This window comes from Crinia signifera, unplaced genomic scaffold, assembly GCF_055691185.1.
Source record: "Crinia signifera unplaced genomic scaffold, ASM5569118v1 HAP2_SCAFFOLD_218, whole genome shotgun sequence".
Taxonomy (NCBI): Eukaryota; Metazoa; Chordata; class Amphibia; order Anura; family Myobatrachidae; genus Crinia; species Crinia signifera.
This window is the reverse complement of record NW_028142111.1, coordinates 1633-145429: the sequence shown is the minus strand read 5'-3', so window position 1 is coordinate 145429 and position 143797 is coordinate 1633. Positions and strand designations below refer to the sequence as shown.

Below are 143797 nucleotides of genomic sequence, written 5' to 3'. Positions count from 1 at the left end.
CCCTGAATGGTCGCTGGTCGCTCCTCCGACCAGCGACATCCCCTGCCTCTTCACCCAGCAGTGTTTAAATTTTCATCTGCGACCATCTCTGGTCGCAGATGAAAACGGGACACGGGGCGATATGATTGCTGAGCAATATATTGCCAGCGATCATATTGCCCCGTGTGTACGCACCTTAACTCACCTTAACATTCAATTAATCAATTAAATAAATAATGGGGTTTTAGTTCATGAATTGATCAATGCATTTAAGCTTGCAGCCCATCGCCAAGGGACCCCATTTCACTGCAAGTCCTACACTAAAGCTGGGTATACACGGATAGATTTGAAGCCCGATGTGGGCGTTCCCGATCGATGGGAACGACCAATCGTTCCGTGCATCGTTAACGATGCGCGTACCCGTGAATCGTTAACGATGGTCTATGATCTTTCCTGCATGCAGGAAGATCATAGACAAATCTTTTGTCAAGTGTATCCAATCGTTCCGTGTGTACGCACGATGAACGATTTGATACACTCGTTAACGATGTCGGAACGCTTCCGACATCTTTCCGTGTGTACCCACCTTAACAACTGGTTTTCATGGGAACCTGGCACCTGCTTACACATCATAGCTAAAATGAACATGTGTTATTTTCTTGGGTTAAAGATCAACTGCCATGTCCTTATGGCTTTTAAAGGCTTAAATGCATTGATCAATTCATGAACTAAAACCCCATTATTTATTTAATTGATTATTTGAATGTTAAGGTGAGTTATACCCCTTTCACATCGCACTTTTAAAACGGTATATTGCCGTTTTTTTCACATTTTAAAACGTTTAAGGCTGCAGTGTGAAAGTGCCAGAGTTGATTTACCGGTTAAAGTTAACCGATATTTCAACACGGTTAAAAAGCAGAGTCCTACACGGTTCAAAGCCGTTTTTTTGGCAGTTTGAACAGCTCTATTTCAATGGCTGGAAACGTGTCCCTTGGGGGTTAAACGGATTGAATGTTTGAATGGTATTAAATGATTTTTGAAACGGTTTTCACCTGCAATGTGAAAGGTCTCAAGGCTCAGACCCGTTTTAAAGTCCCATTTAAGAATACCGTGTCATTACCCATTTCTGCAATGTGAAAGCAGTATTAGTTTGTTGTAGTGAATGCTAGGCCCCCTATGTTTATGTATGTATATATATCTCCTATATATTTGGCTACATCTGTCACTCAAAGTGGGTGTCTGTGTCTATAACGCTCTGTTCCTGGACTTTCCTCTTAATGTGTGATTGCCTTCATCTGTGCTGAACACCTTTCTGAGAAATTAACCTGTTTAAAACAGGTGATGGCAATCATACATTAAGGGGAAGTCTAGAAACAGAGCATTGTGTCCCTCCTGGAGAGGGTCATGTTGGGAGGTATGTGACAGAGAACCAGCCCAGTGAGCCCACAGACAGTGCCAGATACCCACTGCCTTCCCATGTTGCCCAGCACTGCTACTCCACAGCCACCAGGTGAGCACCCCCTTCCCGCGATTTGCGGCAAAACCTCCCCCCCCGCGCGCCCCCCCCCTCCCGCGATTCGCGGCAAAAACACCCGCTCCCCCGCGACCCCCCCTACCGCGATTAGCAGCAAAAACACCCCCGCGACCCCCCCTCCCGCGATTCGCTGCAAAAAGAACCCCCCCACGACCCCTCCCGCAATTCGCGGCATAACCACCACCCCGCGACCCCCTCTCCCACGAATCGCGGCGAACCCTCCCCCGTGACCCCCCCCCCCGATTCGCGGAAAAAACACCCCCCCCCCCGCGACCTCCCTCCCGCGATTTGCGGCAAAAAGAACCCCCCCGCGACCCCCCCTTGCACGATTGGCGGCACCCCCCCTGCGACCCCCCTCCCGCGATTCACGGCACCCCCCCCCCCCCAATTCGCAGCAGCCCCAGGATTAAATGGCACATGCAAAACACTGACATGGCTAGGGTCGACAATGAAAAAGGTTGACATGAGTTTTTGAAGATTTATTTTTAATTTTTTTAATTTTTTCATATTCATTGTCATGTGTCGACATGGACACCAATGAAGTGGCACACTTATGTCAACATTTACATGTGTTGACCTTTCTGTGTTGATTTTTTCTTGTGGCGATTCGCGTCACACCCCCCGCAACCCCTCCTCCCGCGATTCGCGGCACCCCCCGTGACCTCCCGCAATTCGCGGCAACCCCCCACCGGAACCCCTGTGAACCCCGCCCTCCCGCGATTCGCGGAACCCACCCGCGCAACCCCCCCTCCCGCAATTCGCGGCACCCCCCCGTGATTTGCGGCAGCTCCAGAATTAAATTGCACATGGAGAACACTGACATGGCTATGGTCGACAATGAAAAAGGTTGACATGAGTTTTTGAAGTTTTTTTGTCATTTTTTTAATATTTTCACATTCATTCTCATGTGTCGACATGGACACCAATGAAGTGCCACACTTATGTCAACATTTACATGTGTTGACCTTTCTGTGTTGATTTTTTTCTTGTGGCGATTTGCGTCACACCCCCCCCCCCAACCCCCACTCCCGCGATTCATGGCACACACACACACACACCTCCCCCGCGATTCTCGGCACCCCACCCCGTGACCCCCCCTCCCGTGATTCACGGCACACCCCCGCGACCCCCCCTCCCATGATTCGCCGCAACCCCCCCCCCCCTCCCGCGATTCGCGGCACCCACCCCCGCGACCCCCCCTCCCGCAATTCGCGGCACCCCCCCGCGATTCGCGGCAGCTCCAGAATTAAATTGCACATGGAAAACACTGACATGGCTATGGTCGACAATGAAAAAGGTTGACATGAGTTTTTGAAGTTTTTTTTTCATTTTTTGAATGTTTTCATATTCATTCTCATGTGTCGACATGGAAACCAATGAAGTGCCACACTTATGTCAACATTTACATGTTTTGACCTTTCTGTGTTGATTTTTTCTTGTGGCGATTCGCGTCACACCCCCCCCACCCCCCCCCCCCCCCCGCAACCCCCACTCCCGCGATTCTCGGCACCCCACCCCGTGACCCCCCCTCCCGTGATTCACGGCACACCCCCCGCGACCCCCCCTACCATGATTCGCCGCAACCCCCGCCCCCGTAACCCCCCTCCCGCGATTTGCGGCAACCCACCCCGCGACCCCCCTCCCGCGATTCTCTGCAATCCCTCCCCTCCCGCGATTCGCAGCATCCACCCCCCCACAACCCCCCCTCCTGCAATTCGCCGCACCCCCCCGCGACCCCCCCTCCTGCAATTCGCTGCACCCTCCGCGACCCCCCCTCCTGCGATTCGCAGACACCTAAGTTGCAATACAGGGCATCTTTCATACAATTCTAACCATATTTCTCATATACAAACGTTCACAAATTAAGGGGGCGCAGCCCCTTACGACGGTGTGAAGAGCGCCCGTAGGGCGCGATGAATCACCTAGTATATATATATATATATACACACACACACACACACACACACAATGGTTGTTTGTATAAAGGAGAGAAAGAGCACGGCCTCTCCCATCTTCCCTCAGGCACAATGTCGGAGTATTGGAGAACAGGCTTCCTACTGTGGTAAAGGCCTTAGGATAAATAATAATTAAATGTTATTGTTCTGCTCCCTCAATAGCGGCCACATGTCAGTCATTATAACTATAAAAAGAGAAACCGGTTGGACAACGTGTCTCTAATGCGCCACAGAATGGCAAACTGAAACGCTCCCTGTTTTATCAATCACCCTCATGCCAACCCCAGGCCTACGCCCATCATACAGCCAGGGCAGCTGAGAGGCATGCCGGGCCCGGGTAAAAATTTTGGGGCGTGGTCTTATTGTGGGAGGCGTGGTCACCTCCTGCGATAAGGCCACACCCCCAAAATGATGAGGGTGAAAAAAACACTATAAAGTCAAGGGGGGAGTGGTATTCCCCCCTACCCGCCACCTTCCCCCAGTAGCAACAGCAGCAGCAGCACACACCTACAGCATGTTCTGTGCTGACAGCAGGCTCAGCATGACCTCTCACGCTGTCAGTGGGAGGAGCCATCATTTGTTGGTTGCTCACATCGGATGATTTCTGTCGCTTTTGGACTGAAAAGTAAGTCAATACTTACTATTCACATTGCCGCTGCAGTCTGAAAATGGTCGACATGGTCTAAAGGTTGACATAAGTTTTTAAGGTGTCTATGTCGACATGGACACTGTCTAAGTGTACCGCCTCGCATCGCTCGCTGTGCTCGCCATGCTTCGGTTTTTATTCTCCCGCCACGCCCTAGTAGATGGTAGGGCATGAAATTCCGCCTGTCGGCACATGTCGGTTGAAAATTTTGTAAAAAAAAGCATGTCAACCTTTTTCATGTCAACCTTTAAACTCCACACAGACATAGGCATTCATCCACACTCACGCTACTTATCTAAGAAATAAAGACGCGTACAACTGAATGGGCTTAAAGGGGACGGCTTATTTATTTTGAGCAGGGGCGGCCTATTTGAATCTAACTAAAATTTATGTCCCTGCTCTAACTAAGGTGGCGGGCAAAGAACGGCATGCAAGATAAATAACATTGCTGGAAAATAACAAAGTAATAAAAATAACAAACTCCGGATCTAAGGGTCTCCTGCCCTTAATTGCCAAGGACCGGCCACCTGCCAGCGTCCAAGACAACGGCACAATTTGTAAGCGGACTTTTCAAAAAGGGGCCAATTGCCCTTAAGGTCAGGGGGTTGACCTTCTGCTTCTGCCCCTGACCTCGCAATATCACTAAGGCAGAGCTCACCACTCTGCCCGAGTCATCAAAAAATTGGGCCACCTGCCCTAAACTACAAATGTCCGCAACAATTTACCCTATCCGAAGTAGATGATCGTTAAGGTCCAGATGTGGGCCCACCTGGATCGGTGATGCCCACATCTCGACATCAACCACCAGCTAAGTGTAGATACAGCTCTAATTTAAACTACCGTTCTTTCCGCCATATCAGTTCAAACTTGAACTGACCCGCCACCAACCTAATGACAAAACTCCCTCAACTAAACCTCTAAACTTCTCAATGCGTCTATCAAATTCTGAAAAAACAAATCCATGCCGACTATAGAGAGATGCACCCCATCCGGCCTGTACAGAGTCTCGTTTCTAAAGGATATGGCCTCGTGCCTGACGACCACTCCGCCCTCCGATACTATAGCCCTGCCGACTACAGAATTGATCCGCCTCCGTACCAAATCGATGGCACCCGGATTGAGTGCATCTCTCCAAACCCTTCTAGGTATAATCTCTGACCAAAAGAAACGGCAAAATCGCCATTCTCTGATCAGATCCAGCAATAAATTCCTAATCTCAAATCGTATATTGAGACCGGAATTATGCGTTAGGTCGTTGCCCCCCAAGTGAATGATGACAAAAAGTGGGTAACCAAATGACTCAACCGACTCATCCAAAAGACCCCTCAACGCGGACCACCTCATACCTCTACGCCCCAGCCAACGGATAAATCGCGTTTCAGGGAAACGTTCCGTATCCGTGGTCACCTGGGACAAGGACAACCAATAAATAAATGAATGCCCCACCATCCAAATCATATTGGTGTCCAAGCGTTGACCTGTAAGTCGAAATGATAGATAATGTTAGCAAGATTGAAATAAAGGCAAACATATGGCAAAATTTTAACGGGCCCGGGAGATTCCCTTAAAGGTGATTTTGGAGTTCTATATTAAATTGTTGATAACTACTAGGACTGTGATTTGGGTGATCTATTTAAGACTAATTGATTATTTGACCCACTTAAATTATTTATAATCCCTACTTGTTGTTTCTTATATTGTGGGGTGGGGTGGGGGGTGGGTCGCCCGATTTGACTTGAGGCAAAAAACACAAATCTTCCACCAGTTGGCTAGAGCCTAATTTAAGACTGGTGATAACACAAAAAATTCCTCAAGGCCCCCCAAACACTAAAGCGCGTTTGGGCGAGCGGCTACTCCTCAAATGGGCTCACTGGACTATGTCGGCCTGATGTATCGCTTAAATGCACCAGACCGCCATCTTCCGAGTGCTCGTATGTCGACCTGAGACCAACCCGCCGCAGCGGCTGCCGAAGCGGCGCCGATACGGAAAGAGTGTGTACCAAAGTCGGCTGGAGAAAGACCCTGATGCAATATACAGCGCCTGAAAAACGACCTAAACTGGAAGTTAGTAAGGGGGGACCCGTCGATGTGCATCAGCCAGGCCCCAGGCAATTGGGGCCGCAACTCCACGTAAGCCAGAGCCGCCGCCACCGGACAGATCCGGCGGTCGCCACTCCGACCCAAATAGACCCACTGACCCCTGCCCGCTACATCGGTCTTTGAGCGCTGTATCTTGCACCATAAACCGTCGTGGTGCACGTCGACATGGCCGAACAGCATAGGCGAGGGAGATGCCCTGGTTGCGGACACCAGTTCGCCTACTCTGAACGCCCCATGGAAAGCCATGGCAAAGGCCAGCCTGAAAAGTCGAACCTCGTAATCGTTTGAGCAAATCACTCTTAGGGACTTCGAGATTCGACGCAACAGGCCGGCATCAATCGGCCGGCGCCTGTCGGGCAAAACCGGCCTGGTTCTGGCCCATCCCTTTAGCATCCTGGAAAGGATGAAAGACTTGGTGATGTCTCTCTTCCCACCAAGACGCAAAAAGAATGATATGCCTGCCAGAGAGCGTCCAACAAAACTTCTGGACTTACCCTCCATGTAAAGGTTCCATACGTAGGCAATAATAAGACGCTTAGAGCTCTTACCTGTGCCACCCTGTTCAAGCATGAACTCGCTCCAGCGCTCCCATGAGGCCAGATAAGCTCTGAAAGTCGCCGGCGCTAGCGACCGCAGGGCCAGCTCCTCTACCCCTCCAGAGGCACCTGCCATAAAAAAGATGGACATTGTTCACCATACTTCTGGGCTAAAGGCACAAGTTGCCTGAATCTCACCCATTCGAAACGGGACAATGCATCCGCTACTTCATTAAGTACGCCTGGGACGTGCTTGGCTCGCAACGTAATGTTGTTCGCCAAGCACATCATCACTATCCGTGCTAAAATACGCAAAACAGGGAGAGAGGTTGACCTTAGTTGCGCAATGGATTGGACCACCCCTATGTTATCACACCAAAAGACAACCTCCCTGTTTCCCAATTCTGCGCCCCAGAGCTCTAAGGCGACCATTATTGGAAATATTTCCAATAATAGCATATTCTTGGTCATGCCGTCTCGTGCCCAAGATTCGGGCCAGGCATCTGCGCACCATCGTCCCGCATAGAATGCGCCGAATCCGGAAGATCCTGCAGCATCTGTATATAATTCCAACTCCGCATTTGCAACGGCTGGAGCTTGCCATATGCATATGCCGTTGAAATTATCCAGAAACATTTCCCACACTTTCAGATCCCTCTTCATTTCTGAAGATAGACGTAGAAAATGGTGGGGTTTGCGAATTCCGACGGTCGCTCGCTGAAGTTTTCTACAAAATATTTTGCCCATGGGTATAACTCTACACGGGAAATAAAACAGGCCCAATAGAGATTGAGCCTGTCTAAGTGTTAACTTAGCAGCCCCGATGGCATAAAGTATTTCGTCATGTAGCCGGCGTACTTTATCTAGAGGAAGTTTACACAGACCTAGCTCGGAATCAATTTCAATTCCAAGGTACACCAAATTAGTAGTAGGTCCCTCGTTTTTTTCCCCTGCCACGGGAACCCCGAAATCTCTAAATAAATCAAGCGCTGTTTCTAGTAACCTAAGGCACAGGTCAGAACTTGGAGGACCCACTAAAAGAAAGTCATCCAAATAATGAGTAATGCTGTCAGCTCCCATCACTTCCTGTAGGCACCACTGCAAAAATGTGCTAAAGCGCTCAAAATAAGCACATGAAATGGAGCAACCCATGGGCAAACATTTATCTATGTAAAAACCCCCATTCAATTTAAATCCCATGTACTGAAATGCGTTCTTATCTAAAGGTAATAGTCTAAAAGCTGACTCAACATCCAATTTGCACATGAGGGCACCAGGACCAATTTTTCGAATGATGTCTATAGCATCCTCAAATAAAAAATAATTAACTGTGCACAAATCGTCATTGATGGCGTCATTGACCGACGACCCTCTAGGACAAGAAAGATGCTGAATCAGCCTGAACTTCCCTTTAACTTTTTTGGGAACCACCCCAATAGGGGACAAAATTAGTCCCTCAACTGGTGGTGTTGAAAACGGGCCTGCCATGCGAGCTAGTTTTACCTCGGCTTCAACTTTTTGGGATATTATGTCAGGATATTCCATGGCGGAGCGTAAGTTTCCCCTAGTTCCCGTACTGATTGGAGCGGAAACAGGTAATTGAAAACCTTCTGAAAATCCGGACTGCAAAAATCTTGCTCCATCTCTGTCCGGATACCGTTCCAGCCATGGTAACATCCTGACTAATACTATTGGAGTTGGGGCTCTATCCAACGACAGGTGCCGCTGGACCGCGGCTTTGTTTTGTCGTGGACTGAGCCCCACCTCCCCCTCCAGTTGGTGGTTTTGTGCAATCCTTGATTGCGTGTGGACCTCCGCATCTGAGACAAAGGTGCCGAAAACGACACCGGTTTCCCAGGCTGCACTGCCCATTATTAAATGAGTAGCACTTACCATGGCCAGGCTTAGTATTACCTCCCTTATTAATGTTATTGTAAGGCCTACTCCCATACTGTCTTACCCACCCCTTATTCTCAGCAGCCCTAATAGGTGTAGCTGATTCGGCAACTTCGCCGTATAACTCTACGTATTTTTTACCAAAATCGTACACCTCCCGGCCGTGCTGCTTCCTCCTAAACTCTTCGTCATAGACCCGCCAACCGGGACCGACGTAAGAGGTGTAGAGTTTATGAATAAGGAACTGGTATCTCACCAGGTTCACATATTCATCTGGTTGTGTCTCTAAATAACAGGCCGCAAAAATAAGTATGCCTCGAACCCAATTATTATAAGTGCGAAAGGCATCCTCGCTAGCGGGTCCTTTCTTCCTTGCGGCTAGGAGGGCCCGTCTATCCTTGCTTGTTAAAGCAAAGATATCTACATAGCGCCCTTTTCTAATCCTATCCCTGGCCCTAGGGCGCAAGCCCCGCTTAACAGCGGTGTTCGCGCACTGTACTGCATCGGACTCGACCGATACATTAGAGGATCCGGAGCTATGGGACCTATATTCTCTACGCCTCTTCCGCCTTCGCCTCCTCGCGACGCCGTCCGAAGATGACTTATCTTCGGAAGACGTCGATGCCAACGAGGAATCCGAGGTTTCATTTCCGCGCCGTCTCTTCCGAGACTTTGCAGATCTTTTTCGCCTAGATTTCTTCTCTACGGATGAATCATCAGACCCACCACTGCTAGCCCTGGTATTATCATCATTTGTCCAGTCAGGATCATTCGTGGACTCACCAGTATCAGATGATGCTGCCCTCCTTCTTCCACGTACACCCCTTCCTTGACTTGACGATGGTCCTTCCATGGCTTGCTCCGCGGAATCTTGACCTGTCAATAGAGGTTCATTAACAACCTCCATCACAGTTGGGACATTCGGCGATACCCTTTCAGCAGAGGAAATGGCATTTCCCCCTCGCGCCGCAGTAATAGTTGGAGCTATCGCTTTGGCTATGAGGTCAGATACTGACTCCAGAGTTGTCGAAGGGGCAGTGTCCCCCTGCCCACCTGGCCCGGTGGTTAACAGAGGAGCCACTGCCGACACCACTGCTGCGCATATAGATGTAAGCGCCGATGTGTCTAATGACACAGTGTTGCCCTCTGTGTTCCTCCCTGCAACCGCGTCCGCATATGAGCGACCCGGTTGCCTCCTGGCCCCTTGTGGCACCCTATTGATCTCCTTAGCCTTCTCCGTGACCAACCTTCTCCTCGCTGTCCGTCTAGATCTGGCGTTAGACTTTCTAACCCCCTCTGCCGGATTCATTTCTGAATCACTTTGTTGGTCCCCGTCACTAACCCCACCTTCTTCGTTTGAAACAGCAAAGAGGCCTTGCTCTTGCGGACCGGATTCGCTGCTCTGCGAACCCACTTCATCAGATTCGCCGCTTGAGGATCCGGATTCAGCCGAATCCTCGCTATTATCCTGCCACGTAGCTACAGCCGATTTAAACATTGCAAATTCGGCTTCAGTTAGCTTATGCCTCATGTCCTCAATAAATTGTCCCCTGGGGTTGCTAACATAACTAATACCACCAGATGGCGCTGCTCCCTCATTCTTATTCTTCCCTTTTCCTTGGGACCTCCTGCCATTACCCCTTCTTACAGCAGAGGGCGCTCCAGGCATAGAAGTGCCTGCAACACCCTCTGCACTGCGGTTTGTATCTCTCCTGCGGCCATTTCTACCCCTGGCCTCCATCACATTCCCCTCAGTGCTCATAGGCACTGCGCCACCCTTATTTTTCTGTGGGCGCGCTCCGGTCCTCCGTCCGCTGCGCTGTGCCCGTCTTCTTACACCATCCTCCCTGCTGATGCGGCGGCAGCGTCAGGCCTAGCGCCTGAGCCCCGCTTAGTGACCCGGCTGGCTGCTGCTTCAGGAGGGACGGCCGCCGGCTCTGACGCCTGCGTCCCCGCCACTCTCCCCCTTTGGCGCGACTTCGCAGGCCTGCTCCCAGCACGGAGCCCTGCCCCTACAGCATCCCCTGATGCGGCGGATGCTTCAAGCCTAGCGCCTGAGCTCCGCCGTGTGACGCTGCTTGGCACGGCGGGGACAGGTGCCGTCTCATACCCGCCAGCCGCTCTCCCCCTTGCGCGTGACTGGCGTGAGCGGGTTGCCGGAGGGGTTCCTGAGCCTCCGGCAGCACCGCCACGCCGCCCTGACCTGCATACCGTTGGCAACCGCCGGAGCGGGCGGTCCCGCCTGCACTCCGGCAGCCCTCCGTCGAGGAGAGGGGGATAGCCCCCTCTCATCGGCTCTGCATGGAGGCCTGGCTCTGGCCCTGGCAGACTCCCCAGATTCGCCTAGCGCAGCGTATCTAGCGGGAGCCCCCGCAGTGCGTTTAGGCCTGGCTGCCATGGGAAAACAATAAATCAGTTTTAGGCTAGATATAGAAAGAGGGACAGATTTTAAAGTGGTGAAGATAGTTTAGCAGTAAGAGTAAGATAAATGGGGTGAGAGAGAAAAAAGATAGGTAGAGAGAATATAAGGAATATTAGAACTCTAACACAGGCTAATAATTGTCTGTACTCAACAGTCCAACGTTTCCTGAAGCAAAAGGCAGAATCTTCTGGAAGCAAGAACATCACCCCATCAATCTCCACCTCTGACCTCAAGCAGCCTATCCTGGACCGTCATTCAAATCAACCGGCCCGTCAATCAAGACAAGCCGAACCCCCGGGCCCAGATCCAGTGTGTGAGCTAAGGATTCCTGCCAATAGCCAGGTGAGTTTATGCTGTTTTCAGCCAGACAAGCTGGCTTCTACAGTCTTTCCATGTTTAAACCCTGTCAACCTTTTGCCTGTCGACCTTTTGACCCTGTCAACCTTTAACAGTCGACCATATGACTGTCTATCTTGAGTCATTCTATGATCAGTCCGGATACCGGTTTATGCAACTTATCAGAGTAATTTCTTCAAACTTCAATCATTATTTAAAAATAAAAATGAAAAGAAACCAAATCCTTAAAACACAGATAAATAAAAGCTGCTGCCTAATAGGTGAGTGTAATACAGTGTACTAGTGTAATGGTGTAATACTGCCATCCAGGACATGTATATAATATCAGGCAGCCGTTCCTTATACAGTGACTGTGTATATGATGTGTGTGTAGGTCAGCCAGGAGCCCGAGAGTGCAGCAGGTTACGTGAGACAGACAGAGAGTGCTGTCAGCAGTCTCCTCCCCACTGTTGTGTTTTCCTGTAACTCTGTATATTCCCCACATCTGAAAATGAGGAAGTGACAGCAGTGTGACGAGCACACACTACACACCGCAGCACACTACACATCGCAGCACACTACACAGCCTCACCATGCATCACTATGGACTTCTCATCTTTGTCTGTGTCTGGTTGTCAGGTGAGTTGTGTTATTTATCGTTGTGTCACTGCTACCTCATACTTACCTACCTGACCCTCTTCACGAGGGAGAAAATGCTCTGTTCCTGGGCTTCCCTGGTAATGTATGATTGCCAGCACCTGTGGTGAAACTTCTTTCTTATCAATTACATACCCTCCAACAGTACCGATTTAGCCGGTACAGTACCGTTTTTTAACGGCCTGTACCGGCTAAAACCCTCTGTACCGATTGTACTGATTTTTAGCTGCACTCCAGTGCAGCGCTTGACAGTGATACAGGAACCGCCTCCCGCGGCCGCCTTCAACTCTCTCTCAGCCGAGGACTCTGGGAGGTGTAGTATACACACCACCATCTGTTCAGCTGAGAGAGCTTGAGTCCACCAAAAAGGACTGCAAATCCTGAGGTAACCCAGGGGGGAACGCGGCGGTCCCGCCTCCCCCTGCTCAGGGTGCTGCAGCGGGATCAATGTCAGCCTGTGTGGAGTGTGCACAGGGACAATGAATCACCGGTGCAGCAGCAGAGGAACGGTGCCGGGTGGGGACGTAGGGCTACCCTGGTAAGGTGATTTGCACGAGCTGTGTGACACGTGCTGCTGCCACTTACAAACAGAGTAAGGAGGGGGCACGCTGGGCATCAACGGGATGCTGTCTCCACAGGACGGTGCTGGGGGAAATGTGCAGGATCGCCCATTACATACCCTCCAACTGACCGTACCATTAAAAGTATAGGAGAGGGGGCTTGGCCACGCCCCTTTTACCAGCGGCCACGCCCCCTTTGCGATTGTGTACCGAGTTCTCCCACTCAAATGTTGGAGGGTATGCAATTACCTGGCTCCCTACAGGTGATGGCAATCATACATTACCAGGGAAGCACAGGAACAGAGCATTTTCTCCCTCATGGAGAGGGTCAGGTAGGCAAGTATGTGCTACCTGCAGTAGGTAAGATTAATAATAAGAACGCATTAGCCTAATGAGCAGCATTGTCTTTGGGCCTGATTCTCCGGGCTATTATTTACTAAAATGTGGGTTTTATAGAAGGGCAAATGCTGTCCATAACAACCAATCAGATTGTAGAGATTATCTTCAAGAACATCTCCGCTTCTATAAACCTGAGGGCCAGATGTATCGAGTTTCAAAAAGCGATAAAATGGAGAGTGATAGACAGCCAGCCAATCAGCTCCTACCTATCATTTTTCAAACCCGGCCTGTAGCAAGGCAGGTAGGAGCTGATTGGCTGGTTGTTTATCACTCTCCATTTTATCGCTTTGTGAAGCTTGATACATCTGGCCCTATATCCCTAAATAGGGAGCAAGAATGGGCTTTGAATATAAATGGTTTAACACCATCAATGTTTTTGTTCTGATGGTAGTGTTTTTACCGTCCGATAGTGGCTTTCCAATGGTAATGATTCGATGGTGTCACGATGGTTACCATTTTAAAATGTATGTGTCACATCCCTGGAAATGCCTGGGCACCCTTTGTTTCACAGACACTCCCAGTGAAGGCTGGTTACTCGTGCATTCGCGATATGAACCTTACTTATGCACAGTTGAACGATAATTGGTATGCGCAAAAAATCGCCTAACATCAATTTTTCGAGAATCAACAATCCATGCTGAAATAGGCTCAGCGTGTGAGCCTGGCAGAATCTTACCCCAACAGACTTACAGTTCCATTTACCATAGATTGCATATACAATGTGATATGGGCGGTATCTACCATCCAGGATGGCATTGTCATAAGCTGTCGTATCGGTGGGATGCATCTTCCTGGACTGGGCTCCCTGCGATCTGCTGTGCCAGGTACCGGGGGTCTGGGCATGTGCGGTTAGGGCTAACTCCACTGATGAACTGCCCTGCTGAGTTTGTGGTATGTAGCCCACCATAGACTACAATGGATGTCGGTAGAAAGCTATGGGGGATGCGGCTGCGGGCTAGACAGGAGGCATTGCAGCAGGTATCAGAGATTCCTACTTAGGTCACTCCTAGATACATTCGGGAAGTATTTAATATTTGCGGATTAGCCACAAATTTTCAATGTTAAATGGGCCCCTTAGGGATCTATGGGGGAATTCAATTGTTTTTCCCTGTGGACGCCACTAGATGGCACCTGGTGGAGCATCTGGTTAATGCGTTTTATAGTTCTGTTCAGTATTAGGTCATGTAATCTTAATTTTCTGCAATGCTATCCAGTATTGGCTGTGGCCCGGTGTGTTAAGTGCGGAGGTGAAGGCAGGGGCGGATTTAGGGATGAGGGCGCCCCTAGGCAAAGCAATAATGTTTACTAAGTATGACAGTTTATAGGGGCAGTATCTGCATGTCCTATCCATTTACACTCTATTTAAGATGGAATATAGTACAGTACAGTGGATATTTTGCAGTTATTGGTACATTTTGGGCTGACAGTACTATCACAGACATCCAAGTGCCGCCCCCAAACATGTGCCGCCCCTAGGCCGGTGCCTCACATGCCTAATGGGAAATTCGGCTCTGGGTGAAGGCCGGTCTTTCCTGGCAATAGTGTAACTGACCATCGATAGTGTCATACTATGCAATGGATGACCATTGATAGTCGCCCATTTTTTGGACTGATTGGCCTGTGGGCCAAGCAAAACACGGGGTGGGGCTTCACGGGTTTCGGGGAGGACAATATAAAAACGAAACTGTTAGTTTATACTTGACATCGAAGGAAGGAAACCATATGTTTCTCCCCAATCAATGGCAAAACTATTTGACATCGGCCATAAACCCTCAATGATAAACCCTCAATGATTTCTAATTACCGATGGCCATTCCTAAGGCAAGCCTGCCTATATGTTATATGTCACATCCAGAGCAAGAACCATGAGGCCTTTAATTGGATAATAAGGACACAGCCCATTCTGCGCACACGGCAAATTAGGACATAGCACAAGCATCCAAGTCTCGCTGCTGGCAACTATCTCCCTGGTGTCGTACAAGGTATTTCAGAGATTGGGTAAAAACTGTCCCAGGTACCCCCCGGTCTGGACACCCCCTAGAGGGAAACGTGCACTACAAGCTCCAGAATGGCAGAGTTTGATGAATATAGCCTGTCTCTGGTCCGGCGTTCCAGTGTCCGGTCCGGCGTTCCGGGGCTGTTCCGGTTTTTACCTAGTCCCGGTATTTCAGCCCTCACATTTGCGAATTTGCGGCATGGCTCCCTACAAAATATATATATATATGTGACTTCACTGTACTACTTGGTATGTACTACAGTACTGGCTATACCGCCTACAGCTTCTCTACCTATTACTGACAATTTTTTTATATCGGTTACATTTTAAAACCATAGACAGCCTCCTGTAACACCGGTTACTCACAGTCCAATAAGGGTCCAATTTTTTTTGCCTGAAGAGATAAAGGAATTTCTGCAGTGAAAGGTGTGTTTGACCCTGGAGGCAAGACCCTGTTATCGTTTTCAGAACGCCAACTTAATTTCCAAATCATAACTTTTTCATGTTTCTACAAGCACCTCATTATATTCAGTCAAAACCTAGTCCCATGTTCTCTGAGAATGAGCCTCCACAATTTACTTGTCCTGACAAAGGATTGTACCTATAACATTGTATATTTTCACACAACTCTGCGAGTGTCTTTGAGAGACAAATTATGGTGTACAACATTAGAAAGATGGAAAAATGACATCCCCAATATAGAAGGAACTGATTTTATCATAGATAATATGTTAAACTCTTTCTCCATTCAGAAAGTGCATTTTAACCACTTCAGGGGTATGCCTGGAAATTTTCCGGGATTAGCTGCGCTGCCGCCGCGTGCTGTCACGGAATATTTCCAGGCATACCACCAATATGAAGGTGTGCACCAGTGGTGCCAGCAGCTGTGCACCACTTGGGCATCATCTCTCCAGGCCCCCCCATAGTGTTAGCAGCACCTCCCTCCCCTCCTGTCGCTCCCCCTCGCCCCTCCGATCTGTACACCGGAGGTCCCTGCTGCTGCCCCCGCTGCCATTTGCTGCAGTGAGCAGGCGGCAGGCTCAAGGATGTTCGGCGTGGCTAGGGTGAACTCGGGAGTTCGGGTGCCCGAGTCCTCTCGAGCTGCCCTGAACATCCCCGAGCCTGCCACCTCACTGTCTGCTGTGAATGGCGGCTGGGGCAGCGACAGGGGAGCTCCGGCGTACAATCGCCGGAGCGGAGATGAGGAGGAGGAGGGGGGAGCAACGGGGGGAGGGGGCTGTACGTTTTGTGGTGGGTTTTGCTAGGGCAAGACTCTTCAGAGGGCTTAGATTGCCCCCAACCAAAGATCCCATATACAGGGGGAGTCGGGTGTAGTCTAAACTGTAATATGGGGTCGGCTACCTTCTTCCACAATATGTGGACATGTGGAAAGGTTTCCAGATTTTGACACAAACTTTTGATACCAGGGTTACGTTACGTTAAAAATCCTATGGCCTGTTTATTTTGGGAATTTTCTAACTGGCCGTCTATTACAAACAGGTCTGAAATTATACCGGTCGTATAAGTCATATTGACCATTGCCAAAAAGCAGATATTAATTAATTGGATTAAATGTTCTACCCCCTCCTTTTAGTACAGTGCGCTGTGTTGAAAGTCGGCTCCTGACTCCTTCCCCAGGACACCTGCCCATGCTGACCAGCCACGGGGATAATGCTTTGGCCGCGGGACCTTATATAATAAGTGTCCCCCGGCTGTGGCATTACCCTGCTGGCTGGTTGGGTCTGGTGCTGGTTCTTAAAATACGGGGGACCCCTAGTCATTTTGTCCCCCGTATTTTGGGAACCAGCGCTGGACCTTGAGCCTGGTGCTGGTTTCATTAAATCAAGGGAACCCCTATTTGTTTGTCCCTCTGATTTTATGATACCAGCACCGGCTTTTTGAGCCCGGGGCTGGTTATGCTTAGGAGGGGGGCCGCACGCCCTTTTTTTTTTTTTTTACTATTTTTTTACAACAGAACCATGCACAGATCTCAATGATGTTTCTGATAAAATCGCCAGTCAGAACCTGGTCTATTTTTTTTTGCAATTTTTAGTAACCTTTACTAAAAATCGCAACCCATTAAATATGCGAGTTTTATCCTTTTTAATGGGAAAACATCTGGATGCGATTTTTAGTCTAACTAAAAATCGCACCTTTAAAAAATGCGATTTTTGCCGCAAATCGCACCCTATAAAGTATGCGATTTTCGGGAAATGCCCGAAAACGGCATATTTTGCGGAAAAAATCGCAAAAAAAAAAACACGCCTCCCATTACATTTCGCCCCTGGTGTGCGAAGGGGGGGGCTGTATCACCATTCGCTCCTGAGCGAGTCAACTAGAATAAGGGCCTATGTACTCTTCCTGCATGATGGATTAACTGATGTCTCAGTACTGAAATACTGAAATACCCTCCCAAGTAATGAGGCCTCCTTATGTGATATGTTCTGATCTAGATCTTGATAGTCGTTGTTTTTTGGGTCTGGTGTTTCTTCCTCCCCTCCCTCTCCCCTTCCCCAAATTCTCATATTGGTTTACTATATGTGTTATGCTTTAGTGATATTCTCTTTTTTTCTGTATATGTAGCAGATGCAAATACTGTATTTTATGTATACAGATGTTGATATACAACCTTTGTATTTTTATATGATTACTTTTTATCTGATTTAGGGATTTTGTTAGTACATTTGAAATGCCAATGTATTCTATATATTCTATATTTTATTGAAGTGTTTTCTCTATATGTTAAGCAATAAAAATAGTTTATTTATAAAAAAAAAAAAAAAAAAGTATATAAAATAATGTAAAAGATATAGCCAGCTTCTCTTACCTCTGTGGAGGAGGGGGGCTGCCGCAATGCGAGCCCCCTTCTGTTGCCATCCTCCGCTGTGCTCGTGGTCCCAGCCGCCACGGCAATCCTGGTCCCAGCAGCCGGTCCCCGCCAGCGCATGCACAGTGGCTTCTTGGATACTGCGCATGCACTGGCCCTAGACTCTATGGGCTGCATTTAGGGATGCCAATCCCAGGGCATTTTTTCAATCCCGGGATTGAAAAATGCTCAATCCTGGGATTCCCAGGATCCCGGGATTGGCATCCCTAATACAGTTCTGCTCCACACATACCCACCCCCACACCGGCCGACCCGCACATTTACTTACATTAGCGGGCGTGCGGCCGGCCGGGGTGGGTTCGGAGGTGCACGGTGCCTCCAGGCTCGTGCACCTCCTTCTTAGCAGGCAGGCCGGAGAATGAAGAGGCAGGGCAGGCCGGAAAGGAGGCGAGCGGGCAGAGGCAGGCGGCCGTGCGGAGGAGACTGGAAGGGGGCGGGCACAGCAGAAGGCTGCGCAGCGTGACCTCTACCATACCTCCCAACTCTGTGAAGATAAGAATAGGGACACTCGCGCGGCGCATCTTATACAAATTAGGGCGCCCCCCCCTTTTTTGGCCGTGAATAGACGCTGTGCGAATAGTCCTCGCACTGCTCATGCGCATAACCTGTTTTTTAATGGCTGCCGCTCAGCAGCCCATGTAGAGGCGTCTTGGAGGGAGGAAACACCTCCCAGTGGGACTGCCTTCAGTGACTGGCAGGTTGGACTTCCAATAGAAAGACACTGCCAGTCACAGTGCCAGAGCAGTCTCACAGTGGCTTCACTTAGGCAGAGAACAGTGGTGGATTTTACCTGGGTAAAAACCGCCACTGGTTATAGCTTTACCACAACCAAAACCTAACACATTAATGAAATGTCATCACATAGGTCATTAGAACATACGCGTATAGTATTGGGGAACATAGTATGGGTAATGGGTGTTAACGGCGACAAAAGGGCTCATTAACACCCTGTCCGCTGTTAACCCTTTGAGTGCTAAGTGAATTTGTCAAAATTGGTGTCAAAATTGCCAAGCAAACATTTTTGTTCATCATAACGACCTGTAATGTTACATTATATGGGAAATATAATCTTTTTTTACACAACATTTTTTTATTTGAATTTATATAACAAATGTGAGCGACGCTGGCATTTTTAGCTGATATTTTGCACATCCCTCACTGAGATGTTGGCACCCAAAGGGTTAAGAATCAGTCGGTCAATCAATCAATTATTAGTGATGTCTCCTACTTAAATTAAACCTTTACAGCATTTTGCTATAAAGCCATAATTATAATTTGGTATTAAGGGGGTGATTCAGGTTTGATCGGTCCTCTGCCAATTTGCTGCGGACCGATGTTCCGGGTCTGTGCATGCATATATAGGCCGCTGTATGAACGATCACACTGGCCAAGGCGTTCGCACAGAGGGTGGTGGACGCATAGGGACGTTTCCTGGGCATTCCCACAAAAATGGCGGGTGCACCCGGGAAAACGCTGGGCGTCCCCATGCAAACGCAGGCGGGTTGAAGCCTCCAAGAGGCCAGCGGATAGTGTCACATGACGTTATCACCCGCCCCAAATACTGGCATGTCCTTGGCAAATAAAAGTCAGGCTACTTTAAATTTTATTTGCGAATGGTTCAAAAAAATAATAATTTGCCAGTCGGCAACCATCGAATGATTATTCGCACATACGCCCGCTTGCGAATAGATTTGTTAATGTAAAAATCCATTTGCAGGCATTTGGATCGGTGAAGGGGGGCGGGCGTCCGTTCCCCCAGTGGGCGGCGTTTACTCGCTCTTTCGGCAGTAAAAAATGCTGCTTATCGAGCGGGTCTGAATCAGGCCGTAATTACTTATTTGAAGAACGGAATGGCTGAGACAGGCATGTAGTGGGTTTAACATCCCAGGCTGTGATGACCTTAGTGAAGCATGTGACTCGGCATCCAATAAGGGTGCAGGGATGGCAAAGTTAGCTGTGGATATGAGCTGCAGGAAGAGGAGGAGCCTCCCCCTTTTTCCTGAGTTTCCCGCCTTTCCTCCCCTTTATTTGGATGTGGGTGGGTGTGTCTTTGCGTTGGCTGTTTGGCTGGAAAGAACGTCAGGTTAATTGATTTAAGGTCTTCATTAAACGATGATTTGTTCTATATAGTTGGTTTTCGGTGCGCTCACCTTCGTTGATTATAGGCCTTCACTGGATGACCCAGTCGGGGACAGCGACACCAACCGGACGGGTGAGCAGTCAATGTAGAAAGCTGAGCAGATATGGCTTGTTGTTAGGATATTTGTTGATTGGGTAGGATAGTTGTGGGTGGAGCTTAAATAATTAGCCGTTCTTTCTTGGCCACCATTAATTATTTACAATCAATTAAATTAGTTTAATAATAAATACAGCTAACACTTTCTGCCAAACCTAGAGTCGTTATTTCAGGTTTAAGTTAAGTGTTAATGATCATGCAAACACAAGGTCACACATCAGCTGCTAGGATGTTTAATAAACTCCACACAGACATAGGCATTCATCCACACTCACTCCACTTATCTAAGAAATAAAGACGCGTACAACTGAATGGGCTTAAAGGGGACGGCTTATTTATTTTGAGCAGGGGCGGCCTATTTGAATCTAACTAAAATTTATGTCCCTGCTCTAACTAAGGTGGCGGGCAAAGAACGGCATGCAAAATAAATAACATTGCTGTAAAATAACAAAGTAATAAAAATAACAAACTCCGGATCTAAGGGCCTCCTGCCCTTAATTGCCAAGGACCGGCCACCTGCCAGCGTCCAAGACAACGGCTCAATTATGAAGCGGACTTTTCAAAAGGGGCCAATTGCCCTTAAGGTCAGGGGGTTGACCTTCTGCTTCTGCCCCTGACCTCGCAAATATCACTAAGGCAGAGCTCACCACTCTGCCCGAGTCATCAAAAAATTGGGCCACCTGCCCTAAACTACAAATGTCCGCATAAATTTACGCTATCCGAAGTAGATGATCGTTAAGGTCCAGATGCGGGCCCACCTGGATCGGTGATGCCCACATCTCGACATCAACCACCAGCTAAGTGTAAATACAGCTCTAATTTAACTACCGTTCTTTCCGCCAAGACAAATAAGCCGACAACAACTAACGAATAAATGCAAACGACTTCTCAAAAACTAATTCTAACTAATAATTGGGGCGGGCGGGAGGGCAACGTTCCCTGAAGCAAGAGACAGAATCTTCTGGAAGCAAGAACATCACCCCATCAATCTCCACCTCTGACCTCAACCAGCCTATCCTGAACCGTCATTCAAATCAGCCAACCCGTCAATCAAGATAAGCCGAACCCCCGGGCCCAGATCAAGTGTGTGAGCTAAGGATTCCTGCCAATAGCCAGGTGAGTTTATGCTGTTTTCAGCCAGACAAGCTGGCTTCTACAGTCTTAACAAGAGTAGCTGATAGCATGATACTGATACTGCAGATACTGCATGATACTGATACTGCAGATACTGCATGATACTGATACTGCATGATACTGTGCAGATACTATGACACCTGCAGACTGATCTGTTAATGGTTTTGTGCACAATACAGGTTTTGGAGAAGTACCTCCGCCCGTCAATGTCACCATGGACTCTGTGAACTTCAAGAACATTTTACGATGGAACCCAACACCTGGCCTGGGTGACAATGTGACATACAGGGTGCAGTATAAACCGTGCGTGCTAAATGTCTTTTTACTTTAATTCATACTAAAGGAAGGAACATATGCAAAATAAAATATTATTTTCTATGATGTCATGGGGCTAGATTCTCTAAGCTTCAAAAGTGATAAAATGGAGAGTGATAAACAGCCAGCCAATCAGCTCCTACCTGCCATGTCACAGACTGTGTTTGAAAAATGTCAGTCAGGAGCTGATTGGCTGGTTGTTTATCACTCTCCATTTTATCACTTTTGAAGCTTAGAGAATCTGGTTCATGATCTGCTCATGAGGGAAATGTACAGTATCAGTTATGGACCTATTCATTATATCAAACCCCCAACATGACCCTCTCCAGGAGGGACACAATGCTCTGCTCCTGGACTTTTCTCTTCATTCATGATCGCCATCACCTGTGGTGAAACACCTTTCTTATTAGTTAACCTGTTCAATACAGGTGATGGCAATCATGCATTGATGCCCCTTTCAGACCGCACATATTACTCGATATTTTGCGGTTTTTTTTACCGTTTCAAAACGTTAATATGTGCAGTCTGAAAAGTCCACAGTGAATTTACTGATTTAAAAAAAATGGTACTTGGAAACGGTGAAAAAAGCAGGGTCTACCTGTTTCAGACCTGTTTTTTTTTTTTTTGCAGTCTGAACTGGTCTGAAATGGTATTTAGGACCCAGCCAATAGTAAGCACAAGCTGGTCCTGCTCTGTGCATATCTAATGAGCGGGACCCGCTAGTGCAGTGAATATTTAATGAGCGGGACCCGCTAGTGCAGTGAATATTTAATGAGCGGGTCCCCGCCCTCTTCATATCTAATGAGCGGGACCCGCTAGTGCAGTGAATATTTAATGAGCGGGTCCTCGCCCCCTTCATATCTAATGAGCGGGACCCGCTAGTGCAGTGAATATTTAATGAGCGGGTCTCCGCCCCCTTCATGGGACGTGCACGTTGGCCTGTATTGATTTTATTTATTTGTGGAGTATATTTCCATAGATTTATGTGTGGTTAGCAGCGCAGAGCACACCACTTCCCCTTTTTTCCTTTTCTAGTACTAAATTCTGTGGGTACAGGCAATCCCCACAGGTGTGAACTGCAGCAGCTGCCACCTACATGTTGATTCCACTAAAATTTGATTGAGAGCGCTGGGGTTCCTACCGACTGTGCTTTTGGTTTATCCCCAAACTCACAGCCTGTAAGGATTTTTTTCTACACTCCGCCCCCTTCATATCTAACAAGCGGGACCCGCTAGTGCAGTGAATATTTAATGAGCGTGTCCCCGCCCTCTTCATATCTAACGAGCGGGACCCGCTAGTGCAGTGAATATTTAATGAGCGGGTCCTCGCCCCCTTCATATCTAATGAGCGGGACCCGCTAGTGCAGTGAATATCTAATGAGCGGGTCCCCGCCCCCTGCATATGGAATAACAGGCTCACCATCTAATGATTTTTACCCTGGGCACGCACCAGTCATCGCATCAGAGTTGCCAGAGACTTACACTTCCCCTAAAACGCTCAGGCTCTCCTAGTGTTTTTCCGGACACTCCCACTATTTTCTTAGGCACGCCTAGCATTTGTCTCTCCCACTAAACGACCAGTTACCACCACCAAGCTCCTACTTCCTGTCAATCACCGTGCAAACGGCTAGCAAATAGAAAAAAAATAGCAGTATTTCAGCGCAAGCAGGCCTTGCGCAATCATACTACGGTCCGTACACATGCCGTGCGATCAGGTGTGAATTGCCCCCATTGTACTGGTGTTTACAATCCGATACAGTGAAATGTTAAAGAAAGCTATTTTTTATGACTTTATTTTGAGCAGAAAGTCCATATAAACTGCTGCATGTACATGACATATTTACAGTACAGCGGGTGATATCCTGCCAGCAATATAAATGGAAACATTCTTCTCTTTTCAGGAACTGGATAAGCACAAAGTCCACGTACAATGAAGTGTGTCTCAGCAGTCAGATATACTGTGACCTGACAAGGATTACATACAACTCTACTGTGCGAGTCAGAGTGGAGTTAGATGACAGCATGGTATCGGATTGGGCGGAAATCACCTTTGACCCCTTCACACAAAGTAAGTGGTCTTTATAGAGTCTATGGGCCTGATTCAGACATGATATCAAGGGCAGGGCTGCAGGTCGGGCAGATGTAACTAGCATGGCAATTGATGGCAATTGTGAAACCGTCCATCGATGGTGGCATAACATGCAATGGATGATATTGATGGTTGACCTATGGTTTTGGTTGGTTTTACCAGCCGGTGCTGACACAGAGGGTAAAGGAGTGTGTGCCTGTGTTGCGGGCATGTCAGGAGCAAATTGTGTTCTGGGGGCACAAGGAGGCAATGGGGCTGAATGTTGGGGTGTATGATGGTTAGTAGGGGGCATAGAGAGGGGTGGCTGAGGTGGGGGGGGGGGTGTGTTGGGTAGCAGGGGGCATAGAGTGGGGTGCCTGAGGCAGGGGGTGTGTGATGGTTAGCAGGGGGCATAGAGAGGGGTGGCTGAGGCAGGGTGTGTGTGATGGGTAGCAGGGAGCATAGAGTGGGGTGGCTGAGGCAGGGTGTGTGTGATGGGTAGCAGGGAGCATAGAGTGTGGTGGCTGAGGTGGAGGGTGTGTGTTGGGTAGCAGGGGGCATAGAGTGGGGTGCCTGAGACAGGGGGTGTGTGATGGGTAGCATGGGGCATAGAGAGGGGTGGCTGAGGCAGGGTGTGTGATGGGTAGAAGGAGGCATAGAGTGGGGTGGCTGAGGCAGGGGGTGTGTGATGGGTAGCAGGGGGCATGGATTGGGGTGGCTGAGGCAGGGGGTGTGTGATGGGGAGCAGGGGGCATAGAGTGGGGTGCCTGAGACAGGGGGTGTGTGATGGGTAGCAGGGGGCATAGAGTGGGGTGGCTGATGCAGGGGGGGTGTGATGGGGAGCAGGGGGCATAGAGTGGGGTGGCTGAGGCAGGGGGGGTGTGATGGGGAGCAGGGGGCATAGAGTGGGGTGGCTGAGGCAGGGGGTGTGTGATGGTTAGCATGGGGCATAGAGTGGGGTACCTGAGGCAGGGGTGTGTGATGGGTAGCAGGAGGCATAGAGTGAGGTGGCTGAGGCAGGGGGGGTGTGATGGGTAGCAGGGGGCATAGAGTGAGGTGGCTGAGGCAGGGGGGGTGTGATGGGTAGCAGGGGGCATAGAGTGGGGTGGCTGAGGCAGAGGGTGCATGATGGGTAGCAGGGGGCATAGAGTGAGGTGGCTGAGGCAGGGGGGGTGTGATGGGGAGCAGGGGGCATAGAGTGGGGTGGCTGAGGCAGAGGGTGCATGATGGGTAGCAGGGGGCATAGAGTGAGGTGGCTGAGGCAGGGGGTGTGTGATGGGTAGCAGGGGGCATAGAGTGGGGTGGCTGAGGCAGGAGGTGTGTGATGGGTAGCAGGGTGCATAGAATGGGGTGGCTGAGGCAGGAGGTGTGTGATGGGGAGCAGGGGGCATAGAATGGGGTAGCTGAGGCAGGGGGTGTGTGATGGGTAGCAGTAGGCATAGAGTGGGGTGATTGAGGCAGGGGGTGCGTGATGGGTAGCAGGGGGCATAGAGTGGGGTGGCTGAGGCAGGGGGTGTGTGATGGGGAGCAGGGGGCATAGAGTGGGGTGGCTGAGGCAGGGGCTGTGTGATGGGTAGCAGGGGGCATAGACTAAGGCAGGGTGTGTGATGGGGAGCAGGGGGCATAGAGTGTGGTGGCTGAGGCAGGGTGTGTGTGATGGGGAGCAGGGGGCATAGAGTGTGGTGGCTGAGGCAGGGGTGTGTGATGGGGAGCAGGGGGCATAGAGTGGGGTGGCTGAGGCAGGGGGTGTGTGTGATTGGGAGCAGGGGGCATAGAGTGGGGTGGCTGTGGCAGGGGGTGTGTGATGGGGAGCAGGGGGCATAGAGTGGGGTGGCTGAGGCAGGGGGTGTGTGTGATTGGGAGCAGGGGGCATAGAGTGGGGTGGCTGTGGCAGGGGGTGTGTGATGGGGAGCAGGGGGCATAGAGTGGGGTGGCTGAGGCAGGGGGTGTGTGTGATTGGGAGCAGGGGGCATAGAGTGGGGTGGCTGTGGCAGGGGGTGTGTGATGGGGAGCAGGGGGCATAGAGTGGGGTGGCTGAGGCAGGGGGTGTGTGATGGGGAGCAGGGGGCATAGACTGAGGCAGGGTGTGTGATTGGGAGCAGGGGGCATAGAGTAGGGTGGCTGTGGCAGGGGGTGTGTGATGGGGAGCAGGGGGCATAGAGTGGGGTGGCTGTGGCAGGGGGTGTGTGATGGGGAGCAGGGGGCATAGAGTGGGGTGGCTGAGGCAGGGGGTGTGTGTGATTGGGAGCAGGGGGCATAGAGTGGGGTGGCTGTGGCAGGGGGTGTGTGATGGGGAGCAGGGGGCATAGAGTGGGGTGGCTGAGGCAGGGGGTGTGTGTGATGGGGAGCAGGGGGCATAGACTGAGGCAGGGTGTGTGATTGGGAGCAGGGGGCATAGAGTGGGGTGGCTGTGGCAGGGGGTGTGTGATGGGGAGCAGGGGGCATAGAGTGGGGTGGCTGAGGCAGGGGGTGTGTGTGATGGGGAGCAGGGGGCATAGAGTGAGGTGGCTGAGACAGGGGTGTGTGATGGGGAGCAGGGGGCATAGACTAAGGCAGGGTGTGTGATGGTGAGCAGGGGGCATAGAGTGTGGTGGCTGAGGCAGGGTGTGTGTGATGGGGAGCAGGGGGCATAGAGTGTGGTGGCTGAGGCAGGGGTGTGTGATGGGGAGCAGGGGGCATAGTGTGGGGTGGCTGAGGCAGGGGGTGTGTGTGATGGGGAGCAGGGGGCATAGACTGAGGCAGGGTGTGTGATTGGGAGCAGGGGGCATAGAGTGGGGTGGCTGTGGCAGGGGGTGTGTGATGGGGAGCAGGGGGCATAGAGTGGGGTGGCTGAGGCAGGGGGTGTGTGTGATGGGGAGCAGGGGGCATAGAGTGAGGTGGCTGAGACAGGGGTGTGTGATGGGGAGCAGGGGGCATAGACTAAGGCAGGGTGTGTGATGGGGAGCAGGGGGCATAGAGTGTGGTGGCTGAGGCAGGGTGTGTGTGATGGGGAGCAGGGGGCATAGAGTGTGGTGGCTGAGGCAGGGGTGTGTGATGGGGAGCAGGGGGCATAGAGTGGGGTGGCTGAGGCAGGGGGTGTGTGTGATTGGGAGCAGGGGGCATAGAGTGGGGTGGCTGTGGCAGGGGGTGTGTGATGGGGAGCAGGGGGCATAGAGTGGGGTGGCTGAGGCAGGGGGTGTGTGTGATTGGGAGCAGGGGGCATAGAGTGGGGTGGCTGTGGCAGGGGGTGTGTGATGGGGAGCAGGGGGCATAGAGTGGAGTGGCTGAGGCAGGGGGTGTGTGTGATGGGGAGCAGGGGGCATAGACTGAGGCAGGGTGTGTGATTGGGAGCAGGGGGCATAGAGTGGGGTGGCTGAGGCAGGGTGTGTGTGATGGGGAGCAGGGGGCATAGAGTGTGGTGGCTGAGGCAGGGGTGTGTGATGGGGAGCAGGGGGCATAGAGTGGGGTGGCTGAGGCAGGGGGTGTGTGTGATTGGGAGCAGGGGGCATAGAGTGGGGTGGCTGTGGCAGGGGGTGTGTGATGGGGAGCAGGGGGCATAGAGTGGGGTGGCTGAGGCAGGGGGTGTGTGTGATTGGGAGCAGGGGGCATAGAGTGGGGTGGCTGTGGCAGGGGGTGTGTGATGGGGAGCAGGGGGCATAGAGTGGGGTGGCTGAGGCAGGGGGTGTGTGTGATGGGGAGCAGGGGGCATAGACTGAGGCAGGGTGTGTGATTGGGAGCAGGGGGCATAGAGTGGGGTGGCTGTGGCAGGGGGTGTGTGATGGGGAGCAGGGGGCATAGAGTGGGGTGGCTGTGGCAGGGGGTGTGTGATGGGGAGCAGGGGGCATAGAGTGGGGTGGCTGAGGCAGGGGGTGTGTGTGATGGGGAGCAGGGGGCATAGAGTGAGGTGGCTGAGACAGGGGTGTGTGATGGGGAGCAGGGGGCATAGACTGAGGCAGGGTGTGTGATTGGGAGCAGGGGGCATAGAGTGGGGTGGCTGAGGCAGGGTGCATGTGTGATGGGTAGCAGGGGGCATAGAGTGGGTGGCTGAGGCAGGGTGTGTGTGATGGGTAGCAGGGGGCATAGAGTGGGGTGGCTGAGGCAGGGGGTGTGTGATGGGTAGCAGGGGGCATAGAGTGTGGTGGCTGAGGCAGGGTGTGTGATGGGGAGCAGGTGGCATAGAGTGGGGTGGCTGAGGCAGGGGGTGTGAGATGGGCAGCAGGGGGCATAGAGTGGGGTGGCTGAGGCAGGGAGTGTGTGATGGGCAGCAGGGGGCATGGAGTGGGGTGGCTGAGGCAGGGGGTGTGTGATGGTAAGCAGGGGACATAGAGTGAGGTGGCTGAGACAGGGGTGTGTGATGGGGAGCAGGGGGCATAGACTGAGGCAGGGTGTGTGATTGGGAGCAGGGGGCATAGAGTGGGGTGGCTGAGGCAGGGTGCATGTGTGATGGGTAGCAGGGGGCATAGAGTGGGTGGCTGAGGCAGGGTGTGTGTGATGGGTAGCAGGGGGCATAGAGTGGGGTGGCTGAGGCAGGGGGTGTGTGATGGGTAGCAGGGGGCATAGAGTGTGGTGGCTGAGGCAGGGTGTGTGATGGGGAGCAGGTGGCATAGAGTGGGGTGGCTGAGGCAGGGGGTGTGTGATGGGCAGCAGGGGGCATAGAGTGGGGTGGCTGAGGCAGGGAGTGTGTGATGGGCAGCAGGGGGCATGGAGTGGGGTGGCTGAGGCAGGGGGTGTGTGATGGTAAGCAGGGGACATAGAGTGGGATGGCTGATGCAGGGGGTGTGTGTTGGGTAGCAGAGGACATGCAATGGGACACGTTGCAAATTAAAACTGGACAACTTTCTTATTGAGGGTAATATTCTTACTGGCTGTGGAACTGGAGAAACTGGATTAATACCCAGAATCCCGATATTTCCCTCATTTTTACCATTTCATTTTAAACTAGCCCAGTTCCCGATAACAGTTTCTTTGCCAGGACCATAAATAAAGCACAAGGTCAAACACCTAATGCAGCTAGACTTGATCTTCATATGGCCCTTTTGCGTACTAATTCATGGGTCAGGAGGGGGCGCAAGTCCGATGGAATCTTGTCACATTGGCAGAGCTTTTGATGTAGTGCCCAGTCTCTCTCTTCTGTCAGGAGGGGTTTCTTGGTACTCAGACCCCCCCCCCCCCCCCCCCCTGCGTGCACTCCAGCCCTGTGTAAGCTGAAAGCTGTTTCTGTTTCCAGCGACAATCGGCCCGCCGGTAGTAAAAGTCTCCTCGAGGTCAGGATACCTGGATGTCAGTTTCCATGGTCCCAGGGCGGAATCCGATGGTACCTTACTGAAGGATAAATACTGGAAGTTTATGTATAGGATAGAATACTGGAAGGAATTAGACCCTACCCATGTAAGTAACCATGTAATCCGAGGGAACATGCTCCTTTTATAAATCAGGACCTTTGATAACACAATTAATACGTTTTTGATGCATGTATCTGCTGTCGAGATGCGCTATTGGTCGACAGACAAAAGGTTGTCATGAAAAAGGTAGACGTGAGTTTTTAATTGTTTTTTCCCCTAAAAAAAAAGGCCCCAAGATTTCTAGTGGCGACCCTGGGTGTCTAGACATGCGATTCGGCCCAATTTCACTGACCGATCCATCCCAATTGGGTGAAATCAGGCCCAAATCGCATAGTGTATGGAACAGAGAGCAGCTGTCAAAAGGAAGAGACAGGAGCCTTACCATAAAGTGGGAGATTGTGAGCTTAGAAAGTGCATTACTGTTTCTATTATGTCTGTGTATTTATTTATTATATGTTTAACCTTTTCCTGACCACTTATCTTATGTAAACTTTTGAAAGAGCCTGTACTATAGTCCATCTGTACTATTAAATATCAATACTGTATTCCACACAGTATCCAGTGTATAAAAAGACCAATTTTCGGCTGGTGGTTCATTAGCAAAGGCACAATCACTCTCTAATGGACAAAAGAGGTGCACTGCAGGTGGGGCTGATGTAACATGTGCAGAAAGTAAGATTCAGGTGTTTTATTGTTTCTGTGCAGGGTAAATACTGGCTGCTTTATTTTTACACTGCAATATAGATATCAGTTTGAAGTACACCCCACCCAACTCTCTCTGCACATGCTACATGTTACATCAACCCCACCTGCAGTGCATATGGTTTTGTCAATTAGAGAGTGATTGTGCCTTTGCGAGTGAATCAGAATCCCAACTGCATCTGTATACAAACATGAATTAGGCCCACAGCTGGTCCGCGCATAAGTGAGCAATTCAGCCATATTGTGGGGGCCAAACTGTTCCAGTGGTGCATTGAACATCCAATGAAAATCAAGCCCATATTAAGTGCCATTGGTGCAGCAGGTTCAGTGCACCGAGGGGCCCTAAGGACTGAGATGCCCAATGCTGCTCTTGTCACCCTCTTCCTGTCACCAACTGTTTTCCCCTGTCACACTCTGCCGCCTCTCCCTGTCACCCACTGCTATCTTGCATATAGTAAACTTGAGTTGAGGTGGTGGAGGTGGGGGTCCAAATTATATTTTTGCACCTGGGCTCACCACCCACATTTTGCCACTGTTAAGTGCAGACCATTGTAATTATTCCAATATCCATATCAATTCCAGTATAATTTTCCGTGAAAATAGCAATTTGAGAAAATAAAATCCTGTGTTTATTTTTTGGGAGGTTTTTCTTTGTGTATATATATATTTTTCCCTCATGGGGCCCATTGGATAATTATAAATGAGTTCCTGTCTTGTAATTTGTACTTCATGTGTAAAAATCATTTTCCAGGTTAAAGTCATGACCACTTCCCAAAACTATGAAATTTTGACCAAATTAGATAAATGGACCACGTACTGTCTTAAAGTCCAAGGGTACGCTCCGAGTGATCACCATGTCGGCCGGTTCAGCCCGGTGGTCTGTGCGAGAACCACAGATGATGGTAAGCAATCTGACGTATAGCTATAAGCGTAACACAGAAAAAAACGCTGTGCACATACATGTTTGGGCTTGGGGACAGATTTATTAACAATTTTAATACTAAAATAATGTAAAAAAGGGTGCGTTCACATCCATGTCACATTATTTGTGTGTCACCGGAATTTATTAAAGGGCTTTTACACAGTTTTCATGAAAAACTGCCCCAAACCTCTTAACTGGATTTTTTAGATAACCAGATCACATTTCCCATACTTACTATAGGAAATGCGATCTGGTGGAATGTAGTAAAAAAAAAAAAATGTTTTTTTAAATGCAGAAGTGAGCCATGTCATAATGGGATGTGGTTTGCAGATGGTCAATAACGTGGGAAAGGTGGACATTAAAAAGGGTCGACATGAGTTTTTCACATTTGTTTGCCAAAACAGGTGTTTTTTTTTATACTTTACTATCCAAGTAGACATAGCGTTAGATTATACAATCAATGAAGCATGGCAAGCAAAGCAGTACACTTATAACGTGTCCATGCCAACGTAAATTGACATGGATACCCAAAAAAACTGTGAAAACCTCTTGTTGACCTGTTCCTTGTCGACCTATTGTTTGTTTTGACCTTTTGACCTTTTTATGTGTCGACTTATGGCCTGCTGACCAATAGTGGTCAACTTATTGCATACCCTCCAACATGACCCATTCCATTAGGTACAAAAGGCTCTGTTCCTGGACTTCCCTGCCAGTGGCAGTTACAGAGGTTGGACTTCAGCACAGTCCAATATTCAAAGTGTGGGGGGGGGGGGGCAGAGCCGAATTTCCCATTAGGCACGTGAGGCACCGGCCTAGGGGCGGCACATGTTTGGGGGCGGCACTTGGATGCCTGTGATAGTACTGTCAGCCCAAAATGTACCAATAACTGCAAAATATCCACTGTACTGTACTATATTCCATCTTAAATAGAGTGTAAATGGATAGGACATGCAGATACTGCCCCTATAAACTGTCCTACTTAGTAAACATTATTGTTGTGCCTAGGGGTGCCCTCATCCCTAAATCCGCCCCAGGGGGGGGGGGGGGTCACATCAACTGCCAGTGACAGGACAGAGATGTGTGGAGTGGCAGTTGGTGTGGCTCCCCTTTTTGAATATTGGACTATGCTGCAGCCCCAACTCTGCAACAGAAAGGTTCCATAATTTGTGAATACAGTCTAATTATCGCACGTAACAGCTGCTGACACTCTGTATGATCTACAGGTAGAATATCGCCATGGAAATTAGCGGTGGTGTTCTTTGGATCTTTGCTCATTACAACGGTTGCATCCTTAATCATCGCTTTTGTCATATTTAAGGCATATAGGATAACACTCTACCTATTGTATCCATCTTATTCCTTCCCGGAGCATCTAAAAGAGGTTTGTACATTACCCTGCATTGAATGACTTTAAGGCAGGCCTGTCCAAACTATGGCCCTGTTGTTAAACTACACATCCCAGCGTGCCTTGCCACAGTTTTAGCATTTCCTAATAGGAACATTGTGGCAAGGCATGATGGGAATTGTAGTTTCACAACAGCTGGAGGGTTTGGAAATGCCTGCTTTAAGGGCTGCTGAAATATGTTCCATATACTTAACTTATTACTCTTCCTTCCAGTATTTAAGCAGGCCGTTCTATAGCACCCTGTTCCTGCCAACGGTACCCAGTGAGGAGTGCGGGGAATCCTGTGAGCAGCTGACGTTTGTATCGGAAGAGAAGGACAATAAGGAGGAGTGAAGTTAGCAGTCCATTGCCAAATGAAAGTGAACAATGGCCACTGAAGCTTTTAACAAGATGTAATAATTTAACACAACTGTTAAATTATAATACATCATTTAACAGTTGTGTTCATTATGTATTATTAACTGTAAGAAAACAATGTTTGTATATATTTGTTGAATAACACTAATTCCAATGACCTCAGGTGACAGTCATAGTGCTGGCAGCCATTTTGTTGGCAGAAGCAGCATGAGTACCGTATACAGACTGACCGTTCGCTAAGAAGAGCTGGTATCACCAATGTCTGAGGTACTTTTGGTCACTGGTTCCTTTCCTAGACAAGTCACTCTTATTTATATTAGTTATGGACATAAAATGTCTGTATACTTTACAATATTATGGGGTATGGGTTACTATTGTCAGCAGATTACTGCGGCTGCTATGGGGACAATGACAAGAATGTTCTGAATACTCACTAGGGATGGCCATCGTTGCTATTGCCATCGATGGTTGCCATCGATGGCAATATCGCAACAGGCCATCGATGGTGCTTAACTATGCAATGGATGGCCATCGATATTTTTACCTATCGATGGGCATCCATTTTGTTTGACTGATTGGCCTGTAGGCCAATGAAAACATGGGGGCAGGGTTTTGTGGGTGTGGGGGGCGGAGCTATGCTCCCTGTACCGGCACGTAAAAAAAAAAAGAAGCAAAACATCGGTTTTGCTGTGCCATCGATGGAGGGAAACCATCTGGTTCTCCCCCATTGATAGCAAAAGTATTCGACATCGGCCATAAACCATCAATTATTTTGAATCATCGATGGTCGATGGCCATCCCTCATACTCACTATATGGGTTTCCTGTCACAATAATCTTAATGGAAAATGATACTACAAGCTGAATACTGCGATAGCCAACAAAATGGCCGCCTCCGCTACAGGCAGCAGTTACACATTTATCAAACAATATTTGCGGCTAATTCCCGAAAACACCAGATTCGGAGGTTAGCCGCAAATAATAAGCATCACCAGAATGTACTAAAGGGGGACCACAGCAGGACTCTCCAATCCCTGCTGCAACCCCCCTGCACCGCCACCACCTGCATCCTCCATAAAAACCTATGGGGGGATGCGAAGCTGCCCGATGTATCAACATCACACAACCCAGCTTCGCATCCCTGGGATGGCGATAGCCCATCGTAGCCTATAGACTACTGATCGCACTACTGCCGGGTCAGTGGCGGTCAGCGGGGTCGTCGGGGGGGGGGGGGGGCTCCGGCTGTTGTGAAGCTACAATTCCCATCATGCCTTGCCACGGTTTTGCTATTAGGGAATGCTAAAACGATGGCAAGGCATGCTGGGATGTGTAGTTTCACAACAGCTGGAGGGCCACATTTTGGACATGCCTGACCTATGATATTGCCAATGTCAGTTATACGCGTTACCAGCCAGCACTGGTGGTACTATACCAGGGGAACCCGCAGACAGGGGTTTGTGGTGACAGCGCTAGGAGTCTATGTACTAAGCTAAAGTACCAACCCGCTCCTGGCTTTTTTATAAACACAGCCTGTAACATGGCAGCTTGCAGCTTATTTTGGGATACTTTATCCCTCTCCAAGGCTTTAGTACATCTGCCCCTAGGTCTATTCTTAGCACCCCTGGATGTGGGAAATAAGATTCAACTATAATGATCCTGGTTCACTACAGGCTGCAACAAGCTCCGGACACCTTTATACAGTTGGACTTGCTGTAACTTGTAGAACAACAAGCCCCAGCATTCCCATAGCTTCCATGAACGGGTTCTCACAAGGACGTTTTAAGAGAGGTGGAGCCCCGCGTGCAGCCTCCTGTGCCCGGTCGACCTTCAGTGGTCATCCTAGTGCATGTCGACATAAATAGGACCTGGTGACGGATGGGTATTGTGCCCACCACGCTGCATGCCCAGACCACTGTGCGCTTGGGACATTCACTTTGCTGGGATGGCGATAACGCTATGGAAATCGTGTCAGCAGGATATGAGGATTGAATGATAATTAACCCCTTGCGATCATCTTATTTGCAATATTATTAATTGATATATCCATGCAATTTCAGTAAAACTTTATACAACTTTTTTTTTTTAAAGATATTAAATGTATTTTCCAAAACATTTTGTGATCGTTGCTTGATTGAGTCAAATTTATTATTACTTATTAAGCTTAGAATGAAGCTGGACTGGAAATCACGGAATATGTATTTCCAGTCAGCGAGCTGATAAGTGTTTATATATAAGCACTGGATACAAAGGTTCCAGGAAGAGGCTTGTTGTACACTGGCAGGTTTGTACTTGTATATTGTCTGGTGATTACACCAAGGGAAAATTTACAGTACAAACATCCATGGGGGAAATTTGTATTCAACTATAGCCAGTAATCAGCGGTCTTGTACAGTAAACAGTGAGCAACAAGTGGCTGATAAAAATAGCGTTATGGGGGCTCCGCCCCTGCTATACAATGCAGAAAAGGCAGACACTGTATAATGGGGAGGGGGCAGGGCTATAATGAAGCAATTCAGCGTGAATCATAGTTGCCTATGCTACGCATTCTGCAGGAGGCTCCCTGTCATAGCAGCAATCTCCCTCTCTCCCTCATTAGTCTAGCAATCTCCCTCATGTCACCTAGCCCACATTACACTGTTACATCATAGTTACCTCCCCTCCTGCATTCTGCAGGAGGCTCCCTGTCATAGCAGCAATCTCCCTCTCTCTCTCTCATTAGTCTAGCAATCTCCCTCATGTCACCTAGCCTACATTTCACTGTTACATCATAGTTACCTCTCCTGCTGCATTCTGCAGGAGACTCCATGACATAGCAGCAATCTCCCTCTCTCCCTCTCTCCCTCATTAGTCTAGCAATCTCCCTCATGTCACCTAGCCCACATTACACTGTTACATCATAGTTACCTCCCCTCCTGCATTCTGCAGGAGGTTCCCTGAAATAGCAGCAATATCCCCCTCTCCCTCATTAGTCTAGCAATCTCCCTCATTTCCCCTAGCCCACATTACATCATAGTTACCTCCCCTCCTGCATTCTGCAGGAGACTCCCTGACAAAGCAGCAATCTCCCTCTCTCCCTGATTAGTCTAGCAATCTCCCTCATGTCACCTAGCCCACATTACATGGTTTAGTCATAGTTACCTACCCCTCCTGCATTCTGCAGGAGACTCCCTGACATAGCAGCAATCTCCCTCTCTCCCTCATTAGTCTAGCAATCTCCCTCATGTCACCTAGCCCACATTACACTGTCACATTTTTAGGGGAAAAAGGAATGAGAGACAGATACATTTACACTGAATCATCAGCACCATTTCCCAGAACTTTATCAAGTATAGTAGCTCTTACAAAGGGGCCCATTTATCATGTGATCTGAGGGGAATATTACTGCCCAGAATCACATTGTAAAATGCTATCATATCACCCCTATGTATCACCTGCTAGGCGCAGGGACAGGGTGCCAAATAGAACACGTCCCTGTGATGCACGGAGCCGGAAGCCTGGGGATCTGTGCATGCGCAGTTATACGCTGACCGCACTGCCGCCGGGGCAGGCTACAATGGGTTATCGCCATATCATATCTATGGAGGATGCGGCCGGCCGCGGTGAAGGAGGAATCGCAGCAGGGATCGGAGATTCCTGCTGTGGTCCCCTGTGATACATTAGGGTGATACTTAATATTTGATTTAGCCGCAAATATTACTTGGCAAATGCGTCCCTAACTGCTTTGGGGATCATCTACATTTGGATATGTCATTTTACAAGCTTCCTCTCAGATGTAGCAGTACACACCCACGCTTCTAGGTGCCACGTTCACAATCTCTTTTCACAATCTTTCCATATATGGAACTAGACACACCCTTTGGGTGGAGCATGACATGCCCCCTCAATGGGGCGTGGTGCAAAATTCTACCACCAACTATAATCTCCCTGAAACTAGTTTTCAAAAATAGGCAAGTATGGCGTGAATAACGTAATTAAGTCCCCCATTTGTACTCTGTTGTACACTGCCAAGGGGGGTTGTGGAGGGCTGGCGAGTAAAGCCAGAGGGACGATTTTCAGGAGCCTTCTCGTCATCCTTGGTAAGGGTAGGAAAACAGGCTTTGGTCCTAAGGTACTCCTGACAGGTCATGTTTTCTAGAATTCTTTAATCATGCACTGGTGGTTTAATTGTGCGGGTTCAGATTTAATCGTTATTATTGTTAATTAAGGCAAATTCGAATCTTTCTTATTGGCCACCCAAAACATAACAGCTGGCTATCCAATAAGAAGAAAGGGATTGGCTGTGCACTACAAATCAGAAAGCTACCAGAGCATACAATGGGTCAGATTCTCTAAGCTTCAAAAGTGATAAAATGGAGAGTGATAAACAGCCAGCCAATCAGCTCCTGCCCGCCATGTCACAGACTGTGTTTGAAAAATATCAGACAGGAGCTGATTGGCTGGTTGTTTACCTCTCTCCATATTATCACTTTGGAAGCTTAGTGGATCTGGTCCAATATGTTTTGACCTAATATTTGAGCAGCAGTCAAATGTGGGTACTCAAAAACCACATGAAAACAGAAAGATATAAAGAGGGGAGACTGCGCTAGAAAGAATAGCAAATTTTATAAAAATGAACACTTAAAACAAATATACATACAGATAGTTACACTTCATTCACCCTGTGATTTGCATGACATTTAAATTCATTGCAGACTTATTGTGTATTTTAGAAAAATTGCCTTATTTTTTATTTTATTTTGTCTGTACCTGTATGTATATATGTGGTTTTTTTTTTTGAATAACTTTTTATTGGTATTTGTAAATGACAAACAAATATTAAACAATAAAGGTTGTTGTAAAACAGTCCTTGAGTCTAACATAGTTGGATAAAATAGGCTTTCCAGCCAGGCATTACAAAATATATATTAGATCATATCTAAATATATCACAACACAACACTGATCTAATCTGAAGTGACCGGTTGAACGGAGCTTTGCTAGCTCAAGGTTATACTTAACTATATATTTTTTTTTTTCTTTTTAATTATCTAAACAACAACCCTGTGGGGAAAACTGATTATATTTGTGATGATGAAAGGAGGGAGGGGGGGGGACTAGAGGTAAGAGAGGGGAAGAGAGAAAGATTAGCGGGGGGGGGAGGGGGGGGGGTGTATTGTGTCGTCAGGTTTTTCAGCCCACTTTACCTCCGCGTCTCCATCAAGAGATTCAGCCCCGTTTGCTGTTAGGAAAAATAAGGTTTCTACAATCTGGTTTAGTATAAACATTGATAAGTCTTCATAACTCTCGGGATGAAAATAGGTTTGCTGTGAGAAAGGAATAAAGTCCAATTTGGCTCAAGTGGTTGTTGTAGTCGAGGAGGGATGTAATATCGATTTCCAAGTAATTAGATCGCTTGATTGGAGAATCTTAAGTCTATCAGCTGGTGAGAGCGTAGAGATATATGGGTCCCATTTTTTATGGAAACTGTTAGTAGAGGCGTTTGGTACAGTCAACAATGTCTTTTTATCAAAGTATAAATGTTGGAGCATCATGGTATGGAGTTGACCCATGGAGGGGGCCGTCTTGACAATCCAATGTTTTAATATTAGTTTTTTCGCGACCGTAAATATCATGGATAACATATGAATTAAAGGAATAACCTTAGGATCGTGATCCCAGTCATTAAATATCAAACATAGGCTAGCTTTAGGAGACAATTGTAAGTTTAAGGAAAAATGTGAATTTATGAAGACATAAATTTTAAACCAGAACCTCCTAATCTTAGGACATTCCCATAAACAATGTAGGAAATCGGCTCGAGATCTCCCGCATCTGGAACAGTGGGCATCTACAGTGGGGTCAAAATATGATCTGGTAGACGGTGGCATATAGGCCCTATGTATGGATTTTATATGGACATCTTGAAGATATGAGGATCCTAGTATTTTGAGTGAGGAGGCAAAATTTGTGAGTAATAGCTCGGCGGAGTCTATAGAAGGCACATCTCTTTTCCAGGCATTGACAAGGGATTGAAAGGATGTGGACGCATGTAGGCCCACCATTGGGGCATAAACATGTTTTAACTTGTATGGGGAGTTCGCCCAACGTAGTAGGAGTTTCTTAATTGTGTTTGGTGATGCGGAGTCAGGTTGACCCTGACACAGTGACAGCACAAAATGTCTGGCCTGCAAGAACATAAAAAAATGGGAGTTTGGGAGAGCAAATCTCTCCTTTAGTGTGTCGAAGGAGCATATCGAGCCCCCTGGATCGAAAATTTGGTTCGCCGCGCACAGTCCCCTCTCCTTCCACTGGCGAAAGAGATTATTAGTTAATGAGGGAGGGAAAGATGGGTTCCCCCAAAAGGTGGTATGTGTTGAAGATGTGTGGTTCAGACCTAGTTTTTTATGAAGTTTTGTCCAAGCTAGATATGTGTCTCGGAATAGGAGGTGGTTGAACACTGCAGGTGGTATAAAAGATTTTTTGGAATGTAATAGGGCATTAAGTGAATATGGAAAAAATACCTCTGAGTCTAAGGTATAATCCGTATAGGTGTTGCGTTCAAGGATCCAGTCTGCTGCACATCGGGACAGGATAGCTAAGGAGTAGGTGGGAAAATCAGGAGTGCCTGTTCCACCTTCCCCCCTGTCTAGGATTAGTTTGGAGTATGCTATCTTGGGTTTTTTTCCCTGCCATATAAACCTAATTATAGAGCGTTTTAGACGTTTTTCATCAATTAAAGTAAAAGAGAACGGAAGAAGTTGCATTACATATAACAGTTTAGGAAATAAGATTGTTTTCACTATCGCAATTCTGCCTAATAAGGAAAGGGGTAAATCCATCCATCCCTCCATTTTTGTGATTAATTTGGTAATAGTGGTTTTAAAGTTAAGGTCATATAATAAAAGAGGGTCTCCTGAAATTTGAACTCCTAAGTATTTAAAGTGAGTGTTTGTTATTTTAAGTGGGGAGGTGGAGGTGATCTGGTTTAGAAGGTGGGTGGAGAGGTTTAAGGGGAGCAATTCGGATTTGGCTACATTGATTTTGTATCCTGCCTTTGATCCAAACTCTTCTATTAGTCGAAATATTTCCTGCAAAGATGTGATTGGGTCAGAGATGAATAGCAGCATGTCATCAGCAAACAAAGAAACTTTCAGTTCCCTTTGTCTGATGTGAATGCCTTTATAAACATGGGAGGATCGAAGGGCCATCGCCAGCGGTTCCAGGGCTATCGCGAAAAGTAAGGGTGAGAGGGGACAACCCTGCCTAGTTCCTTTTTCAATTATAAAAGGAGAAGATAAAATACCGTTACAGGCTACTTGTGTGTGGGGTTGATGATAGAGGATTTTTAAAATATGCGTGAAGGCGGGGGGGAAACCAAATTTATATAAGGTGTAAAATAGATGGGACCATTCGATGAGGTCGAAGGCTTTTTCGGCATCTACCGAAAGAATAGCCTGATTGGTGTGGGTAGGACCATGTAAGTTTGGGGAGATTGCAGCTATAACCTTCCGGACATTGAGATTGGAGTGTCTTCCTGCAATAAATCCAGTCTGGTCTGGATGTATAATAGAGGGTAGAATCAATTTAAGCCTATCAGCTATAATTTTCGCTAGTAATTTATAGTCTAAATTTAATAATGAAATGGGACGATAAGAGCCTGGCAGGGAAAGGTCCCTGCCAGGTTTAGGGAGAATCTTTAGGATTGCTGCATTAAACTGTACCGGGGGAGTATTGGTAGAAAGGAGAGTGTTAAATACTTTAAGAAGAACAGGTTGAATGAGAGGGGCCAATAATTTGTAAAATTCTCCACTGTAGCCGTCTGGGCCTGGGGCTTTATTTGGTTTTAGTAATTTAATGGCTCTCTCCAGCTCTTCGCTTGTGATTGGTGCTACCAGGGATTCAGATTGTTCAAGGGTCAGATTCGGAAAAGACAGGGAATTCCACATAGGGGAGGGAGATTCAGTGGCTACGGATTCGGACAAGTTCACGGCTGGGGTGTTGGAGTTAGGACTGGGTAAAGTAATAGTGGTCGTGTAGAGATCTTTGTAAAAGGCTTGCATTGTTTGGGCTATTTCTTTATTGTTTTTAGTTAGGAGGCCTGATGGAGTTTTTAGTGGGTGGACAACTGCAGGTTTTGTGGATCCTTTTAGTAAATTTGACAGGAGTTTGCCTGACTTATTTCCAAAACGATGGAATTTATGAGATATTGAAAAGAACTGTCTATCTCCCATCTCCGATATATAGCCCTCAAATTGGGTTTTAGCCAATAAATAATTCTGTTTAGACAGAGGGGAAGGGGATTGTTTGTAAATGTGGAAGGAGTCTGAGACTGAGGATTGTAGGGATAGGTATTTTCTTGTATATTCTTTGTTGGAGGCGGCTGTGAAGGATAGGAGTGAACCTCTTAAAACTGCCTTCATAGACATCCAAAACAGGACTGGGTCCATGGAGAGGTGTTCATCATTATTAACACTATATTCTTTCCAGGCCGTCTCCAAGAATTGTTTAAATTTAATTGACTTGGTGAAGCGGGAGGGGAATCTCCATAGCCTGGCTGATCCCGGTTCTTTGGGGAATTGGATAGTTATTGAAGCTAGGGCGTGGTCTGATATGGCTATTGGGGCTATGTGGGAGTTGTTTATCAGTGGGAAAAGGGAGTGAGAAACTAACAGGAAATCTATTCGGGAGAGGGAACCATGCGCGGCTGATAGACAGGTAAAATCGCGTTCGTCTGGGTGATGGGCCCTCCACACATCCACTAGTCTCAGGGATTTAATTAACATATCAACCCCCACCTTGGGTAATGGTGATGGATTGCTTTTTATAAGTGACTTGTCCAATACCTGGGAAAGAACCATATTAAAATCTCCGCCTACTATAAGGTTATCCTCCATATAAAGAGAGAGCAGAGCAATTATGGACCTAAAAAAGGGTTTAGAGTAGGGTGGTGGGGCATATATATTAGCCAATGTGTATGGATGTCCATTACATTTTACCTTGACCACCACATATCTGCCTTCATCGTCTATTTCTGATGATATAACGTCCAGTGCGAGAGATCTTCGAGCCAAGATCGCAACCCCTCTAGCTCTGGAAGAAAAAGAGGCGTGAGCAAGTACTTCCCAACCCAACATTTGTAATTTTGGGATTTCTTTTGAGACCAGATGGGTTTCTTGAAGAAAAGCCAAATTTACATTGTTTTTATTTAGGTAAGTCAGGAGTTTTCTCCGTTTTATTGGGGAATTAATCCCACCCACATTCCATGTGGCTATTTTTAAATCATCTATCATTTCACATATTTATAAAAATATTTCCAGAAAGATTTTAAACCTTGACAATCACCTTTTTTTCCATTTTGTAAAAATTTTTGAATTAAAGAAACCTGTGGGCTGAGCTCCACCACAGAGGGCGGCGGGGCAGAGGCAGGCAAGACAGGGTCGTCATGACACAGAAGATAGGGGTATCCAGAGGGGAGGAGGTGGGGGGGGGAGGAGGGAAGGAAAGAGGATAGAACAACAAGAACAACTCCAAAGGCTATACGGCCTTGGAGCAAACTTCCTATAGTCAACAATCTGTTTATGGAAGGTAGCATGATTTATGGTTTTACCGGTTGAGGCAGACAACTCCGCCAAACCATCCTAGCCTCCACCACATTCTATTGAAGTAGAAAAATTAAGAATCGGTCTTGCCGTCTCTTTTTAACTTAAATATAGAATTGCTTTCTTAGCTTAAAAAGGAGAGAACATGGGGTGCGCACATATTCATATAACAATATAACATAAACTGAGACATCTTTGGGTGAGTCCCGGACCCCCAGCATGCTTAATAGCATTAAGTTGCATTAAGTAGCTTAGGCAGGTTATTATTTAAAATTAGATAAGAATGAAAACTCTCAGGTACATCTGGCATTATAAACATATACAAGTGGATCAATTGGTATCAGACCGTAATTGGGGTGTATAATTTGAAGTAGTCCAGGAGATTTTTAGAACTGTCGTCTGATGAATTTCTTTCATGCTGGTTGCTTTAACTTGCAGGAGAGCGGTAGCAACATGAGTCCTGAAATAGCATTGTAGTTGGGAATTCTCTAGGGGTAAACTTATCAGTTGACGGTGTCTGAAATGTCTTCTGGGGGGGTCTTGGAGGATTCTTTCAGATAAGCAGCTGCGTCGTGAGGGTTTGTGAAATCTTTGAAGGATGTTCCTTCATAAATGCGAAGTTTGGCTGGATACAATAAACCAAACTTCCGGCCCTCCGAAGCAAGTGTGGAACAAATAGTGGAAAAGGCTTTCCTTGCTCGGGATAACTCCGCCGAAAAGTCTTGGAACACAAATAGCTTGTTGCCCTCCCAAGAGAGATTTTTAACTTTTCTGGAAGCGGACCATATTTCTGCTTTATGAAGATAATTTAAGCATTTAAAGAGTGTAACTCGGGGACGTGGTCTGTTGGGTGTGGGTGCCGGTCCCACCCTGTGTACCCTCTCTATCACAAGATCTTGGCAAATCGCTTCTATGCCTAGTAGCGAGGGTAGGGTGATTTTGACAAAGCGGGCCAATTCAGGGCCTTTTAGAGATTCGGGTAAGCCGACCAATCTTATATTATTTCTGCGGGACCTGTTCTCGAGTTCCTCGACTCTGTTCCACAGCTGATAATTTTCTTTGGACATTTTTATAATGTCCTGTTGTGCATTAGCCATATTGTGGGCAATGGATCCTATTTGATTCTCAGTGATTGAGACTCTTTGGGAGAGCTGCTGTATCTGCGTGGTTATGTCGTCTACTGCTCTGGCTAGGAGGGGGGCCATCGTTGCTGTGATGGCCTCTACTACCTCCCTGTATGTGACAGGTGTATCTAGCCCCTGTCTGTCGAGTCCCCCCGGAGAAGTACCTTTAGCCGAAGGTTTTTTAGAGGCAGGGAGTTGTGATTCCCCGGCGTCATCCGGCGCCATATTGCCCGCCGTCCTCCGTCTATCAGCGCACGGCTGAAGCGGTGTCTGGGAGGTCCGGGGAGCCGGGTCTCGCTCCATCTGGGGTCACCTCCTGTTCCGAGAGGTATGCGAGTCGAGTCGGGGACCGTGGAAGCTCCAGGAGCCTTTTAATGGTGGTGGATGCGGGCGGATGGCACGGAGCTCAAGGACGGAGCTGTGTCTCCATCCAACCCGGAAACGGAAGTCCCATGTATATATGTGGTTTTAAGTGTTCGATTTTATTACATTGGCTATTATATCTAGCGCAGTCTCTATGTTTTTCTGGTTAGCCGGTAAGATGCCATTTTGAGTTCCCGGTAAATCTGAATCCACGCATTTCTGGATTTAACACTAGGCATTATTTGAACAGATCTAAATGTGTATATCCTGTAGTGGTCTTCTGCTGCTGAACACCGTGTACTTCAAGACTCCAAGAGCTGAGCGTTTAGAGACAAGTCTTCACCATATCACATACTTGCCTACTTTTGAAAACTAGTTTCAGGGAGATTATAGAATTTTGCACAGCACCCTATAGAGGGGGCGTGTCAAGCTCCACTTAAACAATGTGTCTATTTCCATAAATGAAGAGATTGTGTAAAGAGATTGTGAACTTGGCACCTAGAAGCGTGGGTGTGTACTGCTACATCTGAGAGGAATCTTTTTAAATGACCTATATCCAAATGTAGATGAGCCCAAAAGCGGTTAGTAAGAGCTACTATACTTGGTAAAGTGTTAGGAAATTGTGCAGATGATTCAATGTAAATGTATCTATATTTTATTCCTTTTTAACCCAAAAATGTAACAGTGTAATGTGGGCTAGGTGAAATGAGGGAGATTCCTAGACTAATGAGGGAGAGAGGGAGATTGCTGCTATTTCAGGGAGTCTCCTGCAGAATGCAGGAGGGTAGGCAACTATGCCATATCACTCTTGGGATCCAAGGTTAAATTATCGTCAACTTAAAGAACCTTTCGTACCCTACCATTCACTAAGGTGTAAAGGGAGAATATAATAGTGTCCATGTCAACTTACATTGACATTCGGGTCATTAACAACTCATGTCAACACTTGTGTCAACTGTCCGACTCTGTCTACCTAGGCCTTGTCTACCTTTAGTTGACCTAGGCCTATGTCGACCCTATAACCCATCCATGCTCCAAGGCGTAAGATTACCGAAAAATCCCAGAATAACAGAGGTACTTTACATATGGACACAGAACTCCCATGTTTAATACATTGAAGGAACAATATATTTGAAATGTTTCAACTGGAGGCGCCTGTGAACAAGGAGACAAAGAGGAGCCCTGAGGTGTGAAAAACTTTATTGATAATCAGACCTTACATAACAACAGATAGGAAAACGACAAACTACAAGATATGAGACTTGTATGCGTCTGTGAGGAGCACCTATTTCAGTTAGGGTACCTACAGCTTGCTGTATACCTGAGTCTTTCATATCACCTCTGTCCCAGCTTCCTCTGGGCTGTAAAGGTCCAGCCCCTCCCCTGAGGTCTCACAAAAATAAAAAAATATCAAGTAACTTCACACCTGGAGTCAACCAAACTGCAATGCAAACATATGCATTCTTATGGCATGCAGGGTAAATACTGGCTGTTTTTGCATGTAGCCCTGAAATGCTGGACAGCTTTATATTTACCAGTAACCTACAAAGCAGCTAGAAACCCGTCTGTTCTGAGTTTGTGGGACCAAGGGCCTGATTCAGACGTAATCACTGCCTACGAACAGGTAAAATGTATTCATGGCTAGCCATTAATTCCACAGGCATTATACAGGAATTCTATATGGCATTGCACCGATGGTACGAATGGTTGGGGAGATACAATCTTTGGCCACAAATAAAACACTTATAGGGACCGTAGTGCTACTTGGTCACCTTTATCGTCAGTTGAACTAACTGCCAACTTAATACAGGAAAAAAAACAAAAACATTTCTATAAACTTTGACCCATTCATGCAAACCTTACTGAAATGATCGTTCAAATTAATAAATACAACACATAAAAAATTATCAACAGTTTGAGCTTTTAACAGAAGTATTAAATAAAATAATGCCATTCGGTTTTCTGGAACAACACAGCGTTATTGTACAAGCTCGCCCTCACACCCGGACGTGCGTCGTTTTGCCTTTGCAGTTTCATATTATGTTGCGAGACAATGTCATAATGAATCATGACACAATGGGGCGGGGCTTGTCCATGGGACGTGTATACATGTATACAATGCCAAAGGTAAAACACCTTCAATTCCTTCATAAGAAGAAGATGTCTGTATTAGTCACTTACGCCAACTCCATAGTCAGCTAAGAAATACACATTTGAGCTGCAATCTTGCCCCCCACCACCACCACCACCACCACCACCACGACCACGACCACGACCACAACGTACACAATATAGACGTGGTCCGCGCAACATGGGATGCTCTTACAGTTGGCGGTGGTTCTTGGCATCTTTTACTTAACGGGTAAGTGGTTCCTGAGCATAACTTGTACCTCGCTGTCTGATCCCAACCTGCGAGTACCGTGCTGACATGTACAATCATTGCGTGGATATCCTGGATGGCCGAATTTCATCTGTTCCTCCAGGGGTAATCCCATGGACTGAGAGCACACACGCGATGATCACTGGGGCACTCCGTATGTAATGCGGTGATCACGTGGACTGCAAGTACGGACTGTATGTGACACGGCGATCATATAGACAGAAGTACACGCCACATGTGCCGCGATGATCACATGTGTCCCATATAACACGTCCGATGCTGAGCTGTAGAATATACGGTCCCTTCGGACTCTTCCAGCCCTCTCAGGTTTTCTCAGAACTCGTTTTATTAACTTCCACAATGGAAAGTTTGTCGTACAGATCTTCGTTATCGCCAGGGTCCCAGCTTTCCACATACACGTGCTGAGGAGGATCCTGTAAATACTGGAAGACATAACATAGCAAGTATTAATGTTTATACGGTACAGGATATTGTGCCGGGACGGTGAACGATATGAAACCATTAGAACACGCCTGTAGTGGACACGGTGTGGATCCATGGCCACCTTTAAACTGAAACTAGCAAAGTTTGTGGGAAATTCAATGCTCAACAAAACCATGCTGCGCTGCAGGTAGGGCAGACGTAATGTGCAGAGAGGGTTAGATTTGTGTGCGTTATTTTGTTTCTGTGCAGGGTACTTATGTAATATCTGGGCTCCCATTTTTCTTATGAGACCGCATCCCCTCGCCACGCTTCGGGCACGGTGGCTCGCTGCGCTCGCCACACTATATAAAATCAACTCCATGCGTATTTGGATAGTAGGGGTATGAAAAAATGGGGTGCATTTAACATGGGAGCCCAGATAATACATAAGTACCCTGTGCAGAGTAAATACTGGCTGCTTTATTCTTACACTGCAATTTAGATTTTAGTTTGAACACACGCCACCCAAATCTAACTCTCTCTGCACATGTTACATCTGCCCCACCTGCAGTGCACATGGTTTTGTCCACCTACCAAAATCGGCTTGCAAACGGGTCTGAATTAGGCCCCATAGGGTGGGACAATTTATAGGTAGTGGCATGGTCACTGGAGAAGCCATGGCCACACCCCATAGAGGGTGTAGATTCCTACAGAGGCCTTGGCTAGCTGGCTTGGGTAATTGGTACTTAACCCTTAGTCACCCACCAGCACCCCTATCCCTTTCCTCCCAACACCCCTGGGTATTCCTCCCTCTATAGTGCCATACGGATAGGTACTCACCTCCTGCAGGTGGGAAGGCATGGAAAAGGGGGGGTACAGCATACGCTTGAATAGAACACATCCTTTTGTATGTACAAGATATGCGGCTCCAGCAAACACCCCAAAGCCTAAGAAACTGAAGACTATAATCATCACCAGCTGCAACGTCGTGAATTCTGAAAAACAAAACAAAAAAACAATGTGGTTTATCAGTGACAATGGTTACTAAAAGAGACAGAGAGACAGAGACAGAGACAGAGAGAGAGAGAGAGAGACACAGAGGGTGGGATGTATTAACATACATCGCCGCCCTTCGCCTGACAGCCGCCGCGATGCTGCCGCATATGTACTAACATATGCGGCTAGCATCGGGTTGCGGTGACGGAGACCCCTGCGATACCTTTGATGTGGTCTGCGGGGGTCTCCGTCACATCCCGGCGGCTGCCAGTGTCCCCCTGCGTCTCCTCCTCCCACCTGCAGCCGGATGTCCTCCCGGCTGTGACACCTGCTGGGGGAGGAGGAGATCAGGAGGGGGGAGGGGGGGCGCGGACGGCGATAGAAGCCCATAGGCTTCTATAGGGTGGGTGGCGATACCCTGCCAGGCGAAAACGGGGCGGACGGTTAATGGTAAATAGGAAAATGCGGTAAAACCACCACCGTTTTACCGCATTTTCGAGAGAGAGAGAGAGAGAGCCCTTTTACCGCATTTTCGAGAGAGAGAGAGAGAGAGCCCTTTTACCGCATTTTCGTTCGTTAGAGAGAGAGAGAGAGAGAGAGAGAGAGAGAGAGAGAGAGAGAGAGAGAGAGAGAGAGAGAGAGAGAGAGAGAGAGAGAGAGAGAGAGAGAGAGAGAGAGAGAGAGAGAGAGAGAGAGAGAGAGAGAGAGAGAGTATATCACTACTTTTTGCCCCTGTGTAATGTAACAAACATTAGTTCTTTGTGTGTTCCTGGCATCACAAAACAGGAACTACACAAATGTTACTTACATTACACACCGGAGGTGAGAGAAGTGCACTCGTTTGTATTTATGCTGCATGCGTTGTTTGCATGTTCAGAAGCTGCATGTACGCACACACATACGCAATGATGCAGACATATGTAATTCCCCCACTTACGTCCATCAGTACCTACAGAGGCATGACCTAAAGTAAAGGGGCGTTCTAACACACGCCAAATACATTAACCCTCCGAGTCCCAACGATGCTGTGAGACATCCTCAAAATATCCACTACAAATGCCAGAAAAGTCACTGTTCCTTTTTTGGGTGTAATATTTAACTGAACTTCAAATGAATTGACCTGGCTGTATTTGTATTTGCGGATATTTTCAGGATCTCTCACCGCAACGCTGGCAAGCAGAGGGTTAATCTGCTCACCAGCTGGGATCAGAGTACATTGTAACATAGAAGAAAGATAAATTAAGCCTACCAGATAGTGAATGGGGAAGTTCTGTGTGAAATTACCTGTATCCGTTGTGGTTTCACATAAGGTATCACTCATTTGCCCGTCCATATAATCGGTAGAAGACGTCACCCGCACGCAGTACTTGGTCCATGGTTCCAGCTTGTCCAGGATGTAGCTGGTCCCTACACCAAGATCTACTTTTCTCTAAAAACAAAAACAGGAATTGAAAAACAGTCACACAACTCCTGAGCTTGCTCCTATTGGTCAGAACCCTACCACATAACTGCTTTTAATTCTCTGAATGGTGGTGAAGTTTGCTTACTAGGAAAGAGCCATAAATAAATCACTCTACAGAGCAGGTTTAACCAGTTTCCCTGGAACTCTGCATAACATCATAACTGATCAAGGGCCAGATGTACTAAGCTTCAAAAGTGATAAAAAGGAGAGTGATAAACAGCCAGCCAATCAGCTCCTGCCTGACATTTTTCAAACCCAGTCTGTGAAATGGCAGACAGGAGCTGATTGGCTGGCTGATTATCACTCTCCATTTTATCACTTTTGAAGCTTAGTGCATCTGGCCCTAAATACCCTGATAAATGAAGTTTAGTTACAGACACACAATCATCCTATAATGCACAGATTCGACTGACGAAAACACACTGGGAAGTGCACAAATGTACAGACAGCCATGCGGCCCAGAACACGTGCAGTCAGCGACGCCGGCACGAGTTACGTACCACCTCCCCGGAAGGGTCCTTCCAGTAATACAGCCGGTAAGTCGTTTTCCACTCTTTGGGCATCGGTGAGAAAGGGGGAGAGAAATCTACTTTGAGCTTTCCCAGATGGGAAACCAGGACAAGCGACGTCACGGGACCGATTGTTGCTGCAGAGAAGAACAACATTGTGAATGTTATATTGTACGTGCACTCATCGCTCTGTACAGGTTATACGCACAAGCATGTCACATCAAAATTATGTTATTTTTAGAGTTAACCCAGGCACATGCCGTGTCCGGAAGCAGGAGGAACACAGACCTTTGTTCGTTTCCTTAACATCCATTTCCTTAAAATACCTTCACAGTCATCGCAGACTCAGAGTAACCAGAGACTTTCTCAGCGTTACTGGCCGGCTGTTGACTGGCTGAGTCTCAGCCAATCAAAAGCTGGCCAGTAATTTAAAAATATTAAGCTGCTCGCCCCACCACCAGCTGGCCGGACCCCGCTTCACAGGAAGGAGGTCCCAGGTCGTGTGGTCGGATGGCCAGCAGGTCTGAACAACTGCTCAGGTCATCAGGGGACATCAAACTGAGCTGATTTGGTACGATTTCACGGCCCAATTCGCAATCGGCTCGGTGTTTTGGCACCTTTAGATTTATAGTATTTATATTTATCAAGTTGACAGAGCAGAGGTTATAACTTCCTTTCTTTTCGTTATAGGAAAATAATCCCTGTGGAACCTTAAAAATAAAATATAAGGGGGAACGGGGGGACAACGACATGTACTAGGCCTCAGAGAGTGATAAACTGGAGAGAGATATAATAATAACGAATCAGCTCCTGGTTAAACTTTTCAAACACGACCCGTAGCATGTCATTTAGGAGCTGATTGGCTGGTACTTTATCTCTCACCAAGGCATGGTAAGTAACAACGGGATGGGCACACCCAAGTGATATACACATTTAGTTGCAAGCACATAATGGGCAATTTGTGTTTGCTCAAAAAGGACATGCATGGAAAAAGTGGACGTGAGTTTTTTTTTTTTGGCGTCTAGGTCGTCGAAGCTGAATATGAACAGGCGAGGATTTTATTCCCCCCCTCTATGCCCACTGGAATACTAAAGTTTGAACAAGTCGGTTTAACAAAATAAATAAAAAATATCTAAAATAAAAATCATGAGAAACTCATGTCGACCGTTTTTCCGTGTCGATAATTTGATGACCTAATGACGACATCCCCTTTCTGCTGCAAGCTAATAAAAGGAAAAAGGAGTTACAATTATTCACAAAGCATGGCCCATATCTGCTTACTGTGTTTACTTGCTTGGAACAGGGGCGTTATGCTCCAGGCGGACCTCAGCGCCCCCAGCTGCGCCTGGACCTTTAGTTTACCTCTCCAAAATGGGCTTATGTGAGTAAAGTCGCACTGTGTTTCTGTGATGTTTACACACAGTATACGATTATCATTGTACCTGAAACACACACAGAAACAGACATTATACAACACACAGGGACAAAACACAAAAGCGCCGCACATTATTCCACGCAAAGTATACCCCATTTTAGACTGAAATTTGTTTTTATTCGTTCTCTAAAAACAACAAAGTAAAAATTAAATGTAGTTCTACAATAAATAGGCACCTTGGACGAACTACAGACATCAGACTTTTAGTCAGTATCTTCCAGCGTAAAGTTTCCCCCCAAAAAGCGTTTTTTTTTGTTTGTTTTTTAATTCTCTTTATTTGTGGTAACAGCAGACAAATCAAAATAAGAACACGCAAAATAGTAAAAAAAAAGTCAAAACATAAAAAGCTGATTAATGGCTCCGCCCTAATCAGTTACTGGATTCTTCAGCCATCGGGAGATTTCTTCTTCTTCTTCTTCCGCCATTACCAATATTATTTTCAAGTAACCCCAACCGGTCTTCAGAGTTTTCCACGTTGGGAACCGCTGGCTTAGAGGGAACTATAATCTTACAAAGGGCTGTCTGGGATAGGAATTTTCTCCATGTATTATCCAATTAAAAAGCTGTATTAGGTTTGAGCTCAGGAACCGAATAAAGATTTTGCAGTGAGTATTGGGAAATCTTTCAAGTGCCTTTGACGATTTTCTGATTTCCGGTTTAAGTTCTTCAGCGCCTATGACACTACTTAGCTTATTCAAGCTCAATAAAGATGGGACAGTTTGTACAAAAAAAAAAAAAAAACATTTGAGAGAATAATAAACTGCATAAAGGGATATACACAATTCCATAAAGTTTTTTCTAAGCGCGGGTGTATATAGTTTTCCCAGACCTCTCTTCGATCTATAGGAGACTTTTGTTGTAGCTCATTAACCCAAAAATTTAAAACAGGCTGTTTTATAAATCTTACCATGCAATTTATTATTATTATTTCGCCAACATCAATTTTTGTTTTATTATATTGGATTGGAGGGCGTTTAATTCTCCTCTGAGCTGGATCAGGTGTCTGTAAATTTTTGTGAACTGTAGAATTTAAGGCCATTTTGTAGTATTTTTATTTTTCCATCGGTTTGCAAAAATGTTGGTTGTTCCTCTGATGATGACTTTATGGGCCTCCTAAATATGAGTAGTTCTCAAACATGGTTGCCCAAAAAAAAAAAACTCTTGAATTCGTAATGTGTATAGTTGGGCAGAGCTTCACCTTTTATAACCTGTTGACCTTTAGACACGGTCAACTTTTTGACCATGAAACCAAATGGAGTCAATCTATTAACTATCTAGATAGAGACGGTCCATCCATTGACTGGATCCCTTTACCCACCAGAAACATATGTACCTGGCCTCTGAGTCCTTTTTGGAGTCCGTTAAAGTTAATGATACCGGGTTTCGGATGGTGGTGGCTTCATCATTGGGTTTCTGCGCCTGGAACCTTTTGAAAGACAACGAGGTGCGGTTAGAATATTTTAAATTTGTTTCTTCAGGTTTGAATGACTGAAACAGCATGGAACTTCTGGCAGGTCTGTTGAAACCTTTAGTGTTGACGGTAAGGATTTCAAATACATATCTTGATGTAATGTCAGTTGCAAGTAATGAAGATGTTGGAGACGTCATTTTTATTTTTTCCCTGCTTCTGTGATTGGCCTGATTTGGGGGATGGAAAAGCTACTCCTAAAGATGCTGGTTAGTGCAGGGCAGATCCACAAATGCAGCCGCTTCCCACAGGTTACCGCTGCATGTACATAACGAGAGTAAAAGGAGGACCCATGGGATTGTCTCAGAGTCTCCTCTCTTCAGAAGGTAAGAGGCGTCAATGTATTCCCATTAAATACAGAGCCATTTTAGTTCATTCTTGAGTTGAACATGTCCCATCATGGGAGGTGGAGCGGAGATTGGGGAGGAGTCCTCAGGTATAACTAGAATCAGAAGATAGGCATTAGGCCCAGGACAACTGGGTAGCAGTGGTGGTTAGAGTGTGCCGGCCTAGCTGCTCTGTCACTAGCAGCAGAGCGGAGTTCACGAGAGGCCCGAGGCAAGGACATAGGCTGCAAATGGAAACATGATTTGACAGGTGTCTAAGAAAGACACAATTGGTGTCTATGATCTCTCTTGAGCCCCCTTAGCGAATTCCACTGGCATTAATGTAGGCACAAAAACTGGGTGGTGGGAATTAATGGAATGGGTTTCCATGGCCAAACAGCTGCATGCAAGCCTCAAGCACACAGACACTGGATTGTGGAGCAGTGGGAATGTGTTCTGTGGCGTGACGGATCACTCTTTTCTGTGTGGCAGCCAGATGGGCGTCTGGTTTGGCGTATGCCGGGATAACGTAATCTGCCTGACTGCATTATACCAACTGTGCAGTAAATGCGATTTTTAGACATGTGCAACTTTTTGGTCAAAAACAACTGAATTTGCATGATTTGCGGTAAAAATCTGACATTTTGCCGTAAAATAAATAAATAAAACCAAAAAAAAAAAAAAACATAAAAAAATAAAATAGCACTTCAGAAACGGCATCCATTTTTTTTTTTTTTCAATCGATAACATCAAGTTTGCAAATGTAATAGGGTGCAATTTCTCAAAACGCCAAAAAAAAAAAAAAAAAGGTCCAGGCGAGTTTGACAGAACCATGCACAGATCAGTGAGATCTGCGCATGGTTCTGTCAATCATGTGTCCCTCCCCCTCCAAACATAACCAGCCCCAGGCTCATTGAGCCGGTCCTGGTTTCCCAAATACGGAAGAAAAAAGTGATGTGTCGTCCCCCTCCCCCATATTTAAGAAAACAGCACCGGACTGGTCCTGGTTACAAATATACTGGGGGTCCCCTGTATTTTGGAACCAGCGCCAGACACGACAGCCAGCGGTGTCATGCCAGAGCAGGTGAACACTTTCTGAGAAAGGCCCCCTGGCCGAAAGATGAACAGCCCTGGACGAGGTACCTGGGGGAGTAGGGACCCTGACAATAAAGGGGTCCCAACCGCATGCTTAACCCTTCCAGGGCTGAAGCTTGGGGCTGTCCCTGAGTGGTGGACGCTGGGCTGATAAATGTTTAATGTATTTTTTTACAACAAAATTAACATTGGCTTGTGTTGTGGAACAAGTCCCAGCAAGCCTCCCTCCCATGCAGGAACTTGGAAAACCACAAGTACCACCATGTGGGGCATTAAAGGCTCCTCTGGGATTTGTAGTCCCACAGCATGACCAATGTTGCACAAAACTGTGTATTTTCACCCCTATGTTGTATACATCCTATGGTATGTGGACTTTTAAACGTATGCTTGAATGAATGTCCAGTTCATGTCCATTTTTCCCATTGTTGTGGAAGGACAGGGCCACTTGCTTGAATTTGCCCCCCAGGTTAAAAGTTGCCAGCCAGTCCCTGGCCAGGTCCCACAACTAGAGAAACGTCTCAGCCTTTGCGATCCAAGGAGAAATCAAAACCGTTCCCAGCTGAACGATTTAGACCTGAACGGGTGCTAGCCGTTAGAGGATCACAAGCAACCTGGTCACGGTAATAGTATTGTGATATTCCCTACTCGATAAAAAAAATATATATATATTTACATTTCCAAGGAATTATGGCTGATCAAAAACAAAAACAGTAGATTTAATAATATATTGGCAGTGACAGTGATAGAGACTTGGTGGACAGGTGGCGGCGATGGGCGGAGGGGAGTGGGAGCGGAGGATGTGCCAGAGGTAGACACTAAAGCAGTGGTTGGATAGGTAATTAGTGAACCAGGTCACAAAGGTCAGACTGAAGAAAGAGAAGATAGTGATCAATGGTGCTGGAACCGGAGCAGATGTTAAGGAAACGGCGTGAAGATATTACTTGAATAGTCACATAGCACCTATGAGTCATACAGCAATATACTTACAGTTCATAATCCACAGTGTAAGTCACAGGAATCCCCTCATCCGTCCCTTCCACAGGATCCCACCTCAGAGTCTGCTTCAAGTTGTAGGAATCAACGCGGACGTTACCGGGGGCAGAGAGCTCTACAACAAGGAAACCACGTATATGAACTACAGGACAATATTGGGACTATACAATGAAATCCACATGCTAGGACTGAAGGAACGGTTGAATAATGCAAAGTCCAGACCTCCAATACTTGACTTTTTTCTGCACTAAGCCATTAGGGCAGTGATTTTCAGTTTGTGGCACACAAAACAAGATTTTAAAATTGCCAAGGCACACTATCAGTCCACAACAGGACAAAAACACACAAAACCACAGTCTCCCACATGGAAAAAAAACAAAGCCATTGGCCCCCACATGAAAAAAATAAATACACTGGTTCTCACAATAGGACACAAAAATAAAACACAGATGAACACAATAAAACACAGTACAGTACAAAGTCTGTGCCAGGCTCATCTGCTTGCAGAACAAAGGAGAGACCTTGCCAACTGGCACCATTGGGAAAGAGGAAGTAACAGCAGCCATCAAACAATGACAATTAGCGGATGACAGTAATAGGAGGGGCCGGCAGCCAGATCTGTGACTTTTTTTTTTTAAAGATGTGGCCCTGTACAGAGAGTAGTGGCCCTACATAAACTGCCTTTGTGGGCGCCCATCTATAGCCACTGTGCCATCTGCTAAAGCAGGGATGGGGAACCTTTGGCCCTCCAGCTGTTGTGGAACTACACATCCCAGCATGCCTTGTTACAGTTTTGCTCTGTGGCCATGCTACAGCTGTTGCAGGGCATGCTGGGATGTGTAGTTCCACAACAAATGGAGGGCTGAAGGTTCCCCATCCCTGTGCTAAATGGACAGGAGTGGGTGCTATCTGGGGGTGTAGCAATATCTGGGGTGTTTCTGGGCTCCACTGGGAAGGGGTTGGGATATTTGTAATATTCAGCGGATTATGGAAATGAGTTGTTTGTCTGCTTGATGGAGGATTATTTGAAATGTGGGGGTCTGCGAGGCCATCTGACTGCAAACAACAGCTTCCACACAGGTGTAGCGATGTTTTAGTCCCGCCTTGATGGTGTTTGGGCCGCTCACGTGAAGCCACTTCTAGGATTTTTTCCAGGGTCACTTTTGGTTACCAATCCACCCACTTCAACTGATGTGCACGCTCAATTACACCCTCCCTCAGGTGGCACACATCAATGTTCATTCATTCGCCTGATGTGTACAGCCAAGACCCCCCCCCCCCCCTTCAGTCAGGAAGCAGAGCACATGGCATGTGTTGGCACTGCAGAGATGGGACTATTGGCAGTGAGAAAAGTACAATGTTTTTGCCAGAAAATACAAGTTTGCCTACATTTTGGAATGGGACATGTACGCTATTGCCATAGAGCCGCAGGGGGTCTGCGTCTGATACACACAGTATACCATTGTTTTTATTTCCATGAAGCATTCTGGGACTGTGGAAACGTCTCACAAGTTTGTTTTTCTCATTGCAGAGATGACGGATGTTTTAGAGAGGCAATGTAACAAAACGACATGGAGGCGTCACATAAACTCTCCGGCTATTTCTGTCCAGCTGTATCGCACCGGCTCAGTGCGGATACAAAACGGATTTGCAATCATCTTATAAAACTAAACATATAGTTAAAAAAAAAGTATAGCTTTAAAGATTAAATCTGGCCCTTGGAAGCTGGAGTTGTGATCCCGGCGTAGCGCGCAGGAAGGACCTCTGGCTGGCCGACTATGCGGTATCCCTGTACTGGAATGAAGAATAGACAGTAAATACGCACCGCAACCCGACCTTAGGGGGAGCGAACAGCACCCACAAAAAAAGAGTACAGACATTCCTCACTTAACGACCTACCTGTTTACCGACCACCCGGACTTACGACCTGTGCCTTCGTTTAGCGTCCGTGCTGTAACTCCTCAGACTTACGACCCCGTCTGCTCTGATTTACGACCGGACCGCCTACCCTCTCGCAGTTACGACCTGCCCTGCCTGTTTAACGACCAGCGTCTTAGGGTGTTCTATATAGGCTCGTTTAACAACCAATTCGCTTAACGACCAGGTCGTAGGAACGGAACCTGGTCGTTAAGTGAGGAATGTCTGTAATTGCATATTGCCCCGTGAAATGTAAGGCTGGTATCAAGAGGAAAAGGGGTGTTCTTCATGATTTGCAACCAGAATATCTTGCAGAAATCATGTGCAGAGATGTAATTAACAGACCATTTAAGTAACTAGGGGGGTACACCATTGGAGGGGCGTGTCTATCACTGCCTACTGGGCATCAATGCACACTAAATAGAAGGTGACTTATTTATGTATATGACTTCAAAATAAATCATCCCCCCCCCCCCCCCCCCCCCACACACACACACACACACACACACACACACACACACACACACACACACACTACAAATGGGGACAGTGCGCTCCAAAGTTGCATAGTATATTGCAGAGCAGTTTCCTGCCCAGGTTTATGCCGCAGGATATTGCAGAGCGGTTTCCTTCTCAGGTTTCTGCCGTATGATGTTGTAGAGCAGTTTCCTGTTGAGGTTTATGCCGGCATTGTTTGTTTATAAATAAAAAAATCTTTATTTTCGGTACTTATGTAGTAACTGGGCTGCCGATTTTGAAATCGGGTCCATCGCATCGCATCGCACCCGACCAAATCGCATGCGATGCGATGCGATGGACCCGATTTTTCCATAGGAATCAATGTTAAAATGGACTGAGTCCATTTTAACATGGAATTCAATGGGAAAAAGGGGTCCTTTTCATACCCCTACTATCCAAGTGGGCATGGAGTTGGATATAAACCTGTGGCGAGCGTAGCGAGCCACCGAGCCCGAAGCGTGGCGAGCCCCGCGAGGGGACACAGAATACCGTCCCCTCGCGGGGCTCGCTTCGCTCGCCTCGCTACGCTCGCCACAGGTTTATATCCAACTCCATGCCCACTTGGATAGTAGGGGTATGAAAAGGACCCCTTTTTCCCATTGAATTCCATGTTAAAATGGACTCAGTCCATTTTAACATTGAATCCTATGGAAAAATCGGGTCATCGCATCGCATCGCATCTGATTGTATGCCTTAACTTAAGGCATACAATCAAAAAATCGGCAGCCCAGATACTACATAAGTACCTTATTTTCATATACGTCAGTGGCTCTCAACCTCGGTCCTCAAGTAACCCCAACAGGGCACGTTTTCCAGGTCTCCACACAGAATCACAGGTGACATAATTAGCTCCACCTGCGATCTTTTAAAATGTGTCATTGAATAATGAGTGCACCTGTGCGCCTGCCGGGTGACCTGGAAAAAGTGCATTTTGTATTAACAACATTTGTCCTTAGGGGGGACATTATCTTCACTTATTCCTATATCTTTTAACGGTACTTCATCATCTTTGCAGCCACCGCTTACGCTACAGAACTTATGTAGCGTACGGTGAGCCGCGAGGGTTATTTTCGGGGTCCACGCAACCTTCATATGTCCACACCACCATCTATTGGCGAGCGACGCGAACCCGCGAGGGGACAATTGCGATCCACGTAGCGGCTAACGTAACTGGCGTAAGCGGTGGCCGCAAAGATGAGGAAGTACCCTTTTAACAGGCCCTTAGTCTCTAACCTTAAAAATAACATGTTGACATTTAACTGATAAACTTTGACCGTGTTGACCAATTGATCCGATACCCCATAAAACACAGTATCACTGTAATAAGCGGTAACAGAAAATAAGTATTATTTGTAGCCAATAGGAAACCCCCCTGGATTTGTAACTGTTAAAAGGAAAATACTGATTGAGCCACTGTCGTTATTATAGGTTTACCTCCTCATACACTCCTACCTGAGACAGACACCACCGCACGCTGCCAGATAACACCTCCAACCACAACACAGAAGTCACTGCAAACATACAGGGCAGGGTGATGACCCAGAGAGTCACCAGCTGTGCATCTGTGGGACTACAACCCCACCCCAGAGACTGGGGATTGTAGTACCATCATAACAACAACAACTGGAGAACAACACACTGATTTGGGAAATATAGTGAACTGCTCTACAGAAATGCTAATGAAACACTGCCATTGTATATATATCTATATAACACTCACCTTGGGGAGAGCTGGAAGCAGGGGGCAGCAGGGTGAGCAGTCCTGGGAGCAGGAGCAGGGTGACAGGCCACATCTCTGCAGTTGCAGCTGCTGCGTGTCTTCTACTAGAGGAGGGAGGCTGCCAGGCCTAGTCAAGGCCCCACTCATTGCATTTCCTCCTGCTTCCCTCTTCTGGCTCCTCCTTTGCTGTAACCCAGCCAAGGCTTTCCCAGGCTACATACAGAGCCTGGAGATGACTCATAATCATCATTTTCCCTGCAGTGTGTGTGCTCAGCTCTGGCACTGGGCTCCTATCAGCCAACGCAGCTGCTGCTAATGGTGACACTCCTGCTTTGGTTTACAAATAAAATTGTAGTTTTTTTTTAGATGACACTGCCTCCAGGAGTGGCAGATACATTATTACACAGCTGCCTAACCCCCTGCATTCTGCAGGAGACTCCCTGAAATAACAGCAATCTCCCTCATTAGTCTAGGAATCTTCCACATGTCACCATACCTTAGCAGCATGGCATCAGGGGCTGCTCTAGAATGTATGTTGGGGCACCTGGCACAGGCCATGTATCACTGGGGTGAACATGTTGTGCTATACTATTGAACCCCTGTTTTACATGATGGCGGCAGAGGAGGATATGGCAATGCCGGAGTGGTGGGACTCGCTGATTTCCGTTGTGCAGCCGCACAGGGCAACGGACATATATCCACAAGTACGGGGGCGAGATTAAGGGCCTTATTTTAGTTCACTCTTTCTGACAAAATCCTTCTTAGATGGGCAAAACCATGTGCACTGCAGGTGGGGCAGGTGTAACTTGTGCAGATATAATTAGATTTAGGTGGGGTTTTTCTTCAAAGTGAGATCTATATTGCAGTGTAAAAATAAAGCAGCCAGTATTTTCCCTTCACAGAAACAAAATAACTCACCCAAATCTAATTCTCTCTGCACATTTTACATCTGCCCCCCCTGCAGTGCACATGGTTTTGTCCATCTAAGAAGGATTTTGTCAGAAAGAGTGAACCAAAATAAGGCCCTAAATGACGTTACCACCGTTGCAACAGTCGCTTACACCCCTTTGCCCTTAACTGGATTAACCTCTAAAAGCTCAATTTACTAAAGCTTCTACAAATGAAAAGAGGTGATGTCTTATTTTCTAAGATGCAATAGAGAAATTATAGATTCTAATTGGTTGCTATGGCAACATCACCTCTTTTCTTGTTTTAGAAGCTTTAGTTATTTACCACTCACAGGTTTATTACTAAGATGGGAGATCTGTTTCGGATCGGGTGTTGCTATGGGCAACCAATCAGATTCAATTATCTTCTAAAAGGTGCTAAATAAGTAGATTCTGATTGGTTGCCTATAGCAACATCCCATCTCTGGGGTTTATTCCCTTGGTTACGGTATAGATGGTAGACAAAAAAAATGGGAAAAACTCATGTCGACCACGTCCATGTCGACCTTAATATTGTGTCTACATTCTATCAATGTCAACCTAGGGTATGTCGGCCATTTTCAGGTGCCGTCCTAGTCACTGTTGACCATTGAGGGTCGACCCAGTGATGTTGACCTAAACATTGTCGACCCAGGGACTGCATACCTATTTACTAAGATGGGAGTTCTAGTAAAGAGTGGATGTTGCCCATAGCAACCAACCATATTCTGCTTAATTATTTAGTACCTTCTAGAAGACAATAGAGAGAATCTGAATAGTTGCCCATAGCAACATCCCATCTGGGCCCTTATTCTGGCTCACTCGCAAAGGCAAATTCATTCTCAAATGGACAAAACCACGTGCACTGCAGGGGGGCAGATGTTAGATTTGCCCCACCTGCAGTGCACATGGTTTTGTCCATTTGAGAAGGAATTTGCCTTTGCGAGTGAGCCAGAATAAGGGCCCAGATATAGAACTCTCATCTTAGTAAATAAACCCCTCAGGTCCTTATTCTAGTTCACTCTTTCTAACAAAATCCTTCTTAGATTGGACAAAACCATGTGCACTGCAGGGGGGCAGATGTAAAATGTGCAGAGAGAGTTAGATTTGGGTGAGTTATATTGTTTCTGTGCAGGGTAAACACTGACTGCTTTATTTTTACACTGCAATATAGATCTCACTTTGAAGTAAAACCCCACCCAAATCGAATTCTCTCTGCACAAGTAACATCTGCCCAGGGCCGTCTTAACATTAGGAAGGGCCCCTGGGCAACCTAGTTCACTGCCCCCCCCCCAATTAGTTTGCCCAGGAGCCACAGTCACCTCCCCAACCCTCACCTCTCTGGCTCCGTGCGGCAGCCAGTCAGCTTCCGGCGGCCGGGGATCCGATCATCTTCGCTGGGGGATCCGGGCAGCGGGATCAGGGCAGCGGCGGTAGCTAGGAGCCTGCCCTGAAGTGGCAAAGCGCTATTAACTGGCGGGGCGGGAAGCGCTGTTGCACTTGAAAAGACTGGCCAGACGCTGATTGGCTGAATTCAGCCAATCAGCGTTCGGCCAGTCTTTTCAAATGCAGCAGCGCTTCCCGCCCCACCGGCAAATAGCGCTAATGGGAAAGATGGTGGCCGGGTGGCGGGGATCCGACCATCCTCGCTGGGGAAGGGGATCAGGGCGGCGGTGGCGGTAGCTAGGAGCCCGAAGCGGCGAAGCACTATTTGTTGGCGGGGGAGGGAAGCGCTGTTGAATTTGAAAAGACTGGCCGGATGCTGATTGGCTGAATTCAGCCAATCAGCATTCAGCCAGTCATTTTAAATGCAGCAGCGCTTCTCGCCCCCCCCCCAGTCATTTTAAATGCAGCAGCGCTTCTCGCCCCCCCTGCCGGCAAATAGCACTTCGCCGCTTTGGGCTCCTAGCTACCGCCACCGATGCCCTGATCCCCCTGCCGGATCACCCAGTGAGGGTGATCAGAACCCCGGCACACGGACCCCCGAAATTAAATTCACTGCTAGCTAGGAGGTGAAGCGCTATTTGCCGGCGGGGTGGGAAGCGCTGTTGCCTTTTCAAAGACTGGCCGGATGCTGATTTTCTGAATTCAGCCAATCAGCGTCCGGCCAGTCTATTCAAATGCAACAGCGCTTCCCGCCCCGCCGGCAAATAGAGCTTCGCCGAATCAGGCTTCTAGCTACCGCCACCGCCCTGATCCCCCTGCCCGGATCCCCCAGCGAGGGTGAGCGGATTCCCGGACCCCGGCCACCATCTTTCCCATTGGGCTGGGCCCCTAGGTCCTAGGGCCCCCGGGCAACTGCCCATCGTGCCCAATGGGAAAGACGGCACTGCATCTGCCCCACCTGCAGTGCACATGGTTTTGTCCATCTAAGAAGGATTTTGTCAGGAAGAGTGAACTAGAATAAGGCCCTCAGTGTCTATGACCCAACACTCTTCCCGTGCAAGAGCAAGAGTGCTGAGTGTTACTTGTTTCCCATGCAGCTGAGAATTGTGTAAGAACACAAGCAGGGTTTGTGGTTGGAATAGGGAACTACAGCTACTGTATGAATCCGCGCAGAGGCTGCACAGTGCCAGTAATACAGCCATGAATTGGATTCTTGTTTTGTCAAGAACATACCAATGTTATGAGTCATTGATCCTGTCTGGGACACTGCAGATTCCCCTGACTGACTGACAATCCGACTCAAAGTCCAAAACTTGATCATTGCAATACAAGCTGGTGATACCATCTACTTCACCAGTGAAGTGGGCATTCGGGTAGCAGGAGTGGGCTTGATGATTGCCAAGAAATCCCGTCACCATGGCACTGCACCATTGCACAGATGGGGATGGGACAGGGGCGTAACTATAGCACCGCAGTCCCCGCCACCGCGGGGGGGCGCGCTGTGCATGTGGGGGCGCCGGGGGCTGCGGTGCTATAGTTACCCCCCCCCCCCCAATCCCCCTGCAGACTTACGTTTCTCGCTGGTCCCGGCGGCTCCGTTCTTCTGATGAGAACCACCACAAAATGGCCGCCCCCATATAGCACACTGTTCTCTGAAACTGTCTGCTGTATGGGGGCGACCATTTTGTGGTGGTCCTCAGCAGAAGAACGGAGCCGCCGGGACCAGCGCGATAGGTAAGACTGTGGGGGAGGGGGTTAGCATGGGCGGCGAGGCGGCGGGGGGGGGTGCGGTTTCTTGCTTGACGGGGCGGCGGCGGGGGTGGGTATGGGCGCCCCCCCCTAACGGCGGGGGGGGCGCCCAAAACGTAGCTACGCCACTGGGATGGGACCTCATAAAGTGACTGGTGGCAACATGACCACATAGATGGGAGTTCTATTGAAGATGGGGTGTTGCTAGGGGCAAGCAATCAGCAATCTTCTAGAAGGTGCTAAATCCTTCCCTCCTGGCCTGCGATGTGGATGTTACTGTGTAACATTTATTTGCATGCCCTGCGTGCGAATTGCTCTTGCGAATGGCTGGTGACAATCGAATGAGGTGGAAGGCACCCGCACATCTAAGGTTACTCTGAGGTAACCGTAGATGTGTGTGGGCTTTCAGAAGAAAGTGGGGGGAAGCTGACATCTAGTGACCGAGCGATTTCCATGGGAACGCAGAGGAAACGTTGGGCCCATGAGTGCGACTATCCGCCGAAGCCCTATGGCCCCCGGCCGCAGCCTTGGTTGCGCTCACCCACAAACAGTCTGTTCGCCATGGCCGCATGCACCCGGCGTATACACATGCTAAGAAATGCCGCTGCACATACGCAAAGCGTCGCTCCCCGTGCGAATGGACCACAATAACCCCCTGTGTCTGTTACACAACTCCTCAGGCTGTGGTTTCTAAAGAGCTGACTAGGAAATGTTTATTTCCTGCCAATAAAGTTTTCTTGCTGTTATAATAATGCTTTCGGTTGACTCCGCTTCCTGTATAATTATATTTGTTGTTTAACTTTATTATACTTATTAGGTGGAATATTTCCACCTCATTCAGATTGTTAATACAGCGCAGAAAAAAAATGGACAGCAAGGATGGTGTAATAGTTAGCATTACTGCCTCACAGTGCTGATGTGGGTTCCATTCCCACCCTAACTGTGTAGAGTTTGTATATTCTCCCCGTGCTTGTGTGGACTTCACTGTATCTAATGAGGTAATGATAGACCACTATGAATATATGACACAGAGTTCCCTCTAATAAGCGTTTCACAATTTTATCAAGAGATTCGTGATAGTGATGTAATCAAAGTAGAATATACAGCAACAGTGTTGCACTATCTCCGCAGGGAAAATTGATAGTAATTGCCGAAATGAGTGTGGTGTACATGCAGTTTACACCTGTGGCCACATTAACCGAAAGGTTATCGGAGAGTCCAGGAACATATCAGACATGAACAGTGGATGTATAAACAAGCAAGGCCTAGGTCAGTGGTTCCCAACCTGGGGTACTAGTACCCCTTTCACACCGCATCTCTTAAACGGTATATTACCATTTAAGTGCCGTTTTTTGACACTGGCAGACCCGTTTTTGGAAACTTTCCAAATACAGGGTCGAAGCAGGTGCGGTCTTCAGCGCCCCCCGCCGCCCCCCTCCCCGCGGGTTAACATATCCCCCCCCCCCCACACACGTGTTTAAGAAAAAAAAAACATGCAGCCGGTACCTCCTGCATTGCGGATCCCGGCTCCAGCTGCTTATAAGAAAAGTGACTTTCGGAAAATGGCTGCCCCCATACGAAAGACCGTTTTTTTAAACAGGTTTTCCTATGGGGCAGCCATTTGAAATGCCTATGAATATTTAATGCGCGCTCATTAAATATTCACTGCGCTGGGTCCGCTCATTGGCTGGGTCCTAAATACCGTTTCAGGCCCGATTTTGGTGCAAAAATACCGGGTCTGAAATGGGTAGGACCCTCCAATTTAACATAAACTGCTTTTTAAAAACGGTAAAATGGGTTCTGCACCTTTCAGACCGCACAGATTACCGTTTTAAAACGGTTAAAAAACGGCAAAATACCGGTTTTTAAGTGCGGTCTGAAAGGGGCATAATGGGGAGTGGGGAGGGCATGAAAGGAAAGGAGATAGAAAAAAGAAAGGTAGAAAGAAAAAGGACGTTAGCAGCCACCAAGGAAAGGTGAAGATTGAAAACTACACCGCGTGGCCCAGACTGTGGAAGGTAGCCCTGGTGTTGTTTTGTGAACCCTATATGTACTCCATACAGGCCATGAAATGCCTTGGGGGGCTGTTAGCGAGGAGGCTACTGGAATTTTTTTAATAAAAAAAATGGCGGCCGTACAAATAACTATTATGGACCTTATTCTGGTCCACTCGCACAGAGAAGCGAGTCAGGAACTGCGCACGCGCATAAAGTGCTTTTTGCGAGCGGGCATGGCGAATTGCTTATTCACCGGCCCGTTCACACCTAGCAGTGTGGGCGCGGGGCGTGCTGCGGCAGCGGGGGGTATAGCCCATGGGAACGGCCAGGGTTTCATGGGTGTCCCCATTGCAGTTTGTCCGTGATGTGAGTGCGGGTAGCTGATGGCAGCTGCCCGCCCGCTTCCTGTACAGGGACACCGCAGATCGAAGAGACCAGAGTGGCGCCTTCGATCTGCGAGTGCTTGCAAAGTCATTTGATGGTCGGCAACCCCCTATAATCTTGTCTTGACGTCTGTTGACATATTGGATGGCGGCACTCGAAGGTGCTTGTCATCCTAACACCAGCAATTTTGATCTATCTAAACCCGAGTTACTGTACACATATCTCATTTTCATAGTGAAAGTGTAAAGCATAAAAACACGTGCCGCAAGTAGAAGTTACTCCAATACAGGAACCCGTGTGTACACATATAGTAAAAGTCTGTGAAACTAAAATGCCTTATTGAAAGATAATTGTCCCTGAGAGATCGCGTATATATCACAGACCAATCTATAAATTTGTCTCTATATTCCTGGGAATTCTCCGTAGTGTATTGGGGGGTGGGGGGGGGGGTTGGGGGGAATTTATACACACAACAAAGATATACATGCATGTACTAAATCATCATCTTGACTGGAAGCACATCAAGTATGGGTGACCTCTAATAGAATGCGATTTTATCGCACTTTTTTAAAATCACAAATTTGCATATTTAATGAGGTGCGTATTCCGGGGGAAAAATGCGATTAAATTAGATAATGTGCGATTTTTAGGCATGAAAATGTGCAAATTTGAGGTAATGTGCGAATTTGTGTTTATAAAAAAAAACGGCGTGGGGTCCCCCCTCCTGAGCATAACCAGCCCCAGGCTCCAAAAATACGGGGGACAAAAAGCATAGGGGTCCCCCGTATTTCTTATACCAGCCCTGGAGTCTTGGACCGGTCCTGGTTCCAAAAATACGGCGGGACAAAAAAATCTGGGGGTCCCCCTGTATTTTGAAACCAGTAGCGGGCTCCAACAGCCCGTGGTGTCATGCCACAGCCGGGGGACACGTTTACATAAGGTCCCCCGGCTGAAACATGAGCACCGTGGCTGGTCAGCCTTAGACGGGGTACCTGGAGGAGTGGGGACCCCCCCCAATAAAGGGGTCCCCCACCCAAGGCTGAAGCAGGACCATGCACAGATCTCAATGATCTGTGCAGGGTTCTGGCCAATTCGCATATCAGAACCTGGTCTAAATGTTTTGCAATTTTTAGACACATTTTCCAGAATTTGCATCTCATTAAATATGCGAATTCGGAAAAAGTGCGATGTCGCCCGATTTTGCCCCCCAAAAAATGGCAAAAATCACATTTTCGCATCTCATTAAATGTCACCATAGGAGCGTGGAAAAAAGGAAACAACAGGCTGAATACCTCACTGCTGAAACCTAAAACAAAAATGGGAGCATAAACGAGGCAGTTGACAAATAATAACTGGTACGGGGAAGACAAAGGTAGAAAGGGAGGAGGAAGGAGGAAGTTGGGAATCATTTTTAAATACTGAAGGAGAGTCGCCGGGCAAGGGATCAGGGTGATGTGTTCCTATTCTAATTTAAGTTAAGAGGGTGCAAACGTGGCGTAGGTCCAGGAGGTCTTAAATTCCAACCAAGTAAACCAGGTGGAAGTATAATCTGAATGTTTCTCCAGTGCGGCAAAGAAGATGTCCTCCATATTCATATAAAAGTCTATACACTAACAAGTATAGACTTGGGGTATAAGTGTTTCAAGAGAGATTTTTATTATACTTTGCCAGAGGAATATTGGAGTAAGAGAGCGGCCAAAAGTCGGGCCCTGTGGGACTGGGAATCCTAGAATATTTGCCCTTACCTTATCCCAATAAAGTACTCATTTTATGGTAGGAAGAGCGGATCTGATGTAACTAGTTTTCTTGGCCTCTTTCCCTTTGACTATGGCCCTGATTTTGGTTGGCTCGGCTTACCCAAGCACCAGAGATGCCGCCCACCACTGCCCATTCCCCTTAGTTCCATGCGAGAGGACTGTAACGAAGACCCATCTCCTCGCATGTATACGCTGCAGGAAAAATCATTGGATGGTTGGCGCCAATCGAATGATTTCCTCCTGCCTTCGTAAATAACAGTCAGCGGAAACGGATTTGCATTTGCGGCTGCCGAGATGAAGAGGGCCTACCCGCGTACTCATGGGAAAGCCCAGCGTTATCATGAGGGTGCCCATAAACCGCTGGGAGTTCCCATGGGTGACCCCGGCCCACCCTAAACCTTGCGAATGGCTTGGCGTCTATGCAGGGTGCCGAAGCCATTCACAAAGGAGGCCGAATTAACCCCGTTCCAATAAATTCAGAATCACCTTTAATACATTGACTTTCTGGGGATGTCGACATGGTGCCTGTCAGTATGTTGAACCATGTTGGCATTGTGGTGTCAACATTATAAGATGCTCTATTAGCTTGCACTTTCTTTAGTTATAGCTTACGCTGGCTTTTCCACCTAATCTGCACCATCCATAGGTTACGGACCACAGGGCCCATTTATCAACACATTTTAGCTCTTTATAACTCATTGCATAAGATAAATCATGTTCCAGCCAATCAGCTCATTTCCTGTTTGTGAAAAAGGACAGCAACTGATTGGCCGCAGCACCATTTATCTTAAGCAATAAATTCCCACAGCATGACGGAAGGGTCCTCGGCAGCAACTTCCTCACCGGTCGGTCCTCCGCACCCCTCCCACTTGCTGCAGCATAGCGGGAGGGCCCTCTGCAAACCCCTCCCCACCCATAGAAGCACAGCAGCCCCCTGCCCAGAGCACGGCGGGAGAGCCCTCCGCAGCAGTACAGCCAGAAAGCTCTCCGCACCCCTCCCACCCACTTCAGCATAGCGGGAGGGCCCTCTGCAAACCCCTCTACACCTGAGAAAGCACAGAAGCATCCTTTCCCCACCTGCCCACAGAACAGTGGAAGGGACCTCTAGATCCCCCTCCACACTCGCTGGCATTATAGCGGGAAGGCCCTCTGCACCCCTTTAAACTGTGGCAGGGATAGTCAAAGTGCACTCTGCACACCCTCCAAAACATAGCAGGATGGCCTTCAACACCTGTCTACCACACCTGCCAACAGCACAGTAGGAGGGTCCACTGCACCCCTCTCTGGCTGTACAGCAAGTGGACCGCATCATCTCTCTCCACACCCTGCGGCCTTCCATCTCAATGCACTGCCCACCCTTGATGGGCTGCAGGTCTGCAGCAGATTAGAAATAATGGTGGCCATAGGCGGATGCAGTGGGGGGCTCACAGCCAGAGCTGTTCTGTGAGCCACCACCGCTTCCAGCATCTAGAGCAGTGGTAGGTATCTGGCGGACCGGGTCCATCTCCGGATCGCAAAGGACAGAGATACGGACCACCTACACACTCCTGAAACTGCAGCGGTCCCAGGAATGCATTGTGGCGGGTGCCTGGGTCACATCACCGTGCACCTGTGCGCCGCTTGTAAGGAGCTCATTCGGCTCCATGTGGCGGAGCTGAGGGCCCAGCGGGAGCAGCAGTGTCAGGAGGGCAAAGTGACAGCAAGAGGGCCCAGCAGGAGCAGATGCAACAGGAGGGAGCAGCGGGGATCGTGACAGACAACTCCCTGTAAGTTGTAATATATGATGGGAGTATTGTTTTTTTTTTTTAATGGCTGCTATGCAGTGGGAGGGGAATGGGGAGGGGTCTCTTCAAAGCAGTAAATCTAAGGTGAATGGTATGGAGTTCTCAGACAGGCTCTGCTTAAAAGATTATTGGAGATGCCCGTGTTGGGCCCTGACGTTTCGATGTTTACCATCGACGTCCGGCTTTATATACATCCATCCCACACTCATTAGGATTGACGGCCTTGGAAAAGTTTTTGACAGAGAATATTGCATATACGGGTCCTGATGTGAACTTGATTTTACAATTGATGTCGATGGTTCTTACTAAAAATGTATTTGTGTACGGTGATAAATTTTACCTACAACTAGTGGGCGTGGCTATGGGGGCGGCAGTAGCCCCCTCATGCGCCAACGTCTTTATGTTCGAATTTGAACAATCGATGTTTTTTGATAATCCGATGGTGGCTGATAGGATTATAGGTTATCATCGCTACATAGATGACCTTTTAGTCTTCTGGCAAGGTCCTTCTGAAGATTTGGTGACATTTATCGACACACACAATAATAGTAATTGTCCGATTAAATTTACCTATGCCCACAGTAATAGGGAAATTCACTTCCTTGATGTATCTATCGGTTTGGAGAATGGTAAAGTGTCTACTCGCCTGTTCTCCAAGCCGACAGATAGAAATAATTTGCTGGCCTACGATAGTTGTCACCCAAGGGCTACAGTCAGAGGACTGCCCTATTCGCAATGGTTGAGGATTAGACGCATAGTCTCTGACCCAGTAATTGCGTCTAATCAAATGGACGACATGATTGACCGTTTCAGATTAAGAGGTTACCCCATGCCAGAATTGCTTGCTACGAAAGCAAAGGTAATGACTATGGAGCGCCAGACGCTACTCCAGTCAAACCCCCTTAAAAAATCGTTAGAAGAGAAATTACCTTGGGTTTCCACATATAATCATCAAAGCCCTGATACCATCAAAATTGTGAGAAATCATTGGCCTATAATACAAGCAAATCCGGACATCGGCCTAACTAGAACAACACTTCTTCCTAGTTTTAAAAGAGCAAAAAATCTGCGCGATATTTTGGTGAAATCTGATGCGTCTCCTGCAGCCTCTAGAAATATCAGTTCTAAAGTGGGTTGCATCAGGTGTATTTGCACTACATGCAGCTTCCTTATACCAGGGGCATCATTTAACCATGCCCAGATGGGGAGAGCGATCCCGATCCATCACTTACTTACATGTAACACCACCTTTACTGTGTATCAAATAATCTGTCCCTGCGGATTGTCATATATCGGGAAAACCGAACGCCCCTTCAAAGAACGGATGGCTGCACACCGATCATCAATACGGAATGCACTATCCAAGAGGTCTAGCGATCAACCTGTCTCACGACATTTTTTAAAGCTAAACATAACCTTTCCTCTTTGCGCTATAGGATGATAGACCACATCCCCCATCAATCCGGGGAGGGAATCGTGGTCTACTGCTGTTGAAATGTGAGGCACGTTGGATCGCTATACTTAACACTGTATCCCCCGCAGGCCTTAATGAATATTCAGGTCTTAATGTATTATTATGAGATATTCAGGGCTATATAGTTACCAATTATCTGATACATTGGGGGACATTTACCAATATGAAAAACCTAGTTTTTCGTATTGGTATTTCCCCTACGGTTGCATACGACTGTTTTAGTCGAATGCAAAGTCGTGTTCCGGAGGGGAAATTACAAAGCAGTCAGATACGACTGCTTTGTAACCCTCCGATGGTGTAACCATCCGTATTAGCGGCCGTATATACGGCCGCTAATACGAATTATTTCTAGCAGTCTGCACGGATCACTCAGATCCGTGCAGGCTGCAAGGTGTAAAAAAAAATAGAAAAATTAAATAAATAATAAAAAAAAAACAGCGTGGGATCCCCCCCACAGCTGTAACCAGCACCAGGCTGAAGGAGCCGGGGCCGGTAATTAAAAATCAGGGAACCCGACAAATAGGGGTTCCCCGATTTTTAACAACCAGCCCCAGGCTCCAGGTCCGGGGCTGGTTCCCAAAATACGGGGGACAAAATGACTAGGGGTCCCCCGTTATTTCAAGAACCCGTCCCAGGCACAACCAGCCAGCAGGGTAATGCCACAGCCGGGGGAAGACTTTTTATACAAGTCCCCCCGGCCAAAACATTAACCCCCTGACCGGTCAGCCTGGCCAGGGGCCCTAGGGGAGTGGGGACCCCCCCAATGAAGGGGTCCCCCCCCTCCAGGACTTACCTGACCAGGCTGAAGCCTGGTACTGTCCCCGATGCCCCTGGGCGGTGGGCATCGGGCTGATTATGGTGTAAAAATTTAATAATCTATTGTTTTTTACTGTGGCACTACAAGTGCCAGCAAGCTGGGACTTGGAGAACCACAAGTCCCAGCCTGCTGGGCATTAAAGGGCCCGCTGGCACTTGTAGTTCCACAGTTAAAAAAATAGTACAATAAAACACACTGACACACTTTTAAAATAAAACTTTAGGTAGCCCTGGTCCTGATGTCCTGTGTCGTCTTCGGCATCCATGTCGACGTCGCTGTCGGCGATGGCGTCCCCGTCCGGATCCGACGAAATCCATGTGGAGCTGTGGAAGGAAACCATACTCACCTGTCCCAGCGCGACGTAGTCCAGGTAAGTGTCTTTCCAAAAAATCAAACCGACAGCCCGAAACCAAGCGAACAGGGAGCCGTACGGTACTCTGTGTACATCCATCGTGCGGCTCCGCCTCCCGAATGCTGCTATTGGCCGCCTTGCGGCCTAGCGGCCAATCAGCAAGGCGGCCAATAGCGGCATTCGGGAGACGATGTAAACAAACACCGTGCGGCTCTCTGCTGTCCGGGCTGGTTTCGGGCTGTCGGTTTGTTTTTTTGCCAAGACACTTACCTGGACTACGTCGCGCTGGGACAGGTGAGTATGGTTTCCTTCCACAGCTCCACATGGATTTCGTCGGATCCGGACGCCATCGCCGACAGCGACGTCGACTTGAAGAAGGACGTCGACATGGATCCAGAAGACGACACAGGACCAGGGCTACCTACGGAAAGAAGATAGGTAAGTATTAGTATGTGTGGGCTTTGTATGTATTAAAGTTTTATTTTAAAAGTGTGTCAGTGTGTTTTGTGCACTATTTTTTTAACTGTGGAACTACAAGTGCCAGCGGGCCCTTTAATGCCCAGCAGGCTGGGACTTGTAGTTCTCCAAGTCCCAGCTTGCTGGGGAGGCTTGCTGGCACTTGTAGTGCCACAGTAAAAAACAATAGATTATTCTTTTTTTTACACCATAATCAGCCCGATGCCCACCGCCCAGGGGCATCGGGGACAGTACCAGGCTTCAGCCTGGTCAGGTAAGTCCTGGAGGGGGGACCCCTTCATTGGGGGGGTCCCCACTCCCCCAGGGCCCCTGGCCAGGCTGACCGGTCAGGGGGTTAATGTTTTGGCCGCGGGACCTTATATCATAAGTGTCCCCCGGCTGTGACATTACCCTGCTGGCTGGTTGTGCCTTGGACTGGTTCTTGAAATACGGGGGACCCCTAGTCATTTTGTCCCCCGTATTTTGGGAACCAGCCCCGGACCTGGAGCCTGGGGCTGGTTGTTAAAAATCGGGGAACCCCTATTTGTCGGGTTCCCTGATTTTTTATTACCGGCCCCGGCTCCTTCAGCCTGGTGCTGGTTACGGCTGTGGGGGGGACCCCATGCCGTTTTTTTTATTTATTTATTTAATTTTTCTATTTTTTTACACCGCAGCCTGCACGGATCTGACTGATCCGTGCAGGCTAAAACGCAAATAGAACAGGAAAATGGTGTTCTATTTTTCTGTCGTATTTGCGTGGGTGTTTCACACCACTTAGCAGCCGTATTATTAGTACGGCTGCTTAGTACATCAGGAATCACCATTCTTTTGAATGGTGATTTCTGTCGTATCCTATCGATGGTGTAGGACATTCGTATTTGTAAATACAAATACGAATGTTCCATCCCTAGGACTACGAATTGTGGTATTTTTGGGATTGTAAATCCCGAAAATACAAATTCGTAAAAAAAAGGTGTATTTCTCCCTACGAATACATTTTGGTAAATGTCCCCCATTATCTGCTATTAGAAGTTATTTGGATGGTATCTGAATAGACCACCCGGGTTTTGCAATGCTGCAGTATTTTAATGTACAGTTTTTCATGCATTTTTCTTGTTTTGCACATTTTTTTGTATATATGTATTTTACTCTTGATGTAACATTTTGTTTTGTTTTGTACATTATGATGTTTCTATATATTATGTGTTGGAGGCAGTGAATAGGCGGGGAAGACTCTAGTTGATCTAATTAATTGGATTCAGCAGTGTCTAAACCCCGGCCCTGACACTGATACGTTAGGGGGCGGTAGGAATTTGCCACCCCCTTCGTAAACGTCACTTTGGTTTTGATATTTATAGAAGGCACTGTTCACTATTATATTGAGCCTGAAGAAAATACACCCCTTGTATTGAAACGTTGCTGAGCACAATAAAAGTTACTCTACTTTATGAAGCGTCTGGAGTGCTGCGTCCTTTTCCCGTCTACATGCTACACTGACGAAGGCACCCGACAAGCAGACACCTGTTGGGAGGTGTGCCCGGCACAAAGAAGTCTCTATATATATTATATATATATATATATATATATATATATATATATATATATACATATACACACACACATACACACACACACACACACTCACGCTCACACATACACACACACTCTCTCTCTCTAGCTATACAGAAGTTGTTGTACTGGGGTCCAGGATTTCTCTTGGCGGCCCTGCCCCTCAGAATCACTGACCAATTGGGGGCTTTGCTCCAGATGCAGTTACATCGGTAACCGCTAGGAAAGGAAATGGACACAAGTTTGTACATTGATAATTTTTTATTCAAATGTAAAAAAAAAACCAAAAACATAGAAAAAGACATATGTACAAATTACAAATAAAACTGTTCCATTTTTTAGGTTGTAAAAACCTAAACAAAACAAAAAAAACTTCCGCTCCGTAAATTTTATTTTTTACATTTTTCCCAGTGCAAATTGGCTTAAAAGGACGATGCCTGCTAATGCGGACATCTAGATGGTGGTACGATTTAATTTACAAAAACATTTCTTGACATAATAATAATAATAATACATTTCTATGCATAAAATACATTGATGAGGGATATTACACCACTTCTTGGCAGAAACATTTCAATAAATATGTATATTAGCTTTGTCTTACCAGCTGTATCTGTTAATTCAATGAAATACTTAATGCATTCTGTTAAAACTACATAAATTAGAACATTTAAGCTTATTCCCCCCCAAAAAAATCTGACCGGTGGCATGTTCGCCTTTCTCGTCACGATGTCGGTTTCCTAATTTAGAATGACTGGGCCTGTTCTCTCCCATCTGGACACGGCTTTGTGTGTCAAAAACCATGTGCAAGGTTTTGTGTTCTAAGCCGTTAAATAGGTCCCCACCTTGCCGACAACTCTGTTCTCCCATCCGCCGGCTATATGATCAGCCGTTTAGAGTGTCCAACCACCAGCAATGTGTGGAGGTTTTGAAATAGCCAAAACCACTCAAACTGCCAACAGTTTGACAGAGCAGCAGCGGTTTTGATAGTTTGGTCATTTTGGATTGGCTGATTTCAAACTACTGTAAACACTGGAGATTTTGGTTTATGGTAGCAGCTACTGTGTGTGAATATGGAACACAATGCCCACTTGGATTGTGAACAGAAGTCGTTTATAAAATAATTTTATATATATATATATAAAAAATACAACATGTATTATTTTATATATATATAAAAAATACAACATGTTCTCTTTTTTTAATGTGTCGAACTTTTGACCAATAATCACTGTCAACCCATCAACCAGACGGCTACCACCTTCAATCAGTTGACAGGTGCTGATCTCTAGACTCTACACATCTTTGTACGTAGCAACTGTGCGGACATGTGCTAAAGCCGTAGTATGAATCTTCTGTAAAAAGATGCCCACTCCCAGCGTCTCTGATCCACCACTGCATCCATCGACGCACCCTCGGCACACACCTCCGTTTCGAAGAATGTTCCCCGTCTCCAACATATATCTATTCTGGTGTAGATTCTGCACCTCTCCTGGGGCTAGAGCAAGTCCTGATGGTGCTTTGAAGGTTGCGACTGAAGACACACAACATCGGTGTCCTAGCCTTTGTGTATTGAGATGCATGCTGGGATACCAGGGGAAGGGCTGAAATCAGCATAAAGTGGCAGATGCTGACGCGGTCACAGCAGCATGGAAATCAGAATCAATACCATTATCTTCATCCTCACACTTCCTCTGAGGTGCGCATAGACTACAAATACCTTTTATAGTAGTGCCTTGTACTGTGGGACGCTTGGCTCTGAGCGGAGAATGGCCCTCAGATCATTTCTGCGATGCTGGATACACCTATGGCTTCATAAACGAAAGGGGCCTTGTTATATCCTGCGAGGTGCAGACACAGGTGTGATTCTGACAGGTTAGTCCGTGTTGTTAAAGCAGCAAGAATTTAAAAAAGGCAAAAACCACCATGTTGGTAATGAGCGCAGATCCTGGGGAGGTACAGAACACTCAGCACCAGTATAAAGACTCTCATCCTCTCTCTCCCCGGGAAAGTTTATCTTCCAACATCTTGCTCATACAACAAAATAAAAAGAAGTGCGCATGCATAAACAATAATAATAGTAATAAAAAAAAACTAAACAAACCTGTTTACATAAGAATAACTGTGTATGCTATGGAGATGGTTAATAGGTTACGTTTTCGTTCACAAGCTTTCAGTCTGGCAGTGCTTGGGCTGATTTTTATTTATTTATTACCAGTTATTTATATAGCACACACATATTCCGCAGCGCTGTACAGAGAATATTGGAACACTCACATCCGTCCCTGCCCCAGTGGAGCTTACAATCTATATTCCCTTCCACATGTACACGCACACACAGACATTCTAGGGTTAATTTTGTGTGGAGCCAATTAGCCTACCAGTATATTTTTGGATTGTGGGAAGAAACCGGAGTACCCAGAGGAAACCCACCCAAACATGGGAAGATGGAAAGATGTGCGTGTAAGGATCCGAATTAAGCATTCTATATTGGAGAAGAGGAGATGCTTATTACCCACGAGGGGCGTATGGTAGATATTTTCTATCCACTAAGGCGCTGGTAATGGGATCAATCCTATCTGTATCTCTGATTCTTACCCGCTCATCCATTGCCCATCGGTGCGGGGACACCGAAGTTAGGATTGAACTTTCCATAAGCTGCCTAGAACATATTACGCAGGACTTTTTCTTGGAACATTCACCTGTTATACTGTATGTACATGTTGGAGTTTTTGGCAATTCTTTATACAGCTATATGACATGTATCGCTATTATTTGTTATTTTCATTTGTTTTGTTTTTATTTGTAATTGTGCGTTATTGAAATAATTTAATAAAAAGTATTTTTTTTTGTAAAGTGCATATCGCAGCGTCTATAGCTGGTCACACCCACGCAACTTTGTGCAGTTGCACACTCCTTTCCTCGTATACATCCGTTCAGCCAAATGTTCACATTTGAACATTCACATCAGTCCCTGCCCCAGTGGAGCTTACAATCTATATTCCCAACCACATGTACACGCACACACAGACGTTCTAGGGTTAAATTTGTTGGGAGCCAATAGGCCTGATTCTGGTTATCTCCATAAGCTGTGAAGATTGCGGCTTACCGAGCGGCAGAGAATACCCCCCCCCGCCATTTCCCCTGGCAGCCATGCAAGGGGATTTGTAACGAAGAAGGAGAAATCATTCAATGGTCGCCGATTCTATGATTTCTCCTGCCTTTGCAAATAATTTGCGGGCATTGGGACAAAGACAGGGCGGGCAGCGGGCGTCATGTGATGTCAGCAGTGTCGTCCTCCCACAGCAAGCATTGGCACACCTGCGTGGCTCAGCGCCACCATCACCCACGTCCCTCCCATCCCGATGCGAAAGGCCCGGTGAGTGGAGTAACGCCATGGCCGTTCACAGTCGAGGTTTGTATATGCACAAACCCCGACCATCGGGGCAGGAGCTGAATTCAGATCCCTGAGTGATCGAGAATCAGCCGCCATTTCTTTTACCATCTGGCCCAATCTCAACAGCACCTTTGTGCGTACACTCTGCGTAACACATGCGCCGTAGGGGACTTTTAGAAATGTTTGCACAGGCGCAGTTGCAAACAAACGCTGAACTCCATGACCATCAGCATTGCGTGCGCTCAGAATCGGGCCCTACGGCAGCTACAGTACTATATACACATAACACCATCTCTTCACTTGCACATACAAAAAAAATAAAAATAGTGGGAAAGTTCCATTATACACCATACGGTATATAGTAGCACCACAGGAAACATGAACTGAAAACATGATCCCTCTGTCAGTGGATTGTCACAGCAAGGGGCGGTACCGATTCTCTTATTCCGATGAGCAAACGCCACCTCTGCCGGTCAGCACAGTATTGTATTTGTGGGCTAAACGCAAGTCCATAAAGATTCAGCCTATCAAATCGTTGAGGACTAATGACATCACAGAGGCACTGTAATCTTAGGAATACATATCCAGGGCACGATTCAGAGGGAGAGCAGTTTGTACCCGGGTAAAAACCATGTTGCACCATTATTAAGGCAGAAATCCAATGGGATTTAGTCTTTGGAAGGGGCGTGTCCTAGATGAATACTAATGCGATGCAATTGCAATGCTGTCCACTGTTTGTTCTCCGCATGCAGAGGTAGCTTGGATTTTCCCTGCATGCGAAAAAAATAAAGGCTTTGCACCCCTTGCATAGCAGAATGGTTTGATCCAGGCATTTATATGAGATTTCATCCCAAGCCTGAACCAGGTCCTCAGTCCATAAATGTCTTGTACGCAGTGTAACATAAGTGCTTTATTGTGTTGTTCGACCGGCTCAGGTTATCCGGTCACAGGGGTAGAACGGACGGTTGATGGCTTGTTTGTCCTGCAGCACTGGGGATATCAGGCTGCTCAGCCATAGAGGATCATTTATAGTACCGCCCACGAAGTTCACCGTGCGCTCACATCCCTCTCCCCTATGCCCTCATCCTCAGCGGTATAGTGGCCGGAGTCCTTGCTTCTAACGGTTGATGCAGTTGTCTCTGTTTGCACCGGATCTTCCACCTTGGTGTCCTGGATAATGTTGCACCTATCAAAACTCTCTTCTTCTTGTAATGCAAATGGAAGTTTGCTAAACTTCTGGGGAAAGTCCCACATATCCTACAGACAAAGTAACGTGATAGATTACATATAAACAATAGTAATGGCACACATTATATTTTACCCTAATAACCGTAGCTACATACTAAACAGGCTATATAATCCTATATATCAATGCTATATAATCCATCTCTAACACCGCAAACACACTGATATTATTTAGTAAGTTGCAGAATCTCTTAAGGTGCCCACATACGGATAGATATCGAATCCAATCTGATATCCATTTAATTTCCTTTGAAATCCAGAACACCCCTGATCGTGGCCACACACAGAACGATTGAGTACACGATGAGAGGGTTTACTCAGTCGTTCAGTGTGGCCATGATCATGGGTGAACCGGGTCTGCCTCTCCACACATTTCCACCGCACCTCTGCCGCTGGTAGATACGGAGAGATCCGACAGCAGGCAGGAGGTTTCAAATGAATAGGACAGTCACTGATTGGCTGAGAGAGCTCTCTCAGCCAATCAGCGGCCACCCTATTCAAATGAATAGGCCACCACTGATTGGCTGAGTGTGAGGTCTATTAGCGGCCACCCTATTAATTTGAAATATCCTGCCATCAGCCTCTCTCTCTCTCTCTGTCTGCCAGTGCGTGGTCGGGTGGAGGTGCGGCAGACATAGCCGGGACATGGCTATGATCCTGCAGGACAGGTCACTCATCTTTCCTACTGCTGAATCGATCAGCAGGCTCGATCAAACACCCATATCGTATCTTCACCTAGCCCACACACGATTGGTTGTTCCGATCTGTCAGAAGCGACCATATTAATTAAAACATCTTACCGTGTGTGGGCACCTTTAATCGTCACTACTGTTCCATAAGAGCTGCTTTTTTTTTATTATCTCCCAGAACCATTTCCCATTCCTGCAGGAAGACTTCTCTTGTGCTGCACTTTTCCTGTGGAATGCTCACCCCCAACTCAGCCTCTCCCACCCCAACAGTCTCTGTACTATAATCTCAATGTAGGGGGAGCGACTAGTGAGAACTGCCACACCCCTTACTAAACAGACCAATTAGGAATTGAGTGCAGCACATAACATTATAGAAGTGGAGACAATGAGAAGAGACACAGCCTGGTACAGGAATGGAATGGTAACAAAATTTAACAATAGGCCAATTACATAATTCATAATTGATAATGATAATGAATCCATTCAATATTAACGCAAGGAAATTGGCCTTTTAGGGACAGTTTGGCTTTCTCACAGTCATGGTCTATCATTGTCCTGAAAGAAGTCGTCCATTTCCCTGTTGGTTACTTGGTAGACTTGCAATACTAAAGGGTAAATTTACTAAAGCTTCTAAAAAGAGGCGATGTTGTCCATAGAAACCAACCAGATTCTGTCTATCATTTTCTAGAATGCAATAGAGAAATGATCAACAGAAACTGATTGGTTGCAATGGGCAACACCACCTCTTTTCCATTTTAACCCTTTCAGGTCCAACGTCTAGTCAGGCTCAACAGCCCTAGCGCTAGTAGCAGAACCAACGGTGAGACACTTTAAAATAAGAACATAAACATTAATATTACAATTCATTTAAACAAGACTGTTTGAATTGCAAAAAAAAAAGGACTGCAAAGGGTTAAATAGATTTAGTAAATTTAAGCCCCCCCCATCCCCAGACTGATGTGGGAAGACCATTTTTATCGATGAGTAATCAGATTGTTGATATATTGCAGAAGGGGAACCTCAGATTTTGAGTTTTGTTGCCCTACAAACATTTCATACCGCAGACTTTAAATACCTTAAGGGAGCTCGTTCAATTATTGCCCCACGCTGCCGACGGTTACGTCACTGCAATATCCCGGCTCTACAGACTGTGATGTGACATCTTTAATGTCGGTCGGGAAATCAGCAACTTGGAGGGTATCGCTAGCCACTGAAATGCCCTCAAAGTGTCTGCACCGGGCATGGCGTAAGATGCGGTGTCTGACAAAGACCCAAAACTCTTGAAAGACTAACTCCACCTCTCATAATTCTATTTGGGACACAGTTGAATTGAACGCCATTCCCTTTTTTACAGGATCTTCCCTTAATATAGAGATACAAAGTAACAACAGTTGCCAGGAGCAACACTGGCACCTAGACAAGACAGAGATGGTAAGATAGAGGACAGGAGAGTTTCAGCTCCCACTCACATTAATACACAGGATCCTGTATAATCTATTTCTATAGGATATACTGAGCATTAGCAGAGGGTAAAACAGAACCTCTATACCAGGTGACAGGCCTCGTACCTCTCCAATACTTGAAGGCAGCTTGCTGGACGGGGAGAAGATGGTCTTCAAGTATCGTTTTAAGGGACAGAAACAGATGTAAATCACAACTGAAATGACAATGATTCCAATGAAGATGGATCCTGTAATCCACTCCGTCGCATAGGATCGGGGATCTACAACCGCAAAGAAACACAGCAAAATGCAGCATATTAAATAAAAGATTAATTAAAAGGTGGAACTATAAGACTCCGTTATAGTAAATATGTCTCATTGTTCATTCAGTCTAATAATAACTTGCCAAGAATTACACGTAACTGGAGTACAACGGGAACACGGACATCAATATTGTGTTACTACACTGCCACCAGGGTGACCCTACTGGGATCTATAGTAGGTGACCGGTCAGGTCAACACCAAAAGGCTGACTTGCGCTAGGTCGTCAGTGACAAAAGCCCGACACAAGCAACAGGTCAACATGGCCAAAATGTTTTTGTTTTTTTTTTCGTGATTTCTTTTCTTTTAAATTTTTTGGAACGTCTTCACAAAAAGTCAAAATGCGCAGAGCGCGACAGTAGCGGAGCGCACGCATCACTTGGCGCAAAGCATGCGAGGGAACGCGCTGCACCAATAGGGGAGCCAGGTGCTCAGGTGTCGACATTGAAAAAAAAAATACAAACAAAAATATCATGTCGACCTTTTCCATGTGTCAACTTTTTTGTCAATGCTGACATTTTGCATTTGACCTTTTGTAAATATGTCGACCTTTCTGTTGTCGACTTATTGACTGTTGACACTGTCTACGCTATGGAGTATGGGTCATAGGGACGATATCGCTTAGGTCGAAAGTCATTAGGTTGACTACTATTGGTCGACAGTCACTAGGTCAACACATATATGTTCGACTTGGTCAAAAGGTCGACATGGGAAAGGCGGGCATGAAAACGGGTCGATGTGAGTTTTTCATGTTTTTTTGGTGTCTGTCAACTTAAGTCGACATGGACACCATAGAAGTGTACCGCTGCGCTCGGCACACTATTATATTCTAATTCTATGCCCACTTGGATGGTAAAGTATGAAAAACCACCTTAAAAAAATAAATAAATAAAAAATTATGAAAAACTCATGTTGATGTTTTTCATGACAAGTTTTTCCATTTCAACCTAATGCGTATGGGAGGACGGGGCAGGGAAACCTGTAGTGTTTTATGGGAGCACCCATAGAAACGACGGGCATACCTCTGCGAATGTCAGCACCACCCCGAATTCAACCATCTCTGGCCCGGATAAAAGTCAGTATAAACTGAAAGAAATCATTTGATAGCGAGGGACCATTGAATGGTTTTCTCCCGTGTGGCAGCGTTCCTCGGGGGCGGAGTTTACCACCTTGCTAGTCAGTGGACATACGCAGCCTAGCGAGCCGGTCTGAATCAGGTTGGATCCAGGAAGTGGAATCAATACCTTCTGTTTTCAGACGAGAACACATGGGATCCATAATAAGCTCCTGGACCAATTTTCCAATCCCCCAAATCGGGTCTCCGGTGGTGCATGCGCAGACCCCCCCATTATCGGAACGGGGTTCGAATTTGCCCCCTTCCAATCAAACTTGATTTAAGCCCTTAGTTACTAAAGTGAAAGCAATTTTTGCAGGGACACTGATCTGTGTCAAACTTGCTGGATATGGGGAGAGGGAGCTGTGATGACAGAGATTGGAGGTAGGAGCTGGAGATAGGGACTGGGGGCGGGGGGCAGAGACTGAGACAATGTAATTGTGATGGGCTTTTAACTAGTAAATAATAACAAATAGGAACATCTTATAGGTAGAGATGTGCAGGCTCTGATTTACTCTGATTTCAAAGCAGGATCTTATTGGCTATCTTAAATCACATGACAGTTGTTGACAGTTGATTTTCAAAGCAGGATCTTATTGGCTATCTTAAATCACATGACAGTTGTTGACAGCCAATAAGATCCTGCTTTGAAAATCAACTGTCAACAACTGTCATGTGATTTAAGATAGCCAATAAGATCCTGCTTTGAAATCAGAGAGTAAATCAGAGCCTGCACATCTCTACTTATAGGGGAAGAGCCCACGTCATCCTGTGTCCATGTCATTACATAACTACCCACCAGTTGTTATGCAGTAGTCACCACTGTAAAGGCCAGCTCGTTTATCACACTTTGTCTGTGCTCTCCCACAGTACGTTGTGGAGGGTTCTAGGTTGTCTACTGTAAAATGAGGACCACGATTTTCCAAAGTTATCACCTGTAAAACCAAAATGAAACATAAAGCGCTACGAGTCACCCAGAGACAGGATACGGCAATTACACTCGCCTGGTTCTAAGATGGAATCGATACTACTGGCCTGCGCTGTAATAAACATATCGAAATATATAAAAGGCTATCTACTCCTCGCCTTTATGAGGTGGCTACACAACGGACCAAATGAGTCCTTTGTGTGCTACAAGATGTCATAACAGAAAGTGAAAGCAATTTTTGCAGGGACACCGATCTGTTTCAAACTTTCTGGATATGGAGAGAGGGAGCTGTGAAGACAGAGGTTGGAGGTAGGAGCAGATAGTAACAGGTGTGGGTGGAGAGTTTGTGGGTTAAAACACGACCAAGGCAACTAAAAAAAAAAAAAAAAAAAAAAAAAATTACTGTTAACTTTTAAGTAATTTAAAAAACACAATTTTTTGCTGTCTGCTCATTGCGGGGCCTCACGCAGGGCCGGTGCCACCACTAGGCAGCTTTAGGCATTTGCCTATGGGCGATGGCCACTGGAGGGCAGCACTGAGTAGCAGGAAAGAAGCCACCCGCAGCGAGGAGCAGGACAGCAGCCGCCCACCCATTAATCATCCCAGCTGGCCCGGGGTCACTATCTTCAGTGAAACGTAAGCTCCCTCTCCCACTAACAGCATCCCCCCCACCATGGAGCAGGTAGGTGGCTGCGGCTAGCAACCCCATCAGGATGCGAGCAGCATCACCTCATGCCGCGAGTAACACCCCTCACCATTGGGTAGCCCAAGGGGAGCTGGATATCGGTGGTAGTGGCCTCGGGCAGCACGCCACACCGGCCGCGAGTAGCACCCTCACCCCCGCTGTGGTGAAGATCAGCGGTGGCCGTGGTTAGTACCCTTCCCCTGCCACGAGTACCAAACTACCAGAAGTAAATTGTATATGTGGGAGGCTGGGGGTGGTTGTGTGTATAGTATAGTGTATACTTCGTTTGTTGCCAATATTACTTTAGAAATGATCCTCACAATACTATGTTATTTATACTGTGTGTTTAAAATTTACATTGATAAACAAACATTCTTAAAATCCTGAGGAACGCCGCGTACTCCAGCTAGTCCAATATAAAATATAACACAACATAGGCACCACCTATAATATGGTGTAACCGGCTGCACGCACAGGAGACTTCTCTGTTCTGTGTGTGTGAAACCATTATTATGAAGACCGCGATGAGAACCGCAAGCACACATTATAATCCTCGGACACCTTGGTTATTACGGCATACTGGATTCTTTTCACACTCACCTGAGGGCGCGTTGTATTTTTCCAGTATTCCAGATGGTAGATCCAATAACAAACTGCAAAAAGGTTGTCATCTTTATATCCGTCGGGAGCGCTCACAAATATGTACAGATGTCGGTTTTGAATGGTCATACTAATGTCAGTCGGGGCTCCCATCACAACTTATGGACATGAAGAAACAAAAACATATATTAGGTTTCAGAACCTCTATACAACCGCAGATTAAAATGTACATAAAATTTCCATGAAGTAGAAATAAAAAGGAGGAGCAGATGACCAGGGTTGAAATGCCAGGTTGCTTGGCAGGAGAAATGTGGCCGTGGCGCTTTCACACTGCAGATCAACCCGGGTTAACATGGCAATAACCCGGGTTGAGTTGGCGGTCTGAAAGGGGTATTAATAAGAAGTGGGCGTGGCCATGCGCACTACAGGGTCCGTTTAATAATGTAAACTTAAAATGAACTGTCATAAAGGAATCGCACCACGCGATGCAAAAGATAGGTGTATGAGGACACACCGGTATTACAAGTGAGCAGCACACACAAGATATAGGGGGGAAATTTACCAAGATGTGTATTCTACTTCACATGTGGTGTTGCTAAGGGCAACCAATCAGATCCTGTCTACTATCTTCCAGAGGGTGCTAAATAAATAAGTAGTTTCTGATTGGTTGCCCATAGCACTTTTCATAAAGCAACGAAAACAGTAGAGAAGCGAAGCCGATGCAAAGATGGCCATGGCAACCAATCAGCACTGAGGTAACATTTCCTATTTGCATATTATAAAATTATACGGAGCAACTGATTGGTTGCCATGGGCCAATTCTCCACTGTTTTAACTGAAGAGTGCACAGTGACTTTCTGAACACCCTGTAGAAGGTTAAAGCAGAGGTAGAATCTGATTGGTTGCTAAGGGTAACATCCAATCTTCAATAGAACTCTAATTTTAGTAACCTGACCCAATAGTCCCTAAATCTGGTCAGTCTGTCTACCTGTGTATAAGCCGGATATATGCTCCCAGAGATTAATGTGTTATTAGGAGTTATTTAGCACTGATCGGTGATTAGAGAAGTCGCAAATTGAGCTATAAGCAAAGGATGAGCGAGCCGTCCCCTCTAGAGTGTAATCCATGCTGAATCAGCCCCTTCATGCGTTCTTATAAACAGGAGAGGCTGAGATCTCAATGCCATATACAAACATGTACAAAGTCCTCCCACCTACACGGGGTTTACACATGGATGGATCAAGGCTTTCTGCAAACTGGGTGTTTCTGGGCGGTAACTGGATTTCGTGACCATGTGACTATACCAATGTATGCGTGTCACGTGTCACGTGGCAACCAATCAGCTTCTCCCATGGTAGAAATGATCCAGAACTCTATGTCCACAATTGCCCAGGGAAAAAAAGGTTCTTAGGTGTAGGCAGGTGGCCCAGGATTTGTATTGTCACTTGCAAACAGCTCCAACGCATCTCCCCATTGTACATGCTTGTATATTTTACTCCGTTCCCGGCTATGGAAGATCATGGAGTCTCCAGGGCATCTCAAACACCTGCAAGTGTTGGGCATTGTCCAGAGCAGTCGTCCAATCTGAGAAAGGACAGGTACCCACAGGTTGGGTACAGAGACGGGCACCTGCTCAGTAGACGGAGCAGTACATGGCATCGCTTCCTGGCTCCACTTATGATCAATAATCATTTGCTTACGATGTCCTCACGTAGCCTGCTACGGTGTAACATTATTATAAATCTATAGCTTATATTTACATAGAAAGCAGACACAAGGATTGTGTCCCAAAGCGATCGTAGCCCACTAGTTGCAAATCATACGATAGCAGAAATCTCCAAGGTATAACCAAGCTTTAAGAACCACAGAATGTGGCTGGTGGAATGTGACCACGGCGTGCGTGAGTGAGTGAGTGCACTCCCCACCTTCCCATGCCGGCTGCTTGAGAACACGCTCCCATCCCCGTGAAGGCCCGCCAGCCAAAAACAGCAGTCTCCTACCCGGTGGTTCGGTGCCTCTGGACAGCAGAGTAAGCGCAGAGGGAAGGTGCTGTGTCCCCAGGCGCAGTCAGCGCACATCGGTGTGAGCGGTGTGCATCTGAAGAACGGGACCTCCGTCTGACAAGGAGACAGGGAGCGTCTGACGTCATCAGCCAGGGACGCCTCCGGCAGTGCCGCGAGTGCAGCAGCGGCGGCTCGGGCGAGGGAGTCGGGTGCCGGCTGGGCTGGGCTCCCCTCGCAGCTCCGTCCAACATCACATGTACATAACAGGCGGCTGTTGGAGGCAGTCGGAGGCAGACGCTGCCTGTATTGAAAAAGCCAGGAGCACCTGGATAATCAGCAAAGCCAGCGCATTAAGGTATTGCTGACCCCACAGATCCCTCCAAACAGCAACTCATTTGCCCGTGGCCCAGGGTGGCAGACTGAGCCCGGACTGCGGTAAAAGGTGCTAGTGGGGACAGTCTTTCATTGCCCAGGCCTGGGTGAGAGGCAGGCGTTGGGCTGTGCGTTGTGGCTGTCGACATATGCACCATCCTGCTCTCTGCCCACAGTGTCAGCACACACACAGCAGCAATACGGGCTGTGTGTGATACAGTGGATGTAAGAAGCCCTCTGTAAGAAGGACCATCCTGCTCCCTGCTCCCTGCCCACAGTGTCAGCACACACATAGCAGCAACACGGGCTGTGTGTGATACAGTGGATCTAAGAAGCCCTCTGGGTGAGAGGCAGAGGCCAATCATAAGATTAAGACACAGAAGGCAAAAATAAAGTTGCTGGATAAAGCTGCGGATAGACTGGAAAATCGCACAGCATCTGTGTCGGAGTGCTGTTGGTCGCAGTAAGACGTGATAGTCTACCCGAAACAGAAAGGGCAGCAAAGAGATACGCCAGCAGTGAGTAAGACTTTTCGAACTTTTTCAAATATTGTGTTACATTGCTGAAAAAGGAGGGGGAGTCTGACCCCATAGAGGCCGGGTAGTTGGATTGCTGCTTAGGCAAAAAAGGAAAAGAAAAGAGAAAGAAAAGGGGATAACATCAGCATGGGGAAAACTGGCCAAAATACAGCGGCAGCTAGATTGGAGAGATTTGCTAGAGCGCAGTCCCAGGCAGGGTCTAGCTCGCAATCTAACACCCCCGTGACAACCCCGGTCAAAAGTAGTGGTATCCAGCAACCCCCCGAAGTAACTCTTCAACAAGTACTCGAGGCGGTCAACAACTGTGAGACACGCCTCAGGGATCAATTGAGCCAAGTTCAATCAGATATGGCCCTACTGAGGAACGATGTCCAAAAAACATGCGAGCGGGTTACTGAAGTGGAGAATCGGGTGTCTTCATTAGAGGACACTGTTACACCCCTGCATTCACAGGTCAAGACAATGTCAAGTCAGATTACGGACATTCGTCAGAAATTATCGGATATGGAGGGGCGCCTTCGAAGGAACAATGTTCGTTTTATTGGGTTTGATGAGAGGGCGGAGGGAAATGAACCAGAAAAATTTCTGGAAAATTGGTTGATTCAAATGTTTGGAAGTAATGCATTCTCAGCCCAATTCGCCATAGAACGAGCTCATCGCATCCCAGGCCGTCCTCCAGTGCCTGGTGGCCCGCCTCGAACCCTGATCGCTAAAATTCTTCACTTTAAGGATCGGGACAATATCCTGCGGTTAGCCAGGGATAAATCTGACTGTATGTATAACGGGAAAAAAAATCGCCACCTTTCCTGATTTCCCGTTAGATGTCCAGAAAGAGAGGGCGAAATACAGGGACATTAAAATTAGGCTCAGAGAGCTTGGCTTGAGCTACTCAATGTTCTACCCATCCAAGCTGAGAATAGTGGTGGATGGTAGTACTATTTTTTTTGTTTCTCCAGCGGATGCCGCCAAATGGTTGGATGAGAATCATCCAGGAAGAAAGCAAGTGTTAACTTAATTCAGTTCAAGCTGGGGACTTCGTCCATTGGAAATGGTGGGGTATCGCCCCTTATTTTTTGATTGCTGTACTTTTGTGCTTTTTTTTTCTTGTATTTTTTTGTTGTTGGTTTATTTTTTCCTTTTTTTTTTGCCCTTCCTTCCCTTTCTCATCGTTATTTTGTGATTCCTCTCTGGGGAGGGAAGGGGGAGAGAAAGGGAAAGGAAAGGGTATAATCGGCCGGTGTGATCTGTTGCGGGGAGGTGGGGGTGTCTAACTGTCAATTACTATACGGGTGTTGAAGCAAAATGAATTGAATTGTAAATAAGCAAAATGGCAGTGCGGGCATGGGAGGGGGGGGGGGGGCTGGGGCTAACTCTAGTGGTCATTAGTTAATTGCTCCACAGGGATAGCATAGTTGGGGTTAAGTCTTAGTGGGTTGAATCTGGGAATAGGTATGCCTAACGGGATAGGTCATACAGGGAGGGGGTGGGGGGAGGGGTGTGTTTGTTGTATATGTTTGTTAGTTAGTGTGTCCTTAGTCTGGCCTAAAAACTCGCTCTTCTGGAATAATATGTCTGATGTGCTTGGGAGGTTCCCTATTGATAGGGGCCATTTGTTCAACGTCATAAAATATGGTTAAAATACTAACGTGGAATGTGAGAGGGATCAATGGGAGAATTAAAAGAGCCCTAGTATTAAAACAATGTAAAAATATGGAGGCGGATGTTATAGGTCTCCAAGAAACGCACTTGAGGGGAGACAGATTGCTCTCGCTAAGACGTCCTTGGATAGGGCAAGCTTATCATTCCTCCTTCACCTCAATGTCGAGAGGAGTCTCGTTATTATTTAAAAAGTCTCTGGCGTTTGAATCTGGGGCCGTCAAGATAGATCCTGGGGGGCGATATATCTTTATAGAGGGTCGCATTAATCAATGTAGAATATGTATTTTGACTGTATATATCCCCCCTCCCTTTTCATACGAGATCATTAAAGAGGCTGTTGAATTTTCTGCTGGGTTCCCAGAGAGTCAGGTGATCTGCCTTGGGGATTTTAATAAAGCTCTGGATCCATTGTTAGATAGGTGGAGAAGATCAGGGGAGGAAGTTGCAAAAAAGAGGGATATAGATTCTCTGAGTTTATGAGAGAGATTGGTTGGTGGGATCCGTGGCGGTTGAAATACCCTCTTCGTCAACAATACTCCTGCTTTTCTTCTTCATATAAAGCTTTCTCAAGGATAGACCTGATATTTGTAACAGATGGCCTCCTTAATAAGGTTGGCCAAATAGAATACAAAGCTCGGGGAATCTCTGATCACTCTCCAGTAGTAATTCAGTTGAATCTGGAGGGTGATCAGGGGTTTAAATACTGGAAATTGCAGCCCTTCTGGTTGGCACAAATGGGGGAGCAAGAGGAACTTGAGGTTATTGTACAGGAATTCTTTGATACAAATAATGGGACATCACAAAAATTAATCGTGTGGGATGCCTTCAAGGCCTTTTTAAGGGGTGCTATGATCAAGAAAATAGCAACCTTAAAAAAAAAGCATAGAGCCAGGGCAATCGAATTAGAGACCGAAATGAGCAATCTTGAGACTAAATATTTGGAGTCAAATCGAGAGGTAGATGGGGATGCTTGGCTGCAAGCTCAGAAAGAATGGCTTGAGTACTTACAAGAGATTACATGCCGAAGATTAAGTTATGGGGCCCACCAGTGGTATGCCAGTGCCGACAGGGCAGGTAGATGGATGGCAATCCTGGCAAAACAAGAGCGGCCTTCAAATATAATACCCAAAATTACTTTAGAGTCGGGGGTGACGATTTCAGAGACTTCTGAGATTGTGCAGGCATTTATGACCCACCTGGGGAAGGTGTATCAATCCCAAATAAGCAAAGAAAGGGAGGAAATCGGGGAGTATTTGGATTCAATTGATATGCCTCGGTTATCACGAGAAATCAGTGAATCAGTAGAGGCCCCTATTGAATTGTGTGAGATTATGGAGGCAATTAAATCGCTTCCTATTAATAAAGCTCCGGGACTAGATGGGCTTCCGGGGGAAGTATATCAGCGATATGATAAAATCATGGGGCCACAACTGTTGGAACTATTTCAGGCAATGGAGGAGGAGGAGAACATTCCCCCCTCGATGTCGGAGGCTTCGATTATGATGATCCCTAAAAGTGGGAAGGACCCTTCTCAGATTGATTCATATAGGCCTATTTCTCTGATTTCGTCAGATGCAAAGATTTACGCCAAGGTCTTGGTGAATCGGTTAAGTAAAGTGATTGATAAGATCGTGCATCCCGATCAAACGGGATTTATGGCTGGGAAGTCAACCATGATCAATCTGAGAAGGGTCTTCTCGTACATCCAAATTGCTCAGAATAGGAAAGCCAAAGTTGCGGTGGCATCATTTGATGCGAATAAAGCATTCGATTCGATTGAATGGGAATATTTATGGGCTGCCCTTAAGACTTTTGGCTTCGGGAATCGGTTTATAGGGTGGATATCAATAATCTATAAAAACCCGCAGGCCAGAGTGTCGATAAATGGGTTCACATCCCCGTTGTTCCCCCTTTTTAGGTGGACTAGACAGGGATGTCCCCTTTCCCCCCTGCTTTTCGCGGTCGCAGTCGAACCGCTGGCCTGCAAGCTGAGAAGGGTACTGGAGGGAGTGGGGCCCGGCGCGGGTATAGGCCTGAACTTGGTATCATTGTACGCGGATGATCTGTTAGTGGGTGTGGCAGACCCCGAGGCGGACATCCCTAGAATCATTGAGTGTATGCAGGAATTTGGGGAATTCTCGGGCCTTACAATTAACTGGGGGAAATCACACCTCATGAGCGTAGGGGATAATTTGCCAGGTGACTTAACTGGCTTTCCCCTGCAGCCCACGGGCAGATTCAGATACTTGGGTGTGTGGGTTTCGGAAATTACAACCAATTATATTCTGGACAATCTCACGCCGTTAATAAAAGATATAAAGGCCAAGTGTCGATGTTGGTCAAGACTCCCTATCTCCCAGATCGGCCGGGTAAACCTGATTAAGATGTCGGTTTTGCCTAGGTTGCTCTACATATTCCAACAGTCTCCAGTCTATATAAAAGATGATTATTTTAAGAAAATTAACAGTATTATCTCTTCGTTTATATGGCGGGATAAGCGCCCTCGAATAAGGATGGATGTCCTGTGCAGAGATAAAGATAAGGGTGGATTGGCGGTTCCTAACTTTAAAGTTTACTATTTTGAGGCCCAGCTGGTTCATCTTTGTGCGTGGGTGCGAGAAGGGGAAGCCACTGTGGAGTTGGCTGGTCTCATGAGATGTCTTGGGGATTTAGCTCCACTTCAGCGGCTGCTGTCAATGGAGGCACGAGGGTCTCCCCCGCCTATAGTAACGCAAGCGGTGAAAATTTGGAGATGGGTCCATAAGTTGATTAAATACGAGGGGTTGGACCCCGATACCTCCATTTTCTCCCTGGATGCACTAGGGGAAATAAAGGATCAACAGGGCATGGAGATATGGGGGAAATATCAGGTGATAGGAATCGGACAATTCTATAAGAATGGGAACATCAAATCATTTGATGAAATCCAGATGGAATTTAATTTACCTAGACATATGTTTTTTAGATTTCTTCAGATCAGAAGTGCGTTACAACAGGAAGAGGGGGGGATTGAACATAATATTGGACACAATATTGAAGAATCACCTTGCAAAAGATTTATCAAACAATTGGGCGGTAAGAGATTGTCCAGAATATATGGTTTTCTGAACTCATACACTCAGGACGAAGACTTGCAGGTCCTTATGGACAAGTGGGCCGCAGATATCCCACAGGTGACAGGGACAGTTTGGGGGCGGGCTTTGGCAGCTCCGGCAGGGGCAACTACTTCAATTCGTATACAGCAAGTACAATTCAACATTCTTCATAGGAGTTATCTAACCCCGGTTAGGTTAAAAAAAATAGCTGGAACCCACTCGGACTGTTGCCCGAAATGTAGGGTGGAGGTAGGCTCTTTTTTGCATCTCTTATGGGATTGCCAGGTTATTAAGGAGTTTTGGGAAGCGGTGGTGGACAAGTTGGCCCTGATAGGTGTACCTCGAGGTCTCCTCACAATACTCAGCTTGGTAATGGGGGTATGGGAGCGAGACGAGCTGAATGGCGAATGGAAGGATCTTGTAATAAATGTGTCAGCAATAGCGAAAGTCATCATTGCTAGGCATTGGATGGCCTCCTCGGGCCCAAACATCACCGAATGGTTGAACCTAGTTAATACCACGTGCGAGCATGAGAGATACGTATACGCCTCCAGAGGGGCTCAGGTTAAATATGGGAAGATTTGGGATAAATGGAGACACTCAAGATTATTTAAAATTACAGCCAGGAATGATGCGAGGGATTGAGGGCAGGAGAGAAGCGAAGGGACAGGTTTAGCACTTCAAACAGCACCATAAGTTTACACAGGTCAGTAAATAAATTTAGAATCAGGGGAAGGAGGGGCAGCCGAGGGGTATGAGGGTGGGTTGCAGGGAGGGAGAACGGTGGGGACACACACTGTTAGGATTTTTAGATATTGGGGGAGTACCTCAATATCGCACAATAAACAAGGCACATCCCTATTTAAATAGGGTCTTAGACACTTAACACTGATAGGTTTGAGATTTAATAACATTACACGGATCTAACAATAAGTAACACAGACAATTAATTGACTAAGCATGACAATAGTTAGTAAAAGGAGGGGGGGGGGGGGGGAGGGAGGAGGGTTCACGGCCTCGATTAGGGGCAATAAAAGGGGCACACTAGTATAGTATTAAAGTACTCTATCAAACTAAACATGCCAAATAGAATGTTTTTCTTTTACACAACCACACAATACACGTGTGTAATATCACGGTAATCAGATTTGGGTTTTTAGACCCTTTTTTTTTTTTTTTTTTTTTTCTCCTTCTGTTTCCCTTCGCTCCTCTCATGTCACTGTTGGTCACTTTGGAAAAGTGCTAGAGCAAAAGCAGTCTAGGAATTTGGCTGTATGAAATAAGAACTACAGGGTGGTGGAAACAGTATGTTATGCATCAGACGAAGTATAAATTATAGTTGGTAAGGATGAATCCAGTTAGAGCGCAATTACAAAGATCTTAGTAAGTTAGGCAAGAGAGGACAAGTTAGGTCAGGGGTATGTGTTGGGGGGGGGGGGGGGGGGGATGGGGGGATAAAATGCCATACTTGTAAAATAATGTGTACTAATATCAATGAAGATATACCGTCGTTGGATAATGGTGAATAATTTGTGACCTTATGGCTATTGTTTTATTGTTTAAAAGAAAAAAAATCTTTAAATAAAGACTCAATTAAAAAAAAAAGCTTTAAGAACCACTAACCAGCCCAAAAAACACAGATGGAGTGAAGTTTATTGCACTAAACGAGTTCCCTTTAACCAAAACCTATAATATGCATCTGTTGCATATATATTTATGTAGGGGCTATTCTGTGGGCGGAGCCAGGCATAGGCGCTGGGAAATAATTGTGGTTCTTCAGGTAACCGCACCGCCCATAAAGAAACCCATTTGTGAAAAATGTAGCCGTTATCATTGTATTGGAGTGTATGTTTTCCCGAACAGGAGATCCTTCCGAGATCAGTCAGATTTCTGGGAACGCTTAACTGCGTATAGCCCGCAAGCCCATGTACATTGTCGCAACGTGACTTGTAACGCTCAGCCTACACCGCCACCCGGTTACACCCGGTGAGCCACAAGCGGAGATGGTTACAGATCTGCACAAGGACGGTCGCTGAGTCCTTGTTAATAGATAGGATCTGTCAGTAATTGTGGTTCAGCCTTCAACGTTCTGACCTTTACTGGGTATAGTCACCTCAGTGTCTGCAAATGTATGCATAAGAATAAAATTAATAATAATAATAGCAGCAACTTACCATCTGTTCTTGGATTAAACTGCACATGGCTGGAGTTGAATACATCTCCCTGGCGGTCATACACAGAGGTGCGCAAATTATATATGTTATAGAAATACACTTCCTCATATAAGTCGCACTCCAGGACGGTGAGATTTACACATGCGGCAATTTCTCTCCATTCATTACGGAAAAGAATACTTTAATATAAAACAAAAATATCATTAGCACCTCATCAGCATTCCCATTACTTACATACAGAAGAGACTTGCTAGCTCATCTATTTCTTCCCATTAACCCAAAGCAGCAAAATATTATTGTCTTTATGGTCTGTAATTATCCTCTCCAACCTCATTTAAACCATGGCTGGCCGAAGCAGACCTGGCGCCTTTTATTTCCATGACCAGGAACTAGCATGAATGGCCAATCGGCTCTGGAGGTGTTAAGCTGGGGTGGGATGTAAAGCATTGCGTGTCCGGCGGCCGTACCGGCAGAACTGCGAGTGCTGTAGCCTCTATTGCTGTAGTCATGTGAGAATACTAGTAACCACCCTTCCTCCCGTGGTGTAGAGCCGTGCCTCTGACTGTGCAAGGGCTGGCATACCAACTTTGTGCATCTTCAGATGCTGCAATGCTACCTGGGGTTTCTTTAGATGCAACCATCAGCTGCAGCATTGAAATTGACAGCAGTCCCCTGGCTAGATGCAGATTCTGAGTCAGCCAATGTGAGAGATTTCGCCCCTGAGTTTGCAGCCAGGTCGACAACCCTCCTGTGTCTCTCCTACAATACGCCCACAAGGCAGGCGCACGCTGTGACCTATGAATGGCCTTCCCCCAGTCAACACAGTTCCAATACAATCGCAACTGCGCCTCTCTGTGTATGGGCTGTGGGAGCTTTTAAGGATCTTGGTGCATGTGCAGAGATACAACGGTTCACTCCATGAACGGGTATGGGTCATTAGGTCACCAGCATTATGGTCGACAAGCACTAGGTCGACATGCATTTAGGTTGACATGAGTTAAAGTCGACATGACTTTAGGTTGACAGGGTCATCATGTCGACAAAAGTCTACATGTTTTTTGTTTTTAACCGGAATGTCAACACAGTCAACATAAACAATAAACCGCTCGGCACGCTATTTTATTCTCCCACCAAGCCCTAGTAGATGGTAGGGCATGAAAGACCGCCTGTCAGCACATTTTGGCTCAAAAAAACAGTTAAAAAAACCATTTCGACCTAATGACCCTGTCCACCTAATGACCTGTCGACCTTAAGTCATGTCGACCATCATGCTGGTGACCCAATGACCATATCCCCCATGAACATCGGCGTTGTTCATGGGGGATCAAAACAGGCCCAAGTATAGAAATGCACAGAGGAAAAAAGGGGAACACGTGTAAACAAATTCATTCTAGGACTGCACCAAATTCATGGTAAAAATTATTGTTTTAATCGTTATTGTATTCTTATCTAAATTGGCCTTTATATTTACAACCATTTATAAATTATTATGAAAAGGAAATGATTGGTAAAATAAATATATATATATATATATATATATATATATAGACTTCTTGGGTGCCGGGCACAGCTTCCCTTGGATCGTTGCTGGTCGGGTGCCGGTGTCAAACAGGTATACAGACTTCTTGGGGTGGACACAGCACTCCGGACTCGAGGAATCTCAAAAGTATATACTTTTGAGATTCCTCGAGTCCGAAATGCTGTGTCCACCCCAAGAAGTCTATATATATATATATATATATATATATATATATATATATATATATATAGGTGACAATTGTAAGATGGCGCCCTTTTTTATGACCTCAATAATTGGGTCAATAGTGCCTTGTGTTCAAACGTTAAAACAAGTAAAGTAAAGTCCAAAGTTTATAAACATTTATTAAAAAAGTCTCTTGTTCCACAACAGTGTAAGTGGCGTTTCCAGACTTATTAAAAAGGTTCACGATATTCCTTTTATTTCAGGATAGCAAACAGAATGTTCCCAACGCGTTTCGTCCCTACGTGGGACTTCATCAGGGGTTCGCTATGAACATATAAAAATACATTTCAGATAAACATTTACGGTAATTGCTACGTACATTAAAAATTCTTTAAAAAATTATGTTCTTCAGACTTAACTTTACATTTTGTTGAATGATAATTATTAGTCAGGCTTGTTCTCTCAGTACATTACACAGAGAGATCAAAACATGGAGGTGAAAACAGGTGAAGGAAAAACAGGTGAAAAATGGAAAAAATAGGAAACAAAATCATAATTCAAGGTGTCCAATTACATACCGGATGTCATTATAATCAAATCCAACGATTTTGGTAGGGGAAGTGTCTACAATGAGTTGGTTTATTTGTTAGGTCCTTATAAAGAATTTGTTCGAGGGTACCTAGTGAAAACAGTACATTGATATGAGGGGAAATAATACAAATTACCCTCCAATTCCTAAATCCATATCTATTTTGGATTTTTATTTATAATTTGTTATAAATCGGTGTGGAAATTTAAATTACTTACTCTATCGCTTTTTTCACTCATAAATCAGCGTAAGAGCCTCTCAATTTACACACAAAGATACACCTATACATAGGGACAGATTATGGCACATAACTAGATGGAAATCTGATTAGGTGTTTACCCTTAAGTTACCATACACTCGGATTCGTACCTTAATTAGGTTGAAAATTTAACAGCTCTGTTTCATATAAAATGGACCAGCTTGGCCGTTTCTCCAAGATCTGCCGGGGTTTCCCAAATAGACTGCTATGTCTGTTAGGGCTGAATTAAACAAGGACTGTCTGTTTTAGGATACCTTATTCACCATGTTAATATCCAATTAATTTAAATATCTTGTAGTATTGGAAAGTATACATACCAATGTTGGAAATGAATATAAAATCTCAATACACAGTCTGGGATTATTCAGGGTACAGTTTTCGCTGTTTAACAAAAAGAGATTAAATTATACTAAATAAAAAAAAAAAAAAAAAAAAAAAAAAAAAAAAAATGCTACAATAGAATAACACTACTTTTTCCCTTATTGGCAAATTTCAATGGATGCTTAGTTTGGCTAGACATTGTATAAGTAAAAATAAGATGATGGTGGCTTACCCTTCAGGAGATGTGCTCTGTGTGAATGCTCTGTAAGAGTGGAGCTAACCTACTCTCCAGTCCTGGTTTAAATAGGGCTGATGTGTGACATCACTTCCTCTCACTATATTAGCATGCCAGATCTCTCTTTTTTTTTTTTTTTTTTTTTTTCTCTCTCTCTCTCTCCTGAGAGCCGGACTTCCCAGCCTGCTTTGCGGCTGTCAGTCCGGTTCTTGAGGAAACTAAGTGGCTAGGAACCTTTGAACAGGTTCCTAGTTAAGAGTATCTAAGGGCTCATGTGTTATTAATGCTTTTTCAATTGGTCATAAGTTATTATGCTTTAGTAACTCTTATGTCGTTAAGTGTTTAAAGTGATGGCTGTATTAGTTAGTTTGTTTGATATATTTATATATGGGCTATTAGGTGTTTGCTGTGTTCAATTAAGAAAACTATCTATATTGGTATTTTAATTAATTGCTATACTTGATTAAATACTGTGTTTTTAAATAATTATTTTATTATTTGTGTTATTAGTGTTTATTATTTCACAAGTGTAAGAGTTAATCTATATTTTTCATATATGTGCTAATAAGTGTTTTAATAAGTGCTATTAATTAATTATATTGTGTTATTATGTTGTTGTTTTTTTTTTTTTTTTTTTTTTTTTTTTTTTTTTTTATAATTAGTGCATATCGGTCACTCATTTAGAGACTAAATCTGATCCTTCATCTATCATATTATTAATGAAATTACTTAATTGTTCTAATTGATTAACTGATAGTTTTTTTATTATTTTTGTGGGAATAACGCTTGTCCTAGTAAGAGACTCTTAGTGGCCTATTTGAGATGACAAAATATCGGCTATATTATTTCTTTATGGTGGAGTATGTTATCTCCTTTGTGTTGTAAGCTTAAAATGTTAATAAATTTGCCTTCAAAAGAACAATGTGACCCAAACTATACATTCATTGTTACAGTGATATGCCAATTCACAGTCTAGGTTGAAGTAGATACATTGATATATTTTATCCATAAATATCCCATTAATCAAGGAAAAATCTTTTTTATGGATCAATGTAATTTGTTATCCTTAGGGTAATTCTATTCCCATGGGTTAAAGGAGCAAGACTATGACCAAACAGATTAGAGGAATGAAACTATGTCTATGTTTTCATTTAGGCCCTTCGGACTTAAAGTGTCCAAATGGAATATCCAATAGGACTCTCTCCTAGATAGGAAGAGGTCTCTATCCCCTCCCCTATCGTCGGGTTTGACATGTTCTAAAACCATGAATTTTAGACTGTCAATCTTAGATCCGTGGTTGGACTGGAAGTGGCGAGGGAGGCTATGGTTTTGTACCTTATTTTTGATGTTCCTGAGGTGTTCTTGAATCCTCAATTTGATGCTTCTCTTGGTCTTCCCAATGTACATCATATTACACTCACATCTAATCAGGTATATCACATAATTGGATTCACATGTGATGGCGTCCTTCACTTTAGCTAGAGAGGTGTACTTTTTCTCCTTCTCTATATGCTTGCAGCATATACATCTGTTACATGGAGTGATTCCTTGTCTTCTTTGAAGAAACCCACTTTCTTTCTGTGTTTTCTCTATGGGTTTCAATCTACTGGGGGCTAAAATGTTTTTGAGATTCGAGGCTTTTCTAAATGTTACCATTGGTTTTTGTGGTAGATGAGGGCCCAGGATGGGGTCTTTGAGTAGTAGGTGCCAGTGTTTGTGAAGGCATCTCTTTATTTGCTGATTTTCTTGGTTGTAATTCGTAATGAATGGTCGCCTTTGGTCCATCGTGGAAGAGATGGGTTCTTTATCTTCAAGTAGCGTAACCCTTGAAAGTGTGGAAGCTCTCTCTTGATCTTGCATGATTTTCTCTTCTTTATACCCTTTGGCTTGAAACTGTTCTCTTAATATGTTCGATTGAGCCCAATAGGTTTCATTAGAGCTGCAGTTTTTCCTAATCCTTAGGAACTGGGAGTAGGGGACATTTTCCTTCCAGAGGGGTAGATGGCAGCTATCTGATGGTATGTAACTGTTTACATCTGTTTCTTTGAAATGGGTTTTTGTGGTGATGGTTCTGTCATCTCCAATTTCGAAGACTATGTCCAGGTAATCTATTGTTCTTGGATCACACTTGTATGTGAATTTAAGATTGTAAGAATTCACTTGGATCCTTGCCATGAACTCTTCTATGCTTGGTAGGGCGCCATTCCATATGACAATGAGGTCGTCGATATACCTCTTGTAAAAGCAGATGCTGTTGTGTTTGTAGTTTGTTCCATCATACAGTTGATTCTCCTCCCAGTCATTCATGTAGATATTTGCATACGATGGGGCAAACTTAGTCCCCATCGCTGTTCCTCTGTTTTGAGCGTAAAAATTGCCCTCAAATTCGAAGTAATTATGATGTAAGATAAAGCTTATACTGGAAATTAGAAATTCGCATTCTTCAGGTTTTACTGTGTCATCTTTAGAGAGAATTCTAGCCACCGCTTCAAGACCTTTATTGTGAGGAATAGATGTATACAGGGCCTGTACGTCAATAGTTAGCCAGTGATACTCAGGTGACCATTGAAAGAATCTTAAATCTCTCAGGAGGCTTGTAGAGTCCTTTAAATAGGATTTTTGTACTTTTACATACTTTTGAAGTCTCAGGTCCAGATAGTGAGATAGATTTGCTGTGAGGGAGTCTATTCCAGCCACTATGGGTCTACCCGGTGGATTTTTATTGTCCTTATGGACTTTCGGCAAATGGTAGAAGATGGGAATTTTTGGTTTGTCCACTGCCATATATTCAAATTCTTTTTGACATATGAATTCATCTTGTAGGGCTTTTTTCAGGATTTTCATCAGGTCTTCCTTATATTTTTGCGTCGGGTCATACGGGATCGCAGAGTATGTTGATTTGTCCTCAAGTTGTTTCTTAGCTTCAATGACGTAGTTTGATCTATCTTGAATGACCACTGCTCCCCCCTTATCCGCTGTTTTAATTACTATATCTTTGTCGTTTTTTAGACTCTTTAGGGCTTGTTGTTCCAGGGGTGGGAGATTTCGATGGTATTTTTCATTGGTTTTCTTCATACGTCTGAAGTCTTCCTTGACTGTTTCATAGAAAATGTCTATGTGGCTTCCTCTGGACTCTACAGGGTAATATTTCGATGGTAATGCCACTAATGGTTTGGGTTTCTGAGTCAGTTGATTTTCTTTCATGGGGTTTTTTATGAAATGACGTTGTAATGTCAAGTTGCGGACATATTTATTAAGATCCACGAATAACTGGAATTGATCCACATGCTGGTTTGGGGCGAACTTCATGCCCTTCTCTAAAACTGCGACCTCTGATTCTGAAAGTGTCTTCTTGGATAAATTGTAGATGCTGCTTCCCTTTCCAATACTGCTGGTCGTTTTTTTCTTCTGGGTGAGTTGTCGTCCTCCTCTACATCCTCTCCTTTTAATGATCTTTTCCTCCCTTGAGGGGAGTCTAGCCTTATGTGTAGTTGTTCCTCTTCTTGTAATCTGGGGAATCCAACCTTCCTCCTTTCCCCTAAAAAAGGGCGTCCTGTTGGTGAACCCAATTCTCGAACTTGGTTTCTTCTACTTTGTAGGGGATAGTTTTCCCTTCTAGTGGGTGTCCTGGGTCTATAGGTCTGTGTACGTCTTCTCTCCCCATAGGAGGGTGTTCTGTAAGATCTCCTCCTTTCATAATTGGATACGTAATATTGTTTCCTGTAGTGGGGTTGATATTTTTCTCCATTATTGGAGAATACCTCATTATGGTTGTCAAATTGTCTTCTCCATCTTTGGGGTGGATTATTATTTCTAGGGACGGTTCTGTTGTAGTCATTGTTGGGTTTCTCGTGGACCTTGCCGTTCTCGTAGTCCCACTTATCCCTCGCAAACTTTTTCTGTTTACGTGTGATAATATCACTCTCTAGAGAGTCTAGTTTTTGTTGTAGGTCATCCACATCTCTTAGGAAATCATCATCTTTTTCAAACTTTGTTAAGGTCGATTCTATTTTCGCCATCTCTTCGTCTAGTTTGATGAGTTCCTTCTTCCTCTCGCTAATGATGAGGCTCACCAATTTGGCTGCACTTTCGTCCAATATTTTGTTCCAGTTTTCCATGAACTCTTCAGTAAGTGTGCCCATGGTGGGTGTTTTGTTAAGTCTTAGGCCTCTTGGGATCCTCCCGACTTCCAGGTATTTCTCTAAGGTAATGAGATCGTACCAGTTCTTCAATTCCTTGATGGAGATTTTCTCCATATAGTTCAACAGACTATAGTAATCTTCGTCATTTTCTATAGTTTGTTCCATCACCTGCTCGTCCTCCGAAAATATAGACTTGCATTTTTGTGATCTTGTCTTTCTATCTTTGAATAGGGGCATTACTATGCCTGGCTGCGTACAAGAGTTACCAACAATAGAACAGAATAGAGAACAGACTCTTGTTTCGCGCCACGGGTTTTTTTTTTTTTTTTTTTTGGTTACTATGTTAGGGCTGCCTGACTTACAAGATCCCCTGTTGGATAGGGATAAGTAGGGAGAGTATAGGTGACAATTGTAAGATGGCGCCCTTTTTTATGACCTCAATAATTGGGTCAATAGTGCCTTGTGTTCAAACGTTAAAACAAGTAAAGTAAAGTCCAAAGTTTATAAACATTTATTAAAAAAGTCTCTTGTTCCACAACAGTGTAAGTGGCGTTTCCAGACTTATTAAAAAGGTTCACGATATTCCTTTTATTTCAGGATAGCAAACAGAATGTTCCCAACGCGTTTCGTCCCTACGTGGGACTTCATCAGGGGTTCGCTATGAACATATAAAAATACATTTCAGATAAACATTTACGGTAATTGCTACGTACATTAAAAATTCTTTAAAAAATTATGTTCTTCAGACTTAACTTTACATTTTGTTGAATGATAATTATTAGTCAGGCTTGTTCTCTCAGTACATTACACAGAGAGATCAAAACATGGAGGTGAAAACAGGTGAAGGAAAAACAGGTGAAAAATGGAAAAAATAGGAAACAAAATCATAATTCAAGGTGTCCAATTACATACCGGATGTCATTATAATCAAATCCAACGATTTTGGTAGGGGAAGTGTCTACAATGAGTTGGTTTATTTGTTAGGTCCTTATAAAGAATTTGTTCGAGGGTACCTAGTGAAAACAGTACATTGATATGAGGGGAAATAATACAAATTACCCTCCAATTCCTAAATCCATATCTATTTTGGATTTTTATTTATAATTTGTTATAAATCGGTGTGGAAATTTAAATTACTTACTCTATCGCTTTTTTCACTCATAAATCAGCGTAAGAGCCTCTCAATTTACACACAAAGATACACCTATACATAGGGACAGATTATGGCACATAACTAGATGGAAATCTGATTAGGTGTTTACCCTTAAGTTACCATACACTCGGATTCGTACCTTAATTAGGTTGAAAATTTAACAGCTCTGTTTCATATAAAATGGACCAGCTTGGCCGTTTCTCCAAGATCTGCCGGGGTTTCCCAAATAGACTGCTATGTCTGTTAGGGCTGAATTAAACAAGGACTGTCTGTTTTAGGATACCTTATTCACCATGTTAATATCCAATTAATTTAAATATCTTGTAGTATTGGAAAGTATACATACCAATGTTGGAAATGAATATAAAATCTCAATACACAGTCTGGGATTATTCAGGGTACAGTTTTCGCTGTTTAACAAAAAGAGATTAAATTATACTAAATAAAAAAAAAAAAAAAAAAAAAAATGCTACAATAGAATAACACTACTTTTTCCCTTATTGGCAAATTTCAATGGATGCTTAGTTTGGCTAGACATTGTATAAGTAAAAATAAGATGATGGTGGCTTACCCTTCAGGAGATGTGCTCTGTGTGAATGCTCTGTAAGAGTGGAGCTAACCTACTCTCCAGCCCTGGTTTAAATAGGGCTGATGTGTGACATCACTTCCTCTCACTATATTAGCATGCCAGATCTCTCTTTTTTTTTTTTTTTTTTTTTTTTTTTCTCTCTCTCTCTCTCCTGAGAGCCGGACTTCCCAGCCTGCTTTGCGGCTGTCAGTCCGGTTCTTGAGGAAACTAAGTGGCTAGGAACCTTTGAACAGGTTCCTAGTTAAGAGTATCTAAGGGCTCATGTGTTATTAATGCTTTTTCAATTGGTCATAAGTTATTATGCTTTAGTAACTCTTATGTCGTTAAGTGTTTAAAGTGATGGCTGTATTAGTTAGTTTGTTTGATATATTTATATATGGGCTATTAGGTGTTTGCTGTGTTCAATTAAGAAAACTATCTATATTGGTATTTTAATTAATTGCTATACTTGATTAAATACTGTGTTTTTAAATAATTATTTTATTATTTGTGTTATTAGTGTTTATTATTTCACAAGTGTAAGAGTTAATCTATATTTTTCATATATGTGCTAATAAGTGTTTTAATAAGTGCTATTAATTAATTATATTGTGTTATTATGTTGTTGTTTTTTTTTTTTTTTTTTTTTTTTTTAATTAGTGCATATCGGTCACTCATTTAGAGACTAAATCTGATCCTTCATCTATCATATTATTAATGAAATTACTTAATTGTTCTAATTGATTAACTGATAGTTTTTTTATTATTTTTGTGGGAATAACGCTTGTCCTAGTAAGAGACTCTTAGTGGCCTATTTGAGATGACAAAATATCGGCTATATTATTTCTTTATGGTGGAGTATGTTATCTCCTTTGTGTTGTAAGCTTAAAATGTTAATAAATTTGCCTTCAAAAGAACAATGTGACCCAAACTATACATTCATTGTTACAGTGATATGCCAATTCACAGTCTAGGTTGAAGTAGATACATTGATATATTTTATCCATAAATATCCCATTAATCAAGGAAAAATCTTTTTTATGGATCAATGTAATTTGTTATCCTTAGGGTAATTCTATTCCCATGGGTTAAAGGAGCAAGACTATGACCAAACAGATTAGAGGAATGAAACTATGTCTATGTTTTCATTTAGGCCCTTCGGACTTAAAGTGTCCAAATGGAATATCCAATAGGACTCTCTCCTAGATAGGAAGAGGTCTCTATCCCCTCCCCTATCGTCGGGTTTGACATGTTCTAAAACCATGAATTTTAGACTGTCAATCTTAGATCCGTGGTTGGACTGGAAGTGGCGAGGGAGGCTATGGTTTTGTACCTTATTTTTGATGTTCCTGAGGTGTTCTTGAATCCTCAATTTGATGCTTCTCTTGGTCTTCCCAATGTACATCATATTACACTCACATCTAATCAGGTATATCACATAATTGGATTCACATGTGATGGCGTCCTTCACTTTAGCTAGAGAGGTGTACTTTTTCTCCTTCTCTATATGCTTGCAGCATATACATCTGTTACATGGAGTGATTCCTTGTCTTCTTTGAAGAAACCCACTTTCTTTCTGTGTTTTCTCTATGGGTTTCAATCTACTGGGGGCTAAAATGTTTTTGAGATTCGAGGCTTTTCTAAATGTTACCATTGGTTTTTGTGGTAGATGAGGGCCCAGGATGGGGTCTTTGAGTAGTAGGTGCCAGTGTTTGTGAAGGCATCTCTTTATTTGCTGATTTTCTTGGTTGTAATTCGTAATGAATGGTCGCCTTTGGTCCATCGTGGAAGAGATGGGTTCTTTATCTTCAAGTAGCGTAACCCTTGAAAGTGTGGAAGCTCTCTCTTGATCTTGCATGATTTTCTCTTCTTTATACCCTTTGGCTTGAAACTGTTCTCTTAATATGTTCGATTGAGCCCAATAGGTTTCATTAGAGCTGCAGTTTTTCCTAATCCTTAGGAACTGGGAGTAGGGGACATTTTCCTTCCAGAGGGGTAGATGGCAGCTATCTGATGGTATGTAACTGTTTACATCTGTTTCTTTGAAATGGGTTTTTGTGGTGATGGTTCTGTCATCTCCAATTTCGAAGACTATGTCCAGGTAATCTATTGTTCTTGGATCACACTTGTATGTGAATTTAAGATTGTAAGAATTCACTTGGATCCTTGCCATGAACTCTTCTATGCTTGGTAGGGCGCCATTCCATATGACAATGAGGTCGTCGATATACCTCTTGTAAAAGCAGATGCTGTTGTGTTTGTAGTTTGTTCCATCATACAGTTGATTCTCCTCCCAGTCATTCATGTAGATATTTGCATACGATGGGGCAAACTTAGTCCCCATCGCTGTTCCTCTGTTTTGAGCGTAAAAATTGCCCTCAAATTCGAAGTAATTATGATGTAAGATAAAGCTTATACTGGAAATTAGAAATTCGCATTCTTCAGGTTTTACTGTGTCATCTTTAGAGAGAATTCTAGCCACCGCTTCAAGACCTTTATTGTGAGGAATAGATGTATACAGGGCCTGTACGTCAATAGTTAGCCAGTGATACTCAGGTGACCATTGAAAGAATCTTAAATCTCTCAGGAGGCTTGTAGAGTCCTTTAAATAGGATTTTTGTACTTTTACATACTTTTGAAGTCTCAGGTCCAGATAGTGAGATAGATTTGCTGTGAGGGAGTCTATTCCAGCCACTATGGGTCTACCCGGTGGATTTTTATTGTCCTTATGGACTTTCGGCAAATGGTAGAAGATGGGAATTTTTGGTTTGTCCACTGCCATATATTCAAATTCTTTTTGACATATGAATTCATCTTGTAGGGCTTTTTTCAGGATTTTCATCAGGTCTTCCTTATATTTTTGCGTCGGGTCATACGGGATCGCAGAGTATGTTGATTTGTCCTCAAGTTGTTTCTTAGCTTCAATGACGTAGTTTGATCTATCTTGAATGACCACTGCTCCCCCCTTATCCGCTGTTTTAATTACTATATCTTTGTCGTTTTTTAGACTCTTTAGGGCTTGTTGTTCCAGGGGTGGGAGATTTCGATGGTATTTTTCATTGGTTTTCTTCATACGTCTGAAGTCTTCCTTGACTGTTTCATAGAAAATGTCTATGTGGCTTCCTCTGGACTCTACAGGGTAATATTTCGATGGTAATGCCACTAATGGTTTGGGTTTCTGAGTCAGTTGATTTTCTTTCATGGGGTTTTTTATGAAATGACGTTGTAATGTCAAGTTGCGGACATATTTATTAAGATCCACGAATAACTGGAATTGATCCACATGCTGGTTTGGGGCGAACTTCATGCCCTTCTCTAAAACTGCGACCTCTGATTCTGAAAGTGTCTTCTTGGATAAATTGTAGATGCTGCTTCCCTTTCCAATACTGCTGGTCGTTTTTTTCTTCTGGGTGAGTTGTCGTCCTCCTCTACATCCTCTCCTTTTAATGATCTTTTCCTCCCTTGAGGGGAGTCTAGCCTTATGTGTAGTTGTTCCTCTTCTTGTAATCTGGGGAATCCAACCTTCCTCCTTTCCCCTAAAAAAGGGCGTCCTGTTGGTGAACCCAATTCTCGAACTTGGTTTCTTCTACTTTGTAGGGGATAGTTTTCCCTTCTAGTGGGTGTCCTGGGTCTATAGGTCTGTGTACGTCTTCTCTCCCCATAGGAGGGTGTTCTGTAAGATCTCCTCCTTTCATAATTGGATACGTAATATTGTTTCCTGTAGTGGGGTTGATATTTTTCTCCATTATTGGAGAATACCTCATTATGGTTGTCAAATTGTCTTCTCCATCTTTGGGGTGGATTATTATTTCTAGGGACGGTTCTGTTGTAGTCATTGTTGGGTTTCTCGTGGACCTTGCCGTTCTCGTAGTCCCACTTATCCCTCGCAAACTTTTTCTGTTTACGTGTGATAATATCACTCTCTAGAGAGTCTAGTTTTTGTTGTAGGTCATCCACATCTCTTAGGAAATCATCATCTTTTTCAAACTTTGTTAAGGTCGATTCTATTTTCGCCATCTCTTCGTCTAGTTTGATGAGTTCCTTCTTCCTCTCGCTAATGATGAGGCTCACCAATTTGGCTGCACTTTCGTCCAATATTTTGTTCCAGTTTTCCATGAACTCTTCAGTAAGTGTGCCCATGGTGGGTGTTTTGTTAAGTCTTAGGCCTCTTGGGATCCTCCCGACTTCCAGGTATTTCTCTAAGGTAATGAGATCGTACCAGTTCTTCAATTCCTTGATGGAGATTTTCTCCATATAGTTCAACAGACTATAGTAATCTTCGTCATTTTCTATAGTTTGTTCCATCACCTGCTCGTCCTCCGAAAATATAGACTTGCATTTTTGTGATCTTGTCTTTCTATCTTTGAATAGGGGCATTACTATGCCTGGCTGCGTACAAGAGTTACCAACAATAGAACAGAATAGAGAACAGACTCTTGTTTCGCGCCACGGGTTTTTTTTTTTTTTTTTGGTTACTATGTTAGGGCTGCCTGACTTACAAGATCCCCTGTTGGATAGGGATAAGTAGGGAGAGTATAGGTGACAATTGTAAGATGGCGCCCTTTTTTATGACCTCAATAATTGGGTCAATAGTGCCTTGTGTTCAAACGTTAAAACAAGTAAAGTAAAGTCCAAAGTTTATAAACATTTATTAAAAAAGTCTCTTGTTCCACAACAGTGTAAGTGGCGTTTCCAGACTTATTAAAAAGGTTCACGATATTCCTTTTATTTCAGGATAGCAAACAGAATGTTCCCAACGCGTTTCGTCCCTACGTGGGACTTCATCAGGGGTTCGCTATGAACATATAAAAATACATTTCAGATAAACATTTACGGTAATTGCTACGTACATTAAAAATTCTTTAAAAAATTATGTTCTTCAGACTTAACTTTACATTTTGTTGAATGATAATTATTAGTCAGGCTTGTTCTCTCAGTACATTACACAGAGAGATCAAAACATGGAGGTGAAAACAGGTGAAGGAAAAACAGGTGAAAAATGGAAAAAATAGGAAACAAAATCATAATTCAAGGTGTCCAATTACATACCGGATGTCATTATAATCAAATCCAACGATTTTGGTAGGGGAAGTGTCTACAATGAGTTGGTTTATTTGTTAGGTCCTTATAAAGAATTTGTTCGAGGGTACCTAGTGAAAACAGTACATTGATATGAGGGGAAATAATACAAATTACCCTCCAATTCCTAAATCCATATCTATTTTGGATTTTTATTTATAATTTGTTATAAATCGGTGTGGAAATTTAAATTACTTACTCTATCGCTTTTTTCACTCATAAATCAGCGTAAGAGCCTCTCAATTTACACACAAAGATACACCTATACATAGGGACAGATTATGGCACATAACTAGATGGAAATCTGATTAGGTGTTTACCCTTAAGTTACCATACACTCGGATTCGTACCTTAATTAGGTTGAAAATTTAACAGCTCTGTTTCATATAAAATGGACCAGCTTGGCCGTTTCTCCAAGATCTGCCGGGGTTTCCCAAATAGACTGCTATGTCTGTTAGGGCTGAATTAAACAAGGACTGTCTGTTTTAGGATACCTTATTCACCATGTTAATATCCAATTAATTTAAATATCTTGTAGTATTGGAAAGTATACATACCAATGTTGGAAATGAATATAAAATCTCAATACACAGTCTGGGATTATTCAGGGTACAGTTTTCGCTGTTTAACAAAAAGAGATTAAATTATACTAAATAAAAAAAAAAAAAAAAAAAAAAAAATGCTACAATAGAATAACACTACTTTTTCCCTTATTGGCAAATTTCAATGGATGCTTAGTTTGGCTAGACATTGTATAAGTAAAAATAAGATGATGGTGGCTTACCCTTCAGGAGATGTGCTCTGTGTGAATGCTCTGTAAGAGTGGAGCTAACCTACTCTCCAGCCCTGGTTTAAATAGGGCTGATGTGTGACATCACTTCCTCTCACTATATTAGCATGCCAGATCTCTCTTTTTTTTTTTTTTTTTTTCTCTCTCTCTCTCTCCTGAGAGCCGGACTTCCCAGCCTGCTTTGCGGCTGTCAGTCCGGTTCTTGAGGAAACTAAGTGGCTAGGAACCTTTGAACAGGTTCCTAGTTAAGAGTATCTAAGGGCTCATGTGTTATTAATGCTTTTTCAATTGGTCATAAGTTATTATGCTTTAGTAACTCTTATGTCGTTAAGTGTTTAAAGTGATGGCTGTATTAGTTAGTTTGTTTGATATATTTATATATGGGCTATTAGGTGTTTGCTGTGTTCAATTAAGAAAACTATCTATATTGGTATTTTAATTAATTGCTATACTTGATTAAATACTGTGTTTTTAAATAATTATTTTATTATTTGTGTTATTAGTGTTTATTATTTCACAAGTGTAAGAGTTAATCTATATTTTTCATATATGTGCTAATAAGTGTTTTAATAAGTGCTATTAATTAATTATATTGTGTTATTATGTTGTTGTTTTTTTTTTTTTTTTTTTTTTTTTTTTAATTAGTGCATATCGGTCACTCATTTAGAGACTAAATCTGATCCTTCATCTATCATATTATTAATGAAATTACTTAATTGTTCTAATTGATTAACTGATAGTTTTTTTATTATTTTTGTGGGAATAACGCTTGTCCTAGTAAGAGACTCTTAGTGGCCTATTTGAGATGACAAAATATCGGCTATATTATTTCTTTATGGTGGAGTATGTTATCTCCTTTGTGTTGTAAGCTTAAAATGTTAATAAATTTGCCTTCAAAAGAACAATGTGACCCAAACTATACATTCATTGTTACAGTGATATGCCAATTCACAGTCTAGGTTGAAGTAGATACATTGATATATTTTATCCATAAATATCCCATTAATCAAGGAAAAATCTTTTTTATGGATCAATGTAATTTGTTATCCTTAGGGTAATTCTATTCCCATGGGTTAAAGGAGCAAGACTATGACCAAACAGATTAGAGGAATGAAACTATGTCTATGTTTTCATTTAGGCCCTTCGGACTTAAAGTGTCCAAATGGAATATCCAATAGGACTCTCTCCTAGATAGGAAGAGGTCTCTATCCCCTCCCAGACTGTGTATTGAGATTTTATATTCATTTCCAACATTGGTATGTATACTTTCCAATACTACAAGATATTTAAATTAATTGGATATTAACATGGTGAATAAGGTATCCTAAAACAGACAGTCCTTGTTTAATTCAGCCCTAACAGACATAGCAGTCTATTTGGGAAACCCCGGCAGATCTTGGAGAAACGGCCAAGCTGGTCCATTTTATATGAAACAGAGCTGTTAAATTTTCAACCTAATTAAGGTACGAATCCGAGTGTATGGTAACTTAAGGGTAAACACCTAATCAGATTTCCATCTAGTTATGTGCCATAATCTGTCCCTATGTATAGGTGTATCTTTGTGTGTAAATTGAGAGGCTCTTACGCTGATTTATGAGTGAAAAAAGCGATAGAGTAAGTAATTTAAATTTCCACACCGATTTATAACAAATTATAAATAAAAATCCAAAATAGATATGGATTTAGGAATTGGAGGGTAATTTGTATTATTTCCCCTCATATCAATGTACTGTTTTCACTAGGTACCCTCGAACAAATTCTTTATAAGGACCTAACAAATAAACCAACTCATTGTAGACACTTCCCCTACCAAAATCGTTGGATTTGATTATAATGACATCCGGTATGTAATTGGACACCTTGAATTATGATTTTGTTTCCTATTTTTTCCATTTTTCACCTGTTTTTCCTTCACCTGTTTTCACCTCCATGTTTTGATCTCTCTGTGTAATGTACTGAGAGAACAAGCCTGACTAATAATTATCATTCAACAAAATGTAAAGTTAAGTCTGAAGAACATAATTTTTTAAAGAATTTTTAATGTACGTAGCAATTACCGTAAATGTTTATCTGAAATGTATTTTTATATGTTCATAGCGAACCCCTGATGAAGTCCCACGTAGGGACGAAACGCGTTGGGAACATTCTGTTTGCTATCCTGAAATAAAAGGAATATCGTGAACCTTTTTAATAAGTCTGGAAACGCCACTTACACTGTTGTGGAACAAGAGACTTTTTTAATAAATGTTTATAAACTTTGGACTTTACTTTACTTGTTTTAACGTTTGAACACAAGGCACTATTGACCCAATTATTGAGGTCATAAAAAAGGGCGCCATCTTACAATTGTCACCTATACTCTCCCTACTTATCCCTATCCAACAGGGGATCTTGTAAGTCAGGCAGCCCTAACATAGTAACCAAAAAAAAAAAAAAAAAAAAAACCCGTGGCGCGAAACAAGAGTCTGTTCTCTATTCTGTTCTATTGTTGGTAACTCTTGTACGCAGCCAGGCATAGTAATGCCCCTATTCAAAGATAGAAAGACAAGATCACAAAAATGCAAGTCTATATTTTCGGAGGACGAGCAGGTGATGGAACAAACTATAGAAAATGACGAAGATTACTATAGTCTGTTGAACTATATGGAGAAAACTCCATCAAGGAATTGAAGAACTGGTACGATCTCATTACCTTAGAGAAATACCTGGAAGTCGGGAGGATCCCAAGAGGCCTAAGACTTAACAAAACACCCACCATGGGCACACTTACTGAAGAGTTCATGGAAAACTGGAACAAAATATTGGACGAAAGTGCAGCCAAATTGGTGAGCCTCATCATTAGCGAGAGGAAGAAGGAACTCATCAAACTAGACGAAGAGATGGCGAAAATAGAATCGACCTTAACAAAGTTTGAAAAAGATGATGATTTCCTAAGAGATGTGGATGACCTACAACAAAAACTAGACTCTCTAGAGAGTGATATTATCACACGTAAACAGAAAAAGTTTGCGAGGGATAAGTGGGACTACGAGAACGGCAAGGTCCACGAGAAACCCAACAATGACTACAACAGAACCGTCCCTAGAAATAATAATCCACCCCAAAGATGGAGAAGACAATTTGACAACCATAATGAGGTATTCTCCAATAATGGAGAAAAATATCAACCCCACTACAGGAAACAATATTACGTATCCAATTATGAAAGGAGGAGATCTTACAGAACACCCTCCTATGGGGAGAGAAGACGTACACAGACCTATAGACCCAGGACACCCACTAGAAGGGAAAACTATCCCCTACAAAGTAGAAGAAACCAAGTTCGAGAATTGGGTTCACCAACAGGACGCCCTTTTTTAGGGGAAAGGAGGAAGGTTGGATTCCCCAGATTACAAGAAGAGGAACAACTACACATAAGGCTAGACTCCCCTCAAGGGAGGAAAAGATCATTAAAAGGAGAGGATGTAGAGGAGGACGACAACTCACCCAGAAGAAAAAAACGACCAGCAGTATTGGAAAGGGAAGCAGCATCTACAATTTATCCAAGAAGACACTTTCAGAATCAGAGGTCGCAGTTTTAGAGAAGGGCATGAAGTTCGCCCCAAACCAGCATGTGGATCAATTCCAGTTATTCGTGGATCTTAATAAATATGTCCGCAACTTGACATTACAACGTCATTTCATAAAAAACCCCATGAAAGAAAATCAACTGACTCAGAAACCCAAACCATTAGTGGCATTACCATCGAAATATTACCCTGTAGAGTCCAGAGGAAGCCACATAGACATTTTCTATGAAACAGTCAAGGAAGACTTCAGACGTATGAAGAAAACCAATGAAAAATACCATCGAAATCTCCCACCCCTGGAACAACAAGCCCTAAAGAGTCTAAAAAACGACAAAGATATAGTAATTAAAACAGCGGATAAGGGGGGAGCAGTGGTCATTCAAGATAGATCAAACTACGTCATTGAAGCTAAGAAACAACTTGAGGACAAATCAACATACTCTGCGATCCCGTATGACCCGACGCAAAAATATAAGGAAGACCTGATGAAAATCCTGAAAAAAGCCCTACAAGATGAATTCATATGTCAAAAAGAATTTGAATATATGGCAGTGGACAAACCAAAAATTCCCATCTTCTACCATTTGCCGAAAGTCCATAAGGACAATAAAAATCCACCGGGTAGACCCATAGTGGCTGGAATAGACTCCCTCACAGCAAATCTATCTCACTATCTGGACCTGAGACTTCAAAAGTATGTAAAAGTACAAAAATCCTATTTAAAGGACTCTACAAGCCTCCTGAGAGATTTAAGATTCTTTCAATGGTCACCTGAGTATCACTGGCTAACTATTGACGTACAGGCCCTGTATACATCTATTCCTCACAATAAAGGTCTTGAAGCGGTGGCTAGAATTCTCTCTAAAGATGACACAGTAAAACCTGAAGAATGCGAATTTCTAATTTCCAGTATAAGCTTTATCTTACATCATAATTACTTCGAATTTGAGGGCAATTTTTACGCTCAAAACAGAGGAACAGCGATGGGGACTAAGTTTGCCCCATCGTATGCAAATATCTACATGAATGACTGGGAGGAGAATCAACTGTATGATGGAACAAACTACAAACACAACAGCATCTGCTTTTACAAGAGGTATATCGACGACCTCATTGTCATATGGAATGGCGCCCTACCAAGCATAGAAGAGTTCATGGCAAGGATCCAAGTGAATTCTTACAATCTTAAATTCACATACAAGTGTGATCCAAGAACAATAGATTACCTGGACATAGTCTTCGAAATTGGAGATGACAGAACCATCACCACAAAAACCCATTTCAAAGAAACAGATGTAAACAGTTACATACCATCAGATAGCTGCCATCTACCCCTCTGGAAGGAAAATGTCCCCTACTCCCAGTTCCTAAGGATTAGGAAAAACTGCAGCTCTAATGAAACCTATTGGGCTCAATCGAACATATTAAGAGAACAGTTTCAAGCCAAAGGGTATAAAGAAGAGAAAATCATGCAAGATCAAGAGAGAGCTTCCACACTTTCAAGGGTTACGCTACTTGAAGATAAAGAACCCATCTCTTCCACGATGGACCAAAGGCGACCATTCATTACGAATTACAACCAAGAAAATCAGCAAATAAAGAGATGCCTTCACAAACACTGGCACCTACTACTCAAAGACCCCATCCTGGGCCCTCATCTACCACAAAAACCAATGGTAACATTTAGAAAAGCCTCGAATCTCAAAAACATTTTAGCCCCCAGTAGATTGAAACCCATAGAGAAAACACAGAAAGAAAGTGGGTTTCTTCAAAGAAGACAAGGAATCACTCCATGTAACAGATGTATATGCTGCAAGCATATAGAGAAGGAGAAAAAGTACACCTCTCTAGCTAAAGTGAAGGACGCCATCACATGTGAATCCAATTATGTGATATACCTGATTAGATGTGAGTGTAATATGATGTACATTGGGAAGACCAAGAGAAGCATCAAATTGAGGATTCAAGAACACCTCAGGAACATCAAAAATAAGGTACAAAACCATAGCCTCCCTCGCCACTTCCAGTCCAACCACGGATCTAAGATTGACAGTCTAAAATTCATGGTTTTAGAACATGTCAAACCCGACGATAGGGGAGGGGATAGAGACCTCTTCCTATCTAGGAGAGAGTCCTATTGGATATTCCATTTGGACACTTTAAGTCCGAAGGGCCTAAATGAAAACATAGACATAGTTTCATTCCTCTAATCTGTTTGGTCATAGTCTTGCTCCTTTAACCCATGGGAATAGAATTACCCTAAGGATAACAAATTACATTGATCCATAAAAAAGATTTTTCCTTGATTAATGGGATATTTATGGATAAAATATATCAATGTATCTACTTCAACCTAGACTGTGAATTGGCATATCACTGTAACAATGAATGTATAGTTTGGGTCACATTGTTCTTTTGAAGGCAAATTTATTAACATTTTAAGCTTACAACACAAAGGAGATAACATACTCCACCATAAAGAAATAATATAGCCGATATTTTGTCATCTCAAATAGGCCACTAAGAGTCTCTTACTAGGACAAGCGTTATTCCCACAAAAATAATAAAAAAACTATCAGTTAATCAATTAGAACAATTAAGTAATTTCATTAATAATATGATAGATGAAGGATCAGATTTAGTCTCTAAATGAGTGACCGATATGCACTAATTAAAAAAAAAAAAAAAAAAAAAAAAAACAACAACATAATAACACAATATAATTAATTAATAGCACTTATTAAAACACTTATTAGCACATATATGAAAAATATAGATTAACTCTTACACTTGTGAAATAATAAACACTAATAACACAAATAATAAAATAATTATTTAAAAACACAGTATTTAATCAAGTATAGCAATTAATTAAAATACCAATATAGATAGTTTTCTTAATTGAACACAGCAAACACCTAATAGCCCATATATAAATATATCAAACAAACTAACTAATACAGCCATCACTTTAAACACTTAACGACATAAGAGTTACTAAAGCATAATAACTTATGACCAATTGAAAAAGCATTAATAACACATGAGCCCTTAGATACTCTTAACTAGGAACCTGTTCAAAGGTTCCTAGCCACTTAGTTTCCTCAAGAACCGGACTGACAGCCGCAAAGCAGGCTGGGAAGTCCGGCTCTCAGGAGAGAGAGAGAGAGAAAAAAAAAAAAAAAAAAAGAGAGATCTGGCATGCTAATATAGTGAGAGGAAGTGATGTCACACATCAGCCCTATTTAAACCAGGGCTGGAGAGTAGGTTAGCTCCACTCTTACAGAGCATTCACACAGAGCACATCTCCTGAAGGGTAAGCCACCATCATCTTATTTTTACTTATACAATGTCTAGCCAAACTAAGCATCCATTGAAATTTGCCAATAAGGGAAAAAGTAGTGTTATTCTATTGTAGCATTTTTTTTTTTTTTTTTTTTTTTTATTTAGTATAATTTAATCTCTTTTTGTTAAACAGCGAAAACTGTACCCTGAATAATCCCAGACTGTGTATTGAGATTTTATATTCATTTCCAACATTGGTATGTATACTTTCCAATACTACAAGATATTTAAATTAATTGGATATTAACATGGTGAATAAGGTATCCTAAAACAGACAGTCCTTGTTTAATTCAGCCCTAACAGACATAGCAGTCTATTTGGGAAACCCCGGCAGATCTGGAGAAACGGCCAAGCTGGTCCATTTTATATGAAACAGAGCTGTTAAATTTTCAACCTAATTAAGGTACGAATCCGAGTGTATGGTAACTTAAGGGTAAACACCTAATCAGATTTCCATCTAGTTATGTGCCATAATCTGTCCCTATGTATAGGTGTATCTTTGTGTGTAAATTGAGAGGCTCTTACGCTGATTTATGAGTGAAAAAAGCGATAGAGTAAGTAATTTAAATTTCCACACCGATTTATAACAAATTATAAATAAAAATCCAAAATAGATATGGATTTAGGAATTGGAGGGTAATTTGTATTATTTCCCCTCATATCAATGTACTGTTTTCACTAGGTACCCTCGAACAAATTCTTTATAAGGACCTAACAAATAAACCAACTCATTGTAGACACTTCCCCTACCAAAATCGTTGGATTTGATTATAATGACATCCGGTATGTAATTGGACACCTTGAATTATGATTTTGTTTCCTATTTTTTCCATTTTTCACCTGTTTTTCCTTCACCTGTTTTCACCTCCATGTTTTGATCTCTCTGTGTAATGTACTGAGAGAACAAGCCTGACTAATAATTATCATTCAACAAAATGTAAAGTTAAGTCTGAAGAACATAATTTTTTAAAGAATTTTTAATGTACGTAGCAATTACCGTAAATGTTTATCTGAAATGTATTTTTATATGTTCATAGCGAACCCCTGATGAAGTCCCACGTAGGGACGAAACGCGTTGGGAACATTCTGTTTGCTATCCTGAAATAAAAGGAATATCGTGAACCTTTTTAATAAGTCTGGAAACGCCACTTACACTGTTGTGGAACAAGAGACTTTTTTAATAAATGTTTATAAACTTTGGACTTTACTTTACTTGTTTTAACGTTTGAACACAAGGCACTATTGACCCAATTATTGAGGTCATAAAAAAGGGCGCCATCTTACAATTGTCACCTATACTCTCCCTACTTATCCCTATCCAACAGGGGATCTTGTAAGTCAGGCAGCCCTAACATAGTAACCAAAAAAAAAAAAAAAAAAAAAAAAAAAAAAAAACCCGTGGCGCGAAACAAGAGTCTGTTCTCTATTCTGTTCTATTGTTGGTAACTCTTGTACGCAGCCAGGCATAGTAATGCCCCTATTCAAAGATAGAAAGACAAGATCACAAAAATGCAAGTCTATATTTTCGGAGGACGAGCAGGTGATGGAACAAACTATAGAAAATGACGAAGATTACTATAGTCTGTTGAACTATATGGAGAAAATCTCCATCAAGGAATTGAAGAACTGGTACGATCTCATTACCTTAGAGAAATACCTGGAAGTCGGGAGGATCCCAAGAGGCCTAAGACTTAACAAAACACCCACCATGGGCACACTTACTGAAGAGTTCATGGAAAACTGGAACAAAATATTGGACGAAAGTGCAGCCAAATTGGTGAGCCTCATCATTAGCGAGAGGAAGAAGGAACTCATCAAACTAGACGAAGAGATGGCGAAAATAGAATCGACCTTAACAAAGTTTGAAAAAGATGATGATTTCCTAAGAGATGTGGATGACCTACAACAAAAACTAGACTCTCTAGAGAGTGATATTATCACACGTAAACAGAAAAAGTTTGCGAGGGATAAGTGGGACTACGAGAACGGCAAGGTCCACGAGAAACCCAACAATGACTACAACAGAACCGTCCCTAGAAATAATAATCCACCCCAAAGATGGAGAAGACAATTTGACAACCATAATGAGGTATTCTCCAATAATGGAGAAAAATATCAACCCCACTACAGGAAACAATATTACGTATCCAATTATGAAAGGAGGAGATCTTACAGAACACCCTCCTATGGGGAGAGAAGACGTACACAGACCTATAGACCCAGGACACCCACTAGAAGGGAAAACTATCCCCTACAAAGTAGAAGAAACCAAGTTCGAGAATTGGGTTCACCAACAGGACGCCCTTTTTTAGGGGAAAGGAGGAAGGTTGGATTCCCCAGATTACAAGAAGAGGAACAACTACACATAAGGCTAGACTCCCCTCAAGGGAGGAAAAGATCATTAAAAGGAGAGGATGTAGAGGAGGACGACAACTCACCCAGAAGAAAAAAACGACCAGCAGTATTGGAAAGGGAAGCAGCATCTACAATTTATCCAAGAAGACACTTTCAGAATCAGAGGTCGCAGTTTTAGAGAAGGGCATGAAGTTCGCCCCAAACCAGCATGTGGATCAATTCCAGTTATTCGTGGATCTTAATAAATATGTCCGCAACTTGACATTACAACGTCATTTCATAAAAAACCCCATGAAAGAAAATCAACTGACTCAGAAACCCAAACCATTAGTGGCATTACCATCGAAATATTACCCTGTAGAGTCCAGAGGAAGCCACATAGACATTTTCTATGAAACAGTCAAGGAAGACTTCAGACGTATGAAGAAAACCAATGAAAAATACCATCGAAATCTCCCACCCCTGGAACAACAAGCCCTAAAGAGTCTAAAAAACGACAAAGATATAGTAATTAAAACAGCGGATAAGGGGGGAGCAGTGGTCATTCAAGATAGATCAAACTACGTCATTGAAGCTAAGAAACAACTTGAGGACAAATCAACATACTCTGCGATCCCGTATGACCCGACGCAAAAATATAAGGAAGACCTGATGAAAATCCTGAAAAAAGCCCTACAAGATGAATTCATATGTCAAAAAGAATTTGAATATATGGCAGTGGACAAACCAAAAATTCCCATCTTCTACCATTTGCCGAAAGTCCATAAGGACAATAAAAATCCACCGGGTAGACCCATAGTGGCTGGAATAGACTCCCTCACAGCAAATCTATCTCACTATCTGGACCTGAGACTTCAAAAGTATGTAAAAGTACAAAAATCCTATTTAAAGGACTCTACAAGCCTCCTGAGAGATTTAAGATTCTTTCAATGGTCACCTGAGTATCACTGGCTAACTATTGACGTACAGGCCCTGTATACATCTATTCCTCACAATAAAGGTCTTGAAGCGGTGGCTAGAATTCTCTCTAAAGATGACACAGTAAAACCTGAAGAATGCGAATTTCTAATTTCCAGTATAAGCTTTATCTTACATCATAATTACTTCGAATTTGAGGGCAATTTTTACGCTCAAAACAGAGGAACAGCGATGGGGACTAAGTTTGCCCCATCGTATGCAAATATCTACATGAATGACTGGGAGGAGAATCAACTGTATGATGGAACAAACTACAAACACAACAGCATCTGCTTTTACAAGAGGTATATCGACGACCTCATTGTCATATGGAATGGCGCCCTACCAAGCATAGAAGAGTTCATGGCAAGGATCCAAGTGAATTCTTACAATCTTAAATTCACATACAAGTGTGATCCAAGAACAATAGATTACCTGGACATAGTCTTCGAAATTGGAGATGACAGAACCATCACCACAAAAACCCATTTCAAAGAAACAGATGTAAACAGTTACATACCATCAGATAGCTGCCATCTACCCCTCTGGAAGGAAAATGTCCCCTACTCCCAGTTCCTAAGGATTAGGAAAAACTGCAGCTCTAATGAAACCTATTGGGCTCAATCGAACATATTAAGAGAACAGTTTCAAGCCAAAGGGTATAAAGAAGAGAAAATCATGCAAGATCAAGAGAGAGCTTCCACACTTTCAAGGGTTACGCTACTTGAAGATAAAGAACCCATCTCTTCCACGATGGACCAAAGGCGACCATTCATTACGAATTACAACCAAGAAAATCAGCAAATAAAGAGATGCCTTCACAAACACTGGCACCTACTACTCAAAGACCCCATCCTGGGCCCTCATCTACCACAAAAACCAATGGTAACATTTAGAAAAGCCTCGAATCTCAAAAACATTTTAGCCCCCAGTAGATTGAAACCCATAGAGAAAACACAGAAAGAAAGTGGGTTTCTTCAAAGAAGACAAGGAATCACTCCATGTAACAGATGTATATGCTGCAAGCATATAGAGAAGGAGAAAAAGTACACCTCTCTAGCTAAAGTGAAGGACGCCATCACATGTGAATCCAATTATGTGATATACCTGATTAGATGTGAGTGTAATATGATGTACATTGGGAAGACCAAGAGAAGCATCAAATTGAGGATTCAAGAACACCTCAGGAACATCAAAAATAAGGTACAAAACCATAGCCTCCCTCGCCACTTCCAGTCCAACCACGGATCTAAGATTGACAGTCTAAAATTCATGGTTTTAGAACATGTCAAACCCGACGATAGGGGAGGGGATAGAGACCTCTTCCTATCTAGGAGAGAGTCCTATTGGATATTCCATTTGGACACTTTAAGTCCGAAGGGCCTAAATGAAAACATAGACATAGTTTCATTCCTCTAATCTGTTTGGTCATAGTCTTGCTCCTTTAACCCATGGGAATAGAATTACCCTAAGGATAACAAATTACATTGATCCATAAAAAAGATTTTTCCTTGATTAATGGGATATTTATGGATAAAATATATCAATGTATCTACTTCAACCTAGACTGTGAATTGGCATATCACTGTAACAATGAATGTATAGTTTGGGTCACATTGTTCTTTTGAAGGCAAATTTATTAACATTTTAAGCTTACAACACAAAGGAGATAACATACTCCACCATAAAGAAATAATATAGCCGATATTTTGTCATCTCAAATAGGCCACTAAGAGTCTCTTACTAGGACAAGCGTTATTCCCACAAAAATAATAAAAAAACTATCAGTTAATCAATTAGAACAATTAAGTAATTTCATTAATAATATGATAGATGAAGGATCAGATTTAGTCTCTAAATGAGTGACCGATATGCACTAATTAAAAAAAAAAAAAAAAAAAAAAAAAAAAAAAAAAAAAAAAAAAAACAACAACATAATAACACAATATAATTAATTAATAGCACTTATTAAAACACTTATTAGCACATATATGAAAAATATAGATTAACTCTTACACTTGTGAAATAATAAACACTAATAACACAAATAATAAAATAATTATTTAAAAACACAGTATTTAATCAAGTATAGCAATTAATTAAAATACCAATATAGATAGTTTTCTTAATTGAACACAGCAAACACCTAATAGCCCATATATAAATATATCAAACAAACTAACTAATACAGCCATCACTTTAAACACTTAACGACATAAGAGTTACTAAAGCATAATAACTTATGACCAATTGAAAAAGCATTAATAACACATGAGCCCTTAGATACTCTTAACTAGGAACCTGTTCAAAGGTTCCTAGCCACTTAGTTTCCTCAAGAACCGGACTGACAGCCGCAAAGCAGGCTGGGAAGTCCGGCTCTCAGGAGAGAGAGAGAGAGAAAAAAAAAAAAAAAGAGAGATCTGGCATGCTAATATAGTGAGAGGAAGTGATGTCACACATCAGCCCTATTTAAACCAGGGCTGGAGAGTAGGTTAGCTCCACTCTTACAGAGCATTCACACAGAGCACATCTCCTGAAGGGTAAGCCACCATCATCTTATTTTTACTTATACAATGTCTAGCCAAACTAAGCATCCATTGAAATTTGCCAATAAGGGAAAAAGTAGTGTTATTCTATTGTAGCATTTTTTTTTTTTTTTTTTTTTTTTATTTAGTATAATTTAATCTCTTTTTGTTAAACAGCGAAAACTGTACCCTGAATAATCCCAGACTGTGTATTGAGATTTTATATTCATTTCCAACATTGGTATGTATACTTTCCAATACTACAAGATATTTAAATTAATTGGATATTAACATGGTGAATAAGGTATCCTAAAACAGACAGTCCTTGTTTAATTCAGCCCTAACAGACATAGCAGTCTATTTGGGAAACCCCGGCAGATCTTGGAGAAACGGCCAAGCTGGTCCATTTTATATGAAACAGAGCTGTTAAATTTTCAACCTAATTAAGGTACGAATCCGAGTGTATGGTAACTTAAGGGTAAACACCTAATCAGATTTCCATCTAGTTATGTGCCATAATCTGTCCCTATGTATAGGTGTATCTTTGTGTGTAAATTGAGAGGCTCTTACGCTGATTTATGAGTGAAAAAAGCGATAGAGTAAGTAATTTAAATTTCCACACCGATTTATAACAAATTATAAATAAAAATCCAAAATAGATATGGATTTAGGAATTGGAGGGTAATTTGTATTATTTCCCCTCATATCAATGTACTGTTTTCACTAGGTACCCTCGAACAAATTCTTTATAAGGACCTAACAAATAAACCAACTCATTGTAGACACTTCCCCTACCAAAATCGTTGGATTTGATTATAATGACATCCGGTATGTAATTGGACACCTTGAATTATGATTTTGTTTCCTATTTTTTCCATTTTTCACCTGTTTTTCCTTCACCTGTTTTCACCTCCATGTTTTGATCTCTCTGTGTAATGTACTGAGAGAACAAGCCTGACTAATAATTATCATTCAACAAAATGTAAAGTTAAGTCTGAAGAACATAATTTTTTAAAGAATTTTTAATGTACGTAGCAATTACCGTAAATGTTTATCTGAAATGTATTTTTATATGTTCATAGCGAACCCCTGATGAAGTCCCACGTAGGGACGAAACGCGTTGGGAACATTCTGTTTGCTATCCTGAAATAAAAGGAATATCGTGAACCTTTTTAATAAGTCTGGAAACGCCACTTACACTGTTGTGGAACAAGAGACTTTTTTAATAAATGTTTATAAACTTTGGACTTTACTTTACTTGTTTTAACGTTTGAACACAAGGCACTATTGACCCAATTATTGAGGTCATAAAAAAGGGCGCCATCTTACAATTGTCACCTATACTCTCCCTACTTATCCCTATCCAACAGGGGATCTTGTAAGTCAGGCAGCCCTAACATAGTAACCAAAAAAAAAAAAAAAAACCCGTGGCGCGAAACAAGAGTCTGTTCTCTCTATATATATATATATATATATATATATATATATATATATATATATATATATATATATATATATATATATATATATATATACTATTCTGGCAAGAACATCTGCTATATGTTCTGCACTGTTGGAAAATCAGTCTGGGGACCCTGCTCCTTTCGCTATATAACTCTGTGTGGCCTTCTTCTGCCTCCATTCCCCTTCTTAAATTATTTCACTGCCCCTGTCACATGCAGCCCTGTCCTCACTGACACATCACTGATCTCCTGATATACTCTGTGCTGCTGGGGACCCTGCTCCTCCCACTATATAACTCTCAGTCTGTGATTTCCTGCTGCCTCCATTCCCCTCCTCACATCATGTCACTGCCCCTGTCACATACAGCCCTGTCCTCACTGACACATCCCTCATCTCCTGATATACTCTGTGCTACTGGGGACCCTGATCCTCCCACTATATAACTCTCAGTCTGTGGCTTCCTGCTGCCTCCGTTCCCCCTCCTCACATCAAGTTACTATCCCTGTCACATTCTGCCCTGTCCTGACTCACACATCACTCATCTCCTGATATACTCTGTACTGCTGAGGATCCTACTCCTTCCCCTATATAACTCAGTGGGTGGCCAACTTTCGCCTTCCTTCCCCTCCTCACATCATGTAACTGCCCCTGTCACATGCAGCCCTGTCCTCACTGACACATCACTCATCTCCTGATATACTCTGTGCTGCTGGGGACCCTGCTCCTTCCCCTATGTAACTCTCAGTGAGTAGCAACGTCCCATGTGGAGTACAACTCCCATCTTAGTGAATTTCACGCTCAGTGTGTGGCCTACGCCTGTCTTCACTCCCCTTTTCCCATCATGTCACTGTCCCTGTCACATACAGCCTTGTTCTCACTGACACATCACCCATCTCCTGATATACTCTGTGCTGCTGGTGACCCTGCTCCTTCCCCTATGTAACTCTCAGTGAGTGGTCTACTTCTGCACTACATTCCCCTCCTCACATCATATCACTGCCTCGGTCACATGCAGCCTCATCTTCACAAATACCTCCCGCATCTCCTGATACACTCTGTGATGCTGGGGGACTTTTCTCTTACTACCTCCATTCCATACTCACTACATTGCACAACGGCACGACTTTTTTGTCTCTTTAAATACTTTGTGCTGCTGTTACCATAAAAAAAATAACTATATACATCTGGACCTATATGTAAGCAGAAGAATAATAGCAAGGTACTTTAACCCCGTTTGAATAAATGTCCAGGTGTGAGATCGTACTATTCAACTGTAAAGGTCACGTTTGGATACTGCGCGTCATCCCAGTCCCACTTTAACAGGTATCTGCGGTTGATGGCCTCCACCCTGAGATTCTTTGGCAGACCTGTAAAACAAGAAGACAGACTTGTTATACAACAAATCCCTATCGGTAATTTACAGAACGATTTACGGTACTTATAGGGTAGTTGGGTGCCCGATTTACATACGCACGCTTGCGGAAGAAAATCGCATCGCATGTCCCGTTTTAGTGCCGTGTGATGCGGTTCGATCTTAGTACTTTATACGCATATATTAATGCATATATTACTGATGTATGCATTTCAAGTAGCGTAACTATGTTTTGTGAATAAACTTAAGCTAAGTATATAGTGTAGTCAGTCAGAATGTGCGCAAGTGCTCCTGGTCCCTCACTCTGAGGTAAAACAGGACCAGTGATGGATGCTGCCGACAGTGCTCCCAGTGTATCTTATTTCAGTGGTGACAGCAGCATGGCACGACGTCAGGAGATGTCACCATTTACTCTCCCGACAACAGAGGAGGAGGCGCTGACATTTTTACAGCGTCATAATTTGCTGCCACAGACGCAAACATGCGTGAAGGTAACTGGAGGTGCCATATAAAGGCCTGTCGTCGAAAGGTGACAGTGCGTGCTGGGCTGTGGTACCCAGGTCGCCGTCTTCCCTTTGTGAAGTTGCTACACTTCATTTATTCATGGGCGCATGAACTGAGCAGTGTGGCGTACTGTGAAAGAGAGCTTGGGATCTGCCCAGCTACCATGGTGCAGTACAACGCACTGATGAGGGAGGCGTGCACGTATGACCTGCTTTCCCAGCCCCAGCAACAGATCGGAGGACCGGGACTTGTTGTGGAGGTAGACGAGACCCTCTTCACAAAAGGCAAGAACACCGTGGGGAGGATTTTGCCACAGCAGGGGTCTTTGGTGGCATTTGCCAAGAGACGGGGGCCTGCTTCATGAAAGCCGTGGACCGCAGAGACTTCACAACTCTGATGGATGCCATAACATCGCTTGTTGCTCCTGGAAGTGTCATTTATAGTGACTGCTGGCGTGCCTATAAAACGGAGGATTTGGTAGCGGCCGGCTACGAGCATGCCAGGGTCAATCATAAATATAACTTTGTCGACCCTGATTCTGGGGTACATACCCAGAACATTGAGCGTATGTGGGCGGCCGCAAAGTGGCGAAACAAAAAGCAACGTGGCACTGCAAGGCAGCATTTGACCTCCTACTTAGAATTTATGTGGAGGAAAAGTGTGGCAAAAGACCAGCCTTTCCAGTGCATGTTATATGCCTTCAGCCTCCTGCCTAAGGGCTCTGCAGTGCCCAGTTAGCACTTTCTTTCTAATGATATTGTTCTTGTGATATTTATTGTGTTATTATTGTTTTTCTGAGATTATTGTGATAGCCGCGCTTCGGGCTGCGCTCGCCACACTATATAAAATCAACTCCACTCCGACGTGGATAGTGGGGGTATGAAAAGGTCGGGAGGACGTGTTCCGCCGCTGCTCGCCACGCTTCGGGTTGGGGTGGATAGTGGACCAACGCTGCGCTTGCAACGCTATGGGGTGGTGTGGATACTGGCTGGGTTACTATGGGGTCATATGGATAATGGGGGGGGTACCTACAATAGGAGGGAATAAATTATTTAGTAATATCACATCCCATTACAGGTTTTAGTGTCATAAAATGTGTGCTGAACAATGCGATGCGATCAGCGGTGTAACTATAGCACCGCAGCCCCCGCCACCGCAGGGTGGCGCTGTGCATGTGGGGGCGCCGGGGGCTGCGGTGCTATAGTTACACCCCCCCCCCAATCCCCCGCAGACGTACCTATCTCGCTGGTCCCGGCGGCTCCGTTCTTCTGCTGAGGACCATCACAAAATGGCCGCCCCCATATAGCACACAGTTCTCTGAAACTGTCTGCTGTATGGGGGCGGCCATTTTGTGGTGGTCCTCAGCAGAAGAAGAACGGAGCCGCCGGGACCAGCGCGATAGGTAAGGCGGCAGGGGGGGGGTTGCATGGGCGGTGGCGCCCAAAAACTTAGTTACACCACTGGATGCGATAATAGCGGGAAAAAAATATACCTGTAAAAAACAACATTAATTAGTAATATTGCATCGCATTCCTTACGCAGAATAGCCAACTAAATAAATAGCTTAGTGGGCGCCCAACTAACATATAAGTACCCGATTTACAATTGGTTCTATTACAGAAGAATTATTTTCATGTACTTATTTCAGATACGGAATCGGCTGCAATAATCAGATTCTATCATGGTTTAGGATGCAATAGAGAATTGATAGAAATGAGAGGCATGATGCAGCTTTATTAAAAGGGATAGCCATTGACAATTCAAAAATCATCAATGCTTTATGGCCCATGTACAATAGTTTTGCCATCAATGGGGGAGAACCAGATGGTTTCCCCACCATCGATGTCAAGCTTAAACAAATAGTTTTGTCTTCCCCCCCCCCCCCCGGGGGGCTGGGGCACGGAACATAGCTCCGCCCATGACACCGAGGAAGCCCTTGCCCCCCATATTTTCATTGGCTCACAGGCCAAACAGTCAAAGAAAATGGATTACCATCAATATGTAAAAACACTGATGGTCATCCTTTGCATAGTATTACACTATCGATGGCCAGTTGCACTTTTGCCAGTGATGGCAAAGATGGCCATCCTTACTGCATTATGGGCAGAACCAGCCCTAGAAACAGGCAATCTAGGCAATTGCCTAGGGGCATTCCAACCGTAACCCAGGGCCGGCAAAGGTTTGGGGGCAGCACTGGCCACAGACTGTTACTAGCTTTACCTCCCAGAGCTGAGCTCAGCCCAACAGCCGCTCTAAGCCCTGCCCTGTCTGTGCTAAGCTCCACCCCCATCCGCACTAAGCTGCACATCACGCAGTGGCGTATCTATAATGGGTGAAGTGTACATGGTACATGGGCCCTTGAGTCCCAGGGGGGCCCACACCACTCCAACTGTGCCCATTTTGTAAATACTAACCCTCCGGAGTCCCGCAGCAGGAGCGTTGCAGAAATAGGCAAAAAAAAAAAATGGCACGGCGGCCATTTTTCCGGCGATCTGCCCATACGCAGTGGACTCTGAGCACTAGAGCGCTCAGACCCTACTACTCCTGGCGCCGCTCCAGGCAGAGAGGAAGGGGCCTGGCCAAGGAGGCTGCACACGGCCTCCTCCTCTCTAAAGACACCCCTGACCACACGACACCAGTAGAGGGCGCAACAGCCCACACGAAAGTCTGCCTCAGGAAGCAGTTAGCTCCTCCCCTGGCTGGTGATAATCCTGTCTGTGCATTCTGTTGACTGCTGTTGATCATATATATATATAAGAGAGAGAGAGAGAGAGAGAGAGAGAGAGAGAGAGAGAGAGAGAGAGAGAGAGAGAGAGAGAGAGAGAGAGAGAGAGAGAGAGAGAGAGAGAGAGAGAGAGAGGTAGAGGAGGTGTAGGCCTGGCACTCCTCCAGCAGTATAAGTAACCCAGGTGCCTTCAGGAACAGAAGTACAGGATAGTGAAGAAACAACAGCGGCTCTGGGGATTTTTAGAAAAAATATATTTTCAGCAAAAAAAGCTTCCAACGTTTCGGGGTATGTGACACCCCTTTGTCAAGGCTTTTTTGCACGTATAACCTTGACAAAGGGGTGTATATATATATATATATATATATATATATATATATATATATATATATATATATATATATATATATATATATATATATATATATATATATATATATATATATATAGCAGATGGCAGTATAATAGCACTCAGCTTGCTGGTGGAATTTATCTGCTAGGGGACACCAACAAAAATGTAGACTAGGGCATCAAATTTGCTAGGACCCTGCTTTTGGCTGTTCCTCCCAATCCAGAGGCCCTAAATCTGCTAAAATACCAGGCACCTGGTATATGTGGACACATCCTGCTTGCAGCATCGGATCAACTGAGACACCATCGGCTATCTGCGCGACCCACTGGGTAACACATGCCGGCTCGCAGCAGCTCCTACATCACTTTTTTCCATGCATTCGAATAGAGTACTTTGCATCTGTGCAGATGTCTGAGGCTTCCACTAATCTGCGACTGAGACGGACTGTATGAGGTCAGCGCCGACATCACAGACCCACATAGGCACGCCTGCGTTTCTTCAGACAAACCAAGAAAACATCTGATTTCCGTCTCCAAACGCCAGCTTCCGGTCACTCAAACTGCGAGTGGATTGCGAAGCATTTGCATTTTCAGTCGCTAATTCCCCTCGGGCATGTGCAATGCGAACTGGACACAGGCACAATGGTTCAACACTCTGTCTATTTACAAAGTCTCAAATTAGCGACCAATGCTGAATAACCCCCTTTGTTCTGCAGGTCCAACAGAATTCTGAATTAGGCGGCCCAGTATGCGCTTCTGAGGGTATTCATCAGAATGTCAACACGTTCAGAATGTTCACTTAGGGTAAAGGTTAAGTCTAAGGAACAGGGTTGGACTCCTGGTAAAAATGAGTCTTTGTGCTCTGTTGCTGAAAAGGGGGTGGAGCCAGCCAGGAAAGCGGAGCCCCTCCTTCCCATCTGCATCATTGTGGGGGCGTGACCAGCACTCTCTGATCTACATTACAGTGTTGACATTCTCACTGTCAACAAATGATCTACCTCCCCATCTTGCCAACACAGGTCACCAGAAGCTGTCGACGGCTTCCTACGTATCTACTGTTCTTTCTCCACAGTCATTCTGTATCCAAGTCCTTTTACATGCATCTAAGAAACATTTCCAGAATACAAACCTATCTCTCTGCACCATATCCCACAATAAACATTGCAATTCTGTTATTAACGGCCGTTCCCTAATCTGACTCCCACCACCCCAAGCTATTTTCTGTGCAGTGGATATAAAAGTTTTATTTGTAAAACATTCCTGCTCTGCGTGTTTAGCAATGGTGATTGTTACTTCGAGCCGCTTGTAGCTCCGTAGGTCCCGACAATAAACAGACCTTTTGATTGTCAACCTTCCCCACTGTCGATGTAATGATTGTGCCGCAGGCTGGTGGACAGGAGCTCAACCGAATGACTGTATCCCATTACACGGTGGTGTACAGTTGTGCTTCAGATTGCCCACATGTTTTATGATCGGCACTGGTATTGCCTATAACTCTGACCATAAAGCATTTGATTTTGTTCCTGGACCACCAGCCGATGCTCCCCTGCAAGAGCCTCGAAAAACACCGTTTGGGAACCAATGACTTAACCGTATGCCCAGATTGTTATCCTAGCTAACCAAAGGCTTATATTTAGGACAACCAGAAGAGGGATGTGCGATAGAGATTAAAATACTTCTAATGGATCCACTCATATTTGAGATCATTTAACAGAATCGTCACTTAAAATAAAGGTTATGCTTTTCGCTCAATACTAAACTGATCGTATGTTTTGTAAATATGACCTTAATCTAACACAGAAGGCAAAAGATAATAATATACAAAAGCTTTTATTCAGACAAAAGATGTGCACCAATCACAAGGCTCCACGCCCTCATGTGATGACAACAGGAACAAGAGTTCTTGATCCAACTATGCAGCTGCAGCTTTGGACCGCCCCTGAGGAGCGAGCAATTGTCGTAAAGAGATGGGACATCTCCTGTGCCGCCTGAAGACTGCAAAATGAACTCCAAGTTGGAGACTACTTCTCTTAATGAATGCTGCAAGCTATAATAAAATGAGTGTTTTAGGTTTCCTGGATTAACTTTTATATATATATGTAGTTACCTAAATTATATTTAAAACCATGTGCTAAAGAGTTTTACTGTATATATTTCCTTCCCTGGGGAATACGGTTAAACACAGTAAATCAGGGGTGACCAAACCAGTCCTTGAGACCTACCAATGGTCCACGTTTTCCAGTCCACCTAGCTGGTGCACAGGTGCAGTCATTACTAACTGTCACATTTCCAAGACCACCTACCTGGGGCACAGCTGCAGTCATTACTAACTGTCACATTCCCAAGACCACCTAGCTGTGCACAGCTGTAGTCTTTACTAACTGTCACATTCCCCAAACCACCTAGCTGTGCACAGCTGTAGTTACTACTAACTGTCACATTCCCCAGATCATTTAGCTGTGCACAGCTGTAGTCATTACTAACTGTCACATTTCCAAGACCACCTAGCTGGGGCACAGCTGCAGTCATTACTAACTGTCACATTTTCAAACCTGCTGCATTCATTCCTATTATAGAGCCACAGGTTTCCTGACACACATGGACTGTTGGTAGATCTTGAGGACAGGTTTGCAGACCCCAGCAGTACAGTATATGCTCGGTTTTCTACTGTATGTATCAGTATACAGAAAGAACTTACCTTCATGCGGATATCTGAAACAGCATGCCGGACTAAAGGGACTGTGCATTTGAATGCTGTGATGATCTAACTGAGCTCGGACGCAATAGGTCACTCCGGGGGAAAACCTATTATATGGTATCATATATTGAGGAAACGCGGTGGGAAATGTCTAAAACACAAGAGGAAAATAATGACTGTTGTATGATGCCCGAGATTACAGACCACATAACCTGTACCTGTACTGCGCAGCCCTAACGAGCGGCTTATAACGAAAGCAGAAGCTCCCACTGGCCTGTATAATATTCATGCAGTCATTTCTAAGGGGGGAGGGGTGGTGGGGGGTAGGGGGGGGGGTTCTAATAGCAGACACGGAGACCCTGTGACCCCTGCACCGATACATTTCTACAGTGGTGAATTAGTGTCTGCCCTATAACCACTGACACATCCCCGTCATTAATACCTAAAATACTTCTGTACAGAATACTCTTCAGCCGTGGGTATGGGCCATTGGGTCGACTCTTATTATGTCGACCACTGGAGGTGGACACATGAAATAGGTCGACATGGCTAAGATCCACAGGGTAGGAAGGTTGACACAAGCATTAGGTCCATAATGGGAAGGTCGACATGAGATGTTCAGGTTTCTTCATCCCAAATGTCGACATAGACACTGTATAAGTGTACCGTATCCGCTCGCCACACTGTTTTATTCTCGCACCACGCCGTAGTGGATGGTAGGATATGAAATACTGCATGTCGGCACCCCCCCAAAAAAATTGTGTAAGACTCATGTTGACCTTTTTGACTGTCAACCTTCCAATTGTCGCCCTAATGCGCGTGTCGATTTTCCAAACCTGTCGGCCTATTTTAGGTGTCGACCCAATGTATGTCGACCCAATGACCATATCCCTAAGCCAAACACACAGGTTAACACTGGAACGCCATGTAGAATGGGAATATTTAGCCCGGGAACAGAGACATCCAGATAATGAAAATCCTAAAATTGGGATGTATAAGTAAAGGACTCTCCCCCCGCTCCCTGCATGCCTAACTCTCCCCCCGTCGCAGCCTAACCCTATCCCTCCCCCATTAGTGCCTAACCCTCACTCCCCGCAGACCAAACCTAACCATCCACCCTTACAGAACAACATTAACCCCCCAACCCTTTATATCGCTGGCATGGTGTTGGCATCCCATAGATAGATAGCATTACTTTCATTAACAGCATTACGCTACAGCAATTTGATTAGGATGGTCTGGGTAATTCATAACGGAGGCATGATTATTGCGCCTATAACGGTTTCACAGAACGTCATGAGATGGGGGAGAATACAAGTGTTGTATCCATAATCACCACCAGATGGCACCCAGCAGTGCAAGTCATCTGGTCAGCGAGTACCCAATCCAGGCAACAGGTGAACCCACTGCTTCTTAGATTTACCCCAAGGCTCAATTAACCACAGACAGACTGGTGCAGTATAAATGGAATATGGGCCTGATTCAACTTGCTAAGCAACAAATTGACACTGCTTAGCAATTCAACTTGAATCAGGCCCATAGCCCTCTAACACCGCCCGCCAGGTGAGCGAATACCCGCCCCCGTGCGAACATCCTGGAATGCAAATGTATGTTTAACATAAACATCCATTTGAGCGGGAGCGTGCGGGGCACAAATCATTCAATATTCGCCCTCCACAGCCTACGTTTTACAGTGGCTGGTACGGAGGACTTTCATGCCACTTACCTCCAAGTCAGAACCATTGCTCTGGAGAACTATGACATACCACACTGACACATCGTCGTGTAGTGTGTACGGAACCGAAATATTAACTATGACAATCCCGTAGGTAGAATCCACATCGAGAACAGGAGCAGGCTCCATCTCTGGTTAAATGGCCAAGACAAAAGAAAAAAAACACACATACACAGTGCTATCAGGTTATTGGTAATAAGATGTTGGCGTATGTACAAACTGTATGATGAGAGGCCGATGGGGAGGGGGCGCCATTGCTGAACCCAAACCATTCGGAGGTCTATAATCTGTTGGACCCTGTATAGCAGACTGCCCACAGTCAATAAGGGGCTAGCGAACAGGTAAACGCCGCCGACCAAACGCATGCCCCCCCCCCCCCCCCGCGTGCAAATCCACGCATGATGCTTCCATAGATAAAAGACGTCTAGATTTACGTCATGTGACATCAGCCGGGCACCCCAAGCAGGCATCGACACAAGTGCAGGGGAACGGCCATCTTGTTTATTGGCATGCCTCAGACTTATGGGGCCTACACATGGGAAGATGCTGATGTTAGATCGCTCAGAAAGCTTCAGCAAGGTCGCTCAGAACACAGCAATGTGTCAGCGCATTAGGGGCATTTACTAAGTGATCTAGTAAACGCCACCACGGATATACCGTTTACTGTAGAACTACACATTCCAGCAAGCCATTAGAGTTTTAGCATGCCTTAAAACCCAAACTGTGGCAGGGCACGCATGGGATGTGTAGTTCCACAACAGGTGGAGGCCTCATATTGAACGCACCCACTTTAAAGGCGAAAAGCCAGACCATGGATACACTTGTCCCTACAGAAGGCTTCGGAAGATAGGTCGATAATCAATCGGACAACCCCCATTGGGTAGACCATGGTCAATAACATTGCATTGCTACTTGCTTACCAACGCTGTTTGGATCGAAGTCTATAGTGTTGTATGGGCTGTGCCCTTGCGGTGCTTCACCTCGAACATGAAGAGTGTAATTCTGACTGTAATCCAGTAGTTCAAGGGGCAAACTACAAAAGCTGGCTTCAGTGTGATTGCACCAATGGACTATGCGGGGTGTTGTCTCAGACCTTAAATATAAAACGTGGAGGATAAAACATACAGACTGTATTTTTATTTGGTCTTTGTAGAGGTGCAAGACAGAATTCTTTAATCCATTATGCAGGTAGAGTCTCCCACATCCGGAGATCTCCTATTCGAACTATTCCAAAAATCGTGTGTTTTTTTTTAAATATTTCAGATTTTTTTTTTTGTCCCCCCCACCCTTGCACCTTTTGGTACTTGTGTAGTTTCACGGCGCCAGCATGGTGCCGTGCTACTTCCGGTTTCTACGCTCGGCAAACTATCTAAAATAAACTAACTTAACTCCATGCCAACATGGATAGTTCATACCCCCACTATCCATGTTGGCATGGAGTTGATTTTAGATAGCATGGCGAGCGTAGCGAGCCACCGAGCCTGCAGCGTGGGCGAGCGAAGCGAGCCCCGCAAGGGGACTCAGACGCACGGCGCCATGAAAATACACAAGTACCCACCTTTTTTTATACCTACCAAGTTCCCCGTGTCCAAGGAGGCCTTCAGGACCTTCTTCAGTGGTCCCAGGAGTGCATTGCGCCGGTGAAGTTCCAGAAGGCCACCGTGGACTCCGGGGGACGTTGTAAGACCATGAAAGCATGTTACAAAAAAAAAAATAATAATAATCCAAAAACCATAAAAAGGGATTTTTGTAAGAACTTACCGTTCGAATCCCTTTCTCTGATATGGTCCTGGTGACACAGCTCAACACTGGGATGTAGGAGGGTCCGAAGGAGCCAGGCACCTATCCTAAAGCTTTAGAGGGTAGGCTCCTCCCCTACTGCATCCCTGGACTCTTCAGTTCATCTTTCAAAGCCACTGGAATACATTAACTCAGTACAAACGCCTGCACATATTATATGCACATTTTATAACAGAAAACTGTTAACTTTTAACCATTTTAACATGAACATCATGAAACTTCTGGCATACTTACTGAGCGTAAGGGAGGGATCGCTGTGTCACCAGGACCATATCAGAGAAAGGGATTCGAACGGTAAGTTCTTACAAAAATCCCTTTTTCTCTTTCAATGGTCCTGGTGACACAGCTCAACACTGGGACGTTCCAGAGCCGGTCCTTTGGGAGGGTACGCTCAGGTCTGCAGCTCTCAGCACTGCTCGCCCGAATGATGCGTCCTCCGACGCGAACTCATGGAATCTATAGAATTTGGCAAATGTGTGAACAGATGACCAAGTGGCAGCTCTGCAAACCTGCTCAGCTGTGGCCCCATGTCGAACCGCCCAAGAGGTGGCAACTGACCTGGTGGTATGCGCATTTATTTTGGCCGGTACTGGTCTACCCACTTTGGTGTATGCAAAGGCTATCACAGACCGCAACCACCTAGCAATAGTCTGCTTAGATGCAGGCCAACCAATCTTGTGTACGTCATACAATACCAACAATGTGTCAGTCTTCCTGACACTCTTCACTCTGTCCACATATATGCGTAAGGCACGCACAACATCCAAAGTTCTCAACTTGTCCCTTTTCTTAGAACCCTCTGGGGGTTGAAACACAGGTAGAACTATCTCCTGATTTAAATGGAAGGTAGATACCACCTTCGGTAAAAACTGAGGCACTGTTCTTAAAACAGCCCTGTCATCATGAAAAATTAAGAAGGGAGATTTACATGACAAAGCTCCCAATTCTGAAACTCTTTTAGCAGATGCTACTGCTAACAAAAACACTAGCTTCCACGTGAGAAACTTAAAGTCAGCCGACCTTAAAGGTTCAAAAGGTGCCTTTTGAAGGCATTCCAAAACCAGTGATAGATCCCAAGGTGCTACTGGTTGCTTGTAAGGAGGTTTCAACCTGGATACTCCTTGTAAAAAGGTTTGAATTTCCGGCAAAATGGCTATCTTTTTCTGGAAATAGATGGACAAGGCCGAAATCTGCACCTTCAGTGACTGAAGGCTTAGGCCCGATGAAAAACCATCTTGTAAGAATTCCATCATTCTTGATAGCTTAAAATGAGATGTATGAGCCTTTCTTCTCTCACACCATCGAATGTAAGTCTTCCAGACTCTATAATAATTTGCCGAAGATACAGCTTTTCTGGCTTTTATCATAGTCTGTACTACTGCCTCAGAAAACCCTTTTCTTTTCAAAATGGTGGTTTCAATAGCCAGGCCGTCAAAATCAATCGATCTGAATCCAGGTGATTGAATGGGCCTTGTCTTAGAAGGTCTGGTCTCAGAGGTAGACGCCATGAGTCCACAGACAACCTCTGAAGCCTCGAGTACCAGGATCTCCTTGGCCAATCCGGGGCCACTAAGATCACTGGAACCTTCTGCCCCTGTATTTTCTTCAGAAGTCTCGGTAACATTGGTACTGGTGGGAATGCATAAAGGAGATCTCCCTGCCAGTGAATAGTCATGGCATCCACTGCCTCCGCTAGTGGATCCCTTGTTCTGGCATAGAACCTGGGCACTTGACGGTTGATCCTGGATGCCATCAGGTCCACATCCGGAGTTCCCCACATCGAAGTGATTTGGTGAAACACCTGAGGGTGTAAGCTCCATTCCCCTTCCTTGAGCTCCTCCCTGCTCAGGAAGTCGGCTTCTATATTCTCTATTCCTGGGATGAATATAGCCGATACAGCTGGAACATTCTGTTCCGCCCATAGGAAGATTCTGGACACCTCCCACATGGCCAATTTGCTGCGTGTACCTCCCTGGTGATTCAGATACGCCACAGCTGTGGCATTGTCGGTCTGAATCCTCAAAGGGAGGTTCTGTAACCTGTCTCCCGCCAAGGAAATGACTTTCCAGACAGCTCTCAGCTCCAAGATGTTGATTGGTAACGCTGATTCCTCTGCCGTCCACAGGCCCTGAAGCCTGAGATCCAGGACTATTGCCCCCCAGCCCCTGAGACTGGCGTCGGTAGTTACTATCAACCAGTCCCAGGTCTGTAATGACCGACCCCACTGAAGGGAATCTACTTCTGTCCACCATTTCAAGGATTCTCGGGTGTCCGAAGACAGCACTATCATCTCGGATTTCATGGTCAAAGTGTCTCCTGACCAAGCTGACAAAATGTTCCATTGGAACCTCCGAGAGTGGAACCTGGCAAATTGAAGCGTCTCGAATGACGCCACCATCTTCCCCAGGAGCTTGAGGCACCTCCATACTGAAATGCTCTGAGCCCTGAGAATCTCCTGGACTAGGGTGACCAGATCCCTGGCCTTTGCCTCCGGGAGGAATACCCGATGAAGATGGGTGTCCAGTATGACTCCCAAGAATTGGAGCCTTTGTGACGGTACCAACTGAGATTTTTGCAAATTTAAAATCCAGCCGTGAGCCTGCAAAAAACTGATGGCCTCTGCCAAGTGACTCTGCAGCATGGCTGCTGACTCTGCTTTGAACAGGAGATCGTCCAAATAGGGTATTACTGTGATTCCCCTGAGCCTCAGCACCGCCGCCATTACTGACATTATCTTTGTGAATACCCTTGGCGCGGTTGCTAGCCCAAAGGGTAACGCCCGGAATTGTAAATGCAGGTCTCCTATGGCAAACCTCAACAAGGTCTGATGCTCCGGGTGTATAGGAACGTGCAAATATGCGTCCTGGACATCCATGGACGCCAAAAATTCTCCCTGGTCCAGACTCAGGAGTACTGACCGTAGAGACTCCATTTTGAAATGGTCTACCCATAAATGAACATTTAGAGACTTCAAATTTAGTATTGGTCTGAAAGACCCGTCTGGTTTGGGCACCAGGAACAGCGTGGAGTAAAAGCCTTTCTTCCACTCTGTCTTGGGGACTAGTGTCACCACTCCTTTTTCCAAAAGGGAGTGCGCTGCTCTCACAAGAGCTGTACGCAGCCGTGCCTCCTTTGGTAAGGATGTGGGAATGAACCTCTTCGGAGGTGGCCCTCTGAAAGGGATTTTGTAACCCTGTGTTATGATGTCTAGCACCCAGGCATCCTGGTCTAGAGAAGCCCAAGCGTCCCTGAAGAGTGTGAGACGCCCGCCCACTTTTGTCACTGTCGGGCAAAGCCCCTGACAGTCATGCAGAGGGTTTATCCTCTCCTTTATTGGCAGGCTTCTTGTGAAAAGAGCCAAATTTTGACTTTTGTGTCTTGCCTCTAGAGGGCTGAAACCTTCCCCTGAACGACTGTCCTCGAAAGGACGCACCACCTCTAGGGGAGGGCCGAAAGGACGGCTTAAAAGCAGAAAATCTGGACGTCTGCTTTGCTGAGGAGGCCGGCAGGAATGTACTTTTGCCGCCTGTGGCCTGTTTTATAATCTCCTCTAATTCGGTACCAAAGAGTACCTTTCCTTTGAAGGCTAATGTTTCCAGAGCCTTCTTGGACTCATTGTCTGCTTCCCAGGCTTTAAGCCAAAGCACTCTCCTGGCATTAATGGAGACTGTGGACACTCGGGTTGCCATTTTAATAGCTTCCTCCTCTGCTTCAACTGCATATTCTGCTGCTGCCTTAATCTTTTCTGCAAGCAGTAATGCACCCGGGTCAGCCTGCAGCATGGTGCATAATTCACCAGCCCACTCTATCATGGCCTTAGAAACCCAGGCTGAAGCAATAAGGGGTCGTAAGGTAAACCCCACCCCTTCAAAGATAGCCTTGAGGTTTCCCTCCAGCTTTTTATCCACAGAATCTTTAAAAGCTGCACCGCCCTGTACTGGTAATACAGTAGCCTTGGACAAACGTGCCACTGAAGCGTCCACAACTGGGACCCTTTCCCAGAGCTCCGCATGAGACTCTGGCATGGGGTACAGATTTAGGAATCGTTTTGGCATCTGAAGCCTCTTATCAGGAGTTTTCCAAGCCCCTTCTAACAATTCCTGTAACCCCTCATCTGAAGGAAAAGTAACAGCCTCCTTCCGCTGTCGCTTAAAAACACCTTTAACAGGAGTCTTATCCTCCACAGTCAGCTTTAAAGCCTGCTTCACAGCTACAATGAGATCCTCTATACCAGCAGCAGAGTTCTCTTCCAAATCATCACCCTGATCCCAGGGGATGTCAGTATACTCTCCTTCCTCTTCATCTACCACAGTAGTTAAAGCATAAGACCTTCTAGGGGTCCCTGCCACATCATCCATTTTGTCCAGCATTTCACTGAACCTGTTAATCCCTTTTGCAGTATCCTGCATCACCTGGATAAGTGCAGGATCTGCCTGGGTAAGAGGCAAGGAGCCAGACGACTGCTGAGATGATGGCATAGGTCTCTGTGATTCTACCAGCCCATCACTCTGCCTGTCCAAAAGCTGCACCAAAGCGTTTACTGACCTGCCTAGGGCCCTGGCCCACGCAGGTTCCATATGCTCTGCCCTATGGGGATCACTGCCCATGGGTCTCACATCAGCGCAAGTAATACATAAGCCCCCCTTGGCCATCTGCTCAGGGACAAACTTTTGTGTGCAAACATTGCACGCGCTCAGTGCATTAAGGGCTCCCTCCCCCAAAACCACAGCCTGATGCTCAGACATGATGCAAGTGATAAATGTATATCTATCAGTATACACAGTGCAAACAATGTACAAGCGTTTATACAGAGGCAATGCACCCAATCACTTATCTGTCTGTTGGTTTCAACTGCGGGGAAGCGATGCCCAGGAAATCCAAGTCACTCTGCCAGGATCAGTAAGCCAGCTCAGCTCCGCTGCAAGCGTTCTGAAAGGCGCCAAAGTCAGAGTGAAGGAAGAGACCACAGGTCCCTGCTGCTGCGGGGTCCGTGACCTTTTGGCGCCAACCACCCCCAGCAAGCCGCTCCTTAGGTAGGATTTCCTAGTTCCAGTGTCTCCCCCTCAAATGGGGATCACTTGGAACATGCCTGTCACAACGCTGCTGTCCTCTCATCTAGGAGCTCAGCGTGTAAGCTCCGCATAAAATGGCCGCCGCCATCACGGAGCGCCTGTCCCCCATGATCCCCACCTAAACGTGGAGCCGGTTTCAGGGTACTCCGGAGCCCAGGCAGCCTTTTAGAAAAGGCTATAAGCGCTGCACAGGGGGACCAGACAGTGTCTCCCTTGTGCACAGTGAGCTGACAGGACGCGCTTCTGTCAGCTCCTGCTGCGCAAGCAGTGTGAGGATTCACTATGAGAATCCTCACACTGTGCCTACCTAGCTAGGGTAAAAGTTAATAAAATAATAAAAATCCCCTAACTACTCTAATTCTTCGGCTGCTCCTGCAGCCCTTTAGAATAGCACCCACTCCAGTGGGCACCTAACACGAACTGAAGAGTCCAGGGATGCAGTAGGGGAGGAGCCTACCCTCTAAAGCTTTAGGATAGGTGCCTGGCTCCTTCGGACCCTCCTACATCCCAGTGTTGAGCTGTGTCACCAGGACCATTGAAAGAGAAAAATCCCTTATCCAAAATGCTCGTGGTCCCAAGCATTTCGGATAAGGGATACTCAATCTGTATATATCTGTAATGTGTCTAAATGTAGATATGTGGGGGTAACCTGCGCACTGTGCTCTGTTTGGTGCTAGCGGCGGCACCAGCCGCTTGACCTGGTGCGGCTAGTTTCAATAGGTATAGAAGAGGGTAGTGGTGCCGCGCGGCACCACTACCCTCTTCTATGTGTCTAAATGTGTTTGATTAACTGCCGAGTGTTCCTCCAACTTGCAATCTGTTTATGAAGAAGAATACTGATATTTGTTATGGGTTAAAGTGCTCTGGAACGGGGCCCAACTGCGTTTAATCACTTGTATTTATAGGTGGAACACGTTCTGTCTTGACTGGCCCAACCACAAGGTGGGCCAGTAAGCTACGACTAACTGTAACATAAACTGTATAGCTCAGGATGCTTAACTGAGAATGAAATCCCTGCAGTAACCCCCCGGCTAATTTAATAAAATCCCATATTTCACGTCTGTACCTAGATAAATCTGTCAAGCAACAGGCGCTTCATAACATTGCTTTCCCGGTAATGGTGCCTACACATGGGCCGATTTTAGAGAACACTGGCCCTGACATCGCTCAGAACACAGCGCTGACACATTGCTGTGCAGCGCTGTGTGCTGAGCTATATAGCATCGCTCAGCAAAATCTCTACGGGCTTAGGCCCCATAACAGTGAACTTAATTATCCGGTTCTGAAACGGTTGCAAACCCTTAGCATATAATATTGTTAATATCACCAGTTGGTTCATATAAAGTATTTATCAATGTTGCTGCTCTTTTGTATAGGGCAAACTGATACCCCTTTCAGACAGAAAAAAAGACCCGGTAATTTCCCTGCTCTTGCCGTGTCGACACGGGTTTTTCTTCTGTCTGAAAGGGTCAACACGGGTCTAAAGTTCCGGGACTTCGACCCAGGTATTTACCTGGGTTTTTCCCGTGTCAGACACGTGTTTGCGGCTGTGTGAAAGGGTCCGACCCGTGTTTTTCTCCCGAACACTGAAAAATCATGCTGATTGGCTGTGCAGCATGGCGCTGCGTGATTGGCTGATCTTTACAGCTTCCCTGATTGGCTGAGCGCACGTGGCAGAGGCGTGCAGCGCAGCACTAAATGGCCATGGCACACTGGAAAGATGAGGAGATCCGTGACCTCCAGGTTCTGCAACTTGTCAGCCATGTTTAATGCAATGCAGTGAGCAGACACCTCCCACTTTTGATGATCTCATCTCTGTGTGCCTTTAAAACTGTCCTTTTCTTATGACACACAGAGTTTTGCAGGAAAAATCTGGCTTCTGTGTGAAAGGGGTCGACACGGGAAATACCCGGGTTTTTGCTCATGTGTGAAAGGGGGTCAGCCCCTTGCTGCCTAGTTGTACCCGGGTTTTTGTATCCGGGAAATACCTGGGTTTTTGGGATTTTTCTGTGTGAAAGGGGTATTAATTTTAGGTTAATACCCCTTTCACACAGAAAATAAAATTCCTAGGTGAAGCGGTTCCACCCAGGAATTTCATGAAATACACGGGTCATTTTTCTGTGTAAAAGGGTCGATCAGGATCTTAAAGTCCAGGTCTCTGACCCTGCAAAAGACCGGGGTCGGAGACTGGAGTTTAAGATCCGGATCGACCCTTTCACACAGGTGAAAAACTCTTTGTTAAAGAGCAAATATCAGAGTGTAAATTTTAGACCCAGAGATCTCCTCTCCTGTGTGAAGGGAGGGGGGTCAGACAGCGTGCTCCCAAATAACCTGGTGCTTCAAAAGCCGGGTAATTTGCTGGGTTTTTCAGCCACCGCTGTCTGAAAGCGGTATTCGTGTTTCTTTACTTTTAAGGTCCCCTATAGCTGAAACTAAGGGGAAAAATTACTAAGGTGAGAGTTGTATTTCAAATGGGATGTTGCTATGGGATACTTTATCTTCTGGGGCAGTACGGATGGTGTAGTGGTTAGCATTACTGCCTCACAGCGCTGAGATCATGAGTTCTATTCCCACCATGGCCCTAACTGTGCAGAGTTTGTATATTCTCCCTGTGCTTGCGTGGGTTTCCACCGGGTGCTCCAGTTTCCTCCCACAATCAAAAAAATATATATACACAGGTAGGTTAATTGGCTTCCAACAAAAAAATTAACCCTAGAATGTCTGTGTGTGCGTGTACATGTGGTAGGGAATATAGATTGTAAGCTCCACTGGGGCAGGGACTGATGTGAATGTTCAAATCTCTGTAAAGTGCTGCGGAATATGTGTGCGCTATATAAGATACTGGTAATAAATAAATAATAATAAAAATAAATATCTTCTAGAAGTTGATAAATAAAAAGTTGATTCGGACTTGTTGCCCACAGCAACATCCCATGTGAAATACAACTCCCACCTTAGTAAATGTCATCCTAATTGTTTTGTACTTTATCACTCTTTTCTTTGCCGCTCATACCAGGAATGCATTAATGTGCCTTGCTCTACAAAGGATATATATATATATATATATATATATATATATATATATATATAAAAATTTTAATGTTCTAGGTTTCTAAGTCAGGGTATTGAGATCTCTTTAAAAGGAGATGATACATAAGGGTTCCACTCTAACATGACTATTACACTGTTTTGCATTGGCCCTCCTGCAACTTAAACTCATTACAAGGAGTGAACAGGTTTTACCTTTCCACTCTCCAGAGTCCACTCTCTGCATACTATGTGCTATATAAACAAGATCAGTTATATTCAGGGGCAGTGAAAGAGGACAGCTACACCTGATTACATTAAGACATGGCAGAAAAATACAAGGAGAGAATATGAAAAGGAACAAAAAGGGTTTAGTAAAGTTTCAGGATTAAATACGGGATATAATTTTTTTTTTAAAGTGTACTGTGTCTTTTATAATCAGCGTTAATGATTTCTAACTCTGGCTTACCATGGCAACCACAGTCGCATGGCATATGATGTAGAGGTCAGAGGATTTGCCTGTACTGTGTCATCCTCCTCTTCCTCCCTCCCTCTGCTTTTACAGGGCACGGGGAGAGTTGTCTCTCTGACAGTTATTCCGTGCCGGACACATCCCGAAAATGTGCCGCAAAAAGTAAATGAAGAATGTGCCATACCACGTGTACACACTTTGATGTATTTGCTCTGCCCTTGGAGTCCGGCTCAGAATATTACCCGGCCAGGCAGCCATTTTTGTTTGACCTCCAGAGAGATCTTGAATAGGATATAGAGAGATTTACACAAGAGCAGCTGGGATCATATAATGATTGGATGCACGGTTAAAACTGTATTTAACATTCTGCTTAAAATAATTGAATTTTCTATGTGGGACTCTGGCTCTATCCTATGACGTGTGTTGTTCTGATTACATATGTAAGCATGAATACGTGTGGTCATTCAGTGTATTCCGTTCTTGTACTGTAGTATAACAATGGAGCGGAACATACTTCTGATAGAAGGCCGTATAGGTCACGTCCGCGCTGTCAGTACTTATATTATCCCAGTCCCATGATGCTAATAGGCCATCCTCATAATGTCTGATCTGAACGTTACTTGGGGGTTCCAGATCTGCAAAGTGATGAGAGAAGGTCTGTGTTGTAGGAGAGGCCGCCAAAAGAAATACAGGTAACACAAGCACATGTCAGCCAGACATATAAGAAGCACAGTGAGGGGATTCACACAGCTGCACAGGCAAAAGCGAAGAGCAGGTACAAGTAAGGTGTCCAGGCACAAGCATCTGTTACTTATACAGTCTTGTAGTGTTTAACCTCATATCTAAGACAAATGTCTGGTCATAATGGCATTTATACAGTATGTGGTTATAAAGGGGAACGCCAGCACACAAGTTATGTCTCCATATAACCTCCCCTCGATAAGAATTGTAGAACCATGGAGATATCAAGTATGGGGTGCCCACAGCGGAGGAGATACAGGGCTAGATGTACTAAGTCCTGGAGAGAGAGTGGAGAGAGGGATAAGTACCAGCCAATCAGCTACTAGCTGCCATGTTACAGACTGTGTGTCTGTAAGATGACAGTTAGGAGCTGGTTGGTTGGTACTTGGTCCGCTTGATCTCTCTCCACAGCTTAGCACCTTTGGCCCGATGTATTTACCCGGCCAAATACTGTAACATCTACCAAACACAACTGGGAGTTTTAAGTGTCCGGAAGAATCATTATCCACAGCGACCTGTACCCAGAACAAAGTTACTGTACCCATTATTCCCATGTACCCGACATCCAGCACTAAGATACCGTACCCATTATTCCCATGTACCAGGCATCAGCACTAAGATACCGCACCCATTATTCCCATGTACCCGACATCCAGCACTAATAT

At 44.9% G+C, this 143797-nt stretch overlaps 7 protein-coding genes across 23 annotated transcripts; 3 read left to right on the top strand and 4 right to left on the bottom strand.

Moving 5' to 3' along the window:
• Window positions 1–11465: 11465 nt before the first annotated feature.
• LOC146053835 (interleukin-10 receptor subunit beta-like) lies at window positions 11466–34448 on the top strand. 2 transcript variants are annotated; one of them, XM_083168046.1, is made up of 7 exons: window positions 11466–12043; window positions 21453–21576; window positions 23489–23655; window positions 28862–29022; window positions 30430–30580; window positions 31824–31981; window positions 32219–34448. In XM_083168046.1, exons 1-7 carry the CDS (start codon window positions 11998–12000, stop codon window positions 32336–32338), a joined length of 927 nt encoding a protein of 308 aa, XP_083024172.1. In that variant the 5' UTR covers window positions 11466–11997; the 3' UTR covers window positions 32339–34448. The 2 variants fall into 2 exon arrangements, with proteins under 2 accessions (XP_083024172.1, XP_083024173.1); XM_083168047.1 differs by lacking the exon at window positions 11466–12043 and adding an exon at window positions 21235–21255.
• Window positions 34449–44608: 10160 nt separating this feature from the next.
• Window positions 44609–58991, bottom strand: LOC146053847 (interferon gamma receptor 2-like). Of its 2 annotated transcripts, XM_083168059.1 has the most exons (8): window positions 58669–58991; window positions 54507–54627; window positions 51964–52056; window positions 50477–50637; window positions 49187–49332; window positions 48509–48653; window positions 47069–47223; window positions 44609–46248 (listed from the first exon to the last, which is right to left on the bottom strand). In XM_083168059.1, the coding sequence occupies exons 1-8, from the start codon at window positions 58739–58741 to the stop codon at window positions 46129–46131; spliced, it is 1014 nt and encodes a 337-aa protein (XP_083024185.1). In that variant the 5' UTR covers window positions 58742–58991; the 3' UTR covers window positions 44609–46128. The 2 variants fall into 2 exon arrangements, with proteins under 2 accessions (XP_083024185.1, XP_083024186.1); XM_083168060.1 differs by lacking the exon at window positions 51964–52056 and having other exon boundaries at window positions 58669–58987.
• Window positions 58992–73623: 14632 nt separating this feature from the next.
• Window positions 73624–143076, bottom strand: LOC146053845 (interferon alpha/beta receptor 1-like). Its single transcript, XM_083168058.1, has 10 exons — window positions 142906–143076; window positions 132941–133113; window positions 132012–132151; window positions 130286–130436; window positions 123900–124002; window positions 93583–93761; window positions 83741–83898; window positions 82327–82462; window positions 80219–80373; window positions 73624–77973 (listed from the first exon to the last, which is right to left on the bottom strand). Exons 3-10 carry the CDS (start codon window positions 132147–132149, stop codon window positions 77764–77766), a joined length of 1230 nt encoding a protein of 409 aa, XP_083024184.1. The 5' UTR covers window positions 132150–132151; window positions 132941–133113; window positions 142906–143076; the 3' UTR covers window positions 73624–77763.
• LOC146053839 (uncharacterized) lies at window positions 95339–100005 on the bottom strand. Of its 7 annotated transcripts, XR_014467843.1 has the most exons (4): window positions 98024–100005; window positions 96092–96513; window positions 95863–95963; window positions 95339–95608 (listed from the first exon to the last, which is right to left on the bottom strand). XR_014467843.1 is itself a non-coding variant. In XM_083168052.1 (3 exons), the coding sequence occupies exons 1-2, from the start codon at window positions 99995–99997 to the stop codon at window positions 96493–96495; spliced, it is 1995 nt and encodes a 664-aa protein (XP_083024178.1). In that variant the 5' UTR covers window positions 99998–100005; the 3' UTR covers window positions 95341–96352; window positions 96450–96492. The 7 variants fall into 7 exon arrangements, 2 of the variants coding, with proteins under 2 accessions (XP_083024178.1, XP_083024177.1); XR_014467840.1 differs by having other exon boundaries at window positions 95340–95608; window positions 95863–96513; XR_014467842.1 differs by having other exon boundaries at window positions 95340–95963.
• Window positions 101219–105866, bottom strand: LOC146053843 (uncharacterized). 5 transcript variants are annotated; one of them, XR_014467849.1, is made up of 3 exons: window positions 103885–105866; window positions 101743–102393; window positions 101219–101488 (listed from the first exon to the last, which is right to left on the bottom strand). XR_014467849.1 is itself a non-coding variant. In XM_083168056.1 (3 exons), exons 1-2 carry the CDS (start codon window positions 105856–105858, stop codon window positions 102373–102375), a joined length of 1995 nt encoding a protein of 664 aa, XP_083024182.1. In that variant the 5' UTR covers window positions 105859–105866; the 3' UTR covers window positions 101220–102232; window positions 102330–102372. The 5 variants fall into 5 exon arrangements, 2 of the variants coding, with proteins under 2 accessions (XP_083024182.1, XP_083024181.1); XR_014467848.1 differs by having other exon boundaries at window positions 101219–102034; window positions 102123–102393; XR_014467850.1 differs by having other exon boundaries at window positions 101219–101843; window positions 102123–102393.
• LOC146053844 (uncharacterized) lies at window positions 112010–115642 on the top strand. Its single transcript, XM_083168057.1, has 2 exons — window positions 112010–113983; window positions 115468–115642. The coding sequence occupies exons 1-2, from the start codon at window positions 112010–112012 to the stop codon at window positions 115486–115488; spliced, it is 1995 nt and encodes a 664-aa protein (XP_083024183.1). The 3' UTR covers window positions 115489–115642.
• On the top strand, window positions 117876–122512 carry LOC146053840 (uncharacterized). Of its 5 annotated transcripts, none has more exons than XR_014467847.1 (3): window positions 117876–119849; window positions 121349–121619; window positions 121899–122512. XR_014467847.1 is itself a non-coding variant. In XM_083168054.1 (3 exons), the coding sequence occupies exons 1-2, from the start codon at window positions 117876–117878 to the stop codon at window positions 121367–121369; spliced, it is 1995 nt and encodes a 664-aa protein (XP_083024180.1). In that variant the 3' UTR covers window positions 121370–121412; window positions 121510–122511. The 5 variants fall into 5 exon arrangements, 2 of the variants coding, with proteins under 2 accessions (XP_083024180.1, XP_083024179.1); XR_014467845.1 differs by having other exon boundaries at window positions 121708–122512; XR_014467846.1 differs by having other exon boundaries at window positions 121349–121999; window positions 122254–122512.
• Window positions 143077–143797: the final 721 nt, after the last annotated feature.

Coding starts and splice junctions, on each gene's coding strand:
- LOC146053835 (XM_083168046.1), top strand. CDS start 11,998: ATGCATCACTATGGACTTCTCATCTTTGTCTGTGTCTGGTTGTCAG. Junction 29,023..30,429: donor AGGAATTAGACCCTACCCAT/GTAAGTAACCAT, acceptor ATCATTTTCCAG/GTTAAAGTCATGACCACTTC. Junction 30,581..31,823: donor TGCGAGAACCACAGATGATG/GTAAGCAATCTG, acceptor TATGATCTACAG/GTAGAATATCGCCATGGAAA.
- LOC146053847 (XM_083168059.1), bottom strand. CDS start 58,741: ATGTGGCCTGTCACCCTGCTCCTGCTCCCAGGACTGCTCACCCTGCTG. Junction 47,224..48,508: donor TGAAACCACAACGGATACAG/GTAATTTCACAC, acceptor TTTGTTTTTCAG/AATTCACGACGTTGCAGCTG. Junction 46,249..47,068: donor TGCCTTCCCACCTGCAGGAG/GTGAGTACCTAT, acceptor TATGTCTTCCAG/TATTTACAGGATCCTCCTCA.
- LOC146053839 (XM_083168052.1), bottom strand. CDS start 99,997: ATGAAGTTCGCCCCAAACCAGCATGTGGATCAATTCCAGTTATTCGTG. Junction 96,514..98,023: donor TCAGGAACATCAAAAATAAG/GTACAAAACCAT, acceptor TTTGTTAAACAG/CGAAAACTGTACCCTGAATA.
- LOC146053843 (XM_083168055.1), bottom strand. CDS start 105,858: ATGAAGTTCGCCCCAAACCAGCATGTGGATCAATTCCAGTTATTCGTG. Junction 102,394..103,884: donor TCAGGAACATCAAAAATAAG/GTACAAAACCAT, acceptor TTTGTTAAACAG/CGAAAACTGTACCCTGAATA.
- LOC146053844 (XM_083168057.1), top strand. CDS start 112,010: ATGAAGTTCGCCCCAAACCAGCATGTGGATCAATTCCAGTTATTCGTG. Junction 113,984..115,467: donor TCAGGAACATCAAAAATAAG/GTACAAAACCAT, acceptor TTTGTTAAACAG/CGAAAACTGTACCCTGAATA.
- LOC146053840 (XM_083168054.1), top strand. CDS start 117,876: ATGAAGTTCGCCCCAAACCAGCATGTGGATCAATTCCAGTTATTCGTG. Junction 119,850..121,348: donor TCAGGAACATCAAAAATAAG/GTACAAAACCAT, acceptor TTTGTTAAACAG/CGAAAACTGTACCCTGAATA.
- LOC146053845 (XM_083168058.1), bottom strand. CDS start 132,149: ATGGAGCCTGCTCCTGTTCTCGATGTGGATTCTACCTACGGGATTGTC. Junction 130,437..132,011: donor GCAATGGTTCTGACTTGGAG/GTAAGTGGCATG, acceptor CTTGTGTTTTAG/ACATTTCCCACCGCGTTTCC. Junction 124,003..130,285: donor TTTCAGATATCCGCATGAAG/GTAAGTTCTTTC, acceptor CTTGTTTTACAG/GTCTGCCAAAGAATCTCAGG.